The sequence below is a fragment of the Pseudopodoces humilis genome, chromosome 6, assembly GCF_049639895.1.
Source record: "Pseudopodoces humilis isolate 2021_Gansu_Grassland_sample_001 chromosome 6, ASM4963989v1, whole genome shotgun sequence".
Taxonomy (NCBI): domain Eukaryota; kingdom Metazoa; phylum Chordata; class Aves; order Passeriformes; family Paridae; genus Pseudopodoces; species Pseudopodoces humilis.
Genome location: NC_142205.1, coordinates 49,213,833 through 49,321,058, shown reverse-complemented (window position 1 = coordinate 49,321,058; position 107,226 = coordinate 49,213,833). Strand labels below are relative to the sequence as shown.

Sequence of the window (107,226 nt, the reverse complement as noted above, 5' to 3'; positions counted from 1 at the left end):
CAGCCAGTTGTCCAAAGGCCCTGGCATCTCTGTTGATTCAATGCACTGTGTCAGATGAGTTGGTTTAAAAACCTTTATTAGTAAAAGTGTTTTCTTGGGAGAGACATCTTTCTATGTCCTGTCCAGGCACAGCAGGAGCAGCAGTGGCATCAGCACAGGTGAATTCCTCGTTCTCTTCTCCTTGTGCTCCACAAGGAGATGCTGCTTGAGAAAGTGCCAGGGCCAGGAGAGTATCTGTTGCACTAGTCCCTCTGCTTGGCTTCCTTGGCTGTGTCCTTCAGAAGAGCAGGACAGTGCGGATACTGAAAAGTGGAAGGGAAGGGAAGGTTTGCTGCAGCTCAGGAGCAGGCAGTGGGGCAGGCAGGTGTGCCTGGGGTGCGGCCCCTTCTTTGTCATCCAGCCTCTTCCTGACTGAGCTGCATGAGACGTGCAGCAGCGGGGCAGCCTTCAAATCCCTGCTGAGGGGAACCCTCAGGGAATAAGGCCACAGGGTCTGTGCTGAGCTGAGCCATGAGCAGGAGGGTTCCCTGTGCTGCACGTGGGCTCTTCCCTCTGCGCTATGGCAGCTCTTGGCACCACTCAGCTGGGAGGCCCTGCTTCCTCCAAAGGCTCAGGTGCTCTTTGGGAAGCCAGTGTTGCCTGCTCTGCCTGCTGGAATTCTAGGAGGAGGTGTTGAGGTTTGCTCTACCTGGCTCCTGCTGGTCAGGGTCTCACCTTTTTCCGGCACGTAGCAACTCAAATCCCTCGTTCACATTTGGGAATGGCAGCGTGTGTGTGATCAGCAAGTCTGGATTGAATTTCTTCTCCAAATAGCTGGAAACTAATTTGGGGATACATTCCCTTGATTTCCAGCCTAGAAACAGGAGAAAGCAGCTGCATAACTAATGGGAGAAAGGGTGTTTTGGTAGGGTAGTGCTACTGTGAGGGTCAGGACTGAGAGACCAATGCTGGTGGCACAGTCTTGTGAGAGATTTTCTGTTCTTTAGGATGAGTGGGTTTCTGTGTGAAACAAGCAGAGGACTATTTGCATGTGTCATGCTAATATTTAATGCAGGCAATGCATGCTCCTCTTTAGTTGTCTTCTACTTGAAAACCCTCCTTACTGTGACTTGTCAACTACCGTGAAAGGAAAAGCTGAAATATTTAGACTGCATTGTTAAGTCTTATACCTCCAAAAATAGTCCCTTTCCAGGTACGCCCAGTCAGCAGAAGCATGGGATCGATGGAAATTTCTGAACCAGAATCCAGTTCCCCAATCATCACACAGACACCAGTGTTCATATTGCAGGAAGCCAAGGCAGCAATCTGATGGGACAGGCAGGAGAATTAGAGGAAGCCCTGATGAGCTGGTCAGGGGAGTGTTCTTTCTGTGCAAATTCCTGCTCCTCCCTGGTAATGTGAAAACACACATCCCCCCTTGTGGAGCAGAGCTGGAGGGCTTGTGGCCTTTTTTAAGATTTGTACGCTGTTTCATCCCCAAGGCAGCAGGCGGCCTTTGTGCCTCCTGCATTGCAGGCAGCAGGTGAGGACCTTCCCATGGGGGTGAATTTTGTGCTGGGAGGAGCCTGTGATGATCTGGGAGGGAGGAAAGGTGCTGAAGCGCCACCTTACCATGGTGTCTGCACGCCCAATGGCCTCAAAGGAGTAGTCCACACCCTGCCCGGTCATCTCGGTGAGCACCTCCTGGATGGGCTTCCTCAAGTCTCGGGGGTTGATGCAGTCGGTGGCTCCCAGCTCCTTGGCCTTGGCGAACTTGTCGTTGTTGATGTCCACGGCAATGATGCGGGAAGCTCCAGCTGCCTTGCAGCCCATGACGACGGAGAGGCCAACTCCTCCGAGGCCAAAGATGGCACAGGTGGAGCCTGGTTTTACCTGCACAGATGGGACCCTGTGAGTCTCCAGCAGGAAGAGGAGGAGGAGGAAGCAGGGGAGGTTTCTTTTGCACAGGACTGATGAGGTTGTGAGGGTGGCCATGGTGTGCTAAACACGCCTAAATACCAACCTTGGCTGTGTTGATGGCAGCCCCATAGCCTGTGGAAAACCCACAGCCAAACAAGCAGACTTTGTCCAGAGGTGCCGCAGCATCGATCTTGGCAACGGCATACTCTGGGACCACGGTGTATTCAGCAAAGGTGCTGATCCACATGAAGTGGTGGATCTGCTTCCCTTTGCAAGAGAAGCGGCTGGTCTTGTCCGGCAGTAGACTTTGTGTTTCAGAGAAACTGTGGGGAAGTACAAACATTTGTATTTGATTGACTAAAGCACTGATTGGGGTGTCAGACTTGTCACAAAGTCAACCCCGTGTAGGTGTAGGGGAAGGCAAAGCAAACTCACTGGAACTTCTGGCAGTAGTTGGAGTCAGGATTCCGGCAGAAGCTGCATTCCCCACACTGAGGGATGGCAAGTGGGATCACTTTGTCTCCTGCAACACAGTGGATCTTTGTTAGGTGGCTTTTGCTCAGTAGACCCTGAGGGCACTGCCTGTTGAATCACATCTCCTGAGCTTTCTGAGGGCAGAAACCTACCATGAGCCCTCTGCTTTCCCTGTGAGGATGAATGCTCTGTGCCCCACTCATTTACAGGAGGAACAGATTGGGAAAGTGGGCATGAGAGTCCAGTGCAATTTGTGTGCACTCAGGTTTTTAACCACTGACTCAGGAGCAGGGGGAAGTTTCTGAGCTCTTGGCAGAGATTTGAGGCCTGAATCTTGGGTGTGTGTTTGAGTGTGTGTTGGTTACCTGGTTTCACAGAGGTCACTCCTTCTCCAATGCTTTCCACAATCCCGGCTCCTTCATGGCCTGGTATAACTGGGAATTCTAAATTGGGAAAGGAACCTTTCAAAACATGATGATCTGTCTGACAGATGCCTGTGGCCACAATCTGTTTGTAGAGGAAAGAGTAAATGGTGATTTCTAGAAACAGTCCAGCCTCTCTTTATCTCAGTTTGCGGAAGATTTTTCACAGAACTTCTCTGGACTGTTAATGCCTATGAGTGGACACAGATCATTTTGTTATATCCAAGGTACAGCCACAAGGAGAGCAACTCCTGCAAGGGAGAAAAAAGATTGAAATGATGTTTTTACCTTGATCCGGACTTCCCCTGCCTTTGGAGGTGCAACTTCCACCTCCTCAACAGAGAGAGGTTTGCTGGGGGCCCAGACAACAGCAGCCCTGCACCTGATAACCTGGAAGCAACCGAGAAGAATTCATTGCAGAGAAAGGTTCACCTTTGACAAAAAGCCCAGACAGTTGTCCCACAATCACCAAAGCCCGAGGCGTACAACACGGGTCTCTGCAGACTGCAGCACACACTTCTAGAGCTACACAGCTGTCCTGTGCTTTTCTGGGGGTTGCTGGTTGGGTGGGATGTGGTGGGACAGCAGAAACACTGGAGTACTCAGCTGTACGTGAAGCCAAACAATGTTCAGTAAACACTGGCTTTGTGTGAAGAGTGAAATGCAAAATGAAGTGGCAAAATGAAGTGGTGTGTGAGGCAGATGCAGCAGCAACGCGAGCGCTTCTGTTGTTTAAGGCAAGCAAGAGGGAACTTTTACTTTTAGTGGGCTGAAGGTACATAAAAAGAGGTTATGAAACACTCCCAGCCTGCCTGGCAACTGGATAATTTCTCCCCTTGCCAAAAGGATGATTTGTATGTGCCATTGCTCAAACCCTGTGCCGCTGAATCCAAAGGTGTTTGGCATCGGCAAAGCGGAGTTTGCAGCTTGAAAAGGGCATGGCCATGGACAAGGTTGAGTGCAGGAGACGAGTGGCTGAAGAAGGCACCACTGAAGAGCTCCTTTTGCTGCCAGGGCGGGAGCACAGAGTGGGATTGAGCAGGATTTTTCCGAGCAGCGCAATTGCGTATTTTGTGTCCCGAGCAGCTGGGCAGGACAGAGGGGGAGTGCACGACCTAATGCAGGTACGGACACGTGCAGTTGTCCAAAAGCAGAATCTGGTGAAATTCACAGGGGTTTGGAAGAGGTGGAGGAGGAGTAAGGTGGGAAGAAAGAGGGCACGCAGAGTGGAGTGCAGGCTGAGCCTTTTGCAGCGGATTTCGCCAAGAGCAGGGCACCTGCGGAAGTAGGATGGGAAACGCGATGTCCTTACTTTTCCGGCAGTGGCCATGTGGTCTTAGCAGAGCTGTGTCTGTCGCTGTCGCCGGCTGGAGGGAAGCTGCCTCTGGCCCGTGTGGCCCAAGCCCCGCGTTGTGGAATTCCCCAGGCGTGGAGCGGGAGCAGTCCCGGTGCGGCAGCGTCGCAGCTGGAGAGCGCTGGTTAATCTGTGTCGGATGCTGGGTGCTAGGCAGCACAGCGAGTGCTGAGGGGAGTGTTATAAATTGTCGTGACAAAATAGAAGGGTCAATTCATATAATAATTAATGAAAACCAATTATTATTAATTCAGCAAGCAGTAAAGCAAGCAAAAACTCAGCTGGGGATGAGCCAGAGGACACTTCGTCTTAAGTGTCCTGCACAAGGCTCGCCTTGGCTAAGGAGGTTCCCTTATTTATACAGTCTCTGCATCTGTGTCTTCCTGGATCGCATCAGTGCCTGCGCATCCTGTTGCTAGGGCATCTTCTTCTGTCTCTTGGTGGTCGTGGGTAGGCAATTCTCCTGAATAAGGAGATATTCTATTTCCCCTTTGTTCAGCTGGATACCATCCTACAGATTTAGCTTTGCAGTTTCAGCTTCTTGCCTTCACAGCTGGATATGTGGTCATTGTGGTTCGGTGTTTCTGCAATGTTAGCTTTTTTTTTTTTAAACAAACTTAGCCATCATATTTTATTTTAGTAATAATATTAAATTTGATCAACAAATAATTAAAATTTATTACAGGGAGGAGCTGGATAGCGGCAGGGAGATGGATGGGGTCAGAAGTCCTCTGGGGAGGCTTTTATCGGTGACCCTGCCCTTGGGCCATTCTGCCTGTTAGGCACAGAATATTCAGAAAGATTTTTTCCTCCTCTAGTTGCTTCAGGCAGATGTGAAAGGAGGAGATTTGCGGCACTGGTGGGGCTTCCTTGGCATCCCCTTTTTGCCAGGCTGGAGCATTTGACCTCGTGGTCATTCATGCCAAGGTATTTGCAAAGTGGTTAAAAATTAAAAAAAACCCCTAAACAAAAAAAAAGCAGTGAAAACATGGTGGGGTGGACACTGCCTTCTGGGTTGAAGCTTTACTGTCTGTGTTATTGCTCTATTTTCACCAGAACGGTAAGGGGAAAGTCTGTCAAGAAAGGACTTGGTTTTCCAAGGACACAATTACATCACTTCTGTGTAACCTGGCTTGTGGGTTCACACACCCTGGGTTCTTCAGGTTGCCTCCAGAGCTGTTTTCTGGTGAGGCATTGGACAAGTTGATGTGTAGGGGATACAGGATGAGCAAGAACTTGTTGGTGGACCAGGCTAAGATGAACACTGTGTGTGTTTGGGAACTGCTTCTGCGTTTGGGAAGACGTCAGCCCCATGTTCATGTGTTCAGCTGACTGCTTGCAGAGGTTTATGCTGGTGCTTGCTGCTGAATACCCCAAACCTGTTTCATGGGCTGAGGAGGAAAGTCAGTAGCAGCTGCAGGACTTAGACTTGGCAGGCCAAGCCCCAGCTCTCAAGTTCCCTGATCCCATCACCAGCTTCAGGGATGCAGCCCACCTGCTCTATCTTACCCCAGCAGGTGTCTGAGCTCTTTCACAGAGCATGGCAGCCCTGTGGTGTGACAGTGGTCCCAGCCACATGGAAGTGCTGCTTGGCATTCAGCTCCCCAGCCCTGCTGGTCAACCCAGACTTGAGGTGGTAACTTGCTCCTGTCTTGGAGGTGAGCAGCTGGCTCTAGAGCAGACACGCACTTGTGGATCATTTTAATCTGTATTTCAGACTTTTTCTCAAGAAATTTCTACTTTTTCAAACATTTGGTTGCATACCTCTGGTAGCCTCAATCAGATAATGAATTATGATGATGTATAATTTTCCAAGAATAAGGAGTTTTAGAATGAAGTTTTAAAGATTTTCAGTATTCAGCCTGGTCAACCTGCTGCATTAAAAAAGAAATAAAACTATATTGACTTCTAGTGTGATTTATGCAGCTTTTTAGAGAAAAAAATTTTTCACTTGTCCAGAATAACTTTTTTCACTTGTCCAAAGATGCGATAACCCCTGAACAAAGCATGGGCTTGTTGTCTCCTAGGTACCTGTGTAGCACAGATTTTATTACTGGGATCTGTGGCCTCCATCTGATAACCTGGAAGCACTGGAGGGGATTAAGTTGGGTGGGAATGATCATTTGGCTTTGATGCACTGTCAGGGAGTGTGATCTTAAAAGCATATGAAAATAAAGCTGTACAGTGGAGCATGTGCCATTTCCTGGGGGAGTGTCTGGGTAGGTGAGATGTGGTGGGAGAGCAGAAACATGGTAGTGCTCAGTTGTACACAAAGCCAAGTGATGCTCAGTTAAACACTGCCATAGTTTAAGGTCTGAGGAAACACCATTTGTGCTTTGTCTGATAGTTAGTTTGTTTCTTGGGAAATTACTGTATTTTTCATGTCTTTTGTGGATTTTTTGTGGTGTCATCATGTGCTAGCGGACAGTTGGTCGGCATGTGGTCTGTACTCACTCCCAGGAAAGCTCTGAAATGGAGCCTTACACAGAGTTGTGCAAGAGCTGTCCAGAACTCCTGGACCCTCCTGGAGTACCTCAGAGCCAGAGAGTCATTAGGAAAGGCCATGAGAAACCTTCTGTCCAAGCTATACAACCACACAATCTTCAGCTGAGTGTTGAGGGTCTGCAGGGCAAAATATGCTAGGAAAGTATGAACTTTTTGTTGTTTCCCAGTCAGAATACACTTCATTCCTCCATGTGAAGACAGATCTAGATGGCTGCCTTATAAAATATGCCTAATAAGAATGATTTAATGGGTTAATTGTTTTGGGCTCCAGCAACTATCCTACTAAAAATACTAACAGCTGGTGTTTACTATGCTTGGCAGATAACAACCACAAAAATGGGCTTTGCATCATCCTGAAGATGATAGAATTGCGAGGTTTGTTGTTCTTTAGCTCTTTTACACTGATGACTGAAGTTCAGCTCTCAATTGCTGTGTAAGTTTAGTTTATAGACATATTTAAAGATCTTTTTCTGTTAAACTGTAATCTCTTGATCCTCAAATCATTAAACTGTGATCTCTTGCCCTCAAGTCATTAAACTATCTGGGCCACTCAAAGAATCTTTCTGCTGACACAAACAGGTAAGTCATCAGTAGCATAGCTCCCTTGCTTCACAGGTTCTTCTACCCAGCTGCCATGTGTGCGAGTGCCTGCAAGCTCTGATTAATCCATGCTAAAATATGTCAATGTTGACCATATTTGCCAAGATAGAAATAGCCTCTATTCTTGTTTCCACATTGCAAATTCAGAAAACAGTAAGATGCTTTATGTTTGCGTTGTTGTAAATTGTTACCAGTCACCTCTTTCTTCCCATTTATTCTGTATTCATACATCAGAAGCCTCCCCTTTGTATAATGGAAACAAAAAACAATACTTGGTGCACATTTGTATTTCTTCACACTGCTTCCCAAACATTAGAGGCACTTGTCTAAATTGGCCAAAGGTTTAAAACCACAATGATCAACAATTAAAACAACCCCAAGAAAGAGGCATAAAGGTAAAAAAACCCCAAAACACCAAATAAAAGCCACAACACAGAACAACCAAACACCAGTTTTACATAAAATGTTTGGGAGTGTTAATCTGGTAAAATACTGAGTGGTGAGACATTCTCCAGTACCTAAGCCTATGATTTACTTAAATTATTAATTCAAACACATGTTCACCATAAATTTTAATTTCTGCTATATTATTCCTTGCTCATTAGGCATTGGAATGATACAGTCGATCAGGATGGATACACAGTTCTAATCTAGAGTTTGTTGAACTGCATGTATGAATTCCTTAAGCTTGCAGTGTTATGGAAGCCCAAAGAAACAATTTCCTTCCTTTTAAAAGATTGCATATTATAAGTAATTTTTAAAAATCCAAACTTTTTGTAACACCTGTGACAGGAGCAAGTCCTGTAATTCATAACTGGCTAAAAAAAAAATTGCAGCACAATACAAGAATGAGGAGCAATAGGTAGAAGAAAAAAATATGGTTTCATTTATAAATTCTGTGCTTGAAGTGTGGGATTTGAGCTTGATCCTTTTATTCAAGGGAAGTGGTAGATCTTTCAGGAAAGTCTTGGTTTGCATTTCATATAAGTTGTATTGGAGGATGGTGAAGTTCATACTGGTGCTAAGCCATCTGCTGTTTAATGTCTGGCAATCCTAAAACGTCAGGACACTGCGGATGCTGCAATATAAAATGACAAGTTAGTGACTAGAAAATCCCCTGGTCTGACATCAGCTGAATACTGCTGTTTTCTCTGATAACCTGTGCTGTTGCTGTCAAACAGGTACTCCCTCCCTGCCTGCCCCTGCCCCAGCTTGCAGCAAAATGACAGAGAGGATGTGCAAACTTTGCTTCAGATGTAGAGAACAAAATTCACAGAAGACTGCAAAGCCTTCGCTGATGAAGCCCAGGGCTCATAGTAATTAATTACCAGTTACAGTCTGAGAAGTTCCTCAGAGAGGGGCTTAGAAACATCTTTCTAATTACAGGGTAACTGGTACAGCTTATTCTGTGCTGAAACACTGAAGTACTATACTTTGTAAGAATGATCAGCTGCAATGTGCCTCTATCTTCAGGCTGACTATCAGTATCCTAGCAAAGCTGCTGGCATCTCTGTCCTTATCACTTTCCTGTTTGTTATACTGAAAACTAAAACTAACATTTGTAGCCTATGTAAAATAAGGACAATGAAAAAATGAAGTGTGTGCTGCACTGTTAGAACCTGAAAACAAACCTCAGAGGCTGAAATTCTTCTGTTACTTGCTTTTTATATTCAGAGTAACATCTAAAATAACTGCTAGCAAATGACAATGAAAAGAAATCATGAATGTAATTGTCCAGGCTCTGTAAGTTATAAACATCTAGAACTTTCAAAAAGGGTAGTCTACACACATACTAAGATATACAAATGTATTTCCTACTTCTGTCAGGGACAATTTTCAATTCCCATGATGAACCTTGTCAAATAATACTTCCAGTTTCAATACCCTGTGAAAACAGTCTGACCTAAACTTTCACAATATTTTAGGAAAGCACAAGAGCTAAATTCTGAGTTTGCAATATATATCAAGTACTTTCCTTTTAAAAAAGCTCTGAAGTTCAAGGTGAAGTACCCAGTGACTTTAGGACCAATTGGACTGGGACTCTGTTCCCTAAATCACAAGAAGAATAGGCTACCTCTGTGTTCCTGCTCCTCACCCTGAAAAGCTTCTTGGAATACGATGTAACTAACCCTTGGCACTCTACAGCTTGGCACTTCCATGCTCCCTTGGTTGTATGCTTTTTTCCAGTGGGTGCTGAGAAGAGACTTCCTCAATTGTGTAGTCTTTTCCCCCTCTACCACCCAGTGTCTCTGCTCAAAATAGAATCTCAAAGTTCCTCTGCAAGGAAAGTTCTTCTGCAAGGTCCCGCTGCATTTCAAAAGCTGAAGGTTTGCTGGCTTTATTACTCCAGCTGCAAAACCATGGGAATACACTGGGAGGGATTAAGGGGCATGCTGGGCTGCCTTCCCCATTCTCTGCCGTGAAGTCAGACTTTGTCTTACCATACATCTCCTTTAGGTTATTTATACAGAACCTTTACAGTGAAACAATGTTTACCTCTTTCCTGTCCTTAAAAGATCAAATCCTTCATTGATCTTTGTCAAAGGTAGTATGTGAGTTATTAATGGATCCAGAACAAACTTTTTCTTCATGTAGTCAGCAACCAGTTTGGGAACTGCATCTTTACTCTTCCAGCCTGAAAAAAAAAAAGAAATTAAATGCTTTTGAAAATACATAAAACCCAGGGTGGCTTAAATTTTTAGATAATCTTTCTATAGCAGAGTAATAGGATGAAATGTGGCAGCATGGCTTTACCTTTATAACACAGCGTGCCAGCAAGAAACATGGGACAAAGTGCAGCTATTCCACATGTGACAAACCCAGCAGAAGATCAGTACAAATGTCAGTCTTTACAGAATCCAAAGTTGCCCCCACATGAAATACTGTTTCAGCTTAATCACATTTCATACAAAATCCAGAGTGCTGACATCCATGTTGGTAAGTTTTAAATTAGTTAATTAATAATTTTAATTTAATCAAGAAACTTGATTTTCTGCTCAAAACTGGGGAGTGGGTGTAGATGTGTCTCTCTATTCTTACAAGCACCACTAGGTAAAGCTGTCATAAATCCTAGGATGCCCTTCCAGAGGAACCTGATTTGTCTCTGCTGCTTTATTCAGGTGTCTTTTGAATACATGGGAGGAACTGGTTACAAGTGGGAAAACCTGTTGTTGGAAACAACTTTCCTGTGGCCTTTGTGTGAGCTAGGACTTGCTGAGTGTGGGACTGCTGAGAGAGCTCCAAAAAGAGCAAGAATGGGAAGGGACTGTTGGCAGCTGGCAAGGGACTAAGCTGGGGTCTGACCTCTGTGGAAATCAGCTGAGTATAAGCCCTGATGTACTTTACTGTCCTGACTCTCCATCTCTCCTGCTGTCTCTCCCCTCTCCTTCTATTCCTCTCATTCTCCTTTTTGCACTTGCTCTTTTTCTCCCCTCCTTCTGTCCTCTCTCCCTCTTTATGATTTTATCTTTTTCACCCATTTATTTTCTATCCTTTATCTCCTCTTATCTCTCTCCCTATCTATTTTCTTCCTCTTTATTTTTATCCATCCTCCTTCCTCCCCTCACCCTAATTTTCTTTTTCTCTTTTGCTTCTCTCCCTTTTTTCTCATTTCCCCCTCTTCTTTCTTCTTTCCTCCCTTTTATTCTCTATTTTCTGTCTTCTTTCTTTTCTGTCTTTCTCTCTGTCTCCTCTTCCCTTTCTTCCCCCTCCCTCTCTCCCTTTCTGTTTTTTTTCTTTCCTTCTCTTGCCATTCACTAAGTTCCACTAATTAATTCTCCTTCAACTTCTTTGTCAGCAAAATAGCCATCAATACTTCCAATAAGACAGCCTAAGCAATTAATTTTATATGTCCTGTTTCATTCAAGATTATTTACAAGATTCCCAAGCCAGTTAAATCACATCTTTCCAAGTCCTTACCTCCGAAGACGGAGCCTTTCCAGCTGCGACCAGTGAAGAGGAGCATGGGATCAAAAGTGATCTTTTGTGCTGCAGGGGGCACTCCCACAATCACACTGACTCCGTAGTTATGCTGGCAACAGGCCAAGGCTGCAGTCTGCATTAGAAACAGAGGGACACCCAAAGTCAGGCAAGATTTGTCTTTGGGGCACAAACTCCATCTCCTCCTCTCAGGACTCTGCTTGCAATTAATTTTTTGTAAATGAAACCACATAAAAAATTGTCCATTGTATCTGCTCACACCATTGTATCTGCTCTCACTGGTTAAGCATATCCTAGCTTTGCTCTTCTCACCTATTTTGTATAAACTATTGGTGCTAAGCCATTTTTGGAGAGCAGATAATGGGCTATATGAAACGTAGCCACCCTGGTTTGGCCAGGCACTACAGTGAAGTTCCCTTTCCTAAATTTCTGAGCATGCTTCTGTCCCTGCATCTCAGTGGCCAGTAGCTGGACTTGAAAGGTTTGAAGTTAGATTGGTACTCTGCCAGTGGCTCTCAGCTCCTCCTCCTTGGTGCTTGGTGGCCTGGTGAAGAGAGTGCTAATGAGCTAATGCCTCCTGTCACCCCATCTTTGGTTGCATACCATGGTATCCGTACGGCCAATGACCTCAAAGGAGTAGTCCACACCCCCACCGGACATTTCCATCAACACTTCATGGATGGGCTTATTGAAATCTTTAGGGTTGATGCAGTCGGTGGCTCCCAGCTCCTTGGCCTTGGCGAACTTGTCGTTGTTGATGTCCACGGCAATGATGCGGGAAGCTCCAGCTGCCTTGCAGCCCATGACGACGGAGAGGCCAACTCCTCCGAGGCCAAAGATGGCACAGGTGGAGCCTGGTTCCACCTATAATAACAACAACCATGAAAACATGACATATTGTTACAGGCTTGGGAAAGTCCCATGCATTTCCTCATTATCAACGTGATTTCACTTAAGCCACTTCTTGCAGCTTAGAGATTACCTGCTGAGAAGGAATTTGCATATTCATACCTAGTACAGCTAGTGCAGTAGCCAGCTGTACTGTTATAATGCTACATGTGACTAAAAGAAATTGTCCCTAAAATACACTCCTGAGACCAGGTTTTCATTATATGTCTCAGCTTCAGGATTAGACACACCTTTTTTTTTTTTTTATGACGCTGTATGTTCCAGTGGTGTTAAGATCTGTAGTGTCATTCAACTGGAGACAGTGCCAGCTCTAAAACTCACATTCGTATATTGCTACAATTGTGAGTGTTGCCTATATAGGCTTCTATATATTCTTAGACTTCAGTTACAATAAATAAATGTTGTAACATTTGTAACTGTTGTAACATTTTTCTAGGGGTGATAAAACTATGATGTAATAAATAATTTTACTGGATTTTTGAAGATTTTTTTTTTTAAGACTTCTGAGTACCCTAGAGACAGAATCTGAAGTAGGAAAGAACTAGTATCTTCTTTCCACACTGAACTAAACAGAGTCTACACCTCCTGGCTGCCATGCTGACAACCCACTTGTAGGCTACACAACCTTGAACAGACACCATAAAATATCAGAAACACCCACCACAGTATTTACCTTGGCAGTCTGCAGAGCAGCCCCATAACCAGTTGAAAATCCACAGCCAATTAGACAAACTTTTTCCAGAGGAGCAGCAGAATCGATTTTGGCCACAGCAGATTCATGCACTACTGTGTATTCAGTGAAGGTACTTGTACCAAGAAAATGGTAAATTGCTTTTCCTTTACAGGTGAATCTGCTGGTGCCATCAGGCATTAATCCAGCTCTTGTACCAAGGCTGTTTGAAAGATGACCAGAAATAATGGCAAGTGAAATTTGCTGTTTGCAGTCAGTTATGGATAAAGTCAAATCGAATTAGGGTTGTAAGTAATCCAGGAAAACTCACTCAGTTTTACTGCACAGGTTACTCTTGGTGTTTAAGCAGCTCTTGCACTCCCCACACTGTGGAATAAAGAGTGGAATAACCTTGTCTCCTAGAAATAAAACAGTAATGACAGAGGATTAAAAAAGGCAAACAAGAAGCATACAGGTAAAAACATGAAGCAAGTGTATTTAATCCCAAGGCAAATATGCAATAGGAGTGCAGCGATGGTTCTATTTCCTTCCACTGCATTTGTAAGATGAACCATCTCTCTGTGTTTTATATAAAAGATATAATTAGGTCAAAGTTATGACAACTAATTTTGATATGCAAAATTTCTGGTGTCTTTCCACAGAACAGAGTCAGACCTATGTCATAAAACCATGTTATCTACTGACACTTCTGAAGTACTTACTCAGCAGTTTATTGCATCTTCTGTATAAAAAGAAGGAACTAGGATCGCAGATTGGAGTGCCAAGATAACTGGGCTGTAAACCATGCATATGAAGAATGGGGAATTAAGCATTAATTTGCCAGTCCTCTTGAGCAACTTTGCTCTTTAGCAGTCCTATTACTATTGCACCGAGTAAATGTAGTTAAAATACTTGTCTGAGAAGCAGTGACACACACAGTCTAAGCCAGCATCTCTAATTCTCTAGCACAATTATGTGATTAACAAAGTAGCACATAACTTCCCAGTGCAATTTTTTACTCCTAGGCAATTTCCACAGCAATGATATATGGTAAATACCTAATAATCTCTAAGCATGTATTTCCTAATACATATTAGTTTATGATTTGTCAGTTTTAAGATGTGGCTAATCTTTGACACATTGAAAGTCAAGAGAAATTTTTGATTTCCACCAAAAAATGAAAAATACCTACAGAACATTAAATGCCCCCACTACCTTGACCCTGAGCTAACTTAGAACTGTGATATGGGCTTAGTAATCATTTTGCTAAAGAAATGTTGCACAAGTTGAAGCCTTTTTTTTAGAACTTGGAGGTTTAAATTAAGCAACATCTGAGAAATGTGATTTTGTGCATGTATGTGTTCAGGCCTGCTATTTCAGCTCACCTGGAAACATGGGGCAGCTGCTGGAATTAGACAACAGAGAGATTTATGAACCCAGACATAAGAGAAAAAGCAACTAGAGCTGTCACTGAAATTTGAAATATGCATATTTGTTTGGAGTTAAAGCAGAAATCTCTAATAAAATTTTTTGTTACACATACCAACCTACTTTGGACAGACTTCATATTTGTCAGTATGGACAAAGACACAGGAAGTACAGAAGTGTTGAAAGTGGGCTACTCAGGTATCATAACAAAATGCCTAGAAATTGAGTGATTCTGCATAAATTTTTTTTCACTGCATATTTTCTCTTAATAATTTAGCCCTTGTTGGAACTTTTTCAGTCCTGTAAAAGTGTAGAAGAATCCCATCTCATCTTGTAGCAGTTGGCTGAAAATTGTCATCTTTCACTGGCCGTCTCTGCACTGTGGTTCAAAGAGAACATAGGGAGAGGAGCAGCTGGTCCAGATGAGTGTCCTGAGAGCAACCCAGCCTTCGGGGAGCAGTGCTGCCTCACCCGCACTGGTGCTGCCCACATGCAAGGCCTGCAGCAGGGTGGGCACCCCAGTTGTGCCCTGATGCTTTTGAGGTGAAGTAAGACCTAAATTCTGATCAGCTGAAGTCAATGGATTATTTAGCTGTTAGGAGAATTAAAAGGTGCTTTGACATTTTGTCATCTAGTGCTTTGCTTTGCCTTATTCTTGAGAAAGGTGAGCTGTATAAACTGTGTTCAGAGAACCTGCAGCTAATGCCTGAATTCATATGAACAGCAAAGCATATGAAAAACAACTTCATATGAAAAGACTCTACATTCTTAGTCCCACAACAGGAAAAGCACTATGTAGGTGGAAAGCAAGCTGCAGATGCTTTTGCCAAAACCAAAAGAAATTGAGTAGAAAATCTGAAAGTAAACCAATACTGGGGGTGCAGAAAGGCATAAACAGTAGGTTTGTGTCCTTTGAGGTATCCTTGAAAAAACTGAAATTGGACTATTTTCCTGTGCAGTAAAAATACTAACAAATGTAACAATCTTTGAACTAAGGAGGAGTCTAGAAACTCAGCAGAGGGTTTGTTTTCAGTGCTGTATCATACCTGGTTTGACTGAAGTCACTCCCTGCCCAACACTCTCCACAACACCGGCTGCTTCATGCCCAAGAATTATTGGAAAAGGCATAACCAGTGCACCAGTTATCACATGGTCATCAGAGCGGCAGATCCCAGTGGCCACGACCTGATTCACAGGAAAGACAAGAATGTTTCTGCTTTTAACTATGTCAGGTCATATGCAGAAGTGAAACGATATTCTACATTTGGAGAAGCCCCTTGCTTGTCTCCAAAATCCAGCTTGCATGCAATAAATCTACAGGTAAAACAAATTTAGTTGTTTGATTTAAGGTTTTCATGGTATTTATTAGTCTTTAATCTACAGGCCAAAGCTCCTTTGTGAATGTTTGCTATGCAGTACTGAGCTCTATAGGGAGTCCAATGGATTTTCTGTAGAATCAATGATTTAGCAATACAATTATATAGGAAGAACAGAGTAAATTAAATTATTCCTAGTATTTATATATAAATACTTAAAAGGAAAGTGTGTAATATTATATAAATATTATAAAATAATGTAAATACAAATTAACCATCACATATTATTTATAAATATAGAAATATTGTGTATATATTATGTTTATGATATTTAGATTATATGACAATATATAATAGATATTTTATATAAATTATGTCTTATACAATGATTTTATATTCTAGATAATCACATAGCAATTATATTATTGTACTGTGCATATACTTAAAATCTTTGTATATGTTACTTTAAAAAAAATTAAGCTACAGAGTGTTTTATATGACATTTTGCCTTTTCTTGCAGCTAGAACAGCACTATTTCATTTGAAATATTCAGGTATGTGTTTACAACTTTTATTCTGACAAATGGATTTGTCAACCCCATGAGAGGGTTTTCCTCATGTTTTTAAACCTTGAAACTGCTCAAAGATTAAGGTAGCTGCTGAATTCCACTGAGGCCAATATCCAGGTAAAAAACAGGAAGCTCCCAGGCTAATGAGCTATTTCCTAGCACTGATTCAAACAAAGTAAAAGAAATTTTCTTGCTCCACACAACTGGAAATTCTGTTTTTTGCCTTGTATTGTCATTTTTTCAGCCTATTAGAAAAGCAGCTGTCAGTAAACAAAAAATACAACCCTGAAAACCTTTTTTTTTCTTAATAACCTCATTATGAAATTAATGACTTTAAACATGTTCCATAGGAGCTAACTGATTAGTAACTACTTTCTAATAGAACGTTTTCTCACTGGGTCTTAAAAATTTATAGAACTAATTCTGATTAAAGCAAGATAGAATGCAAGTCATACAAGTTGTTTTAAATTTTATTTTTAGTACCTTCATGCGAACTTCATGTTCTTTTGGTGGGGCAACTTCCACTTCTTCAATACTGAATGGTTTATTGGCTTCCCACAGCACTGCTGCCTTGCATTTAATAACCTGCAAACAGAGCAAAGAAAACAGGAATGGCATTTTCAAGTCCTCACATAGACAGTTTCTTCCATTTCTGCACGTGAAACTCCTGTTCATATTTGTGGAGAAGAGAGGGAAACTACAGGGGAAAAAACCCAAATGAAACAACAAAAAAGTCAACACCAAAGGTCAGTGTAAGCCTATTTTTTCCCCCCACCAAGATCATGTCTGACTTTGCTTATCATATTTCTGTCACATCAGGTTTTCAGATGCATGTGTAATAGTCTCCTAGGTAATGGGATACCATACCCATTCTCATTGCTCCTTTGCTAACTTCCTTGGTCAATTTCTTTTGCTATGTTGGGTTACTTGTCTATTTTTATCTTCTTGAAGATGGCACACTAAATGATGTCACTTATCAGGCTGTAATAAAGTCTGTATTGTCTAGAACAGTCTGTGTTGTGAACTAACAAAATTGCTAAAAATGGAATTCAGAGCCTAGTACAGATTTATAAGCATTCTAGTGGAGCCCAAGTTCATCCATGAGGTGATGGCTGAAGGACAGCTGTGTAAACTGATGTAGCACTACAAAGAGGTAATCTTGAACCGTCCCTTCATGTGCAGTATTATCCATGCTAAGGTACCCTCCTTCTCAGAAGGGATATTTAACTCTGGTGGATTTACTATCCAACTATCCAAGACGGTATTTTTTTTTCATCACTTAGACTGAAGTTTGTCCATTAATTCTTCAGGCTTTGTCCTGGTAATGACCTAAGGGCTCCTCTGACCATCTTCCACTGAGAGAAAAATGCCCTCAGAAAAGAGAAGAGCATTGTCCACACCTCATCCTGAGCTCTCAAACAGGTTTCCTCACTGCAAGCTCAATCCTACTGTATTCAAAAGCAGTGGGACCTCTCTGCCCCCATAATTGCTGCTCTTTCTTGGAGGTGTTTAAAGATCTCACCCTAAGTCTTTAAACAACCTGAAATATGATTTTCCTGGGTAACACACTATAAAGTCTTCAGTCATTCTGTTAAGTCTACTGACTACAAGTGTTCAGATGGCATTATCTTGAGAAGGAAATGGAGGGGAATCAAATCCAGGAAGCCCTCAGTTTAGCACATGCATATTTATCCTGTGTGACCAGGACAACTTAACACCAGTGTGTTGCAAAATTTGCAAGGGAAAACAACAACAAAAAAATTTTTAGTATCAAACCTTTTGAAGAAGAAATAGAAATAATGTCTGATTATCCAGAAATGGAAAAGTGGTAACAAAAAAAATAATTACTAGGAAATATTGAACATACAAAATAGCAGACTTTCAGCAGCCAGACACAGAAGTGGGATGGGTACAATGCTTTGAAAAAAACTGCCTCAAGAGATATTTGTACTAAATTTAAATTTAATGTTTAGATGCAAGGGCGATTAGTGAAAAATTCACAGGTGTGGTCAAAGGTCACATTTCAAAGGGCAGCATTTTCTAGGAAACTTACTTTAAAAAAAAAAAAAAAAAGAAGGCAGATGATTTCATGACTTGCACATGTAAAGGACATGTAGTGTTTCCAAGAACAAAAGTGGCCAAGAAGTATGGATTGCTGAGAACAAACAAATCTCTCCTAATCAGACATTAGTTAACTATGTTTTGTTATGACTGTCTCATCCCTGTGAGCTTTTATGGGTTGCAACAGGATCCCAGAGATGTAGCAACAGCACACTATCACCCATGTCATCTGCTAAGACAAGCTTAACAGTTTTTTCTCTGCTAGTGTGTTCTACCAGGCATGTGAGTTACTGCTGCAGGAGAGGGCATGTGTAGAAACACACCCTTACACAGGACACAAGGACTATGCTGCTTGGTTACATAAATTGCACTGGAACTCCCATGTGATTCCAAGGTAAACACAGTGAAATCAAAGCAGTTAAGCTATATCATAACACTTCATTTACTGTGAATATGTAATCCACTAATGCTGATAGAGGACTGAACTTGGTGAATTTACCTGCAAGTAAGCTACAATTAATTTTGCACTTGCAGTAACTCAGAGTTAAAAAGAGCATTTTTTTTCCTTTCTCTTTTGGTTTTAGAATAGTGAGGACAGCTGGCAGTAAGAGCAAATGATCCTGGTACTAGCTTAAGGCACATTCCTTATTTCAGTTTTCTATTTCTAGTTGTTTGCCCCTTAATTTCTCTTGCAGGTCCCTGGGTATCTGCTAGCATCTCACCAGCAGTGCAAGAAGGAACATGTATTGGTATCAACCTCCATTTCTCTTGTCATCTCATTTCTAGCAAAGATGTAACTACTCACTTCAATCCAAGCTCAGTATTTCATTGCATGTGAACTTTACTTCTGGTCTTCATAAACTAAAGTTTGAGACTTGTTATGTTATATGCATATTCAAATTTAATGACTATCCTAATGCTAGCACAGTTCACCGTGAAATTGAACACAATATTAGCTATATCTTCTTTTTAGAAAACAAGCTGATAGAATAAATAAACTAAAAATAGTTTAAACTACTATAGGATCTCACAATGGAAACTTGTGGAGCAGATAAATACATTGATCTAAGACTTAGTATATTCTATCATATTTTAAACTATCCAATCAGAGATTAAAAACGGTTTGCTAACATAGGGTGTTACTCTTATTCTGGTGCTGTTACCTTTTGTTGCCTCAAATAAACTATTGCCTTGAAGAGTTAACAACCATTTTCTAGGAAACTACAGCAGCCTGCAAATAAAGGCAGCTCTTCTGTACCAGCTTCATCCTAAATTCTAATCTGTGCTATACCACCAGGATTTACAGTGTTCCTGCAAAGAATTCACATTTAAAAATGCATTACTCAGCTGCAGCAAAGAAACTTTCCTATTACAAACCGTTGCATACTTTGCCTGCTGTGCTCATGTTGATGAATCTTGCCACCACTGATTTTCTGCGCCAAGAACTCAGTCACCTCCAGAGCAGCTGGGCTGCTGGTACCACAAGTCCTCTCCAGCACACTGGAAGCTGGTTGTGTGAAGTGCTCCCACAAGTGGATTTCTCTGGTCTTTTAGCCAAGCCTCCCAGCTCATAGTCCCACCCCTTAATCAGAAAAAGTGCTAGAATGAGAGTGAACCACTCATCTGATGAAACCTCACTCTTTCAGTGCTTCCATCTTCCTGACCCCTTTGTCATGCTCTTCCCCACCCTTTTTTGCAGCCCACTTGTGGCTGTCCTCATCATGGGACAAAAGCAACAGCCCTGTCTGGAAGCTATTTCCCTTTTTCCACCTCCCTGGAAGCTGCCCTCCAAACCCTCTACTCTCAGTGGCACTGTAGGTGCAAAGAGAAATTGAGAGAGTGGCTCTTGAATTCACAACAGCAGGGACACAGTGAGAGCATGAAGGCTTTGGTGATGAACTTCAGTGACACAAGAGCCCAGCTCATCCACTAAAACATGGGATTCTGCAACCTGTTTAACAAATGCATGCTGACTGTGTGGCTGTGGCTGTATCTTCTCCTGAATTCTTAGTTTTACAGTCTGGCTACTCATTAATCTGTTGGAATGGCTTTCACTTCACTGTGTCCAAGGACAATGTGCCAATCATGCTGATAGGAAAACAAAAATCAGTAAGTCAGAAGTGCTGTGACAGAATGTTTCTTACCACATGCAACACCCTGCTTGTTTTGTGGGTGCTTGACCTGTTGGTTCCATCAACACCCACAAGCACAGCCCCCAACACTGCTCACATGCCCATACACTTGCCCTCTCCTGGCACTACACGCTGGTGCAAGGGATTGGGTGGAAGTCAGCACTTCATGCCTTTCCTGGGGACTTCAAGCCTTGTCTATTTTTAAATTATGCCCAGCATTCTGAAACCAAGTTTTCTTCCTTCAGAAACAAGTGAAAAAGAGATAAAATGCTGCATATAACCTGACTAGTAATTACTAAGTATAGCACTCCGTCATGTTTACCTGTGTGACTGTAATTAATTCAAGAAGAGATTCTTCCCTAGTCATGCTGGCTGCTCTATTTCTGATCCAGGCCAGGATGCCATTGGCCTTCTTGGCACACGCTGGCTCATGTTCAGCTGCTGTCAGCCAGCATCCCCAAGTCCTTTTCCTCCAGGCAGCTTTTCTGTAGCGCTGCCTGGGGCTGTTGTTACCAAGGGCAGGACTTGGCACTTGGCCTTGTTGAACCTCTGTGCTGATTTTGGCTGGTGCAGAGTTAGCTTTCTTCACAGTGGCTGGTTTGGGACTGGGTTTTGGATTTGTGCTGAACACAAGGCTTATAATGTAGGGATGGTTTTTTTACTGCTAAGAATGGTTTACAGAGTCAGGACCTTTTCTGCATTTCACACAGCCACAGTGGTGAGGAAACTGGGGGTGTGTGGGAGGTTGGGAGGAGACACAGCCCAGACAGGTGACCCAAACTGACTAAAGGGCTATCCCAGACCACATGACATCATGCTCAGTATATAAAGTGGAGGAAGAAGGAGGAAGGCATGGACATTTGGAGTGGTGGCATTTGTCTTCCCAAGTCACCATTACATATGATGGGGCCCTGATCCTGTTAATGTATTTATAGAAACATTTTTTATTGTCTGTAATGGCAGTAACCAGATTAAGTTCTGGTTGGGCTTTGGCCCTTCTAATTTTCTCCCTGCAAAAACTCACAACATCCTTGTAATCCTCCTGAGCTGTCAGCCCTTTCTTCCAAAGGCCATAAACTCTCCTTTTTTGTTCTGAGTTCCAGCCAAAGCTCTCCAGTCCTCTCAGGAGGAACAACCTAGTGATTTGCACTTCCTGAAATAACTTGTATCAGAATGAAGTCCACTAGTCCACTCTATTCCTTGATGTTTATCTATCTCCTTTCCTCCCTTCTTTTACACCTGATGATTTTAGAGGTCTTTTCCAACCTTAACTATTCTATGATTCTTCTAAAGTTCCCATCCCATTTCCTTATTGGTTTATTTACCATATCCCTTTATGTTTCCTTTCCCCTCAAAACTTTCCTCATATCTTTAGGTATATGCATATCAAGGCCATGACTTTTTTTCTCCGATTGAGAACACTGGATCAGTCAGTGGATCCTTGTCTGTATACTGTGCAGGGATAGGTGTCATGGTCCTTAGGCAAAAGGTGACAACAAAAGAGACTGCACAGAGTTCCAGCAGTGAAGCACGAGCAGACTTGCATAACCATGTTGCAGAAGCTGCTTTATTTACCTTGCTCTGCCTGATTCCTAAAGATAAATGAGGGTGAGGCTCCAGCTCAGGGCATACAGTGGCCCTGGCATGCATGGAAACCACAGTGCCGCCCCTTTACAACCTGCTTGCACAGGCTCTTGGCTCAACCCTTTGTGAGAAAATACTTTGCTGATCCCTAGACCTCTCCACTTTTAGGGCTGTTCACTATGAAGAGAATTTTTCTTTATGTTTATTTAAATATTGTGCAATTAAAATCTCTTCTTTCTGGTGACCAGTGACATGACACAAAGGGATGGCATGAAGTTGTGTCAGAGGGAGGTTTAAGTTGAATATTAGGAAAAGGTTTTTCACCCAAAGGGTGTTTGGGCACTTGAACAGGCTCCCCAAGGCAGTGGTCACAGCACCAGCCTGACAGTTCAAGAAGTGTTTGGACAATGCTCTCAGGCACATGGTGGGACTCTTGGGGCTGCCCTGTGCATGGCCAGGAGTTTGACTTTGATGCAGGACCCTTCCAACTCAGGATAGCCTGCAATTCTATGGAAATATGATACATAATTTCTTTATAGTTTTTTTTATTTCACTTTATCCAGCTGAACGTGATGCACTAATATTCCCTCTCCAGTGATTCATTAACCTCAGCAGATTCCAGTGAAATGTGTGTCAGAGGCTGAAGACAAAGAACATGCTGGAGTTGTTCATGGCTGGTGAGCTTGCACACAAAAGAAGTTAGAAGCAGTGGGCAAAGGTCTGTACTTGCAACTCCAAGTTATCTTCACTTGGGGACTGTAACTTGGGCAAATGCTTTGAAACACCGACCATGCTCAACAAATTGTAGCCATAGCTCCAGTTTCTGACTACAAAGCACTTGTAGGGAAAAGTGGTTCTTTACTGCCACTTCACAGGCAGTACAGCCTGCTTCCCACTCCTTGCTCCTGCCTGGGCTGAGCAGCTTTGCATTGCTTACTTGCCTGAAGCAGTGCATGATGTTGACTCCAGGCAACGAGAGCTAGTGCTTTCTGAAACAGCTTTTTTTTAATGGAAAATTAGTTCTGCACTGAAACTGGCTCAATTTAACAGAAGACTATTTTAACCACAGCTCAAGTGACCTGACTTTTTAGAGAAGGAAAAAAAAAGCTTTTAGTGGTAGTTATGCATCACAGGTTTTACTGACAACTATACATTCTGTCCTACAAATAATAAAATGCATACTAGTTTCAGCTAAAACTTTAGCCTTTTCAAAAAGAGGTTACTTCTTCCTTATCTACCATGTTGATTTTTAAGCTTACCAAGGTACCTTTCTTTCTTTCAGACAGTGTCTTACCTGCTAAGATAAATAAACCTTTATATTTAAATTGTGTTTAAATTGAAAATCCAGCATTTCTTCCTCCTGTGTGATAGCAATTTCCGAGTTACCCTATTATGAGGCACTTCTGAAGAACTTGGTAACACAAAAGCTCTGGGACACATGTTAGTAGAAGATAGGAAAAGCAACATTTCTGAAGTTTCACCATACACAGTATAGAAGCTGTGACTTCTCCAATCCCTTTGTATTTTTCCACTGCACATTTAAGGGTGTCCAAAAGATTAGGTATACAAAATACAAAACCCTGCAAGTGCTCATTATTATTGAAGCACAGAGATTGAACAGAACTAGCTGGTAGGGCAGATTATGTCCTTCAAAAAGCTTAGGGATCATATCTGAAGATTATACAAATGTGCATGACACGGCAATGGAGCTGAATTAAGCACATATGGGATGACATTCAGTTTTGTGAGAACATGAACAAAGACATCCAGGAATAAACACCTTTCCAAAATACACAGGAAATAAATCAACTGCTCACAGGACAATGCCTTATTCATTTTAGTAAGCTGAAGAAAAGTTAAAGGTGGAAGGTGCAAATTAGCTTGTGGGTTTAGAGCAAGTATTAGAAAAATTTGAAGAGGAAAATGATATCCAAGGAGAGTACTCAATCAAGTATGAACATCCCTTTTGTAAATAATGCCTTTTCTTCCTTTTAGGTCTCTGAAAATATCACAGCCAAACAACACAAACAAGAAATAAAAAAACACCTCTTACACTACTTGAAGTAAAAATGCAGCAAAAGGGAACGAATATGAATCAGACATTTGATTATTTGGCTTTAGGACTGTCAGCAGCAGATACTGTTCCAGCTAACAAAGCCACCTTCTTGAAAGAAAGACAATTAAGGTACACATTTCAAAGATGGGCCAAAGTTTATTCAGCTCTAGATGTGGAAGTCACACTGAAGTCCATCTCCGCTTTTCAGAATAATTTACGAGAAGAATCTGTGCTTACTGATGGCTTATTTTAAAACCCTCCTGCAGAATAAATGGATACTTTACAATAATATGAGCCAATACCAATAATGGTGCAGTGAACCTGTGATCTTCAGTGTGATCTACAGCACAGCCTGAGCAATAAAAAGTTCTGTTTCAATCAAAGAAACACTGTAACTCTTCAAATTTCCCTGACCTTATCCTCAAGCTTTAAGGACTTCAGGAATGCCATATCCTGCACTCCTGCAGCTGGCAGTCACATTGCCCCACAACTGCTCATGTGCCTTGTCATGCATGCAGGATTTTGGAATAACAATCAGTGTGGATCCCCTTGGCCAGCTACACTCCTGTGCAGCATGCCAGTGTGCACTGCAAAACCCACCATCACTGTCAACTTTGTGACCAAAAGCCTCTGAGGTGGGGCTGTTCAGAGAGGCTCTTTTCCACTCAGATGCTCTTCTGCAGAGTCATGTCTAGAATCAAATGCTACTGCTCCATAAGCAAACATAGGGTCAACGAGCATACATCATGACATGGGACATGTGGAAGCCAAAGAAAAGGCAAATTGACCTGAATCCAGGATATGGACAAGATGGGAAAGTACAGTAACCTGCTGCAGTACAGTGTTTGGGAAATTGTCACAACATGGATGTGGATGAACACTGCTGGGGTCCCTGACTTCAGAAATCTGAACCAAGGGGATTGAGACTCAGTGGGAATGGAACAAAACAACAGGATTACTTATGACATTTTACTGTGACCTCCCCACTGCACTCAACTAAAAGAAAGTTCGCCCATTTCAGCCAGAAGGTTTGACTTTCTGCCATATCCCCTTCCTATTTTCAGTTTCTTTCTTTTCAGGTTCCTTGAGCCATACCTTCTTCATGGCCTTTTTAATGCTTTACTACACAGGTTTAAAGATCTCTGGATGTATTCTGCTGCCAGTTGAGCAATAGTTCTGGCAGTACCTGAAACTTTACAAAGCTTAGTGATGAAAGTCTGAGCTTTCCTAAGCACAGCAATGACGCCTGGTGGTGAAACACAGGGATCCTGTTTTTCTAGAGCTGTGCAGATTATCTTTTTAATATTCTGTGCTTCAACATCATGGTGGACTGGGAACAAATCACATTGGAGGTCTCTAAGTCTTGGTTAGACAAGCCTGTCAGAGCTGATCTTACCTGAGGACAGCAGGGTGAAGCAGAGAACTTCCCAGTGTGTTTTCCTACAGTTTCATTAACTTCGTACAGCTAAAGCTGGCTCAAAGAAAGATCTTTCTTTAAGAAGTGCCCTAAAGCACTGCATGTAAATATTTATTTCTGTTATCAGAAACAAATTCCTTGTAATTTCTTATTATAAAACAGTACAGTGATTTATCTCTGCTTCCAGTGTAATACATTAGTGGGCCATGCCTGAAATATGCAAACGGCCATCTTGAAAATATTGAGAACAACAGCCAGGTCTGTAGATTGAAAATTAAGAATAAATGTGTTTTCTTAAGGAGCATGCCACAAGCTAGAACACAAGAGTACCAAACAGGGCTGAAACTTGTATACAATATGTAAATTCAAAATGAAAAACAGTTAAAAGTCCTCATCCTCACAGTGAACAATTTCTTCCTAATATCTAATCTAAATCCACCCTCTACCAGTTAAAAGCCATTCCCCCTTGTCCTACCACTACCTGTCCTTGTAAAAAGTCTCTCTACAGCTTTCCTGTGGGTCCCCTTCAGGTACTGGAAGGTGCTGGAAGGTCTCCCCAGAGCCTTCTCTTCTGGGCTGAACAGCCCCAGCTCTCCCAGCCTGTCTGCACAGGAGAGGTGCTCCAGCACTCTGAGCATCTTCGTGGCCTGGACTTGCTCAAACAGGTGCATGGGCTTCACATGTCGTGGGCCCCAGCTCTGGATGCAGCAGGCCAGGTGGGCTCTCATCAGAGCAGGAGGATCACCTCCCTTGAGTTGCTGGCCACGTTTCTTGTGATGGGGGACAGGAAGACCAGGTGGGTGAGACAAGCAATGTGTATGAACAGGCAGCAGCCACAGAGCTGTTGTGACACTGTGCATTTGACATGAGCAGCCTTTGAACAGCAACACACCAGACCATGTTTTCCTTCTGTTTCTCCACAGACAGGTAAGCTTCAGGTTTAAACAGCTGAATTTAAAAACACCTGTATGTGTGCAGGTGTGAGTAAGTAATTCCCCTGGTAAAGTTGTAAGGCTGTGTTTTAAGTTGCACAACAATTCTGTAATATGCTTTGGAACACTTTCAGGATGTCTCTGAAAGTCCCCAGTTTGTCTGAACCATCTGCTCCTATACTCTCAAGCATGAGTAAATGAGGCACATGTGTGAAATGGTCTTAAGGAAACCTTGGACAGACTGAGTCTTAGATCAGGTTTAATAGGTGCTACATGCATTGACATGCAGAACCTCAGCTATAAAGGTGCAATTCCTCACAATTTTATGCATTTCAATTAGAGAATCAGTGTAATACATGCTGGGTACACTTATGCTGCCTTTTTTGTTACAGAAATAAAACCAGCAATGCTTTTATGAAAAGGCTGATCTAGTTTCTGCAACAAAGAATGAAAGGTTTTGTAAAGCCTAAGAAAAGCCCTGTGGAACTTCAGTAAGAGACCACAATGCATCCTTTTAACAGAAGAAACTTTTCTGTTGGCCTTTTAGAAAGTATAGAGCTAAGTGTGTAAGTCATAACCAGTTGGTTGCCAAGCTCTTACAGACCATAGGGACCCACAGGGATCCCACCTGCAGTGTCCACTTGAAAGCAGTAACAACGAAGGGAGGAAGAAAAATGTGCACAAGACAAGGCATACTTGAATCAGCCCTCTGACTGCAGCTCAGCAGAGAGGAACACTTAGGATGCCACGTCCTCTTGCTCTTCAGGTGTGAGAAGCCTATGTGAGAGCTGCACTTACTCAGACACTGCAGCTACCTGGCCACTCCCTGGGGCAGAAAGGGATAGGCAGCCTCACAGGGCTGAAGCAAAGCCTCACTTTGAAGGTGTCCACTTCACTACTTTGTCAAAGCACCAAAGTCAGTTGATGAGTCAGAATCAGAACATCCAGCCAAGACTAAGATTATGACTTTTTTAAAAGGAAAAATATTTTATAGACAATACAATACAGTACATACAGGATCATGCCATTCAGGAATACTGAATCTGAGTGACCGGTAAGGAAGAGTTCCTCCCTCCTGATGTTGTTTTGAGGCTGTGTGATAAATTTTGCTGAGAATGTGAAGAAATAATCAAAAGTGTTTGAGTCACCTCAGTGTGCACCATGTGCCAGACAAGACACATGATTTGCACCTGTGCTAACACCCATCCCTCTCAAACTCAAGTATAAAGCACTGGCTTAACCCCACATTTATACTTCACCTACTGACCCCAGCTAAACACAGTATATGAATCAGGCAGTTCAGTTGCTTGTGATTGTCTCTTGAGATGCTCAGGAAAATCAGAATTTTTGTTTTGAGTGTTCATGCGCACTTTGCAGCAGGCACTAGTGGTACAGGTTTTGGAGCCAAAGGAACACTTCTCATTCACTGCTTTTAAGAAAGCTTTTGAACAGAAATGGAGACAAGAATGTAGACTTTAAAACAGTAACTACTAATGCTCTTGGCATTTACACCCAACTTGGTATGTATAAAAAATATTATTAAAAAAATTAAACAGCTTCCCTGGAAAAAAAAAATAAATGCTGCATTTGCCATTAATTTCTTTCCTTTTTTTAAAAAAAAGTTATTATATTGAAGTTTCAGGGTAAAATCCTGCATTTAACTTAACCCTTCATGCACAAAAACTCTGTTCTGGGACTACCAAGCACTGAGACAATTTAGCATTATGAGGGCTGCAGACAGTCTTTGAAGTAAAACTACTTCATGTCCCAATTTTATTCCACGAACTGCATGTCTCATCTTTCTCACCGTCTCATTCTAAAGCCTAGTTACTGTCTGAGTCATTGTCTTCATCTTCTTTTCCAGACAGAGCATGTTTGGATGAATCATTGGCTTCTCCCAAAGGAACAGCCCCTTTCCTCTGTGGCAGGACACTGAAAAAAGCCTCCTTCCAGTCTCTCTTCTCCAGGTATGCAAGGATGATCTCAAACACTGAAACATCAGAAAAGTCCATCAGCTCTTTTACAGGGAGGTAAGTGAATGGCTGATAGCAACACACGCCCAAATCCATCTTTACAGAGGTTCACGTGCATTCTCTTGTGGCATCTTCAGAGCAGTGCTGATGAAATGCAGGCAGGAACAGACATGGTAATTCTGCTACTACTGCAGCCTGAAGCCAAGCATACCCCAAGTCTCCAGCTGCATGACAGTATTTCTCTTAGAGACTGAGACAAATACTGCAGTCTCACCAGTGTCTTCTGTACAGGCACCAATGCTTTCACATGTTTGACAGGAATCCTGCTGTGGATGCACTTTAACAAAGATTTTGACCCCCTCCGATAATTAGCTCTTATTATTTCTTCCTTTCTATATAAAGCAACAGTGAAAGATCCAATTTTAGAAACATGTAAAGTCTTACAAATACACAGGGTTTGGTAATTTTTAAGTCCTGTGCCATACTATATCCTCCTCCATGCTTATATAGTTGTTATTATCATGCAAATGCCAGCCTCACTAATACAGCATTTTCAGAAAATAAAGTTATCATTGAGTAATGTGTTACATAAAAAAAAAACAACAACTTGAAATAAAGCAAGGTAAGATAAGCAGAAGAATGTGCAGTGAAGCACAATAAAGACTTTGACACCATGTCAAAAACTTCCATGAAAGTCTGAGTAGGCTTCATTTTGCATGTATTTTTGTTTAGTGACACTGGAAGACAACGTAATAATAAAGCTGAAAGTTTAAAAGGAGCAGAATTCAAGGCTTGGTTAAGTAATTGAATATTTCAATCAGAACCAGGAAATCAGGTAAAAATACAGTTATGAAAGTTCAGTAGTTGGAGTACTGCTGATACCAACTGAGGAAAGTCTACACGCACTGAGGCAGTTACTGCTGAACAAAGCTGTCCAAAGAGGTGAAAACATCAGAAACAGTCATCATCCCTTGGCACAAAATGTGTACACTACAATAAAACAATGTCAGATAGTTTCCAACATTTCACACACTTATACAGTAAGCCAGGAAACAAGACCAGGATGGTAAGGAAGCCACAAGTAATCCTCAGACAAGCCAACAGGATACAATGTGCACTTCTAAATGGCTAAGACACCATCATTTACATTTAACCATATCTATAATTGCTAAAGGTCAGGGCAATCAGTGTATTCTGAAGGCAACTAAAGTGAAGAAATACCAACATAATAAAACAAGGCTTAGGTATCTGCACTACAGTGCAGAGGGTTTGAACTGTGATTATCACTGGTATATTCTAAAATAATGTAATTATTTTATGATTTAGAACTTACCATGATTGACAGCTAACACTTTCCGACTGTTCATTTTGACAAAATTTCCAAGCGGGAGCTGTGCATGACCAATTCCCTGCTCTACAGCTTTTTTGTAAGTAATACCCTGGGGAAAAGATAACAAAACAAGTGGACTGAGAATTACTGTTTCAGATCAGTCTATACAGATTTACTGCAAGTATAATTTTCTGCCAAGAGGTTTGCCTGTGCAGCCACGATGTTGCTTTAGAAGTTGGTTACAAAAAGAAACTTACCCCTGTAGGACAGCACCAGCCTCAAGGGCTACTACCTCTGGAAAACTCACTTTCTATAAATGTCACACTGTGACCTGTGGTCAAAAGGACTGCAAATGAAAAGTGTTCAAGCAGTTGCAGCTCTAGAACCATCAGCCTTAGCCTGTTTTAAAGGTGAGCTTGTGTTAAAGTACAAAGTTATTCAGGTTGTAGTCACTCGGTATTTTTTCAGAAAAGGAAAGGGTAAGAAAAGTCTGGAACACAAGCCTGCTACCACCACAGGCATTTTTCATATTTCTTCAACATTTTTTGGAATTCTTTTTAAAGACATTTTCTCATTATTAATTATGTTAGTTTACACATGAACAGCAATGCCAAATAAGGTGCCATACAAAGCTGAAAAGAAACAGGCCCACAGTTTACCTTGTGGTGATTGTGATCCACCAGTCCTCCAATCACGTAGGCTTTCTTCTCATCAAGCTCTCTGAGAACGTCTGGGGAATCTGAGGTAAGATATACTAGGTCTTCTTTCTTTATTAGCTCACTGTAGTGCTCTGTTCTAATTTGGATATCCTCAAAAAAAGGTAGTTAAAAGAAGTTACATTCAACTGATGAATTGCTGGCCAAGCTTTACAGACCCAAGATGGGACTGGCAAAATAAATCCAACAGTATGTGGTCATTCCACATCCCTCCTTCATGTTCAAATATGTAGCTCAGTGCAGATTAATTTTCTGTGTAAACAATCCAGTTCCTAGAGCTCTGATTTGCAAAAACCAACAGGAAAATTTCTGAAATCCCAAAAGAACTTTACAAATCCTTAAGTTCTTGTGATTCCCTTCAAATGTTGCCATTTGAAGGTCCCACAGATCCAAGTAATTTTCAAGTCCATTAAAAAAGTGAACCCAGAAGCAAACAGTTAACATTCAGTTCAGTAAGAGAAGTTTATGCTAAGCTCTCATGGGACAGTTATTGTACAAGAACTGCTGGATACAGGACTACTTTTATTTGTTCTAGGTGCTCTTCCTTTGAAGTTGTTGGAATGGTGGCATAACAGGGAGTCACAAGGAAAGCCAACATAAGTTTGACCATAAGACAAGAACAGAAAGCGTTCTCCAGAACACTTCAGTGCTGAGGGGCAGCCTGATGGAAGTGAAGGTGCACACGAGAGAATCACACCCCAACTGACAAGTCTTATTTTGGACATGGATAGAAGAGCACTGTCAAGACAGACAACTGCTGCCAGAACTGCCTAAATCAAGGAGTCCTGCTTAGTCTATCAAGAATGGAATTTGTTCAATAAAAGTAAGTAAAAATGGATCTGTGTATAGTTTTTCAAGCAAAAATCAAATCTAAATGCAAGAGAAGCAGACTTTGCCTTATTTAAGTTAAATCAATTAAAAGGACAAAAAGTGACACTTTTTCAAATATGCTACTGCTTGCCTGTATTAGAAAAAACCCATGTGGAAAAAAATCATGTTCTTCACAACTAACAATATAGTTAACAACTACAATCAAGACTAACTTTTTACAGAAATACACAATTATTCACCTTCCAATTCACCCATCCTTTGTCATTTTCATTCATGTTGGTCTTCAATTGTCCTCCATGGCTGGTCAAGTAAAACTTCAAACAGAACACACAAGAGGTACAAAATACAGAAACATCAATTTGCCACAATCTGTTTCCTCTCCTACCTTTAACTGTTAGCTAAAACTATTACTATTTTTTAAATGGAAGTGGTAATAGGACCATACTCATATAGTTAGTGATATGTTTAAAAGACAAATTTGGATTTTTTTTTTAAATCTGTCACAGCTAAAACCAAGAGCATCAACAGCCTCTTAGTGGCACACCTGGATCTGGCACTTTTCATCTGCATGCACATACTGTTCCATATAGAGGGATATCTTTATAACATGTGTGTGTTACAATAGAAGTAATTTTCTTATGAAAGAGGCAGCTTATGTATTTTCTTTTCCTACTACAGTTGTCATGTTTGGAGCTTGGCAGCAGTGTTCAGTTTGTTCAAACATACCTGCACAGGATGAAAAGCCTTGCGGTTTTCTGCGTAACATCTCTGAATCTGCTTGTGAAGCTTCTTAACATCCTGTACACAACACAATTTGTTTTTATTTAGTCCTTCATAGAGACCATCATAAAATGCTTTATCATGAACCAGTCAGAAGTTAAAGAGAGAAAAAGGAAGCTTTTAACTGGCAAAAGTGACTGCTCAGAGAGTGCAGGCATCAGATCCTGAGAGAAAAAACACCCACTGTGAAGGGGTTATGGTGACAAGGAGACACACACATCTTCCACATAGGTGTACTTAAGACACCTCTATGCATGTGCTTGATTGACATTATTCTAGGAAGAAAAAAAATCACAGGGATTTAATTAACATACAAAAATAATCTGAGGAATCCGGTTTATCACTGTGACAATACCTGACCTTTAACCCATAGGAATATTCTGAGAGCATACAGTATATATTTAAGAAAATTAAATGTACTCAGTTAATCTGAAGTTCCTTTTACCTTTAAGACCATCAGGTCATCAAAGCTGCAGTCCACAATGAGGCGAAGCGTGCTAGGAACAACTTCCCTGCGCATGCACTTTCTGTCATTTCCCTCACTACTGGAATCCAATTTTGACTGACGTTCTAGTTTTCTCTTCTGGCGTTTTTCTTTTCGTTTCTGCCTAAGTAAACAAACAAATCGATCCTCAAAAAGTGCTGCCAAGTCTGCTGAGGTACTGTGTTATGCACACAAATGCAGACTTCTAGGGCAAAAGTGGCTGTTCTGTGACTGTGACAGCTAAAACTCAGCCTGCTGCCTGCATTTGTGCTACACTGAAACCAGCACAAAACACCCCCCCATCTTTGTGAAGTTCTCTAAATACCTACAAAGACAGACAACTGACACAAATTCAGTTAACTCAGTACTGGGAGTCTCACAGATTTAAGGGTGCTCTGAGTCAAGTCTCATAACAGAACTAACCAAAAAGACTGACAAAATCACACTATCAGGATCAGAATGAGTAAGGCAATTTACATGCTGTTTCACTGAACAGTTTTTCAAAAGGCTTCTGAAGAAATTGTTCCATCCTCCTTTCCTCCTGATAGGAGCAGGCAGTAGGGAGATCAAATTTCAGAGACAGTAACAACCACTGTCTTGGGATGGAGCACCCGGCAGCCAGTGGGATAAGAATAAACCACCATCAATCCATTCGCAGATACACCTTCTCTCAACACAAAACAGAAGCGCTACATAAGCCAGCGTAACTTGTAGCACAGCACTTCAGGTGTCAAATGCAGCTGCTTTTATTCAGTGTGTCTAAGAGTCTCAAGTCTGACAGCACCAGGAAAAGTAGTGCAGCCCATTCAGAAAGGAACAAGGCCACTCGTTCCATCTCCCTTCTGACAAATGAAAAACATGCACATTTGAATCCCTCCTGACATCCTCTTGAAGCTGAGGAACAATTCTAGTATGAGGAAGGGACGCTTACCTCCACAGCCTCTTTAAGTGCAGACGAAGTAGCCTGGGGCTACTGCCTTAAACCTGATGTGGGACAAAACTGGTTCAACTGCCTTGATTTGATGGAGCAATTCACAAGCAAATTCTGCTGACACGTTGTTATTATTAGCACCAAATATTACATGTGAACCATGTGAAGCTCCTTTGCAAACCATACCTCCGTAGATCTTTCTGTTCTTCCCACTGCTTCTGCTTCAACAGCTTCTTCCTTTGCCTCTTGGACATGGACTCAAGGCATTCTTCCTTGCCTGAGCCTGCCTCCAGTCTCTCTACTGGACCGTCATTTGACTTCGCCTTTCCTTCCACATCAGGAACTCCAGGGAACAGGGTATTTTCCATTGGCACCTCTGGACCGGCTGTGGGTGTTTCAGATGACATTAGCTTTCCGCTGGTTTTTCTGACTTGTTTCTCAGCATGTGCTGGACATTTCATTAAAAACAAGTTTTCTGCTCACAGTTGTCTAGGAAACAAAGTGATATGAGCGTCATTAACAAGATGCTCAACTGGAACAAATACCACTCAACACCTGAATAAAGAATAAGAAAAGGCCTTTTTTGTTTGTTTAGAGCCTCTGCAAATAGTAATAAATTACTAGAAATATTTTCTAGAAAGATTTTAACCTATATTCTGATAGTCTAAAATTCTGCCTGCTAAATGTGCAGGTAGTGAATAGTTTTTAATTAAAAGCTTTGCAAAAGAACAACAGCATAAAATTAGGGAATCATAATGAATCAAATGTAACATAAAAAAAAGCATTAGCAGTATGTGTACACAAACACAAAAAATTAAAGTAGTATCTTGCAATATCTACAGAAGTATGTTAGAGAAATGTAATTTTAAAGTCACTAAAGCCGTTGGGGGGGGTGGGGGGGGAAGAAAAGTGTGAACGAGCAGCACACCTTCAAAATAGATTTTTATTTCTCCTAACAACAGAAGACACTGGACAACAACAGACACCAGCCACTGTCAGGAGACGAACACAACAAGTAAAAGGATGAATAATTGTAATTCAGCAAAACACTCTCGGTTCTAATCAATTACAATTAGAACCACTCCTTTCCAATGGCAAGCACGATTTTCCTGCACTAGCAGCTCCTCTGTGCTCGACACCCACACAATTCCCCAAAGACAACTTCACCGGAGAACACTGCACCTACAACAGGCAGGAAAGAGCAACTCCCCGGCTTCCTACAGTAGCAGCAGAGACAGGAAACACACAGGACACCAGAAAATCAGCGGAGGTTTTGCTGGCACATCCCGATTTCCCTGTCTGAGGGCGTTCACACACCGAGCCTTGCCCGCACACCTGCGCGCATCTACGTAGGCGCACAGGCACACAGATATATACACACGCAAGCGCACGTGTATCTATATACGGACACGCCATAAGCCCCTCACGACTGCAGAAGGCCGGCCGCAGTCCCCTGGAGGGGCGTGTCCCGCCCCGCCGGCCGGGCCGGACGCGGCGCGGGCCGTGCTGAGGGCCCCTGGGGGCCGCCATCTTCCCCCCCGCCCCCGAGGGGCCGCAACGTACCCGCGAGCCGCCCCGCGCGCGCGCCCGGCCTGGGACGGGGCGGAGCCGCGCGCAGGCGCGCGGCGGGAGCCGGGCGGCTGTCACGTGACGCCGCCGGGCAGGGCGCCCCCCAGCGGCAGGTGGTGTCAGGGCACACCCCCCCCCCCTCCCCCCCCCAGCCGTGGCTGTGGGGCTTCGTGGGGATAAAGGGCAGCGGAAAGGAAGAGAAAAGCTTGTTTTTATCTGATGGTTCTGATGGCACCGCTGAGTTCACGCAGGGGGGGCAGCGAAGTATTTTTAACTGGTGGCATTCCTCAGGGCAGATTTGTAGCTGCGGAGGTCCCGCGGCAGTGCCGCGCCCCCTCCGCCCCCGGCAGAGAGGTACGCGCCTTAGCGCTTCCTATTTTTAAAGGCCACCGACAATCGGCGCTTGAACTCCGGTGTCAGTGCCCAGCGAAGGGCAGCGTTCTTTCGCCGCCAGATAACTTCATGAAAGAATGCTGCCCTGTTACAGGAGTCGGTTCTGGAGACTGGGATTATATTCTATGGGAACAATGTATTTTGGGCAGCCTGAGTATGTAGATGTCTGTTTGCCCCTGGTTAACGAGGCACACAAAGTTAGCAAACACACGAGTGTGCCCTACCATAATCCCCTTCTCATGTGCATCAGTGTTTATCTCGGGTTTCACGGGTGCCAGATATACACACTCGTACAGTTTTAGTGCTGGTTTCGGGTTCGCTACAGCTGTGTTGCACTCACAAAACCGTGCGGTGTCTCTCTAGTGAGACACTGACCTTTCAACTGCTGTTGGAATTTAATATTTGCTGTAGTATTTGATCTAATTTGTGATTCCTATTCAGAGTGTTACTTTAAAAATAGCTAGATTTGCATTTGCTGGGGTCTATTTAAAACCTCACTCTCATTACTATTAATATCTAGCTTGACACGCCAGCATCACACAAGTCCAAATGCTCCAGTGTCCCTGAGGAGAATCCTTCGGTGTGTTTCAGTCATTGAAAGGCAGCGTATGAGTTACTGATAGAAGCCCTTTTTTAAAAAAAACTTGTGAAAGACATCTGACTGAGTCACATAATACTCAGATGTGCTTTTTCCTAGAATGAAGAAACTGCTTATATGGTTTGTTTTTCTCACATTGCGCTCTGCAAAGCGTCAGTATTGGTCACCCAGCCCCATGTCCTTAGACACCAACACAGGGTAATGCAATGTTTTCTGAAGTCTGCCAAGTGCCAAGCGGTGACAAAGCGAAATGAGGAACTGAGCAGTTGCAAATATTGAGAAAGAGCTGTCTAAATTTCATTATTTTGATGATTTAATTTGACTTTTTCAAGATGCTGATCCCAATGGTGAGGCTTGCAGCAGAAACAGGGGTGGCTTATTCACCCAAAACCTGGAAGCTGGGGGCCCATGGACACCAGCTGGAGGGCAAAGATGCTCTTGGGTACTTCGGTGCTCATACCTGAAGGTTTGAGTTGAAAAGCAAGATCTCTGTGCTTTTCTGAGAAGAAAAGGCAGAAAGAAACATTTTGTTGACCTCAGAATATGGGAGGAAATCTCATTAGTTTTATTAGGCTGTATAAAGATATGAGCCCTATAGTTTGGACTCTGGAAAGTAGGCAGCAGCAGGAATACTTTGACCCCAGTCCATATGCCAACATGGCGTGAAGCATCCATGAGGGGCTGATCCCCCAATCTGTGCGTGGTGTGGACTTTGGTGGGCACAGCGAGGTTTCACTGATGTAATCTGACTGAAAGAAAGTCACTGCTGATTAACTCTGGCCATAACTAAGGTGAGCCTCAGGCCTCCTGTTTCTAAGATGTCTGAAGAGCACTCCAACTCTGTGTTATAGATATGCTTATGGGTGTATAAATGTGTGTGCACGTGGAAATGTATGTACAAAATTTCTTTACATGGCAGTTACTTCCTTAGTTCTGTAATTGGCACTGCTACCGTGGTGTCCAAGGAGAGATGTGGATTTACATCAGCAGGGGATCTGGCCAGGGATATTCTAACAGAGGCCTTTTAAAAAATATATATTTTATTTGAAGTAATAAATAAATTTGTTGTGTATCAAGAGCACAGAAAGATTACAATTGCTCTTCTTCAGATTTCTAACATGACCTTCCCCTTCTGAGTAAAGTGTCAATACTGCTTTTCTAAAGCAGGATGCATTTCTCTAGACAAATCTAGTTGGTTGTGCACCAAGATAGTGTCCTTATTTTTTTCAAAATCACAGAAATCCTGGCAAGCTCCTTGTTTACTCAGTGCAGAAAAATGAGTCCTCTGCTTCAGCCCCTTGAATTTGGGAGCACATCACAGCCTGTGCTGAGAAAGTAGCATAACCAACCACAAAAAGGGAAGAAGCAACAACAGACCCCTGGGGTCTCCTACTCTGCTCCCTCCCACGTGTGCACACAAAATACAGGATGAGGTCCACGGGGAACTTCCACAGGGTGCAGATGAGTGTGGGGGAGAAGCAGTGGCTGGGCCTTTTGTTTCCTACTTCTGGGCAATGATTGACATCCACAGTGTTCAACTCCTCTTTTACCACAAGAAAACAGAGGAGGCATTTATACCATCCAAGGAGAAGGCTGCTCTCACTTTGCTATCTCTTACAGAGGAGGTGGTGGCAGAAGTGGCCCTCTGGGAGCATCTAAATGCAGCCTGGGTTGGCATTTGCTGGGTTGGGATGTTCATAGATCACAGTCAACCAGTGGAAAGCAACCAGTGGAAGTGGAGTGAAAGACTGTGGTGATGGCTCACTTGTGTGTTTCCTTTACAGGCAGGAGCAGATCCTGTCTCCTCACTGAGCTGGGAAGGCTTTGTGTGCTGGGAGAGAGGCATGCAGCCTCCCAGGCTGTGTGCCAGGGCATGCCAAGAAACATGGAGGGTTGGCCTGCTGCCCCACTGACACCTGAGGGACAGCTGAAGGACATTCTTTAACCAGCCCTGTGGCCATGAGGTTAATGTGAGTGGGCCTGGGATTTACTGTCAGGGGAAACAGGGAAGCATGTGGGTTACTCAGCCAAGGCCTTTTCAAGGGAGTTGGTGAAGTAAGCACAAGAAAAGGGGAAAGGGCTTGGTTTGCCCTGTTCCTAGACCTTGCCAAGCAGGTACCCTTTACTGAGATGGGACAAAATGTCTTGTTTTATCTCATCTTTCAGGATCTCACCTCTGCCACTGCAATGATGTAAGATGTAAGAAGGCTGGGGCTGCTGAAAGAAAGGACATTGATTTAGTGTGGTAAGATGTAGCAGACATCACATCTGAGTCTGTAATGAAGTAGGATTAGTTTTTGGGATAGCACTGATAAATCCCATGTAATTCTGCTTCCAGAAAGACCCTTAAAAAACCTCAGCTTCTGTGGTTGCTCACAGAGGTGATGACAGATGATGCAAGACAGTGGAGATGGTGGTCAGGATCTGGCCCCTGGCAGCAACAGACCCGATCGCTCTTTTGTTCAGAGAAAGGAGTAGTGGCAGGGTCTCCTGGTTCTTTCATCACTGGAGGGGGGCTCTGCTTCTCAGAAATGGGTCTATGTGGGCTCAGTATTCATAAATGAAAGCCGAGGTGATCGATAAAATGGGGTAGAAACTGCCAGTTACCTTAGTTCTTAATAATTAACTGGAAGTCCTTTCATGAACTTAGTACCTGAGTGTGGAATTTGGAATCTGACCTTTACTACATCTAGATAAACAGTGTGGCCAAGCCTGTGGCTCTCTCTGCAAGCTCCACTCTCAGCTCACTTCTTGGAGGTTCTCACACTTCATGCTACAGTCAGGAGCTTGGCAGAGTCCAGCATGATTCTTCTTACCGTGCTGTTCCTTTGCATCATTTCCACCTACTCAGCCTCTGTTAAAGGTAGGTCTGTACTGGGCTTGGTTCAGCTTCTGCCTCAGCAAAGGCATAACCAGCATGTGTATGCAGGTCTGTTTTGCCTCAAAAATTACCAGCTTTAGTCAGACATACTTGAGTAATACAAGATGCATTTAGTAGTTAGGTTTAAGTGCTCGTGGCATTCCTCTCAGCAGAGGTGATGGAGGAGATGATGTTTTCAAGTGCACAGGGCCAGTGGTGTGACCAGAAGATCAGGGATCTTGACCTTGCTTAATCAGGACATACTGTGGGGGCACTGACTTCAAAGGGACTTTTCACACACACCCAGAAGTTAAACACATGGAGTGCTCTGGTGGAGCATAGCCAGGAAGTGCTCAGGGCTCTCCAGGTTTCAGCTTCTGAGCAGTTGACTCAGCTACCACTGAAGTCAGTAAGAAGCATCCTGTTAATTTCAGGAGAACCTTGCTCTGTAGTAAGGTCTTGAAAATCTGGATGTCTGCAGAAACCCTGTGAGCAGAGCTTTACTCAGCTGTCCTGATGAAATCAAGGGTATGAAGTCTTTGAGACTGTCTGCTTCAGCAGTGCCAATGTATGAAGCAAGAAAAGGTGTCTGTAGTAGTGACTCTTCATGTACAACTTCACGTTAAATCTAGAAGAACAGCAACCTTATAACATAAGCTGAGTTTTCAGTTTAATGAGGATGTCTTCATTATGATGAGAAGCAAGGGGGACATGCTATCCTGGGATAACCTGTTTAAAAGGCTGTGGAGGTGCTCTCATGGGTGCCACCTCCTGCTTCCTGCAAGGAATCCAGGACACTGTGTAGGCACAGGGCAGCAGCCTTCCTTCCTCCCTGCCTTTATACACCCTCATCACAGGAGTTATAAAGGAGAGAAATTTGCAGGCAGTGCCTTTACGTGTGAGTTTATTTCATGAGACTGCCACGTTCAGTTTATGGCTAGGTACCAGTGTGCTACATTTCTGGTGTCTGATCTTCCCAGCTTCCCCTTAATATCAATTAAGTGAAGCTTCTTGATGTGAAGTAATATTTGCTTGTCACATCCCCAGGATACTGAGCAAGCATTTTCTCTTTAATTAGTCATCTTGACAGCTCTGCCAGATTTCCTCTCTCTCTTGTGCAGAGATTGAGAGCTAAATTACTGGCCTGAAGGCCACTTAGGGCCTCAGTGTGAGAGCTGGGATTTGGATTAGTGTTTTTACCTTTTCATCAGGCATGCTGCCTTTGTGAAATATTGAAGCATTATTCTGTTCAATTCAGGTAGGTCAGCAGACATAAAATTTTCCTACTGCAATTCCACTTGAAAAATATTTTCAAATAAGTGGATGGGGTTTGCTTTTTAAAGCTATCTGGTATCAGAGACAGTGGCAAATATGATTTATGAAGGTAGAGCTAAGCAAGTAGTTAGAGACACACATGCTGTGCATGCCATATGTATTAATAAAAGGCACAGGACTTGACAGCTGTCTCTACTCATGCAGTGTAACCTTCTGTATTATACAGTATCATGATTTAATTATAGACTTGGCATGTTACCCTTAATGACAGACACTTAACATTACTAGTCAAACTATGTGTTATGCACTCCACCTTGGAAGCAGCACTTCTGACCCCCAGAGAGCATGGCTGGGCTGATGGCAGTCTGTGTGTCCCTCTCTCCTCCCTTCTCAGGTGGTGGGACACTTGCCATCAGCTGAAATGTCAATGGCTGCACAGGCAGCAAGGATTCCAGTGCTGTGCTGAATACAAAGGAAGGAGCTTCTAACAGGAGGGCTTTCTACTAAGAAAAGTTTTTATCAGAAAAGTGTTGCAATATTCCTTTTAAAATAGTACTGGTGTTTTCTTCATGGAAGTTGGCATGAAAATTTAGTTGGGCTATTTTGAATACTGGTTCTGGTCAGTGACCCTGCATCTCCGTCTCTCATCTCTCAAGATCCCCCTTTCCTCTCAGCCTGACCACACTATTCAGTTGTGTTTCTTGGCTTCCCCATTTCCACGGGGATAAGTGCTAACTCTTTGGGACTGTTTTCAGTACTGCCTGATCCCTGCTGCTTTTCTTATCGTGATCCACTTACCATAAGATCATTATCTTATCACGATCCACTGTTAGCCTACCCTTTCCCAGTCTGGCAACTTAAGGTGTCTTCTGCCCTGGCTCCTGCAGCATTTTCTATGTGTGAAGTGGTGAAAGCTTTCAAAATCTCATGTTCTTCTAGCTCCCAGGAATACTTTGCAATTATTTGTTTCTTCCATAACACTTGCAAGAAGCTGCTGCATCATTTGCTCATGTTTTTCCTGTAGGATGGAATAGCTCTTTTGTATGTAGGGACAAGTAAATGCTAAAAGGGATTAAGAGGGAATGAACTCTTACAAAAGGAGAATAAAACCATGTATGTGTTCAGTTGTGGGGAAAGGAAGAGGGTAGGTGAAAGGTGCTTTTAACTGAAAATAGGGAGGGAGCAAAACCACAATATGTACCTTCTAATGCACCAACTAATAAGACACTTGTCTCAGAGAACCCAGATAATTTCTCTTGGATGTGCTATTCCCCTACTTTTTTCTTTAGTTGGGACTGTGTTTAGAATGCACCTAGTGGGCTGTATTCCTAAAATCTCAGCCAGTACTAAGTCCTTTGCACTGCAGTTTCTGCTGCAAATGGATATTTTGAACTGGGAGGCGACTGGCTCCAAGGGACTGCAGGGAATCAGGGGTGTCCCTGGAAGGCATTGCCATCTCTGAGAGGCACTGAGTACCCTCTACTCTCAAGGGTAAGGTAGCTTCAAAGCAGGGAATTGGGGAAGGAAATTGGATAGGAAATTCACAGTAAACCTGCAGGAAGGGTTGTATGCCTCTTGGTGACTTTGTTTTGAAACAGACACACAAGACATTCAAAACCAGACAAGCCCCGTTGTGCCAACATGAATCCTCCAGCCTCCCTGGTAAAAAATCAATAGTTACAGTTTTGGCCACTCACATGAGAACAGGCTGCGCCCACTGGGATCACCAGACTTGCTGCACCACATCCAGAGCTGGCATAAAGTCGATTTGTTCTGTAACTTTGTCAGTTTGCACAACTTGCAGACTTAGCTTGGTGGAGTGTCCATTTGGCTCAGGGAAAGGTTCTTTGAAGCTGACCTTAATCTGCTGCCATAGTATCTGAGTGAACAGGGGAAGGATGTGAGCAAATCTTAATGAAGCAGGGGTTTTGGACTCTTTAAGAACTGCAGACTGTGTCCATCCAGCCATGATGGAGCTACCCTGTGCACCCACCTAAATGGGCTTTAAAATATTATAGTGAAATAAGACTGATTCTCCTTTCTATCAATGCAGTGTTTTGAAATTTATTTAAGTGAGTCAGATAAAACAGAGGGATATAACATAAATCAGGATAGCCTGATGAATCTCTGCAGGGGACTTTGAAGACATTGATTCCATTACAGCATGCTTAAGAATTTTTCTGAGATGTTGTGAGAGATTTTTCTTCTTTTCTCTGCCCTTCCCCACATTTGTCATAAGACTGAGATGCATCTCCCTGGGGACAGCACTTTGTGTTTCTTAGATTAACTCTGTTGTAAACTTGTTGTTTCTGCTCTGTACCTCATGAACTCCATGAAGAAATTTCTTGCATTCAGTGGTGCAGCATTTGGGTGTGTGAGGCTGGTGCTGTGCTGCTTACAGATAGCACCTAAGGTCACTCTATGTGTGTTTGCTTTGAGAATGTTAATAGCACTTAGTGTACAGGCAACTTCTTTTCCCTTCCCTTTTATATTCCTTAAAATATATAAATTGACAGCAGAGATACAGCTATGGGGACAATTATTTAGTTGAAAGAACCAGAACATAATTATTTAATCTAAGAAGTACATTCTTAATGTTTTCATTACATTAATTGCAAGACTCTTAATGGAAAGATTCCCAATAAATGTTCAAGAGATGCAGAGAATGATTTCTCTTGGCTCCAATGAATCATATCAGTGCATTTTACACCGCTAAACACAAATTGCATGATTAATAACAGTATTTTGAGTTGCAAATTTTGGATTCATTTGTAACACTAACATAGCTGAAGAGAAGAATCTGACAGTTTTAAAGAGCTAGAAGAAAGGGTTTTGTGACCATTCTTATGTTAAATATGTACAATCAGTGTCAACTCAATCACAAAAACCACCAGCTGCTTCAGTGGGACAGCCTCTGTAATCTAGAGTAGCAGGATCAGTCCCACAAATCTTTCATTTGTAATTAAATTTTTGATTTTCTAAAGGTATTTCTTAGAGAAAATGGTAGATTATGTGAGTTAGTCAATTCCAAAATTCTGTTTGTTTTTGCTTTCCAAACAGGGCACACTACTGGGCCAAGCCTAAATAATGACAAGCTATATAAGTTTGCTTACTCAGCTGAAGTCTATGTTGATCAGGTGAAAGCATCACTGCAGAAAAGTGCAGGATATCGGATTTCTTCTGGTGTGGATGTCAACCTCTTATGGAGAAATCCTGAAAATGATGATGACCAGCTGGTCAAAATTACGGTAATTATTGCCATCAGACAACTTAATACATACACAATGTTTTCTGCACTTATCTAGCTGCTAAACTAATCTCAGAGAACTCACTTTCAGAACGCCAGCTAAACCTTTTATTCTCTAGTCTCATCAACTAAACCCAGCTGATGATCTGATTCCTATAGAATAAGATTTCACAAGTATCTATATAATATCATAAACCAGAACTTCAGAATATCTCCTGTATTTAGAAATTGCTTCATAGAGCACCTATAGCTTCAAACAACTGGTGTGCAAGCCCTTACCCAAGGGACAATATGTTGTCTGAAGCCCTCAGGTCTAGCTACAAATCATGAAATTTTCTAAACAGAAACTGGGTTTGGTACTTAGCTTTATGGTGAGATTTTCTGGCACTTATTTCCCCAGCTTCTTTTGTAAACATTGACATAGTAATCATGGAAGATGAATGATCAGAACCAGAAATGCAGAAATAATGAACATTTATTATGTGATTTAGTCTATCTAGCCTGCTCCAGGCCAATTCTGCACTGCTCTCTACATTAATTTTCTCTGCTTTTACTTCGCTAGATAAAAGATGTTCAGGTTGAAAATGTGAATGAACGCCCAGCTGATAAAAACATCTTCAAAGGAAAAAGCACAGAGAAGATCATCGGGAAGGAGTATCTGGAGGCTTTACAGAGGCCTATAGTGGTTGAGCTAGTCCGTGGAAAAGTAAGACCCTGTCTTTTAAAATTCAGTCCCCTAAGGAAACATGGCACAAATCTTTCGTAACAGACTTGAAGAATTTACCAGTTCACTATTCACTCAGTGTTTTTAATAAGCTATTGTGTTCCTGTCACTCTATGTGAAATACAGTAGTTTAGAATAGACTGTAATTTACCGTCTAGCCCAAGCCTATTTTGTATTGAGAACACCACACAGTGGGGAAGTAAAGAGCAGATTGTCCACAAAGATATAGGTACACATTTGGATATATGCACAGTAGCTATGTGGGATTTGTGCTATTGATTTCAGTGAGGGCAGGATTTTGTCCAAGATCTGAAAGTAGAAAAGGAGATAAAATTTGTCATGAGGCATGTTCTACTGAGTCTGTGAGGAACAGTATTTATTAATCACTTTGAAGTATTTTCAAGTATTTTACCGGGACTGCTTTTCCCAGCTCTTTGGTTTGCTTATTTACTTCTGTGTCACCTGCAGTTTCAGTGGTCCCCAGTGAATGAGCTTGATGCTGAAAGAGCTACAGCTTTACATGTTTTTCCCCCACTGGGGGACTATCTCCAAAAATCAGAAGAAAAGGGTCAGAGAGCAGGTGTGTCTTAGCACGTGCCTGGGTTTTATACCCTGCCCTGAGAGAACACCAAAGCACTGTCCCAGCACAGGAGTACCCATGTCCATTTGTAGCTCTCAGAGTCCGTATTTCTCTGAGAAGGGGATTCAAGCACGTCCATCCCACTCTTCTTCTCTGCAGAGCTGCTTACGTGTCCCCTTGTACTCAGCCTACTCTTCTGGCCAGGGAGTGGTGAGGCTCGAGCCATGACTGCTCCCACCTCCTGCCCCTGTTCCTTCATGCTCCTTTTGATTTTGGCATTAGGCCAAGAGCCCCATTTTCCCCTCTGCAGCCCTGCAATGCCTGGCAGGTGGGGCATGGGCAGAGGGGCTGTGAGAAAGGAGGAAGGTTGAAGGTCACACTCCCTTTTCCCTTCTGCAAGCGGAGTGAGGGCTGTGACACTCTATCCCAGCAGGATCTTTACCTCCTGCTGTAAATAGGCACTGAGCACATACCCTGGCTGCCAGCTCAGCCTGCTGAATTGCAGCTGCTATCAGACCTGCTCAGTAACTTTCAGACTCAGCCTTGTCATCAGTTTTACACAACATAAAAAGAAGCAGGACAGCACTGGCTGTGAATTGTACACATCCCTACATGAGAACAGAGGTACCAGAAGAACACAGTCAGAATGCATCTTCTCCTTATACATTGCACGCTTTCATATGCTAAGGTTAAGATGTAGTATTAAAAATTTGTGCTTTTTCTCAGGTAGTAGGGTCTATACACTGCTTTTATGATTTCATTGTGGCATGACACTTTCAGCCTTGGCACAGTAATTTCACTTTTCAGGGTTGCCCTGAGATAACACACTGATTGTACTTACAGTTCCAGAAAAAGGGGCACTTTTAAAGCACCTTGAATGCAAAGTGGAGGTGCAAAGTCTTGTTACTGGGGGAGAGGCTCAAGCACAACAGTTGATCCATGAAGTGCAAAGGTTGTGATATGTTTGACACGTCATTGAAGTCATTCTATCTGTGATTTATCTGTGATTCATCCTGACTTTTTGTAATCTGTGATTAAAGTGCAACAGATATTATGCCCCTCTGGGGACCAATTACCTGAGGATTATGCAGAAATTACAAAATTACGAAAAGTTTCCCATTTCCCTCTGATTCCAGATTCCAGTTTTCCAATTCTCTCTGATTCCAGGAGGAGAGATGTTCACTGCACTGAAACTGTACTCAGGTTCAGCTGAAGACCAAAACATATTTGTACTGTTATTGTCAGGCCCTGCAGCCTCTGCAGTTTGTTTAAATAAGGGCAACAGATCCAAATTCAACTTCCTTAAGAGAAAAAAGTAAAGGGAGTGGGTCCTCACTATTCCTTTCTCATTAAACCACATTTGTTATACACTTTTGAATGCTTTTTGTAATTTTATTTTTTTTATTCCTACAGGTCAAAACCTTCTATTCATATCAAAATGAACCTGGTTTTACTCAGAACATTAAGAGAGGTCTGGCTAGCCTTTTCCAGCTACAGTTGCACTCTGGCTCTTCCCGTGAGGTATGGTGCTCTATCAGGCAAGATTATCATCACCTGAGGAACAGTCAGAGCCTGATCTGCTCTGAAAGGCAGACCTGTGGCTCCTGCTGACTTCAGAAGGAGTGAACTGTGATAGAAATCAGCCCTTTGATCACATACGGGACATAAAGACAGTCTTCTGAATATTTGGTGACACAAGTCAAATTGCTGCAATTAGCATAAAGAAGTAGAGCAATCCATTTGATTTAAAATATTTTTATAAATTTAGCACAATTTGGTAATAAACCACCTTAAACCAGGTCACTATAAAAGTGATTATATTGCTGTTTAAAGTTGGTTGATTCCTAAATTCAGTTCAGTGAAGTCCCATTCTAAATCCGAGTACCCACACAAAGTTAGTACTGGTTTAGCTGCATCCATTTAAGTTCCTTTCCATTGTTAAATTTCTAAACCTGTTCCCTCGAACAAAGCTCAAATTTAACTCAAATTTGTGAGTATAGTGTGAGGTGCCTGTTATTTCCTAAATGTTTTGTTTAAACAATCATTGGTACTTTTCTTCGTAGCCATCTAATGAATAGTAACCCTGCCAATCCAAAGCAGATACTTAGAACCACTGACATCCTCAAAACTGTTAAATAAACCCAAGCAGTGCTGCATCTCAGGTACAGGATTCCAACAGTGGAGAAAATGCTTCATCTTTGGAAGATATTGTGGGGTCCCAAAGCTAAATTCAACTTGTCCTAATCTAACTGTCTTCCAAGGTGGACATTTCTGGGAAATGCAATACTACTTACCACGTGCGGCAAGATCAAGTGACTAAAATAAAAGACCTGGACTCCTGTGAAACAGAAAAGAAAAGATTTACCAGCCACAACCGGGTATGATTTCTGTAACAAAATAAAATCTATTCTTCCTATTTAAAATATATTCTTTGCAGCTACTACTCATCTTCTCAGGAGCCCTTCTTGCATTAGAGAAAGTAAATTCTATATGTAACTTCTGCAGTTTTACTGGCCCAAATATTGTATGTAGTTCCCATGGAGAGAACAGGGAACAGATTCTCCTGTGGTGTAAACCACTTTGGCTCCGCTGATACATAGTGATAAAAGTAACCTTTTTCCCATCTGCTGTAAATGTCAGGCAAGATGGTGACTCCTGAATGGAGCCTGGTCAGGCTTGCCTGGAAGGTCACAGGCTTCCCTAATGCACAGGTGTAATGCAGGAGATGTGCCATAGAGGTAACTGAAGCCTTACTACAGCTCTAATGGTCCTCCACTGTTAGTAAGTGTCTTTCTAAATTGTCACTGCTGAGGGCAGGCTGGACACCTGCTGAAGGCACTGGGATTCTCCACATTAGAAACGGATCTTTCTCAGCCCAGAGAAGTACAAAGATAGCACACAGTCTCTTAATAAAACTGCCTTAACACTATGACTGGGTTCCCAATTTTCTTACCACAAAGATATCATCTTGCTTACAAAACATGAAGCAGTCAGCCACCTTGTTTGATTTGAGTGTGAACATGACAATCTCATTTACAAGACATTTCTCTGGAAAATATTCTTGTCTTATTTAAAGCATATATTAAACTAAATGTAGTATAAACTTAAACTAAATGAGTGTTTGCTCAGTTGCAGCCTGTTCTGTAACTTCCTGCCCTGCTCCTACTGTCTTTTACCCTGGTACTTACTGAATTTGAAGCACATGGTGTAGAAGTGAGTAGCTTCTTACTGCAAAGGGAATTCTCAAAAACCTGGTTCATAGGCTTAGCTTGAGATGCCAGCCTATATGCACCTTCCTCATATGGCTCCACTTCATTACAAGACTTGCCCTCATTTGGAACTGTGATCTCTTTTCCTATTTTGTTGGTTGTTGAATAACCCTCTTTCTGTTTTATTTTTTAATTATTTTCAGATCTTGGATGTCAGTACAAAAGCCTCCTCGGCTACAGTTTATGTGCTGGAAGACAGTTTCATTAAATCCATTAAGGCAGAAGAAAATTTTGTTTTTGCTCTGAATTACCGGCGAAAAACAGGTGCCAAAATAGTTTCAAAGTAAGTTGGACAATTGGACTGTCACTGATGGTAGCAGGACTAGTGATTCAAGTCAGGTTATATGTGTAGGTATTAAAGAATTGAGATCTAAAGCTGTGAACTCTTCAGGTAGGGATTTGGGTCTCTTTTTTATCCATATACAGGTCCACCTGTGCCAGGTACCAGGTCCAACTTTGATTAAGGGTTCTACCACACTGCAAATAATAAATAATGGCATTCATAAGAAGTTAACTGAAAACAGCAGGAATTGACCAGAACCTTTTAATCTACTATTAGTACTATAGGTGTTCTGTCTTTTCATTTCTCGAAAAGTACTTCTGATGGATTTGCATTTCTAGCATGTGAGAGTTTGGAAGTATAGAAAATAAAATCTACTGCATAGAAAGGAAACAACAGTGAAGCCTAGATCTGTGTTAGACTTCAGACTCCAAAACACTGAAAGTGTGGAGATACTCATACAAGATAAATGATTCAGGCATCTCAGTAATAGTAGATATTTGAAAGAAAAAGTACATTCAAAAATCTCACTTTCCAGATCTTTTAAGAATAAATATATGGAACATTTCAGAATGTATGTGAAAACTGAAGGCTGTTTATCAAGTGTTAAAAATCTGTGCTTTAGACAGTCTCTCATACAGGTATTTTATTGCACATAACTCTAGCAGTAATTTTGCTGGTATCAGATATTTCTGTTACCTTAAAAATCTAACAGACTTGCCATGTTCTGAATATTTTAAAATAAGATTTCAATAAGTCTGTATTCTATATTTTTTTTGTCTGTGGAGGGGTTTTTTGTTTCCTCTTGGTGTGATTTCTGCACCTCTGCACTGATGGTTGCACTCTAATGGTATCCTCACTGTGTGGATGTACAGGCAGAGGCTGGAACTGAAGTCAGTCCAAGCTGGGATGGGACTGATCGCTGCAAAGCAAGTCGCTGGTGTGATCAAGACCTTGGACCCAAATTATGTTGCCGTGCCCCTGGAAGCAGAGCCAGTGAAATCTGAATGCAAAAAGCGCCCTTCAGTAAGTAAACACAGGTTCATTGGACATCAGGTTGCTTAGCTGAGCAGGACAAGTGTGAAAGCAAATTTTCTGTCTAAGCAGAACTAGGACAGGTCCAATATATCAATATAAAAAACACCCTGGAGTAGGGAGTACAGAAGTGTTGCAATGGTACTCACCTCACAATAGTGTTGTAAGATCTACCACTAGAAGTTCCAACCTTTTTGCTCTCTTTTAAAGACCGGAATATTTCTCCAGCTCACTAGAAAATACAAAACCCTCTTGTTTCATCTTACCTTTGCCAGCCTTGAGCTGGCAGAAGCTTGTTTCCTTTGGGTGGAAAATTAACTTTAAGATGGTTGACTTGTGTTTGTAAACAGTTCTGTCATGGAGGAGCTGAACTGTTCCTAGGAATTCAAGTTCATTAGCCATTCCTCAGGCAGGCTAAGCATTTGTTGGTAGCATATTCAGCCTCTTCTTACTACCTGACTCCGAGGAAGTATTTTGTTTAAAGAATTTCATATGTATTTTTACAAGTATAAAATGGGGCTTTAGTATTATTGGGAGGTTTAATAATGTTCTCATTTTTCCCTGGGAAAAAAAAAATATTGCCTTGTTTTTATTATATTTAAGACATCTGAAGGCTAAGAGTGCAGCACTGCAATTGCATCATCTTTTGTTTTACTAATGATGTTCATCATAAACTAAATTACTACAGTGATTGCTAGCAAACAGTATTAATGCTATTACCACTGAGGAATGAATGAGAACAATAATTTTAGGATCAATATTCTCTGGTGTTGATAAGAAAGATGTAGCTTCTATTCATCACATATAATTTTATTCCTCCAGAGATACTCCTTATGAGCACTAATATGTTCCTGTATTGGAACTTGTGCAAGTTATTTGGAAGTAGCATTATACTGTAATAATTTATCTTGTCTAATGCTTGTTGAGCCACAGGGAAGACCAAAACCACATATTTGGGGAATATAGAAATGATATTGCATGTGTGCTAGAGCAGTTTTGAGCAAGGAATATTGAGGCATCCTAAACAGAGTAGGGACAGGTGGTTTTTCCCTGACTCCGCCCGTTGGGGTTTGTGCTGACCAATTTGTCACTTGGGATTGAGTTTGTCATAACAGTTATAATTTCCAGACCAAGATAACAAACACAGGGTATAATTCCAGAGCACTGCCTGGGGACTGAGCTATGTCATTATAAACCTAATGGCACGAGGAGAATGAAGTTCTGCTTTCTCACTGTATTTTTCAGTAACTGCTATGAAAAGATGGGCTCTATAAACAGAACACTGTATCCAAAGCAGCAACATAGCATATGGTACTTATATATCATAGTATACATTAATGTCCTGCTGACATGCTATGCCTTAGAGTTTTACATTCTCAAAGCCCTTTTTAAATGGTAACAGGTCTTATCTCTATGGATTTGGTAAAATAACCATTACTATCCTAATTTCCCAGATGGCAGCACTAGATTTTTTGAGGTTATGGCAAATGTTTGCACTTAAAATCAGGTCTAGATTTCTGTGTTTAGACAACATAAAGCATGCTCTTTTCAGAAGAACTCATGCATTGTACACTCTTTTATGCTCATGGTTCCTATGGGAAAGGATTCTTGCCCCTTCTGAAGATGAGGTGGGTTTGTTCTATCTTGTGCAGCCACCCTTTGTATGTTGGTAAACAGCTGTCAGGCACTGACATTCAAAACCAACTCCTACTCGGTTTAGAACCTCTTGGTTTGGCTGCATTTTTCCTAGAATGCCCACAAGACCTCTGTTCTCATCCCTCTGTCAGAGAAACACAGGTCTGTGTCCATGCTGAGTTGCCATGTGGAAGTGTGTGCATCTTGTGCCGTGATGTTTGGGTTATTAAATCCAAACTTCCTGACATTCACATCAGGAGAATGAGGGCCCTCAGAAAAGTCAACTGTTAACAGTTTTTTTAATGTCATGGTCACTGCAGCAGATGGCAGCTGCTCCTTGTAGCTGTTGAACAGCTTGAGCACCCCCTAAAGAGGAAGGCTTGGTCTCCACTCTCTTTTGCTTTGGGTGGCTCCATCTTGCATCTCCCATCTTGCTTGTCTCTAGGGTATGGGCTAAACTAAGTAAGAACAGCCCACACAGCTGGGCTCTGCACAGGAGGAAATACAGGAGTAACGAGGCTAGAGGTTTTTTTCCTGGACTGTGGTGCAACTTCAACAGGGGGAATAAAAAGTGCCCCATATGTTTATCCAATTTCAGTTAATAATAGCAACACTGACCTTGGTGCTGAGCACTAATCACCAGTTGAGGTTAAGAGACCCATCTGTGCCTCAGAACATGAGCTCCTCCCAGGTGGTCATTAATCCTCAGGAAATATCCTATGTCTCAATCACTGTTGCCTAATTATTGTTTGTTACATTCGATAGAAGTTGCACTCTGTACTGATGAATGATACTTCTAATTGCCAGCAGGTTCAAGTGCTATTGCCCAATACAAAATCCACAGTGGGGAAGTATTTTAGTAAAGGTCAAATGGGTACTACTGTTATTTCCCACTCAGGAAAACTGCAGTAAAGAGTGCTGCAAAGAACATCTGAGTTTTCACCAGGGAATGTTCTCAATAATTTGAGATAACAGAGGCAAAGGCGAGGGAGAGAGGAAAGGTCAAAATACCAGCACCAGTTTCTTATGGGAGTGAATCTGGAAGGACAGATATGGTGCTTGGCTACCATGTTGGCTTGTTCAGGTAAAAATGTGGTGTGGGAATAAATACAGCAACCACCAATTACCTGTTCTAATACCATCTTGTCTTTCATTTTGTACAATAGCTACAAGTCCCTTTGTGTACGAGTTTATGAACAAAAAATGGGAAAAACTTCTTGGACATTCAATCCTGTTCTATACTAACCCAAAATTACCATCTTCTCAGAAAATATGATTAATTAGTGAATTGGGGATTGTGCATCTCCATTTTTTAAAAAAAAATCTACTTCGGAAGAAAAGGGAACATAAGGCAAACACCAAATTCACCAGAAATCACAGTAAATTTGCAAGAAAAGAGAATTCTCTTTATTCCAATTACAGTATAAATAAATTTTATTGTTCCAAAAAGAGATTGCATCTATGGTCATGTACAACATCAGGAAAATACTAAAATGTTGGAAGAAAGACAGCTATAGAAAGATTTCAAAGATATTTGTGCTGGGATATCATAAATTAACTAATACTGAGCTAAAGGATCATCAATCTGTTGGATCTTAGCTAATTTGAGCAACAGTTGTCCTACATATTTGCATTTATTTAGCCTGATTTTGAGAAATGAAACCATAGTCTGAGAGATTTGACATAATATGAATTTTTTTTCAGCTTTCTGAGCACTGGCAGAGCATCAGAGAACATATGCATCCTGACAAACTTTCCAAACCTGAAGCAGCAAAAAGCTTTCTGTCCTTCATTCAGAACATCAGAAAAGCTACGAAGGAGGAGATACTGAAAATTATTAGAAGTGAAAATAAAGAATTTCTGTAAGTTACCCTGAACAAGCTTTTAAAAGGTTTAAGTTACTGAAAAATGCAGAAGGGCAAATTGCATACAAAGTGATTGAGTTCTCTTGGTGATGTCCTAGCAGTGCAAACCCAGTGTTCAGTACTGTCTATAGGAAAAGGATTTTTTTTAAAGTTACGTTTTTTCTTGTAAGATAATAAATTTTCAGCACACCCTTCAGCCACCAGGGTTGTATCTACAGTGCAAGACCAACATGCTTTGTAGTTTAGCCAGAGGTTCTCACATCAAATGCTTGTTCTGAAACACCCTTTAACTTGTTCTTGACTTCCCATTTGTTTCCTTCAATAGGAAATACAACAAAGAAGGGGAAGATTGATGACTGGGCATTGTCCTAGGATTAGAGTTTGGTTGTGAACAGCATGCACACCGAGAATTGAGAGTTGAAAAGCATTTCTTAGTCATATGGTTGGCATCTTTCAAATAAATTGTAGCAGTTGTTAGCAATGCAGCTAAATCACTCAGGTAGCATAGAAGCCTTTTTTCTGTGTGCCATTGTGCATGCACTACTAAAATACTTCTTTATATTTACAAGCTTGTCCTGTAAACTTTAATACACTCGTGATAGCTAGGGTTTTTTTTAATGCTTTTTTGGTCCCCTATTTGCATAAATTCAAATATTTTCCATGGATATGAGTACTTTTTTGAGGTGAGAGTTCAGGGACACTTCTTCCAACAAGGGTAAAAGATTCTCTTACTTACAATGAAGAGCTGTTTCAGTACACTAGCTTCTTTCTGTCAATATACAGCAAAGTCTTTTCAGTATTGCCTGGCTCATTGCAATGATATGTTCATTTAATTTCCACTTCTTTGTAGTCCACAGGTAGTGGATGCTGTAACCTCAGCTCAGACAGAAGAATCACTGGAGGCTGTACTGGAGTTTCTTGACTTTAAGGATGCAAGCACTTTTATCCTGCAGGAGCGGTTCCTGTATGCCTGTGGATTTGCTTCTCACCCCAGTGAAGCACTCCTGAAATCATTAACTGTAAGTCCAAGTACAAAACAAATATAACAGATCTAATACTCTTTTGCCTTGTCCCAGTCAAAGGGGAAGAGAAGGAGAAACAATGGTTGCTGTTTCCTTTCTTTATGCCTTCCAGGGTTTCCTGTAAGTGTGCTATTAACATAAAACCTGCAAACAACAAACAATTCATAGGTCCAGACTGAAAGTCTATTTACTTTGTAAAATATTACCAAAATCCAGTACTTGGAAAGGAAACAAGGAAACATAATACTGAATGCTAAGAAAATAATTTGAGGATTGTTTGATTGTTGCCTTATGAAAATCCTGTAACCAGAACTGTAAATCCCTTTTTTTTTTTTTTCCCCCAAATTAATCTAATTGAGACATTGAATGTAACTCAAGGTGAAAATGGCACTGAGTTATTATATGTAATATATATGTAATGATAGTGCTGTGCTTAGCCTGAGCCCAGGCCATCGTGGTAATCACTGCCCTTGCATTGCATTAATGTTGACAGAAAATGAGGGAGCCTGTTGAACCCACAGCAGAGTGTGGCTCGTCATATTTACACTAAGACACTAAACAGCTTTGCTTTTGCACAACAGGAGAAGTTCAAGGGGGATGTCGCCAATGCAGAAATCAGAGAAACTTTTGTCATTGTCATGGGAGCACTCATTAGAAAGCTGTGTGACAGGGAAGGCTGCAAGCTGCCAGTGAGTATCTGATGGTCACTGCTGCCCAAATTCTGGTCTGCAACACAAGTCACTGATCCCTGGTGACGTTACTGGGAGAGCATGACAGACATGGGAAGCAGATTCTCCCAAATAAGCCCATGAACTCCTATTTTTTATAGAGGAATACTATTTTTTTTTAATGATGATTTCTACTTTGTCAGATTTAGGCTTTAGTCTTGTCTCTTCCCATTTCTGTGGCTGAATCTTTCAGCAGTACTTGTGCTGCCTTGTCCAAAAGCTTTGTGTATCCTCAGAGAAATGCTGGCAAACTCAGGATCTGTTTATTATTTGCAATCACCTTAGGTTTTTTTCTCCTCTGTGAAGAAAATTAATTGATTCAAGTGCTCAACTGTGCCCCAAATATGCACAGAAGGAGGAAGACTTTTACTCTGAGCATGAACTGAGTACATGCTGGTGTTAGAGGATGAGAATGATCAGACAAGGCTGCTGGATCTGTGTTGTTCAGTACTGCAGTGCACCGCTGAAAAGATACAGAGCACATGAACAGGCCCTTGAAATTTCTCTTTTAATTGCCAAACAGTCTTATAACATTATTTTATTAGGCACTGAAAAACATTTCCTTTGCCTTTTTTTTGTGGGGACTTGTTGGCTCCACAAGGAAGACCTGTGAAGTCCCTGAATCAGGGCAGGAGCAGCTGGCAAGTGATAAAACTTTGAATCAGGTGCCACTGTGACTGCAGTCACTTTGGTTATGCTTGAAGGAATCCATCAACATGCAAATGACACCTTTGCTAACCCTAAGCAACAAAAACACACCAGAACCCAGCCCTGCCCCTTCTACTCCTGCAAGGGGGAAAAGGGAGGTTTATGAGCACCATTTAATGTGCTGTTGATTTTCTTAGGCTGTTATGGAAGCCAAGAGGTTGATTCTAAATAGACTGGAGAAGGCAAATAAAGATGACAATGTGCAGATGTACCTGCTGGCACTGAAGAATGCGATCCTTCCCGAAGCAATTCCAGTGCTTCTAAAGTATGCTGAGTCAGGAGAAGGGCCCATCAGCAGCGTTGCTGCCACTGCCTTGCAGAGATATGATCCTTCCTTTCTCACCAAAGAGGTAAGAAAATACACTGCCCAAGAAAAGAAGTGCGGGAGACTGTATTAAAGAAAAGGGATAAATTAAGAGAGTTCATTTCTTGTCATCAGCAACATGGACAGTGAGGCTGAGTACAGTCTCAGTAATTTTGCTGATGGCACCAAGCTGCGTGGTGCAGTGCTGAAGGCAAGGAATGGACTGGTGGACACGTGCTAGTCAGCCCTTGTCTCCAGGGTCTCGCACAGCCATCAAAGGTGGCACGCAATCTGCGGGGAAAACCGGGCTCTGCTCGCCAGAGGGAGCACTCGGGCACCCGCGCAGCCTTCTTCTGCTTTCACATTGTCGGGCAGAACACACACACTAGGAGAAGGGTAAAATTAGTCGCATTTTACCCTGCAGCCCCCAAGAGTAGGAGAAGACATAGAAAATAGTGGGACGAGAGGTCCTGTCTCTGCTGCATCATCTTGCATTCCATTTCATACCTGGCTGGTATGATATTCAGTTTCATGACTTGCTGGCCCACCAGGATTGAGGCTGTCAGAGTGCTGCTGTGCAGTGAGTGTCCTGGAGGCCATTTGTCAGGGGCTACATGGCTTTCCACAGACTCCCCTGTAACAGAGATGTGTCACAATCTTCTCAGGGACACCAGGCCACCACAGGCACTATCTAGAAAATTAAAATAACAAGATTCTTGATTTTTAAAGTATATATTTCCCTAAGAGTCAAGAAAATCTCTGTCTTACCACTGCCACATTTGTTCTTGGTCCTGCTACTTATTTACAGCCTGCTTTGAAAACCAGTGTGTAAGGCTCTATTTGGTCTGTGGCTGAGAGAGCGTAACAGATGTCCCACTTGTCCTTGCGGTCACTGAGCTATACATGTCTCAACATTCCGAAAGGACCAGGAAAAACATGACGCTGAAAATATATCCTTATGTATTAGCCTTAGCTATGGAGCTAACTTAAGCTGATATTATAAATGAGATTCCAACCTGTACTTTGCCCAGTCATCTGCATGAGCATTGAGTGAATAATGTGTTTCCTGACCAGGTGAAAGAAACAATGAACAGGATATACCACCAGACTCGCAAAGTCCACGAAAAGACAGTGAGAACCACAGCAGCTGCCATCATCCTAAACAGTAACCCATCCTACATGGAAGTGAAAAACATCCTGCTCTCTATTGGGGAATTGCCTATGGAAATGAACAAGTACATGCTCTCCATGATCCAAGATATACTGCACTTTGAAATGCCTTCAAGGTATATTAAGTTCAGTGTAAATAAATACACGCCTTCCGTATAAAGAACACGCAGGTTCTCATGAATTATTAAAACTTAAGGAGAGTATAGAAGGATATCTTATTTTTATGTCCCTTGTATTGTTGTTTCAGAATAAACCCCTTAATTTCAGTGTTATTCTTTTGATATCTATTCACAGGTACAAAGAATAACTAGGCATCTGACTTGCATTACTGTGAAAAATGTCATCTGTTGATCTTAATTCTCTTAGTGGGTCCCTTGCTTTTATATTTTAAGAACCGGTGATGTGGAAAAATGTTAAACATCCCAGTGTGAGAATGAAAATAATATGTATCTTCTTCTCAAAATCATTAGTTTTCAAGCAAGACCTTTGCTTGCCTTTCTTCCTATGACTGCAGGGAGTACCTGAAATTGAAAGAGAGACTCTGGGTTAGAGCAGATTTTTAGTGGGAAAAGGTAAGGGTTTTGAAGACCCTTTTTCCTACTGGGGAATTCACCCTCTCTTGAATTTGATCTTTCTACCAAAAAGTAATACATATGGCACTGTAACATTTTTGTATCTCAGTGGTTTTGTTTGTTTGTTTGTTTTGAAATACCACAGCAAAATAATCCGGCAAGTTCTGAAGGACATGCGTGCCCATAACTATGATCGCTTCTCCAAGACAGGCTCTTCCTCTGCTTACACTGGATATATCACACGTATGTAACCATGAAACTGCCTTTGAACCCTCTTCATATTCCCAAACATTTGATTAATCCACTAGTTTAGTCACAGGTACCTTCTTTCCTTTTTAATTAAGGTGGTCCTGATGTGACATCCACATATGGCCTTGACATCCTCTACTCTGGCTCTGGCATTTTACGGAGAAGTAACATGAACATCCATGTTTTTGACAGAAACACTGAACTTCATGCCATCCAGGTAACTGCCACACTGTACATAATAACTAAGGTCCTTTTCTTACAGCTTCTAAATTAATTCAGCTAATGCTTAAGACCATAAGGTTTGCTGCACCGGGCAGAGAACAAGCCAATAACAGGGGAAAACCCCACAGTGTGGTGTATATTTGTCATAAACAAAACAACAAGTATTTTGTTCTGCATCCTGCTTCAAGGTCTGTACCTGTGTAAAGCCTGTGCTGTTTATCTGCTGTTATCAATAAAAGCTTTGTGAGTTTGTAAAATCAGGTCCCAGTTCAGGTATGTCACAGAATGGAAATTCAAGGAGTAGACCAAATGTACAGATTAAAGGGATTTAAATGTCTGTGTTTCAGACTTTTCTTAATATTGGCAAGAACCTTCAGTATTATAATTCTCCTAAATTTATGTAGGACAAAAATTGTGCAGTGGAGTGTCTCTGGCTTTTCCTCCCAGCTGTCCATGAAAAATAGTTATATGAATAAAGGAAAATCTGTTTGAAGGAAAACTAGTCTCAAGATTGTGATCTGCATGTGGGTCAATCCTGCTCAGCACCTAAAGGACAAAAACATGGCATGAAATTATTTTATTTTTCATTTTTCTAGGTGCTCTACCTAGTTCCATTAAGTCTTAACCTCATACCTTTTCCACTTCAACTAAAATTCGAATTAGGCTCTTAGACATTAAGAAAATATGTGGTGTTGTTAATAGTCTGTGTCAGACAGGATTTTTTCACTGATTCTGTACCACTGTTCCTTTGTAGGTGGTGATCGAAGCTCAGGGTCTGGAGTCCATAATAGCTGCAACTCCAGATGAAGGCGAGGAAAACCTGGACTCCTTTGCTGGCATGTCAGCCATTCTGTTTGATTTCCAGCTCAGGCCAGTGACATTTTTCCAAGGGTATGGTGATTTAATGTCTAAAATGCTTTCGGCAACTGGAGATCCCATGAATGTGGTGAAAGGACTTGTCCTCCTCACAGATTTCTTCCAGGTACTAAAGCACATAATTTACTTCTTTTTCTGTCTCTTAAGCACAGATGGTTCCTCCCCCACACTGCTATTGTCGGACACCTTATTTTCTTTTTTTCAATGCTGATAAACCTGACCGGTGTTACACAGGCTGCCCATACTAGGGGAGCAATGGAAAAGTCATGAGTATTAAAAACCAGAATGAAATGACACGAAAAGCAGCCTAGCACAAAGGTGAGAACAGATCTTCTAGAAAACAAAGTGACACTGAATAAAAGCAAATCCAACTGAGTTTCCTGTTGAAAACTCATATTGCTTTCAGCTATGACCTCCCCTCCCACAGTTTCTTGTAATATGGTATTCTCCCATGTGACCACCTAAGTTTTCCTCTTCACAAGTTGTCCAGGGACCTTATTGTTCAGTTAGGCAATAATTGTCAGGTGAATGAATCAGATAACTATCCTTCAAAGAACAATGTTAAGAGGTTCAAATTTCATCTGTTTATTTCTAGGCAAAACAAGGAATTAAAATAAGGGTTACACAGTTTTTATGCAACTGTCACCCCAAATGATTTGCTAATTTTGTGCTTAAATAGACTCACATATAAATATAAATGGGTACATAATGTATTATTGGAGGACTAAGAATCTAGATATCTTTCTGAAAGTGCAGGGTCAGCACTTGGTTTGATATGTTTGCTCTTCCCAAACAGGGATCTCCTTAGAACCTGTGGATTTAACAACTGTACTCAGCTCATGGAACATCTGCACTCTCAAACTTTACTTTTGGCTTTTCCCTTTTAATTCTTGGCAAAAGAAAATTCTAGAAGTAGGTTATGAGACAGTCCACTCTGCTCAAAATTACATAGAAACACCCTCTGCACATGACAGGTTTTCCCATCCAGAGCCCAGCTCAGCTTCTTCTAATGGTATTTTAAGTCCAGAGGGCTTTCCAAGTAGTGCCCAAATTGGCTAACCAAAGCTCATTCCAACAGTGCTTTACAGTTCACACACAGATTATGGGCAAAAGCTTTATCGTGACCTATTTAACAAACAGACCGCAGAGGTGAGAAAGATAATCATGTCTAGTCCTGAGCATAGGGAGCATTTAGGGAACTAAATATTTCCAACTGCTGTGCATGCACCAAGCTCCAGACATACTCTGGCTGAATCAGCTGGCTGGGCACCCCTAGAGCTCTGTCCGCCAGCAAATTCTCCACTCCTTGTCTTTGGAGAACCTCTCAAAAGTCTGGGGCAGCCAAGGCTGGGACTGTGTGCCATTTTTAACAATATCAGGCTGCAGTGTTTTCAGTCAGTCACTTCCTTTTTGGAAGCCTCAGCAGCTGTGTCTTACCTCCACACCCCATTAGGGCAGGAATGGTTTGAAGCACTGTTGAACACAGCTTCAGGCTAAGCTGCCTTTTAAGCACAGCCCATCTTTTTAAGAATGGTCCTATTGCTACGCTCCAACTCAGCAGCCAACATGGTTTTGGCACTTCCACGTGGCCACAGTGTTGTCTGAGGGCTAAGAATAACCAGAAATTATATTCCTGCTATAAAATAAACAGCTCTCATAAAGCTGTTTTTGAGACTCCTAAGTCACCTGCATTAAAGTTCAGCAGTGTTAATAGTTCTCCTAGGCAACACACCTGCCAAAAGCCCAGAGAAATTAAATACTGCATTAATAGGTCAGAGAAGCCACTTGAAAGCCAGACCCCAGTGGAAGGTAGCCAGTTCCCAGAGAAGTGCTTGTTGCAGCCATCTCTGTGTTGCATTACAGTTAAGTTGCATTACAGTTCAGTATGTAAAGAAACTTTTATTGAAACATGGCACATTTCAGCATTTTAAACAGTAACAAATTACTGATTCTGATCTTTTGGATCACATTTTCCACTGCAAATGAGACACAAAGCTTAAAATAGGAAAGGAAAGGAAAATACCTCCCCTGAGGAGGCTGGGTCCCTGTGATTTACACCTCCTATCAGCCTGGATTGGATTTGCACATGAGATGAGGGACAGGGCTGAGCTATAAATAAGGAAATAGATGAGCTAGTAAAACACAAGACAAGCGCTCCTTAGCTTCTCTGCTGGTTTCAGTGACAAATACGGCTTAATTCTAGCTGTAGCATTTAAGTCTTGAACTGTGCAGCCTTTGTAAACCCAGCCTACTTTAATATTCTTGTGTGCAATTTGACAATATGTCTAAAAATATCTGCTCCTCTGGTTGTGTGTACATATCTCTGCCAGCATGTATACTGTTACCTCCTCACTCATTAGCAGCTACCCACCAATCCAGCCCCAATTAAAAGCAAAGTAAAATAAAGTAAAACAAGCTTTATGTCCACACCTAAACAGACCAACAAGGGAAGTATTTTATGCCCCATTGCAGTCAGTATAAAAACTCCCTTTGATTTCAGAAAGACCACAATTTCAATCCATTACTTTAACTTGGATGAAAATAAGGAATCAGAGCATCATATGACCACACTTGCATTTATAAACCACAGCCAGCCCACTGGATTCTTTAAATCTCAAGCCCACTTTAGCAGCAACTGACTGCCAAGATGGCTCTGCCAAGCTGGTTCTGTCAAGGAAATAATTTCAAGGATAGTTAACTTACCCTAAAAGGTGAAGTAACCATGTATAGCTACCATAATTGAGTCTTTGATTAAAGCCAGATAATTTTAATGTTCTGAACAAAAGTCTCCCCCGATGTTGCTCCTTGCTATAGGGATTAGGAGGCTAGACTGACTCTCTGCTTGCTTCTTTCTTAAATCTTGGGGTAGCATTTGTTGGAGCCACTGGACTACCGAATAGCTAAGAAGAGAATAGAGACTTCTAGGGTACCTGGACATCAAAAATAGGGAGGAAATTCACATTCCCACATGTCCTATAAGGGCCTGCAACATTACAGGTGCTGAGAATACCACAGGCACAGAAACCTGGGAGGAGGGAGAAAACCATCTGTGAGACTGGAGAAGGTGTCCTGTATGTGAAGCACATGATCAAAATAAGCTTTTCCCAAATTAATGTTTCTTTTAAAATGGTGAATTAATCCACCAGTTCTTAAGGAAGCAGGACAACTAAGTAAAGAGAGATGGATTGCCAAGCTGGGTGAACCTTAAAATCTTGGCTGTGTGTCAAACCTCAAAAGTAATGAACTGCCATGACCCTGAGCTATACTGCCACTTCCGAAATGAACTTTGTGGATGTGTTTCCAGTCCAGCCTTACAGGTTTCATGAAGCCAGGAGCACATTTGATACTTGATAGAAAATGCATTAAATGCAAATTAAGGTGCAGTAGCTGTTGGGTTTGGCCACCCAGCCACTGAAGACATAATTCCTGTCATATGGTGGGTTTGGAGCCACTACACAAGTGACAGCATCCTACTGCCAGTACAGGTCTGCTCAGGGGTGCTGAAGTCGCACTGCACTGCACCTGTGCCGGGCTTCCAGCATGGAGTTTAATCTGATTTAGCTGGACTGCCATCACAGCCTCCATGGGGCTTGAGAGAGCTCTTGGAGACATGATATTCCCTGCAGTGACACTCCATGCAGAAATTGTGCCAGCTGGCACACAGGGGAGAAGGGAAGGATGCAAGGTGTCTTGCTGTAGCTTCATCCCATTTTTGAGGGAGGGATGTGCATCAGGATGTTTTGTCCATCCTTTCAGAAAATCCCTCTATTCCTTTTTGTTCCTGCAAAATGACAAGCAGTGTGAGTGCAGTACCAAAGGGAGTAAGGAAAGCTCTGAGGTCTGCAGTCACTAACCTGTGCTTTCCCATGGCTCCAGGAAATCCAGCTGCAGTCTGGGCCCACAGCCCGTGCAGAGTTCATGGGTGGGCTGGCCATTGACATCTCTGGAGGGATGGAGTTCAGCCTGTGGTACCGGGAATCCAAAACCAATGTCAAGAACAGGTGAGATATTCCCAGCACTCTCTGTATCTGTAGACAGCTCAGGTTTCTGAGCTATGGTAACACCAATGAAATGAATCTAAATGTAAAAGACCTTGCAGATGAGTTAGAATTAAGCAATTAAATAAATAGAATGAAATATTATGCACATGGGAGAATGTTTGTACTTCTCTTTTCCTTTGCACCTGGATAATACCAGTTCCCACTGGTCTCATGTGAATTTATATACTTTTACATGAAGAACGGGCTCCTTTGAGGGCAGTTTTTATGTATGTATGGTAGGACTGTAATTCAATTTCCTCTTTTTTAATGTGTTTTGAAATAATTGTAATGTTGGATTTTTTTTGGTAGGGTAGCCATGTTTATAGCTGGTAACACGGAGGTGGATTCCTTCTTTGTAAAAACTGGCATGGAAGCCACTTTGGAAACAGAAACATCTTTGGACTTCATCTCCACGGTGCAGTTTTCACAGTACCCATTTTTGGTCTGTATGCAGATGGACAGAGTGGACTCTCCATTCAGGTAAGAACTAAGGGCACACACTTTCTGAGGTGTTGGAAACACCTCTGGAACATTTGGTTTTCACAGACACAAGAGGTTAACCACTGAGGCCAAATTCCAGCCTAACACAATCAGTTGCAGTGCAGGCTGTTATACACACTGACCTCTCTGCTAACCCATTCCTCCCTGTCCCTCACCCCTGAGATTCAGAAATAACCTTTCTGAAGATCACAACTGATTAGCTCTGAATGTGCACTTCAGTCCAATTTTTTAATTTGATTTTGCAAGTGAACTAACTTAAGTGGCAGGACAGTAGTACCCTCATGTGCAATCAGTTCTGATGGTGAACTCAGGCTTTGCCAGCAGTAGTTCTCTATTACACTGTTGAGAGAGGAAGAGCAAAGCCATAAATGAGCTTCATCATCTGCTATTTACTAGTGTCAACAAAAGTACCTGGTCTGTTAAACTCTTGCAGCCATCGTGTTCTATCATACTTTATTAAGGCACCAGTTTTCCTGAAAACTAAACAACTGTGCAATAAGTTTAAAAAGATGCTCTTCAGTAGCCAAAGAATAGTAATTAAATTTGGTTTATTTGGTTTACTGCTCTCTCCTAATCCCTATTTGCTAAGACCTAAGGAAGATAACATTTGCAGAGCCTGTGCCAGATTTCCATTCAGGTTTTTCTCATCCAAAAGATGATTAAAAACCTGAGAGGAATCAAAGACCTTGAGAATCTTCAGGAAATGCTAAGAAAACAAGTGTCTGCTATTCTGCAGCTACTAAAGCATCTGCTGATCATATCTGCTCACTGTGGAAGTGCCACCTCGCCCATGCACAAGGTGTTTGTAACAGGGTGCAAGCTCTGCGTAAACCTGCTAATTCCAGAGCCTGGTGCTGTGTCTTTGCAGGGCTCACATGACCAAGTATGAGATCCTGCCCTCTGGCAGGCGCTACACTGCCAGGAGGGGAAAAGCAGCCACGCTGGCAGGGAATGAATACCCTCTCCACCAGGAAAACTCCAACATGTGCAAGAAGGTGTTTGGCGCAAAGTCCGACTCTGCCGGCAGCTGGTTTTGAGAGTGGGACCCGAGCTCCTGCTTTCCTGAATCCCTCAGTGACTCAGGCCTGCGCGTACCTCACCAACGTGGAGCTTGACCTTGCGCTGCTGCACTTAATGGGAAATTTGCCATTGATTTCAACGGGCCAGGATCAAACTCTCAGTGCGTGCACAGTGTTTACATATTAACCTATATTTAAAACTTTTGTAAAAAGGAAAAAAAAACCCTTAGGCAAATAAATACCAATTTGGTAGCATTCCATGCACTCCCTTAAGGGTGGTGCTTGTTCTTGATTTTTACTTTTTTGTGCCAAAAAGCAAAAGTAATCCTTCCTTTTTCTTTCTTGGGGAATACAGAAGTCTGTGTTTTTGATGTGCAGGAAGAAAAATTATGATGTATAAAGAATGATTATTTGTAAATGTATTTTTAAGTATTTAGGTGTTTTAGGCCTATGACCAATCCCCATTCAAATATTCAATTTTCAAGTACAATTAACATCCAGATAAGACCATGAATTCCTGCTTAGTCAGTATTGCCTGTTTACAAAAAAGGAGGTTCTATTTTACATAATTTTGAAGAATTTTGTTGGGTTTTTTAAGCAGGCAGAACTCAATTATTATTATTTATCTTTTGGAGTTTTTTTATTAACTGTGTAGTTAAATACAATTGATTAACAGTATGGGGTTATGTTTCCAGAAGGACTTACTTAATTCTGTTCTCACTGAAATCAGTGGTATAATATCTGTAGCTACCAGAAGCAGGAGCAGAGTTAAGCCAACACTGGCTGCCCATCAAGGTTGCCTCCTAAAAATTTGTCTCCCTGTGTGTAATCAAGGCAGGTGTATTTAAAAAAATTGAGCACCCACTAAAGGAATTCTGAAAGATGAAGAAGGAAAGGGTTGTGAAAGAAATAGATTTTGGATCCACAGTTTAGCAAAGCCTATGCTGAGCCAGAACATTTTCTTCTAGGTAACTTAGGCTTGTATTTCAATGCAAAAAGATGTAATCACTACTCAGAAAAGTCCTTAGATTAAAATTACTTATACACTTCAAGTAGTGTCTTCATAGGATCTGTGGGTGAAAAAAAAAACAAAAAGTTTTACATTTACATCAGCATTGCAGATTAAAAAAAAATATATCCCATCCCATCTCAGCTGATCTCTGATCCATCTGATTTAGTTTTTATAGGACAAGGTGGACAATTGCTGTTCACAAAAAAAGTAAAATAAAAAGCCAAGAACAATTGTTTATTTTTAAAAAAAAACCAAACCCAAAAGCAGGCAGGAAAAACTCATAAATTGCCATGAAAATGAAAATAAATTATCACAAGATTAGGAAAAAAAAATCCAAATTATTTTGTGTTGTAAAAAACCAAGAGTGCAGACACCTGCAAAAATCAAACTGTCAGTGGTATGAAATAGTCTGCTTGTCTTTCCTGAAAATGCTGGCACATTTCTAGTCAAAGACTAAATAAAACAGGTAAAAATACAGTGTGAAGAAATTGTTTCCAGTCTTATTGTCTGTTACTTTCTGAGTAGGGAAAGCCTCTCATTGGGGAAGGAATGCTGTTGATGGGGTAAGAGGCACCATTTTACTCAGCTTCACAGTATGAAGCAATAACTTAGGTTGGCACTCACTCGTCCTGGGCTCCCTCTCTGATCAGGAGACCTCCAGCTGGATCCACCAGGGGCTGGAGCTGCCTGCCCAAACCCTCTGCCCAGAGGAGAGGTAAGACCCAGGCACTCCTCCTCAGTGTCAATTCTGCCCTCAACATCCACTCACAGTCTGCACCCTCCGTGCTGTAGACACTGATACCTCCACTACTGTTTCAGGATCAAACTGAAGACAAGCTTTGGCATTTGTTATTTCTACTTGCTCTTTGTGTCACACAAAAAAGAAATGAGTGGAGCTACTTACTCACCTAGCAAGAGGCAGTCTCCTCCTGCAGTGACCTGACACCCTAAATATAGAAGGTGGACAATGAAATAGTTGCCATGACCATTTTTCTTGGAAAGAGTGGAGATGTCAACAGATGACACCTCAGCCCCACTCTGCCAGGCTTGCCTGTCAATTTATGACCCAAAATCAGAATAAAAAGGTTCTAGGTAATGCAATTTATATCTGTAAGATCTTTGATACCAGTAATCCCACTGCAAGGCTTACCCCTTCTCAATTTTATCAAATTGAAGAACCAGCCTGTAAAAGGAAATTGTGGACCTTCCACAGCTTTGACACTTAAACAGAGCCCCTGAGACCCACATTACTCCTTCAGAAGTGATACGTGTCTTCCTGGATACCCCCTGGTATGGCAGCAGATGCTTCTGAAACTATCTGACCCCAACAGCTGGACATAATGGGGATTCCAGGAGAGGTTTAGTCCAGCAGCTGGGTAATGGAAGGCCATGGCTTCCTTACTTGAGCTCCATAGCTACGGAAACAACAAAAGTAACAAACTTCTAAAAATAAGGTGAAATTAATACATTGGTCGAGCCTGAATTTGAAGGGAAAACACACTTAGGGTTACAAACAAAGCAAATTCTCTGTTTATCAGATCAGTGGGGGCTAATCAAGATGTAAAATATGTATTTAATAATGGTATTACATGTACTTTCAAGTAAACAGCAGTGGTAGCAATTAAACAATTCATACATGAAGTTTAGAGAAGCAAACAAATGCTCGGTTGTTTCTAATTGGAAGCCACAGAAGGAGCAGTGCAATGATAATCCAGCTAAGTCCACAAAGCAACCCACTTGCAATACAGACTTGGAAAGTTTCCCTTTCAGGTTTCCAGGAGTGCTAATTTTTAAAGAGTATTTTTCATCTACTCTTAAAAAAATATCCATATATGTAGGGATACAGTTTGGGTTTGGCAGGGAGATTACATGTTCTCAACAGCGACAAGCCCAGGGGTCAGCAGTTCTAAAATAGGTGCCTTATTTTTTTAGATTTTTTTTTTTAGAGTTATGTTCTATGTTTGGATAGCTTGCTTAAATCTGACATGAGGGAATTATCTGCTTCTCATTTTACTTTGTCCCTGCTCCTTTTGACAATAGAGTTGCACTTTTACCGTTTGGGTCTCATCATTCCTACAAGTGATATTTTAATGACTATGTAGAAACTTACAAGATTTTCTCCAACAATCCTTGAAAATCCCATATTCCACCTTTCAGTTTATTTAAGGTATTGTAAGAAATCCTCAAACTTTCATTTCAGTGGATTTGTGTGGTGTGAGGCACTTTGTTGCTGGACAAACACTGCTTGCAAAACTGGGCCTCTTTCCCTAAAAGGTTAAAGTTTGTGTCTCTCAGCTTATTTACTTTTGACCTCTCTTTTGTAGAGGTTTCAGCTTAAATTTTCCATCTCTTGTGAGAAAGTGCTGTGAAGGTCTTGTAACGGAGCTCCACTGAAATCAGGCTCCAGGAGCTCACCTTCAAGAAGAGTTCCCAAATTTTCTAGTTCACAAGCCCAGGTTCCTTTGCAGTTTCAGACTTCTCTGATTTTAACAAAGCGATCTAAGGCCTTTTTCCCTGCTCTACACACCCATTATTGTTTTGTGTCAGTTTTGGTCACCCTTTATCTCCTGGTAACCCAGCTTGCTCCTGTTCAGCTAAGCCAGTGTGGCTGCACTCTTCCCAGTTTATTCTTCCCTCTTCCCCATTCTTCCTTTCAACATCTGTTCTCATTCCAACCTTAAGTCTTTTGGGGCTGCCATGTGTGTGTCTGTATGGGAATCACTGCCTAAACATCAGCAGTGAAGCCACCAATGATATCTATTTTGGATGCAGTGCTAAGGTACAAATTCCAAAGAATCCGTAAAGAGGGGGAGGGAGAAAGTCACAAACACCAAAGGACTGTTTTACCAGTGAATTTGTGCTTCCAGCAAGGTGGGAAGGTCATGTAGCCGTGTCTTGGAGGGATAAGCAAATTCACAGCAGGTGTCTTCATATTGTCCTGCTTGCAGATAAATAATGAGGTGGGAATCAGTTTTCCTTTGGGAATCAGTTTTCCTTTAAGTATCTTGTGTACATGATTAAAAGGAAAGCCCATTTTAATGTGCTCCTTACATACTGAAACCTGAGAAGTAAAAGTGTTCTTCTAAACTGCAAAAGTAATAATTTAGTTTTATTTTGGGATTTTTTGGTGTTCATGCGTTTTTAAACACTTGGACCTAACGACAGAAACCTTCTCAATCTCCGTGAAGACAGAAGAACACACTAAAGCAGCAAAAGATTTTTCCTAGTAATAATTCAAGCAATAATGCTATCCACTAATAAACTCATCTTATCTTGTCTTGTATTGCAATATTGGGCAATGAAAATAACATAGGGAGTGAGCAGAAAAAAGTTATTCACCCCACCAATTGCTCTCTCTGAACACATTACAACAGAAAAAAATGCAGTTCTTTGGATACCCAAACCCATACACCAGTCAAAGTCAGTTCACTGAAACTGAGGATTTCTTTCTTAAATTATACTTGGGTAAAAAAAAAAAAGAAAAAAAAAAAAGCAATGCCAACTTCCCTTTGTCCTAAGAAGAAAGGATAAAGAGAGACCAGGCCAGAAAGAGACTTTCAATGCTGGGACAAACTCAGGGAGACCCTGAGTGTGGGGTTTTTGATCTGCTCCCTTGTGAAATCCTTGCTTCTGTTGCTGTTTACATGTTGAACCAAGTAATGCCTCTGTTTTCACTTGTTGTTTACAACAGCCAAGGTAACTTTGCAAATATACAACCAAGCAGGACTGCAGGCTTGCTTGCAGCGTGTCTTTTACTGAAAAATACATTTTATTTGTCATAACATTCAAGAAAAAAAAAACAAAACAAACCCCAACATAATACAAATGCCAACTCATTCAGTTACAAACTTTGGTACTTGGTGGTTTCAGACAATCTGTTCTCACGTGGCTGTGACACACTGAAGTGTTCCCACTGTGCAATTCCCAGAGCGACTCCGCCGTCCTTCAATCCCAGGCCCACATCGTGGGATCACTTCGGGTTTCAGCTACACACTTGCCACAGTGTTGTCTCCATTGAGAGCAGCTCAGAGAGTCCATTTCTCTCCAGTTATACATCTTCTGTTTCTTAATTCTTCCTCCACAGGCAACAATCATCAACACGATGCGTTCATGGCATTTTCCCCTTTTCCTTACAGCCCACCCCTCTCTCATCAGACATACCACCCACATCCTCTTAACAATCATTATCCTTCACATTTGCACTTTTAAATATCTTTACACCGATAACTAACCCACCCCTTTAAAAATGAGAGGAAAAAGGAAGGAGTGGGGGGCAAAAAAAAGAAATTTAAAAAAAAAGAAATAGGTGAAAAAAAAAAAAAAAAGCACAAGCATTTTTGAAGTATGTGTTCTCAGGTAGCCACAAGTTAATGGCAATATATAAGCATAAGGAATGACACTTTGGCCATCAATAATAAAGAATAAAGGTAGCATTGAATACAGACAAGGGGGAAAAACACCCCACACAACCCATAAATAAATTTGAAATCATTCACCAATTGATTCACCAAGGGCTAAATTTGATACTGGGCGAAATCAACCCTGTTGCAAAAGACCAGAACAACATTCTGGTGCATCACTCCAGTCCCACTCAAACTCTTTTAATTGGATCCTGACCTAAAATGCATGGAGAGTTGGCTGGTGCAGCCCTCAGACCCTGACAGCAGGGCTGGGAGGGAACTTGAGTGGTGCCCAGGATTTTGCCCTGCTTTGCACATGGGGTGAATTTCAGCCGTAACATACTATGACTGCACTGTGAAACATATAATACTAGCAGCTTGTGAGCCCTGACATGGAGGACTTGACTCTAATCCAAGATATGTGGTTACACATCACCCCATCCACTGGAGAAATTCACCACTGGGTATACATGGAGGAGCACCATATTACCAGAGTTTTTTTCTGGTGACTTTTTGTGGCATTATCTGCTGGGTCCGGCTTGACTCAAGGCCAGAGCTCGGGTTTTGGAAAGTGAAGAACCTGGTGCTCAGGTCTGCAAGGCACTCAGCACTCTGGGATGAGTTCAGCAAAGCTTTGCATAGATGGGAGAAGGAAAAAATCCATCCATTGAAGTCCCCAGGAATCTGTTTAGATATCCGAAGTTGGAGATGCATGTGAAGGCTTTGCTGGGTTTGCAAAGCGAAGCACCTTGCAAAACTGACCCCTTGATGCAAACAAGAAGTCTTTTTAGTAACAGACAAAATCAAGTAAACACTGTTTGACATTAGTATTGACACATTCCACTGAAGTAATCTCCCCTGAGAAAATAAATAGCTGTTGGTATTCCTTCATTCAATTGCTTTCATCTCCACAGGCAGTGAAAAAAAAACCCTGCAAAATTTGCCTCCAACAAACACATGTTGAAATCCTGGGCACTTGTTTTCTATGCATTTTTTCCTTTCCTTTCAAGTACACCGGGTGAAACTGTAAACCTGAGGTTGTGTGTGCAAACCTGTATCTTGTAAACTGCTACGTGAAACTCCACTCCGAGCACCGAAACAGGAAAAGGTAGGACAGAAACATTTTGGAACAGGGATGCTAGTATTATACTGAACGTCCTGCACACGTGTGTGTCACAGGGAACCATCTACTCTGGTACCTGCACTGTCCTGCAGTCCCAAGTACTGTTCTGTTTTACACTGATACTCTAATCACAACACCTACGGACTTATCAGGCATGAGGAAGGTGGAGAAGCATTCGTCTCCTTTAAGAGGCAGTCAGCTCAAATCCCAGTGGGAAGTTAAAGCTTGTAATGCAGGCTGTACAGCTGAAGAGCACAGGGGTCAGCCTTACACGATAATGTGCTCTAGCTGGGCACACCAAGCTCTTTAAAAAGGGTTACAATAGTCACTGGATTTCCACAAAGATGAAAATGGATGAGAAGATACATGAGAAAGCTGCTATCTGCACACTTGTAGGGATCTCATCCTGAGGGCAATTACACTTTGTGCCTGTAAACAAATAAATTGCATTGAAATACAATCTCACACATACGGTTAAAGACAGTTCTACCTGAGTTTTCTGTACCTTGTGAGTTACTCGGGAAAATGAAAACCCAGGGTTTATTTTAAAAATGGGAAACACTAAAACTTTCTTAAGTGCAGGAAACCTTGAGAACAGGTGGAAGAAAATCCTGCCTTTGGGCAAATACTTAAATAAAGACTTCTGGGGTTTGTATTTAGACTTTAGAATTCTAATCTGTTACACCTCAAGAAAGCTTTATCTTACGTAATTTAGGTTTGCTCTTACATTTATTTGCTTCCCGAAGTGCTTCACTTAAACAAAATTTTGGGCAGGGACTATTGAATTTTAGTTTTACTGTCATAATAACAATTCTCTTTTGGTGAGACAAAGTAGTTGCTGGTAACAAAATAATCAGTTTGAGCAGAGATGGACATATAAATTACAGCACTGTCAATAATCTTATAGTATATTTTCTTGTTTGAAAGGTAAATATTTTCTTAGCAAATTGTAATTGTAGCCCTCAGATAAATCTGTCAAATAGCTAAAGAAAAAACTGTAGTACTGAGGCTGTAACATTGAAAAAATCCTCTCAGGGGGCAGTGTCTAGGATCATGTTCTCAATAATGTTGCAATTTAAGGAAGAATAAACTGCAGTCTTAAAGAAAAACAAATGCTGTGCTCTCCTTCAGAACCAGGATTTTAAAATATTACATTCAATTTCTGGTTTCCCAGTATTTAAACACTGTCATATTTAAGGCAACTTGTGATATTCAACACAGAACAGAGGAGCAAACAAAAAATGAAAGCAATCAAATGTGTTTTCTGACATATACACAGTTTGTTTTGAACCATGCCAAAAAAAACCATTAAGGATAGATTTAACACTACAGCTCTTTTTTTTTGTTTGCAATTCCAAGTGAGAAGTAGAGATTACAAAAAAACACCTGATTGCAAATTGTGACTAAAACCTGTATGGAAGACCCTCATTTACTGCAACAAGAGAGAGCAGAGGGCTTTATTTTATTTTTGAGGAGCTGCAGGGCTGCACTGGATCATCACAACATATTCCAGGGACCTGAATGAAGCTGTGTGGTGATCCACACTGGAACACTGCTGCATTTGCACCCTGCATTTCACAAACAGATGTAGTGGCATCTCTACCATCAGCTACCAGTACAGAGGCAATGCCAAAAGCCTGGAGATCAGTACAAAAAGAACTTTGCACAAAATAATGCAGGAATTTAGTGTTGCTCACATAATTAAATGTAGGCATACTCCAAAACAGGGGGGAATTTAGGAGAAAACAAGAAACTTACATGCTTGTTTTGTATGATGAAGCAAAAAAAATCGAGAAAACTGTAGAAGCAGTTTTTAGCATTAATGTTGAAGAGCTATCAAGTGTATTTCAAATTAAAGAAGCATAATTCTTCTTCCTTATCCCTGTAGAAAAAAAATAAACAAACAAAACCAGAAAAGCATCATTAATACAGTCTGAACAATCTTTACTCCTCTAGAGAAGTGCATAAGTACCTCCTTTGCTGTCACAGTATTCTTGTTCCTTGTTTCCTAAGCTACTGCCAGCAATCAGACAAGGGCACCCAACTTTTTGTACTGAGTCAGTTGTTGGGCAGCCCTGGTTTCTTGAGCAGAACCCATCCGTGCTGCTCAAGGTGTGGAACGTGCTGGGAGCCCCACAGCTCCCAGCAGACTGGTCCTGGGGAACCCCATGGACATAGGTGGAAAAAGGGTGGTGTGACTTATGTGGGATTTAAGCAATCCATCTGCTCAGTTAAAGACCTGGGCATTTTCCTTACCAACACAGCATCCAGCATGGAACACAGCAGGAAAAGGGAAACAACCCAGACCCACATGCTCTAAGATTTGTGGACTTAACACTTAAATACTGGCTCAGGAAACCACCCTGGGCAGGAGGGGTCACTAAGGCCACCATAAACTTTTATTGGTACCAGGGCTCAGCACTACTGAAATGTTTCCTAAGCAGCCACAGTTTTGAAAACAAGGTCATGTTTTTTTCCATTTGTAGACTGATTTACTATATCAAATGTTGGAGCCTGTTTGGTTCTTGGAATATTCCAGTATTTCCTATTAAAACTGGATAAATTCTTTACTAAATTCTCAGCAAAGGCATCAGCATAAGTAAATCCTATGTACTGCATATTACACTGTAAGTTGACTTCTTGACTCTAGTGATGTAGAACATACATCCTGCTGAACAGGGAACAACTAAAACAAAGCTTAAAAGTATTAATTTATGAACCTTTAAAAATAATTTTTATATACTATCAACACAAAATTAATTTTTAAAGGCAGGCATAGATTATGATAGCAGCTGGGGAGAAAACACAACTAGTAAGTATATTTACACATGTATTTCTGTACTTATAATGTGTTTATGGTCATGGTTTAAACGGAACAATGAAAAATACCCTTCTAATATTGGCAGTACAATCTACTACAGTTGATTTCTACTTTGCTACCTGTTCTTATTATTTACCTAACACGAGGCAGCAACTCCAGAGAGTAAAATGTGTTAAAAACACATTTTTATTTATTATTTATGCTGGGAATGAGCTCCTGTCAGGCAGTTCACTCTCTACGGGTTGGCTCTGTCTAGGCTTAAATGCAAGTTTATTTGAACTAAAAGCATCAAGGAAGAAGTGCAGCAGGCAAGGATGATGTATCTAAAGCTCCCCATTTACACTGAGAGAAGATAAAAGAGAGAAGCAACCTTATGATATCACTCAGAAATATTCCCGTATTTTCCACTATTTTCTGCATATCAAAAACTTAAGAATAGTTCAGAAATGGCAGCTTGGATTTTGTCGGAACACAGATTGCTGGGATCCATTTTATCCCAGTGATTATGCAGAAAAGAGCACCAGATACAAAGGGCAGTGCTGGAAGAGCAGCAGATGTGCAGAGGATTTGGCATCAATCCACCACAGGCATCACACCATTACCAAAACCTCAAGTCACACTGACCTCCCACAGGTGACAGAGACCAAGATGGAGCAGTCCTTAACACAGTGATACAGCTTGTGAATGAAGATGTGAAAGAAACAGAGCAAAGAAGGGAAGAAGATAATATGGGAAATGCAGAAAGGAATTCAGGAGTGGAGAAAAGGATCATTCATTAAGTTCATTTTGCCGAGTAAAAAACAAAAAAAAGGGCCTGAAAGGACAGTACTTTATTTAACTCACACTCAAAGGACAAAATCTGACTGACTTAAAATCCATTTTAGGATCTGCACAACATTGCTGCAACCAAAAAACCCTGGTCTGGTGTGAAAGCAACTAACTGGAATTTAAAAAGTCAATAACAGTTCACCCTTCGATTCACATGAAATGACACTGCTGTGCTTGTTAAGGGAAAAACACCACGCTGAGCAAACAAATGCTTTTCATTAGGAATTAAGTGACAAAAGATACAGGAAAATAATGTAAAACAAAAGACAAAGTAGATAATAAAAGAGAGAAGAAGAAGAAGAATTATCCACAGGGACATGAAAATTCTGTAGGTGAATGAAAATAACAAGAAGAAGGCTACACATGTGATTCCTCTCTGGCGTATACCTAATTTTCCACTGAGAGGTAAGATACAGGAATAACCAAAGTCTGATGACAAGTTAAATGCATCCTGCAGCATGCAGTTAAAATTATTTATTTTAAGACTGTCAGAACAGGTCAAGGGGAAAAAGTGCATCCATTGTCCAGCAGCAGGACACCTCCCTCAGCAGGTCTGAGACAGCCCAGAGGGGGCATCCCTGTCTGTATTGGACAATGATCAATCATGACCTTGGCATGGTCAAAGATTGAAAGGGTGGTAAAATTAAACTGAAGTCTGCACACTGCTGAATGACCTGTACTGGGTATGCACATTTTTGCATCATCAGTCTTTTGGGGCAGCTCTCACACAATTTTGCAGTGCTAGAGTTCTGACACAGCACAACAAAGCAGAGCCTCTGTTTTAACTTCACCAGTGAGAAAGAGCAATTTGGTGAGAGCATCACCTGCCTCACCAGGCACTGAAGACAAGCTAAATACACAATAACAGGATAAGCCTCTGGGAACTGAGGGGCAGGGCACACCAGGAAATATGATGTTTTTCACTTTTAAAGAGTGACACAAGAAAAGCTGGAGGTTTTTGTTTAAACAGGTACTGTTACAAATATGTCTACTGTATACCCCACCTTTTAAAAAACATCAAGTCTCAGATCTGAAATCTAACAATTTCCTTCTGCTAGCAGTCTCAAATCAGGCTCCAAATGGAAAACAACTACTTTTTAAACTAATTTTTGCCATTTCATCTAGGTTCTCTGACTTTACTGGCAAGATGAACTCAAGTAGCACAGCAGAGCTCAAGTTAAACTGACATGTTGTCTGACCTGAGTGACCCATAAGGGCCAATGAAAACAACTTCATCCACAGCCAGGATAAAAGAATGGAACTTTCAAGATAAAGTAATTACAAGAAGAGAAGTAAGTGTATAAATCACACAATAAGGTTTCATTCAATAAATAATCTACTATGTAGCAGAAGACGCAAACTAAAAAAAAAAATTAAAGCAAAATAAATAACCCAAGTGCTGGAAGACAAAATTTACCCTCAAGCATGCAACTGACAAAGCTCAGCACAAACTAGTGGCAAACTTCTGACTGTTGCCACTCTTCCACTCTTTCTCTTTGCCTTTTCCTATACACCAGAAAACCGACTCTGTGAGTTCTTGGAAAGCCACAGAAGATTTGTGGCAGCTCTGCCTAATACTGCAAGGGATAAAGATGAGCCATGCATGCTAATGTAAGAGGCAGAAGGAGCAATGACACCAATCCTGAGGGCACTTCTGTAATATTTCAGGCCTTTTAAAACGAAATGTCATCATTCTTTGGCTATTTTGCACAGGACACTGCACCATGCTGGTTTCAGAGCATGCTGTATGCCCAGTCCCATGCCCTCCCCCTTGCTCCAGGACGGGCACTCAGTGCCCCTGCACACACATCCCTGAATTTGGAGGCTGACCCTGGGTTACAGCCCCAGGTAGTTGGACACTGCCAGGACTCTGGCACTCCAAGCTCAGAGCTGCTGTGTAAAACTGTGCTTTGCAGCAGTGCCCCAGGGAGCCCTCCCGCAGCACAGGCAGCTGTGGGCACCTCTGCCCCTGCCAGCAGCCACATGGCTCCAGGAGAGCACACCTGGGACAGCTCCACGCATCCTGCTCCCTCATCCCACTAACAAGAATGACCCAAAAGAAGGGTTTGCTTCTCTCAGACCCCTCTCTCACTCTTCTTGATGTTGTGGAGAAACAGGTTCAGGGGAAAAAGAAAGGTGCTCACCTCCCCTTGGGAGAAAGAGGTGAGAAGTGAGATGAGAAAGATGTGTTGCCAAGGAGAAGGGGCTCTTTCATGGCTTGCAAGATGGGTCCAGATGATGGATCCAGAGATGCCCAACCACTGTCATTCCTGAGAGCAATGGGAGATGCCTCAGCCATGGAGCTGCACAAATACAGGCTGTGCGATGAGCAGCTATGGTGTGCTTCTCTGAAACTGCCAAAAAAAGAAGCTGCAAGAAATACCGAACTGCACCAAGACGTGTGCCTAACCTTTCTATATTTTATGCCCTGGTGAAGGCCCCTCTGTGGACCTTCTCTCCCCTGAGGAGAAGCTGTGGCACTGCTGTCATTTGGCCATTACCCCTGACCCATCACCGGTGACTGCCGTGCCCGACTCACCCGCGCTCTTCACCGGTGCTCCACCACGAAGCGCATGGTGGTGCCGTCGAAGGAGGGCGGCGCGACGATCCGAGGGCCGGTGGCCGGCGCTGTGATGCTGATGACCGGCTTCGCCTCGGCTGCCCCGTGCCGCGGCGGCGGCGGGCCCTTGCTCGTAGCCACGTAGTAGGGACTCTCGGCAAAAGCCGCCTCTGGCGCTGCGGGGCTGCCAGGCTCTGCCGGGGCGCTGGCATCGCTGCCCGTGTGGGACAGCGGGCGCTGCAGGGCCCCGGTGGGCAGCACCGCGGCGGCGGGCAGGAGCCCGGGGTACAGCATGTACGTGGCGCCGTAGGCACCGGCATTGAGGGCGAGGGGCGAGAGAGGCAGCGGGACGGGAGCGACGGCCGGCTGCTGGGGCACCGGCACCTCCACGTACTGCCCGGTCTCGGGGTCGAAGAGGCGCCGCTTGAGGGGCTGCTGCACAGGCGTGTCCACCAGGTAGTACTGCCCGGTGCTCACGTCCAGCAGCACCTTGCGCTGCGTCTGCGGGAAGGGCTCGGCCGCTGTGGCCGCGGCGGGCACGGAGGGCGAGAAGCAGAGCAGCGGCGGCGGCGCGGAGCCGGGCAGGGCGAAGGGCAGCTGCGGGCGGTACAGGGCGGCGGCCGGACCCTCGGCGGGCGGCGGGGCGGCGGCGGGGGGCTCCTCGGCGGGCGGGGGTCCGGGCGGAGGTCTGGGGCTGCCGGAGGGCTTGGCCGTGCCGAAGGGCTGCAGGCTGCACAGCGCCGCCGCCGCCGCCGACACCGCGCTGGGGCGAACGCCGCCGCCCGCCGTGGCCCCCGGGGACGGGGGGGAGCCGGGCTCAGTGCCCGCCTTCAGCGGCAGGGACAGATAGTTCCCGCAGTCGGGGCCGCGCTCCGCGTCGCCGCCGCCGCCGCCGCCCGCGGGCAGCCGAGGGGAGCGCGGCGGTGCCGGGCCCCGCAGGCCCTCGGAGGGGGGCTTGGCCGGCGCGGGGGCTGCGGGCCCGCCCGCCCCGCGGAGCGTCAGCAGGGCCCGGGGGGCGCCGGGGGGCTCGGAGCGGGGCGGCGGCGGGCCGCGCTGCCGCCGCCGGGCCAGGCTCTCGAAGGCGGCCGCCTTGGCCGAGACCTTGTCGGCGGCGCTGTTGGAGGGGCGGCGGGGCAGGCGCTCGCCGCTCGGCCCCTTGCCCGACGGCTCCTCCGCCTTGTCCGCCGGCGGCGGCGGGGGCGGAGCGGCAGCGGCGGAGGGTCGGGACCCGGCGCCCCGCTCCTGGCTGGCGATAAGAGAGAGGACGTGGCTGTCGGTGATGGGCAGAGGATCGCTCTTGCGCTTCCACTCGCGATTGTTGAAGCTGTAAAGCTCCTCCATGCTCCGCACCGCCGCCGTCAGCTTCTCCAGGGCGTTCTGCACCGGCGCTGACTTGCTCTCCTCCCGCGGGTCCTCCTCCGGTCCCCGGCCCCTCTCGGCGGGAGGCGGCGGGGGCTGGTGCCGCCAGGGCGCGGAAGATTTCGAGACGATCTTGAGCACAGCCGGCTGGCGAGCATCGCTCTTGTTGGGGGCGATGGTGGCCACTGGCAGCCTGCCCGAGGTGCGGTGCACCAGGACGGTGCCCTCCGCGGGGCAGGCGGGCGCCCTGCCCCCCGCCTTGGCCCCCGCCTCGGTGGGCTTGGTGCCGGTGTGGCCGACCGCCTGGCAGGTGATGACCACGGGGGAGAGCGATCGGGGGACACCGGCGATGACCAGCTGCTGCCGAGGCTTCTGCTCCGGGCCGCCTTGCTCGGAGGCGCCGCTGCCCTTGTCGCTGCTGTTATCCCCCGAATCAGCGCTGTAGGAGCTTTTGATGAGCTTCCGCACGTCCCGCACCTGGTGGAGGATCCCCTGGGCTTTGTACTTGCTGTCCCTCACGTCGCGCACCAGGAACTGGGGCACCTTGTCGGGGCCGTCGGCGGCCTTGAGAGGCTTGAGTGGCTGTCCCCTGCCCTCCTCCTGCGGTCGGCCTGCGATCTGCGGCGTCAGCAGCTGGGCGATGCTGAAAGCGGCGTCCCGGGGCTGCTGCAGGCTGCCCAGGCTGATCTTGATCTCGGGGGCTTTGGGCTTGGCGGCGGGGGGCGAGGAGGCGGCGGCGGCCGCGGCGGAGCACTTGGTCGCCCTCTTGCCGGGTTCCTTCTCCCGAGGGGTGTGCTGAATGGCGGGGACGAACAGGCGGGACATCTTGGTGGACTTGCCGGCAGAGATCTCACCCAGGTCGGCTCGCCAGTCGTGCTTGGGAGAGAGTTTCAGCTTACCGACGGGCGCCCTCTCCTCCTTCCTTTCCGCCTCCCGCTCCTTCCAGGACCTGAAGGCGCTGTTTTGGCTGCGGAGGAAGGTGGCCTTGATGGCCTCCGAGGCGCTGCGCTTCACCTCGCACAGCTCCTCTGACAGCGCCCGGTCCAGGCTGCGGTTCCCCTCGCGGGGCGTCGACGCCTTGGAGGCCGGAGACCGGCCCCCGCCGCCCTCGGCCGCATCCTCTGCCGGCGCAGCGGTGCAGTCCGAGCCGCCCTCCGAGTGCCGGGAGTTCTGCCGCTGCACGCCACCCTCCCGCTGCCGCTCCCGGCCGCCGCTGCCGCCGGTGGGTTCCGGCTCCCGGCCCGCGCCCGGCCCGCTGTAGGAGGTGTCGGTGATCTCGCCCCGCTCCATTTTGAACTCGTGCTCCAGCTGCATCTTCTTGGAGATGACGTTTTTGAGGAGGCTGGAGGCGAACCTGGACTTCTTGCTGGGCCCCTTCCCGCCGCCCTCCGCCGCCGGCGGCTCTCCGGCCTCGGCGGCATCGCCGAGGTCCAGCAGGGTCACCACCCGGGAGCCCGCCCGCAGCCGCCGCGGCGTTTCCACGTGGGCGATCTCCCCGTCGAGCTTGCTGACCACGAACTCGAGGGCTTTGGTCTGCGAGCGGCCGGAGCGCAGCAGGCTGGGCTCGGCTCTCGGCCCCAGACTGCCGCACTTGAGGTCCAGGTAGGTGGACCAGCGGTTGATGCCCAGGGCGTTGTCGGACAGGGAGGCGGTGGAGGCGCGGGAGCCGGGGCGCAGGGTGTCGAAATAGGGGTACGCCAGGCTGCGGAAAGCCCTGGCCGTAAGGTTTCGCACCTCTTTGTCGGCATCGTCCAGCTCGCTGACGGCGCTGGAGGCGCCGCTCGAGTGCTCCCCTGCCCTGGCGGCCCCGCACCGCGTCTGCAGCCGCGCGGGCACCGCGATGAACTTTTTCGCGTGGTCGCGGACCGCATCCTGTTTTAAACTCGCACTGCGGTCGGGAGCCGCGGCGACACGGAGACTCATGTCGCTTTCATGCTTGGCAGCGTAAACAGTGTTTTGCTTTCCGTGCACGTTGCTAGACTCATTTATAGCCCGGGAAGCGGCTTTGATTGATAGGAGAAGCTGGGCGCCCGGGCTCCCGCCGGGGCGGCCGGGCTGCTTGGACCGGCTTTCCCCCGAGCTGGCGCGCTTGTCCCCGCCGGGGGTGTCGTGTTCGGAGGTAAGGCTGACGATCTCGGTGCTGCTGGTGTTGTCGATGCTGTCCGTCTGGTTGTTGGGGTCGCTGGTGGTCGTGCTAAGGTAGCAGCTATTCTCCTCCTCCTCCGTCAGCGTGTCCCCCGGGGTCTCGTCGCTCCCGAAGGAGGCGTAGTCAACGAAGGAGTAGATCACGTTGTTATCCTCGAAGTCCCAGCGGGCGGCCAGCCCCGCGTCGAAGTCCATGTCGTGGTCCACCTCGCTGAGCTGGATCTCCTGCGTGCTGATATAGTGCGCCTCGTCGCGGCCGCCGCCGGGAGGGGTGCCCGGGGGGGCGCCCGGGGGAGTCGCCTTGCGCCCCGCGACCTCATCCTCCACTTCGCTTTCGTAGCCGAAGGAGGACGAGGAGGTTTTGCCCTCCGTCGACACCGGGTCGCCCATTGCGGGAAAGCCGTCCGCCTTGGTCACGGGCGAAGGGCAGGAGGAGGAGGAAGACTCCGGGCAGCCCCCCGCCTCCGGCGTCCCGCCGCTCCCCGCCGCTTCCACGGAGCCGGGGCCGGCGTTGTCAGCGCCGCATTCCGCCGCCGCCGGGGAAGGAGGGCGATCCCGCCCGTGGTCCAAGGATGCTTCCTCCTTTCCGTTTCCTCCCCCCGGGGGTCCGCCGCTCGCCGAGTCGCCCTCCCCGGTCCCACCGGCTCCGCTGTCCGGTGCGGGACCGGCCGCTCCCTCCGCGCCGCCCGCCGGGGCCAGTTCGGGCTTCTGGCGGCTCTCCTCCGGCTCTTGCGGCGAGCCGCGGATCTCCACGTACGCCGCCTCCTCCTCCTCCTGCACGGGCGCCCCCGGGCCGTCGTACGTGACCGGGCTTGTGCTCGGGTCCCGCTCGGCCGCCGCGCCCTCCGGGCCGGCTCGGGGGCTGGCGGGCCGCTGGCCGGGCGCGTCCATGCCGGGGCCGTCGGGGCGCGGCAGTGGCCCGCGGGGGCGGGCAGGCACGTGCCGGCCGGGACGGGGGGGCTGCGGCCGCCCACGCCCTGCCCTCCCTTCTCCTCCTTGCCCTCCCCTCCCCTCCTCTCTCGTCCCCTCCTCCGCCCGGCGCGCCGGCTCCCGGCCCGGGAGGGCATCGCCGCCGGGGGGCGGAGGGGTCGGGCCGGGCTCGGCTCCCTCCGCAGCCTGAGCGGCACAGGACAGGCGGTCCGGCAGCCGCGGTGGAGCTGGCCCTGCGCATCCCGGCACGGGCCCAGGTCCCACGGGTTTTCTGAGATGGTCTCCGCTTGGGCGGACTATACATAGAGCCGGCGTCACTTAGGCCGGCTGAAAGAAATCCTATTTTAAACTTTATTCCCGTGTTTGCCGTAATAAAGGAGTCCGGACAACCCTTGGAAGGGGAGAGCTGCCCGAGAGCTGCCTACAAAGATGCTGCCACTGCCCCGCTCCCCGGGGAGCCGGCGACACCGGCTGCAGGAGACAACTCCCAGGGCACCGGCTGAGCGCGCAGCGTGTCAACAGCAAGCGCAACCCCGTTCTATAAGCATCAGTGGCTAAATAGCTATTTTCTTCCCTAAACTATCCCCCTGCACTCTGCGTCCCTATCTGCAGGAGGTGTGGTTGCATAGGAACACCCTATGGATGGCAACCTGGCCCTGCACCTTTACAGTAGTCCAGAGAGCCACCGGTGTCCAAGAAATCTTTCTCTTTCCAAGAAATGCCGGTTTAGACACAACCAGCACTTAAGACCTATTAATAGGCATTTCTATGGCATGCCTGACCTTTGGTGGCTGAGAGCTTTACTGAGCAGTCCCCAAGATGACAAACCAAAAATCAGTCCAGCACCATGGAAATTTTGAAAAGGCAAGCTGTTAAACACTGAGGAGAAACAAAGGAAAGTGAGCAGTGCTGAAGAGCAGCCCTCGGGTGCAGAATGCAGATAACATCCTAAATTTACGGCTTATAAAACAACATCCCAAATTTACAGTACCTGAACACTTAGGTGAGCAGGCTGGCATTGGGCTGGTAACACTGAACTGAGGTGGGGGAGAGCTAAAGTGATTTCCAGGACCCAGGACCTTACAGCTGTGTGCACTGGCATGGTGTGCCAGGGATGCCACAGGAATAGAGGAGTCAAGATGCAAAGCTGATGAAGTCCCAGAAGTCTTCCCAGCACTGTCCATGTCAAAACAAGGGTTTCCCAGTGCTCCCAGCTCCTCATCCCACCCTGTAGCCAGGCTGCTCTGCTGCCATCCTCCCCATGGGCTTGCACTGTTCCTGCTGCCTCCTGGAAAAATGACCTGCCTTCTTTACTGAACCCAAGCAGAGCCTTGTGAGGCTCCCTGCAGCAAGGGCAGGTTCATAGCCTGTTTCAGATAAGGGTCTCTGCTGCCTGGAGGAAAACAAGAGAGGTGGCTCCAGTTTTTAATACTCTACATAGATACAGGGTCATTTCTTAGGCTGTAGATTGACAGGATGGAGAATATTACTGAAGCACCACGTGATATTTTAACAGAAAGACACATCCTTCAAACCTGGAGGGTTTGGAGCAAGTCAGGTCATGTGCAGTGACCAGTGCTCCCCAGGCAGCAGGGATAACTGATTTCCATCCTTACTGAGTCTGTCCTGCCTCCGGTGTGCTGTTAACAAGAAGTTGAGCACCAGCTTTTATGAGTACTGGGCTTTCTCAGCCTTAATCTTAGCCCAGGTTTATGTAGCTTCAACTCCTCTGGTACACACAGCGACTGCAGTTCTCCATAGAGCTGTGGTAAATGGCATCCTCATCCCTAAAAACTTCACTGGGTTTTGTGTCCCATCCACACATATTACAGGCTTGCCCCTCTGTCTCAAGCAGCCACAATAAAATCATGACATAACTAGAGAAAGACAGTATTTTAGCATATTTGTAAGAGACGTCATAGTTTTAATTGATGATGGGCTAAGAGTAGATCCTCAAATACAGTCCTTTCCAAATGCCTGGGATGCTGAGGAATGCGTTTTAAACCCTGATCATTCATTGTACTTGGGTGACTGCTGGCAACTGTAGCAGCCTGGCCTTCTGCTCTGCCTCTGCCTTCCACCAGATGCCTCCTCTCAAGCAAGGTCTCCACCCCAAGTTCTCAGTGCCCCCACACTCTGATCTCCCAAACCAGGGTCTCAGGTGTCAGTCTCTCACACCTTAGTCTGCCCTTTACTGCTTGGTTTTCCTGCATTAAGAGCACACAATGAATCAGATCTTTGCTTCCCAAACCTGCACAAGAAAAACTGGTGCTGTTTTTCGGAGTAACAGTTGTTCGTGTGTTCCTGCCAAGATCTCCAGACAAGATCCCCACCAAAATGAGCATCGAAACTTGACTCTTTATTTATCTATTTTCACAGTCTAGTTTCTAGCTATGGCCCTGAGATGTTTTTTTTCCTGCCCTTTTCCTTTGGTGTTATCTTGAACCTAATCTACTCAATCTTACGAACCCAGGCAATGACTCTCACAACTGAGGCAGAAACCACAACGGAGCACTCATACATGTATGTCTATAACATACTTATGTCTCCAGCACAGGGAGTTTATGCCCCTGGTGACAAAAATACATACAATAAAATCCACAGCTGTTCTTCTCCACTGTCAGTCACGGCTAGCCCTGGAGACCTGCATGCCTTAGGCTGTCAGATCAGGGTATTTCCCGTGGCACTAAGACATCACTATACGGTACAGAGCCGCACAAATCCTAATGCCAGTTGTAAAAAGTGAGTCTCTGACACCCAGCTTAAGTGCTCTAATCAGTGAATGGTGTTAGAAGAGCAGGGGGAAATTAGAAGGATTTCCTCCTCATTTTTTTGTATCAGAAATTTCTGCACTGATGCGGCACCAGCTCCTCCGAGACGCTTTGCTGCAAGTCTGGCCCTGAGCAAAGCATAAAATTCCATGGGGTTTAAGCTTAATGCCTTCTCCCCAGCCTTTCCTCTTAGCTACCAGGATTGTCAGCTTTTGTAAAGCCTGTTTTGGAGATGTTTAATAGCCTCCATGCATTGCATCAAAGTTTGGGTGCACAGCTTGGACCCAGGTCTGACTTCCCAGGACTGCTCCCCTGTGGCACTGCCTCACAAGGGATCAGAGTGCTTCAACAGCTTCGCAAAAGTGTAGATCATTTTGGGTTTAAGTTTTTTTCTGTATCTATTACAGTTGCCAGAAAAAACTTTATAGCAAGCAAAGAGATAGACCTGTTTGTTCACAGCCAAAAGTACACAGGAAAACTGCAGCTCCATCACATCTTCTCGCAAACAGCAATTTCTTGCTCCGTGCTGGCATGACATCTCTACTGATTAATAATCAGATCAATGTGATTTGGTTAATAATGTGGGATGTAAGTAACTAACATGTCATCCTTATGATTCTAGCAATACTCAGCTGAGGCATGCATAGCATCAGTGGTTTCCACCTTTAAATCTCTCTCACTCCATAAAGGTACTAAAGTCTAAGATTTCTGCATCCAAATCTGTCATGAAGTGTTACTGGAGCTGTCCTCACAATCACAGGAAACCTGTATGTTTAATGCCTTTTGTAAGACAGTAGGTACTCTTAAACTCTTTCTGGTAAAAATAACAACACGCACTCTTTAAACACATTCCGTCCTTTGCTCATAGAGGTTAGGTCAGACAGGTAAAGGTGATGGGGAAAATGCAGACAGGCTGAATTAGCTATGCAGCTTATACATTACTCATGGAAGTAGCAGGGAGGTGGGATTTAAAAGGGATTTGAGAAGAGGCACTTAAAAGCGGAATTAAGAGATGCAGAATGAGGTTGGGGAGGCTGTAACTACACAGTAAGAGATCATAGAGAAGAAGGCACAGGGTTTTTTTCCCTTCAACAGAGACAGACAGGGAAGTGAACAACTGGTGGGGGAGTATTTAGCTGAGCTTTCTCTGGCTAGGGAGAGGTAAAATATGAATCTGTTAATTTAACCTTAGGAAATGTTAATGCCCCTTTACATATTTTAGTTCTTACATTGTGAAGTCATCACAAAGGAGTCATAAAAATCAGACACATACAGAAGAAAAATCAAAATATTATTTTCATAGAGAAGACAAACATTGTTCCAGTAACTAAGGTGGTCTGCAGGAGAGGTTGTGCTTCTTGCATGGAAAGTGATGTCTTTCACAAAAGATAAGGAAACAGCACAAGGATTCTGTTGGATTCTGTGCACACAGCAAGAGATGCTCGCTATAGGTCCAGAGAGGCGTGGAGAATAATAGAGTCTTGGGGAGAAGCTTTAATTTTTGGGTGATTATTCTCTTGAGTAGTATTTGAATACTGCTGGATTAAATTTTTCTATCAGTAATTTTCTGGTAACATTCCACATTGACAAAGTGAGCTCTGTGGTAAACTTCACCTTTGAAATCAAAGCAAAAAAATACATTACTGAAGTTTAGATGTGTGTGTTTATGCATGTGTGTGTTAAGGAGAAGGGAAAACTGAAAACAGTACCCTGATTTTCTCTCAAGACTAGTACCCAAGAAGGAGGGAGAAAATGCCATTTTGGGAAAGAAGAGGTGGATTTGTGGTTTATTAATAAATGGTGAACCCCAGTACACATTATAAATCTCCAAGTGCTACCAGATACACTGAAATGAAATACTATACCCACACGTCTGTTGGTATGGAAGCTTTCTAGCAAAACCAAGTGAAAATAAAATCAGATTTTTCTGGCTTGCACTTGAATAGTGTTTCTTACAGCATTTAGCAGGGGACTGACTGAAAAAGTACTAAGCAAAAACTGAGTGAAAACCCCTGGATGTCTCTAGTCAAGGACATCTTTCCTTTTCCATCCTGAGCCTGTTGAAGAGATTGAGGGGCTCCTAACACTTAACCTGCAAATGTAAATCAAATGTATATGCCTTCTTGGCAGACCTCTCCCCCTCTCTGAGAGTCAGAACTTTCAGAAGAAACTCCAGAGCTGGTTGGATTCCAAGACCCTAACCTGAATGCTTGAGCTTGCAGGATTCAAAGGCCTTGGCGTGGCTTTTGGAATGGGAGGCCACTTTTCCTCCCAGGATGAGATAGGATCAAGTTCTGGCCACTGCCTTACGCTCTGCAGTGTGTTCCTGTGTAACTGAGCCCCTGTGAGCAGCAGTGGCTGAAGTGCTGGTGGAACAACACCCCCACCCTCCCCACGGCTCCCTCTGGCCCTTGCTATAGGCAGCTCCTGCTGGATGCCTTACAAGGGCTGCAGAAGATATACATGTTTTTAAAACAGGTCCTCCCCCTTGCTACCCATCCTTCTCTTCCAGACCCCAAAATCTCATGCCAAAACAATCAGGCAGAAACATAATCCCAGAACGAGTTTAGATTTTGGCTGTACTTTTCAGTTGTGCTGCAAACACAGTCTAAATATGTGTTCCTGTATTTATATGGGGTGTCTGCTACTCAGACAAAATAAATCAAATACTTGCTGAATTTTGTGCATGTCAGATTAAACTGTGTCTACAATGTGATACAAGAGAATATTCTGGTGGCTATTACATGTAGACAGCAATAGCACACACAAACTGTGGGAATCTGTTGAATAAGACTAATTATAAACACTTCATTGCTTTCCCAAACATCCTGACAGGTGCCTGTCCAGCCTGCACTGACAAACTTCTGCTTGCAGAGGCTTCCACAGGTCATCTCCCTGGTACCTGATTGTCCATATACCATCAGAAAGATGGTCCTCAGGTCTATCCTGCTTCTCCTTGCTGGAAATCCATTATTTCTGCCGCAGATGAAGGAAGAAGATGATTCCTACCCCATGCCACAGGTTTTTTTTCATAATAAAGGGTGACCAGTGTGCTTCCTTCAATCTCCAGCTTTCACTAGGTCTAGGCTGACTATAACTTTACCCATGGGACACACCAGCTACATCTCCCATCACAGCTCTTTGGGTGTCCCTTAGCCCATCTATAGGTGCAGTGAGAAGTGGTGCCTACGAGGCACCAGGGTGGAGCCTCACCCACGGTGAGAAGAGGGAAGGAATAATTTTGTGTCCTGCTCATCCATTCCTGAGTATCATCCACTGTTGGCATGCTGGCATGATCGTGTCCTTCAGCTGGGCTCTAACCTGAGCATGTTTTCCATTCTTCCACCAGGTACTAATGAAAGTACTGAACAAACACAATGGTGTTGACCCCCGTAAATTCACTGCTAACACAGAGGATTCAGTATTTGTAATTGACCTTCAACTGACAATCCAAACAGTCTTTTCTCACCTCGTAAAATCACCAGCACAGTGCTTCCCTACCTGGGTAACAGAAGAGAATCGTGCCCTGTGAAAGGCAAACACCATTTCTGTTCTCTCCGCAAAGCCCATTGTCCATTTTAGAACCAAGAACAAATCCCATCAAACTCACATTGTTATTTATCTGTTCTTTATGTTTCTCTCTCTTTGCCTACAAGAGTACAAGTTTAAGCCCACATTGCTCCAGGAACTGAAGTTACGCTGACTGATTTCAACTTTGCTGCTCCTTCCCCCAGGTCTCTCAGAGTCCCTCTTCCACCGGAACAACTCTCCCAGCTGGCTGGGTCTGTTCAAATCTTCAGCCACGGGTCTGCTTTGGAAATGAACTTTCCTCAGTGACCCTATTCTTTGTACAGTATTATTGGGTAACCTGAGAATTGCAAATGTATCTAATTATTGGAACCGTGGAGATGATTGCCAAAAAACCCGAAACCGTGACCTTTCCTTGAGTTGTTATCAGCCAAGCTGGTGGGGGGGAAAGAGAGATGATTTATGACCGTTCATTAAAACTACACAAAACTGATTATAGAGGTAGATTTCAGCTGAAAAGTTCAGGCTCAAAACCTGCCTGGATAGTTCAGGGTATTTGGACATAAGAAAACAAGGAATTATCTCTTGAAGCAATGTGAATGTAAATGGATTATATTTTTATGATGTTTTGTGTTATATTTTGAAAGATATCTTTTTTATACTCCAGGTGTTCTTCTTAATTTTCTCACGGTTTGTTAATTTCTTCTTTTTATTACTAGATTTTGTTAAATCTAGTTTTAATATTTTTATATTTAAAAAAAAAAATCCATTTTTAACTGGCCAGGGGCCATCACATGGAAACATAAAGCGGTACCTTTTTTTTTTTCCCTCCATTTACTTTAGAATTAAAAATGCAAGCGGTCAGTCTGGATTTTACATGGGATAATACCATTGCTTTATGCAATCAACTGCTTTGCAGAGGGGTTTTGAACTCTGACAACAATTTGTTGACAAAGAAGTGCTCCTACAGGCGAACGTGAGCTGGAGCAGTCAATTGCAAACCCGCTCCAAGACCGTAACATGAAATTACCATGCTTTGGAGAGCAGCCAGCCTCGGATTGGGATTAATTTGCTCCCAGTGTTCAATAAATAACATCAGGAGGGCCCCGTGGAAGGCGATCCCCGCTGGATATGCAGCGCTCCTGCCACGGGGCCTATGTTTGGTCAGCGAGCTGGGTGCGTGCAGCGACCGTCCTGAGGCATTTCTCACTGGGCTTACAGTAAAAGCCAGCTAAAGTGCCTCCCACCGCCTGGCAGTGACAAGGGGGATCAAGCAGCCCCTGGAGAGAAGCTCCCTTGGGATGGACGGGGCTATATATAGGGGAGCTCGATAAACACCATTATGATCCGCACGCCGTGTGCCTGCCCGGAATTAAGGTCACATCCATGCTTTTGTGTGTAGCTCTCCACTTGGCTCGCTCGGCTTACAAATTAAAGAGTTGCAGGTGAGAAGCTGGCTACGTAATGAGGAGTTATAAATCCAGCCAGTTTCCATCTGACAAAACCTTTTAGTCAGTATGTGAGGCAACTGCAGAGCAAAGTAAGAATCAGGTTTTTAAATCCACGTGTAAAATCCATTGTAAAGGTCAGGTTTATAAGGAGACCATCCCAAAACGCTAATGACATGACAGTTTTATGAGGCTGGAAAATGATAGCTTGGCAGAAGCTGAGTAACACTAGAGCAAGGGATTTATTTAAATTGGACTACTTTTATTTATTTATTTATTTTTATTTTGTCCTTGATCCTTCCAGATCTCACAGAGATGAAAAATGTGTTAAGTAGCTCCCCACATTCAGCTGAGGTAAGAAAAGGTTATTTATGTGAGGTGTAATTTTACCCTCCAAAGGTTTTACATATTTTTCTGCAGAATACGTTGTTGAAAGTTATACAGATTTTAATGCCTATATTTTGCAAAAAATACATGAAATACCATCTCTTAATAGCTAGCCTCAGAAAGAGAAATAGGAAGAGTTTCTACAGGAAATTTTACAGTTTTAACCTAGAGAAACTGCATTTCTGCATAGAACAGGAGGACAACCTATTCAGAAGAGCTTCTAGTCAAATATATTCATTTAACAGAGGTGCATGCACACCCTAAGAATAAGCCTTTGTGTATCTAACAATAGCAAAATAAATTGCTCTTTTTCATTTGCAATATAAAAATCTCTCTCATCTTAATAGTGTTTCTCCGAAAAAGCAGTATCAACACCGAGTCTGGATTTGTTGGCTTATTTTTTTCTTACCTTGTGCAATGAGTTAATTCACCCTCTAGAAGGCTGCAAGCACCTGAACACATCCTTCATCAACTGAGCAGTTCTTGTCATGCTGAAGCTTAATGCAATTTTCATTAAACTGCAGTTTCAAGTTTGCCCTCAAAACAATACAATATCTCTCAATCTAAACATAGCTGTAGTTATGCCATAGCATATTACCTGTAGTTATACAAAACATGCAATATCTGTCTAGAGTTATGCTACATATTTGCATATCCGCTTCTGTGTATCCCACAATTCCTTTAATCAATGGGAAAAAACAGGAATATTTTTTAAAGTTGGCAAAATAGGACTACTTTAAACACAAAAACGGTGTATTCTCTTTTCTGCAAGCAGGCTGAGGCTCTCTCTCCAGGCCTGCTACTGTCCTTTACCACAGCATTTTGAGAACACGGATGGTGTCTCAGCACCCAGGGGTGTAGGGTTTAGTAGGGAGCTCTGCACAGGCCTGATCCTGTGAGGTGTTGAGTGCTTCCCAGGAAGCGATGAGCTCTCTGAAATCCCTGTGGCTTACATCCCCAGGCTGGGCAGACACTGACCACATCTCCCCTGACACCCTCCTGGGAATCCTCCTCTCTGCAGCATGCACCAACCTCGTCCTCAAGTGTCTCCTTTGTGGAGGTTCTCCATTAATAAATTGATCATCCTGCTAATGAGGCAGGGTGAATTTTGGGCAAATACTGTTCTTGCCAAAATACTGGAGTATTTTCCCTCTTTGTGGCTAAAGTCTGTAGCTGCTCAGCAGTGAGGGCTGGTGTGCAAACCCCCTGGGGCGATGGGCTCCCTGTAGAGCCCAGCTGGATGCTGCAGGTCACTTGTCTTCCCTCAGCCCCAGAGCCCAGGGAAAACCAATCCCTGTGGGGTAATGCTCCTACTCCAAAGAAGCCTCCTCTGCTCAGAGGCTCTTGCACTTGCCAGGTGGCTTCTTATCCCTCCACCTGCACCAGCACACTGTAACTGGGGGATCATGGAACTGAGCATGGATCGTATTCTGCTTTGGATAACTCCCAAGGCTGAGGGAAATAAGAGGGAAAGCCTTCCCCTTCCTGTGTCTGAATGGTTTCCAAACCTCTCTGTGCATCAAGTCTGGGAAAAGAAAGCAAAAAACCCTCTCTGTTACAAAAAATTTGAACTCTTAACAACTCTTTCTCCTCTTATGAACCATTTGCTGAACTTAACCCAGATTAACAGATAGGTCTGAAGTGTTCAGTTAGTAAAGTGACCAGCCTGAAATTGTGTTGGCCACACTCTAGTAATTGTTATCTTTTACTACCAGTACAAGCCTAGATGGCACAAAGGGTTGCTACCCAGTGACACAAGTAACAACTGTATTAGCTGCTGGCTGCAGGGCAGCACATAGCACAGAGATTCTTGAGATAGCTTTAAATTGGCTAGCTGGGGTGCTGGCCATTTGCTCACCTGCAAAAGCAGAGCAGTTAAGTTGGGGTATCTCATCGTCGGATATCTTTATGTGAGCATTTTTAGTTCATCATCACAGCGCAGTCCGTTCTGCAACAGTGAAGACCCTTCAAGGGCTGAACCTGAGAATGTGCTCCTTGTCAGAGAGATTTTGTTTGTTTTACTATTTGTGATGGGAAAGAGATTAAAAATAATTCTAAAAAAAGAGAGAGTGCGCAGATTTCTTTTTTTTTCACAAAAGTTATTTCATACCTGCTACTCTCTACTTTAGAAGACAGGAAAACTAGAGCTCCAGCTGTTTTATTTTTTTAAATTAAGTTTTATCCCTTTACTTTACATGTTTCCATCCTATGTCCTGACCCTGCCAGTACAAAGCCCAGAAAGGAGAAAATGCTTCTAGAGTATAACTTTTCACCAAAACTTAAAAAACAACTGGCAAAGGGAGAGTTCAACCCACCAAAAGTCCTAGCTGATCTGTCATTACCAGACAGTAATTAGCTTTTTACTTCAGATGATCACTTTAGTGCATAAAGGCATGTATTGTATACATAATTATACACACCGCGGGGCCTTAGTAAAAAGATCTGCCAGAGGGGTACCTCTTGTCCGAGCTAGGATCAGTGACCTGGCTGAGCCTTTGTGGTTAAAGGAAAAGCAAACAAAATCTACTTTGTGCTTTGGGCTGTTTTATTGAATGGTATAAAACCATATGAGTGGGTTTGCATGGAAAGAAAGTAATTATATATGAGCTTAGTGCCTGAGACCTTGACAGCACTGCAGGGATATATTTAGCTTGAATGAACTCCTGAGCCCTGGTTTGAATGCATTCAACTAGGGCATGTTCCTCTCCATGCTGGAAAAAGAAGAGTCCATTAAGATCTTATTCTGGTGCACCAGCAGTTCAAGCCACTGAACTTTCCATGCAGTAAGTCACATGAATTGAATATATAAAGCAAGCAGAGAACACAGCGTAATGATTTTCTGTCCCTGGCTGATAAAAAGAAGCACATGCTGATCTTTTTGGACAAATCGCTGCTCTCAGCTGAAACCTCCATACCTCCTCCTGTGAATACGTTTAATAGGATGGGCACTTAAAGTGGTTGGGCAGAAATCCAGCATCACTTGACAATAAAGCCTTACTTAACACGTATCCTGTTGCGGCTGTACAGTTGTTTCAGTGATCAGATGCAGCCAAAAGCAGTTACAGGGATATGACGGCAACCTGAGTAGAGCTGTGCAGCAATGGAGAGAGTACAGCCCATAGGTTGAGCCGAGCAGACCAAAGCTGATCTCTACTGTACGTGGCCAGGCTCTCAAGTTACACGATTTAGGGCCACTGCTTACCGGGCGTGATAGAACTAATTGCGTATGTTTGGGGGAAAGGCATGATTTATCAGATCCTAACCCACAGGTTCATGTTCTCTCCCTTTACCCAGAAACGATGGTCATCCAAGGTTACTGGAGAAGTAGCTGGGAGATCAGCAGCAGCTCTCCTGGCAGCTGCCTTCGTCTGTTAGGCAGCTTTGCCACCCCACAGTTTTGCAGCTGGCACAAAAGCCAGCCAGACAAGGCAGAGGCACACACACAAAACCTTTCTGCTCCAACATGCATTAATGCCTGCTGAAGACACAATGGGCTTTCACAAAGAGCTCTCTGGGTACCAGTGAGGAAGAAAGTCATGACATTCTTGTTTTTAGCAAAGTAGTTTGGTTCCCAAGCTTGGTTATTCAGGAAAGGGTTGGGAAGCTGAATATTCAGTACTGCCACAGTATGCTGCTGCAAGAGGTCAAGACATGCTTGTCCTTTATCACATTCTGCCCAGATTTTATTTTCAGGTGTCATGTTTATAAAGTTAAGTACTAGAAGTAGTGAAAAAAATATTTAGTAAGAACATATTAAAAATAAACCCATATTAAAAGAATGTCTCAAAAATGAAACTGCTAAAATTTCAAGAAGTAGCTTCTTCTACTGTGCTTGTCAGAGGATGATACAACCTGTAACTGAAGCCAAAAACTGTAGCTTTGTTTTAGGAGGAAAGCATCCCCCTCCTCCATGAGCAATCAGAGAAGTCAGCAGAGTTATTAGAATTCCTTATAAAGCTCTGATTCAAAGATTCATGGAAAATTCTGAATTGGAAGGAACCCACAAGGATCATCGAGTCCAAAGTTTTCTGCAATTGTATAACCTTGCTGTTCTTTTTGTGCAGAGTGTTTCCCTGCAAATGAGTATCGTTTACAGAAGTAAAACACAACATCTTTTTAACATAAATGCTTATCCAATTTCTTGTATTTGCAAACTAGAGAAATAAAACTATATCCAGGGCTTGCATCTGGGTACTTTCCATTGATCAGGTGCCCCTGAATGTGAACTTTCTCCCATTTTGACTGGAGGAGCAGCTGTTCTCTTGGTTTTACAGCACATCTCCAGATTTACACCAGCAAAAAGCAGAACTGAATGCTCGCTCCACCTGCTGAATAACCTGCAGCACTGGCTGCTCCAGGACTTTCACCAGGCACCAGATGGAGGTTTTCACCCTGCTGGACATTTCCTGACCTAAGTTTCTGAGCAAAAGAGCATGGCACTGTACTGTGTTGGATTTGTATTGATCAGGTAGCATTTTAGCAGCTCTCCTCAGTCTAATTTTAAATGCAGTGTACCATAGCAAGAATCCCCATTATCTCCTTTGTGCTGGACAGGACCAAAGTATATCTCAGTAGAAGACAGGAAAAATAACAAGTGAGACATACAAAATTTTTTTGCCTTAAGAACCTGGTATTGTCCATAGACCATTTTTTTTTTTTTTGGTCACATTAATGTGGTTTTATCACCCAAGTGTTGAGGCAGGGATGCAATAGTTGCACCAGCTATTTATAGAGGCACTGTTTAAAGATCAACAGATGTTTTCAGCACAGCCATGTACTTCAAAGGTTACTTGCAAAGTCAGAGAATTATAAAAAAACGTAATTCAGAAATTCACAGTAAAACTCCTGAATTGCTGATGTGTTCTAGAGGAAACTAACCAGTTGTTAGGCTAATTGCTGTTCTAGTCCCACTGTTGGGGGCTACTTCCATTTTGATCAGTATTGGTTTAAAACATGGAACTGTGGAAAAGGCAAGCCAAAGTTTGTGATGCTGTCAATAATCACAACAACACCTCAGACAATGTGCATGTTAAATTCTTGGCTCTTGATTAGAAGTTAATTTTGTTGTCAGTCCCAAACATTTAAAATTGAAAATTAATCAGATTTTTTAAAAACAGCATAGATAGATGTACTGGTCTGGAGCATCCACTGGTCATTGTCAAGTTCTATATTAAATCACAGGTAATTTTTTAATGAGAGCTGATGCTGAAAACCAACCTACATACCAACATACATACAGAACACAACACCAATTCTGCCACACCATGGCAATGTTGCAGTGCAGCTATGGGTTTTCACTAAAATCATACAGTAAGTACAAAGTATCCCTTTCAAAATACAGCACGTTTTGGTGACAGACTGCAGAGTGCTTCCAAGACAAGTTTCAGCTAAGTCAGTAAAGACGCATAATTATTGGTTTTCTCTTTGAAAACCTCCTTCTCTTTGGGTTTATTTTACCCACTCTTATTAATGCTAAAGACTCTTGCCAAATTTGCAGGGTGAGCTGTCTAAGCATTAAGTTATTTCAGAGTGCTTTAATCTGCAGGGTAAGTGTGTGCACCATGTCTGCACAAAAGCATAGGTAGTGCAGGCTGAGCAGCCCTCTGGCATCTACATGGCCAAGGCTTTTTTATAGGGACTGGGAGCTCAGCGTAAAAATGATCATCATTATCACTGTTAATGAAGGATGAAGAGCTCAAGCTAACCATCTGGTAGAGCCATCAGGAAGGATGTCAAAAATTGGCTAATAAAATTTAGTAAGTGTGAAGTTCATTTGACCTTTCCACATGGAAAGTGAGCTCTCCACACAGAGTGCGCTCTCAGAGCTGCCAGATGGGAGGAAATATTTGCTACAATACCTTTCCTGCTCTCAGTTTAGCCTGTTGAGCAGAACAGAGCCTGTGCTTTCACACATCTCTCGTTACATCTGACAAGCAGCACGGATAACCATCAGGGAGAATACTCTGACCTTCATTAGACATTCACAGAGCCCTGAGCCAGAAGTGACCAACTTTACCGGTGTCCTGATAAAATTCTCCATTTGCACTTGAAGGCAAGTCCCTTGCATGGTCTGCTTGTGCACTGGTACAGAGGAGAATCAGATGAAAAGGTTCTGCCCAGAAGGTCCCAGTGAGACTTCAGTAGCCTTCATCAGGTGGTCACTATCCTTCTGCTGTGCTGGGCCTAAATTACAGTCCTTGTTGCCTCAAAACGCTACAAATGGTACAAAGAGATGGAAGGCACAGTTTCCCACTGAGGGATTAGAAGTGACCTCTGCCAAAATGCTTGACTACTTTTGCCTAGAATGAGGCAAAGCTGAGCTGCTTTTGCAGGGTAAGGATGGGAACTTTCTTTATATGAACTTTTTCAAGCTGATCAGACAGTCAGAAAAAAAAAGTCATGGAAAGTCCCAGAAAAATTCAGGTTGTTGTGGATTTCTCCAACACCTTCTTGTCTCCCAGCTGTAATTGATGGCTTAAGTTCAGTTTAGAGGTTTGCCTCTTACAGGCAAATTATTGCAGTGCTGCATGATGCAACCACATTTTAAACAAGCGAACTCCCTCCACTCTCCTGGATGGGACCACTGTCTGCAGGGACCTTGCAGAGTCCCCTGCTAAGCAGCAACAAGGGAGGTGCATTTAGGGGCACCTAAGGGGCAGACTGGCACCTGTGGGACAGAAGAGACATCTGTTGTGCCCGTATTTTAGCAGCACTAATCCGGGTCAGGAAGAGCAGGTTTGAAGCCCTTGGGGTCTAAGTCAATCATATTGAAGTGCTGTGGGTGGTAGACGGTCTAATCAAGCTCTGCATGGGTCATGTTCATTCAAGGCAGAAGACATTTGGGAGTTCTAAGGAAAGCTAAACCCTTGCCAGCCGTGCCTGGCTGAAGTAGGTGGCAAAGGGGAAGAGAGATCACTTGCAGCTGTCCTGTCTTAGTGCAGGAGCGCGGGAGTGCCTGTGCAGCTCTCAGGAGCTATTTGAGAGGCCCCGGCTTTGGGCACGGGAACAGCACGGCAGGAGGTGCACAAGGACACCCAGAACGTGCCCACTCCGTGCAGGGCGATGCAGGATGAGTGTGTCCCCCATCCTTACCCATTCCTGCACTTTGTGACCTTGCTGTGCAGCAGCACAGACGCCAGGGGCAGGGATTGTGTCCCAACCCATTCAGCTGAGGCAGCTCCCTCCTGCGCAGTGCTTGGGTTTGGTGCCTACATTGCTGCTGATTCCAGAGCCAGCTTACCTGATGTTAACTTTGGCACCTCAGCACCCTGCTCCCTTGCACGTGTGCTCTTCACTCACTGGAAACTGAATTTACTTCCAGCACCAACAGCCTCAGCCAGGCTCACAGAGACATGGAGTTCATGCAGCTTTTCTCTCTATGGCCTGGGAAACTGTGCCACATCATGGCTTGCCTTCCACCCCCTTTTCAAAGGAATCAACATTTTCCTTAACATGCCCCTCAGCATTCAGCAGGGCAGCCTAGCTAAGTAAATGCTACTATAATAACACCTAGTGCCCACTGTACAGCACTGTTCATATCCAAGGACATTTAAAAGTATTGAGTTTCTGCAGCTCTGAGGTAGGCACATTTATGATCCTTATATCTCTAGGTTGTAAATAATTCCTGAATATGGCGAAATGCTTGCAGAAATGGTTGAGATAATGGCTATAAAGCCACTAGCAGTTTGGGAAGAATATGACACATGTAAGTTCTCTGAAAGTAACAGGACAGACCAGCTTTGACTGCACTTTTAATGAGAAAAGCTTATATGTCTTTGTAGAGAAATATCCTTTTTGCTGCTCTTATAGTTTATGGATGTGATCACATTTCATCCATTTTCTTTACAGGCCACAGGGTGGCAAAGATTGCTTGGTTCTTGGCTTCTGCACGGTGAGATGACAGTCTGCAAACTGAGGTCCTCAGCACTTGGATTGGTGGAGCCACATGGAGCTCCCACTGCCCTGGAGTGAACAGAAACTGCAGCCACCACAGCATGAACTCCATTGTTTGGATATGCAAGTTACAGGCCCTTCCCAGAGGAAGGACACAGGACGAGAACCAAGACAAAGCTTCAGATGCACAGCAGAAGATGGGCTTCCAGGTGGAGTCCATAAAAGGCCAGGTCTTCATGAGTTCCAGGTCTTCAGAGCCTAAAATGGACTGATGGCACTTCAAGGCCCTGCTGATGACTCATGCTACAAATAAACTTCAGGAGGCAGCAGGTGCCAGCACTCATCAGAGGATGAAGTGCAATTGTTTTCTAGTCAACAGAGTAATTTGAAAAGTATTTGTGCCATCTTGCTAAAAACACAAACTGTGTCACATTTATTTTTAGGAGCAGATATCCGTCCAGGAAGAAACCACAACCAGTTATGTCACACATAAATAAGAGCTACCTGCTGATACCATCACAGAGTTTACTACTGTGCTTTTTTAAGTGGACAGCTACCCAAATCCAAGGTTATGTTTTTCCTTGCCACCTGGCAAGGCATCTATCTAAACTTTAACTTGCATCTCAAATTTCCTGCTTTCTCAGGAAGTAAAATACTCCCTGGGGTAGAGGTGTTGGGCAGGGAAGAGAAACTATGAGGAGCAGGGTTGTAGCCCTCTACTCCTCAATATCCTTCTATCCCACACTTTTGTATTTTTAATCATAAAATTATCCCACACTTTTAATCATAGAAAAAACCCAAACAACTCCTATATCATCAATAAAGCTGGTGCTACAGAGCAGATGCATAAGTCTGAGGAAAAGATGTGTGAATCTACTTGTATATGAATGAGGAGGATTATGTCAAAAGAAAGAACTTTCTGAAAGACTTTCTTAAAATTTTCTTTTTCTTCTTGCATCATATGCTATTGACAGTACTGGCAGTACCAGTACAATGGTTATCCATTGTCCCACACTTCCAGTCCTAAAAGGCTGTTTGACCCTCAGTTCTTTCTGAAAATAACCAAATCATTCATGGTGCAAGGTTCTGAAATTATGCTTTTACTATTGTCACGTAAAATTTACATTTTTCTACATCTTCTTCACTTTTTTTGAAAATTAGGTCAGCAAACCCAGTGTGAACAAGCACTACTTAATTCAATAAGGTTGTATGTTTTCTGACAACATAAATAATTTTTAATACATACCTTATTTTGAATACTTAACCAAAATGCAAACCAGATGCAAACCCACACGTATCAGTGGGTAACATTTGAGATTCATACTTGTGGTTTAATTCTAATGTTAATGATGGGGGATTAAGAGTTAAGAGCTACAATGTAATTTTGTCTTCTTTTTTCTCTGAATTTTTATCATCATCCTTGCTTTTTATGGCTACATAATGAGAGAATTATGATGCAATTACTGCAGTGACAAAAACTGTTTTTAAAAACTGATACAAGTGCCCTTGATAGGTGCAGAGAGAGTGGGCAGCAGATGGAAGTTGGACTGGACGATTTCCACAGGCTGTTCTGACTTTAATTTTCCCCTAATATTTTTATATGCCTATTTATATGCCAACATTTAATATTACCCTTCTGTACATCAGTTCATCCAAACAGAAATACCCCCACAGGGCAGAGAGGCCTTGGAGGCTGACATTGCTCCACTCCTCCTGTGCCTTGTCAGACCAAGCTCTGAGGAAAGGCACTGTGCTCTTCTCTAAATACCCCATGGGCCACATCCCTGGGGAGCCCTGGCAGCCGGGAGAATGGGCACACAGACCTGGCAGCTATTGGCATGAAAAGTCCTGTAGAAAGAGCCAGTTCCTCCAGACACCAAGCCTTTCTTTCTCCTTGCAGGCCAAGGATGAGGTGCTGCTGTGCATCATCACATCCCCCACGATGAAATTCTCCAGCATGGGGGATGCTCAGGATAAGGAGTGCTGAGCAGGGTCTCCCCAGCTTGTCTCCTGCCACCATTCACCTCTTGACTTCTACCTTTGTCTCTGTCACTTCACAGCTGTCAGTGGCCTCCTGACCCTGCTTCTGGAGTCTCACATTTCTGAAATCCCTTGTCCTTTCAGTCCAGCCCATAAAACAACAGGAATAAGCCATGAGTGCTTTGGCACTGAGAAAAGCAAGAGGGTCACTTCCCTCTGTTAAAAGTGGCTGTTCTCCCAAATAGGTCCTTCTGCAACATGATAAGGAGAATGGTGGGCACTGTGTTCAGCCAATGCCATCCCTGTCCTGCTTCCCAACAGTGCAAGCAACATATGGTTCCTGTGTTTTCCAAAGCACAGTCCATCCTGGATGGAAAACTATAAAAACAGAAAATTCTCCTGTTCCAAATATCCACCAGCTTACTACCTGCCCAGCACCCAGTCAGCACTCTACAGGTAGGCTGGTATACCTGCTTCTTCCTCAGACAGCTTTCTCCCACTCCGGCCTGCTGGCGTTCCCCTCTTCCTGGATACATACACACATTCATGCTTCACAGGGAGTCCTGTGTTACACTACATCATTTTGGGAGCTACAGATTACAATGGAACCCCAGTTTCTCTGCCAGAGACTGAATATGATCCAGAGAACTTACTGTTAAAGTTAAAGAACAATATAATTTTAATTAAGCCAAAGATTAAGATTTTAATTCTCATTCTAATGAAAATATATATTCCCTACCACCATTCTTGAAATAGTAACACTAGTCCCTCCTTAAACCCAGGAGCAAATCCATCAGATATTCTTAACCTATTAACCTGCATTAGGATCCCTGAGACCAACACGTGTTTACAAATTCCCTTTTTTATTTCTCCTCAATGACATCAGCTTTGAGGAGGAGCAGCTGCTTATACCATGACCCACAGGTACTGAAAGCTATTTAAATATAGTCTGCAAAAAGTAATTGCTAGGACTAAGACTACAACCAACAATGAGGCTCTGGGCTTTCGCTTTTGTTATGTGCCTCTCACCTCTCCACTCCAGGTTGTTTCTTTCCTCCATCTTTCTTTCTTCATTACTTCTAGTTCCTATCTACCCTGTCTTTACTCTTTTGATAGCTTGTCTGGCTCCCTGACAATTTGCCTGCAAGTGTGATGGTGCATGTCCTGTGCTGCAAGAAAACATCTGAGCTTTCCTTTGCTCTCATGTTTCCCAAGAGTTCACAAACTGCTTTCAGCACCCAAGCCCCCAGGCGTGTTATTAGGCTGCTTCAGTGCCTGGGGCTACTCTCATCCATCTTTCCTCTCCTGGCACTATGGAAACACTTGTCCAGAGCATCATTCCCACCCCTCAGTGCAGAAAGCTTAGGTGATTTAAAGGCTCTTTTTCCATGTGGTATCTCAAAGGATTTTTTTTCCCCAGTGGTATCTCAAAGCATATATCAAATGCACATAATTTTCCTACCCAGTTCAGAATTCGATATATTTTATCTACTCTAAAGTAACTAGGAACAAAATACTGTTCTAATGCTTAGTTTTATAAAAGGTATGACATTGCCTGCATGCTGCTTTAGTGCAAGTGGTAAAAGCACTTAAAATACCATGAACTTGTTGGTTATGAAGTTAGGAAGGTAGGAAAAAGAAGAGTGCTTGGAAGGCTGTTTTCTGCCCTCATAATTTCTGCACTCCTTTACTTCCTCTCATGGTATTATTCTTTCCCCAGTGTCACAGAAATGCTCAAAGTCTTTGATTCTGATGAATGACTTAATGGTGGCTTGACTTGAAAGGCATTTTTTTAATTCCGTCTTCAATGAGAAGGTAGGGGTACAGCCTGGTGCAAGCAGGACTGCTCACCCTTAATTTAAAAGGCAAACCAGAAGTCCCTGGCTAATCCCCAAGACATGGCTGTGACCCTCTCAACCTCTCATTCTTCCCACTCACCTCCTGTGGCCCAAAACAAGGCAGCCTGGAGGTCTAGGTGCGAAGTCAAGAGCAGTTTCAGCCACATTGTGTTTGTTTGGTCTGCAGTAGGAATTCTTTATTTTCTGCTCCTGCTGAGTTGAGGCAAGGATGCTGTGATATGACAGCTACACAAAGAACACAACATCTACCTGAAATCCTGTCTGTGTTTGTCTCCTTGTTAACACATAAAACAAACAAAAAATCCTGACTAGGTAATGAGATAAAGAGGGAAACTCTGTAAATGTCAGACAAAGTCCTGCCAAGAAGGTAAATTCAATTTTTCCCACCCCTCTGGCTTCAGACTTCATGTGCTAACTAACCCCAGCTGCAGAAATTTAAATCTGGTCTTTAAATTTAGGTGACAGGCCACCTTTATAGCTCATCTGGACAGCTGCAACTCTATCCCAAGTGGAAGGGGAGGGGTTCAGAGCAATTAGGAATTTATTAGGTATTGCCTTGAAGAGTTTCAGGATGCTCATACCCCTCAGAAATTGCGAACTGTCATTGCTGTGTCTACTCTCTGTCTGCTCCCTTTACACTTCATTTCATATGACCATATTAAAGTTATATTCAGGATTACTCACAAAATAGCAAGTGCCTTCATTTGTGCATACAGCATTTACCTTTCTGATTAATGCTCCCCAAAAAAAAGGAGCTCAGAGAGTTCCTGACCATCACCACCACTACCACCATCACAGCTCCAGAAGCCTGTGACCACGCTCCAGGGATGCCTGTGACTGGTTTCCCTGCTCAGATGCCTGTTTGCAAAAGCAGAGGTAGGTGAAGCACGAGTGCCTCAAACCTGCTCTCTGTACCACTTGGAGAGGAGCCAGTTCTGCCCAAAACCAACAGTATGTTAGCAGGCCCACGAAGATTTGTACTTTCCTTCACTGCTATAGGAGCAGCAAGCCTAACAGCTCATGTCTATCATGGCACAGCTCAAAACAGCACTGTCATCAACAAAAGAGGTTTGTCCCAGCTTCCCTCAGTGTACATGAAGGCACCGAGTCCCAGGCTGGGAGTTCAGCAGTGGGAGAATTCATGGTGTCAGAAAGCAGCCCAAAGTTCTCCCACCACAGAAACCCATTGCTAACTCATATTTGTGCCATCCTGGGCCCAGTCAGTGACAGCAGTGACAGGCAGCTGCCTGGCAGTATTTTTACCACAGCCACCACTGCGGTATCTGGGGAGTGCGGTATAAATACAGACCCAGCAATAGCCAGGGAAGCCCAAAGAGTGGGTGAGGAGGGTGAGTGGCCAAGGCAGCTGAGAGACCTGTTGATTGAGTGCACCTCCCTCAGCTGTCCTCAGCAGCAGGTTGCCATGGATTAGAAGTGGGGAAGATTGAAGGAACTGATCTTTCTTTTCTCCCCTCCCCTTTAACAGCTCTTTCTCACTCTTCACTTGAGCCCATAAGATTCTTCATTTGAGTCTCCAGCCACAGCACTTTGTGTCACTACAGAAAGTAAGCACGTAACTATTCCTCCTCAGGAGATGATTTGGCTCATGCCTGCCAGCCTGCTGCACTCAGAAGATGAGGTCAGAGTTGTCATCCCTGCCTTACAGATGGGGAAATCCGTGCAAAGGGAAGGTGCAGAAAGCACCTTCCCTCAGAAGGCCTTCAGCTCTGCCCAGAGGAAGGAGGTTCATGATCTCACTCAAAAATCCAGTCACAGTGTTTTTAAGACAACAGGTAGAAATGGGTTGAAATGCAGGGGAAAAGGAAATGGTTGTTCAAGAAAAACTCCTGGACATGCATCTCTCTGTGACATGTTTAGTTCCTTCCCAACACATATTAAAGACAATGATTTTCAACCATCTGAACAGCTGACTTTCAGCAGTAAAATCAATGAGAAATTGAAATATAAGCTCTACATGTTGATTTTTTTCTTTTCCTCTAAATATATTACAATTCTCTATTCTCAAAGGAAACCTTTAAAATGAAATACAGGTGGGGAAGAATCCCTTACACAGACAAGGGATTTGCTGCAGGTATTTGCAAGCATGTAGCTGGCATACAGGAGCCCATCCAGTCTAACAATACTCAAGTACACCTCCTCGCTAGGGAAGGAAGGGCACTTTGCTCTATTTTTTCCACTCAGGATACTGTATTTTCATCTGAAAGAATGTGGATGCCACAGCAGCCTACCTACTTGCTGCAATTGTCACAAGAAGGGTTTCTTTTTGGACTCAGCTGTCCTGCAGGGAGCTGGTCTTGTCAGCAGCACCCTGCTGCACAGATTAAATACTTAGCAATTACTTTTTGTCACCCCTTCAGAGCCTCTTGTGCAGATGGAAATGCTGGAATGAACTGCTCTTGAGAGTAAGATCAGGTTCGGGAGGGTGAGATCAGATTTGGAAGCTCCTTTCTGTTTGCAGCAGTGGAAATGGGGGAGTGCATGGACTGCACTTACAGTGCAAATCTTACCTATGGTTCATGGAATTACTATCATTTGACTAATTTGAGCTATTTCTGCCCTTGCAAAAGAAATATTCTACTTTGATGTTGCTGGAAAACACTAAAATTACTACTCACCTCTTTGCATTCAGAAGGGCATATGGACATTACCTCTTGTGAACAGCATTTCCCCATCTGTCCTGGCTTGATTTGCTTAACAGCCTAGCTAAGGACTCTGTCCCTGGTAATTTGGAACGCCAGGCTCTTTAGTAGATCACCAAGGTAGTCTAAACCAAGCCCAGCTTTATGTGAGGCCCTTTTATCCCTGTGCACAATCACTGGGAGAGCTTTTGGGAAGAGATCTCTGACAGATATCTTCTTAGCCCACTCCTCTGAGTAAGGTGCCACAGCACCAGTTTGCTTTGCCTTGGCTTGATTGCAATGCATGCTCAATAATATTTTGCAAGTACAGGACATCTTTGCAAAGTATCTGTTTTAGACATCTTTTCCCCAGTTTCACAGCAGGCTTCAGAGGCAATTTCCACAGTGACTTTGCTGTGGAAACTACTTTTTTTGCAAGATAAAAATCTGTAATAAAAAAAGGTCTATTTATCAGCCTGTCAGTATGAGGGCTCCCCGAAGCCACGGGGTTTGATCATGAAAGATCTGATGCAGCCTTTATTTCCTTGCAGTGTGTGCTCCTGTAGATAACCATCTGCTCCTGTATCAGTTTGAAGTATCTGACAGACCCCACAGCACCAGCTATGTGCCAGCTCCTCCTGGATAAGATTTCCTCTTTCCTCCCCTGCTGCTGCTGTTACTCGCCAATGTGAGTGTGTGTTTATGCTTGGACATGCCTGAAACAGCTCTGCTTCAATGTATTGTATTTCTGTACATTTTTAATGTTAAAGCAAAATAAGAGGACAAAAAAATAGGGGGTTTTCTGGTGTCAAGCTGTTTAACTTTCAAGGAGGATAGTTTACACTCCCTGTATTTCGATCCTAAAGGAAGCATGGGGTACTTAACTACATGTGCTGGTGGCAGCCAGCAGCCAGCTGAACCTTCCCACAATGTGAAGCAGCCCAGAAATGTGAGCAGAACCTGCCACTTAAAAATCCAAAAAGCAGTTTTCACCTTGAATCCCAAACAAGCAAAAGCTCATTTTCCAAAGTGCTAATGGGGGCTGCTGCTGCCTAGGTTATTTCTTGCAACCATGATAGCAGATGAAGAATCAAAGTGACATTTTACTTCTTGGCATCAACTAAACTGCCCCCACCTTCACCCTCGCACCTGACTCCACAGTTTTTTTTTTATCTGGAGATGCTGATTAAGATCCCTATTTGTGCGCTGGTGAGACATCTCCAAGGTATGCTGGATGTGCAGCTCCCCTTCGATGAACATGATTATGAACATGCAACTGTTATTCAAATGGATTTTTATCACTTGCAGAATAAGCCATAGAATAACTGCTGTTCAGCTTTTTGGAGCTTTGTTACACCCAGCTCAATTGCTTTAAAGTTATTGTCTGCAGCTTTGCCAGAAACACTCTGACATGACCTGCGACCCATACAGAAATCAAAATAATGTTCTCAAGCAGATAAACATTTTGTTATATTCTGAGATCTCTACGTTGAACCTGCATTTTCTATACTGAGTGGTTTTGTTCAATGAACTTTTCATTTCCAGAATTTCAATTTATTTCTTTGAGCCTCAGGACTGCTATTACTCCTGCACAAAACCAACCTTGAATTTCAGCAGCACCTCCCAAACAGCTGAACTTCATTTTAGCAGCTTAAAAATAGTTTCAATCTGATCAATGATTTTCCTTGCCATGCCACTTCCATCCCAGAAGACAATGACTTTCAAACTTTCATTAGTGATACAGAACGGTATAAAAACACCTGTGTCCTGCTCCCAGCTGTGGTACAGGTTGCTTGGCTTTACCAAACCACACAGCCCACCTGGGCTTCTGACTAAGTATCTCCAATATTTGGTGCTACTCTGTGCCCAGTTTGGAGCCATACCAGAAGACAGATCTCTGTCTGGCACTGGCCCATGCTGTGAAACCCTCGGGTGACACATTTCTGAGTGTTTCAAGTAAAACAGCAACATACATGTGGTGAGGTGCTACAGGTGCCTGCAGCTCTGTAGGAAAGCCTCTTTGCTTTGGTGGGTGTTTAGTGTGCCTTTTACCTGGTCTTCAGGACTGAGAGGATAACTCCCAGGGGAAGGACCTTATGATCCCTACAGAAATATGGCACGGAAGCCTGATTTATACATGAAGCTCTTATGCTTTTTGTATTTGTGCAATATTTGATTTTTACAATTGTTAGTAAAATGCTTTCTCTGGGTATGGCACATATACTTTGGCCAGCACTATGTTTTTATAAGGCTGCAAAGATCTGAGTTATTATAGACAAGAAATGTAGTTTAAATAACTTCAATTTCCTGGATGTAAGTGGGGGCTTTGGACCTTGTGCATAATTACACTTCTCAATAGATTATGGACCATGGGGTTTTGGTTTTATTCCAGCTCTGGCAAACAAAGCTGGACTATCAAATCATTTTAAAGCAAGAAAGAAGTTAATTAAATTTTAATGTTCATAAAAATAATGATGTAGAGAGCTAGCACCTTGTGAATTTCATGTTTCAAACTTAGGATTTCCTGGGAAATCACACATAGCCCAGTCCCCCTCCAACCCATGACATGCCCTAAATGTGAAAGCTGGAGAAATATCAAGAAATAAAGGTGGCCTACAAGAGATCCCAAATTCTGGTTCCAGGTGTTACAACTTACTGTTAGAATTGAGAAAGAAAGCTGGCTCACACACTGAGTAAACATGTACATTGAATTTCTGAGTTCAAAGAGGAGATTCTTAACCTCCTGAAGCAGAATCAGGCCATAATAACAATAAAGCTCCATGTTTCTAAGGGTCTCCTCCACTTTCTTTACAGTATCAAGGTTGTGTCTCAAACCTCAATTTCCTTAATTCTTCACCTTAAACCATAAAAATCCTCACCAGTTCATTCTCGGGTCATCCACAAATTCTCTCTTTGTTCAATTACAGCTTGCATTTCAGGCACCTGTACCGCAGGATACAACTGTCTTTTGATTAGTTTCGCCTATCTGCAATGAAATTGGATCAGTGGCTGGACTTGGAGCACACCCACAGTGTTGACAAGGCCTGAGCTATATCAGCTTCACAGCAGTTAAACAGGAGTGCACCCTGCTCTGCCCTAAGGTAACAGAACCAAAGACCACTACCCGAAAGCTGTATTTCATTCAAACCAGAACCAGTCTACTATGCCAAAATCATGGTGACAAGGACACATCTGAGCAAACTCCCCAGCCCCTCACTACTTTACTTGTTTATGTCAATCAGTTTGGGGATTTTTAACATTTGAGTTATGTTTATCTGAACCAGTTTTCATGGTCTAATTATAACACGTGAAGTGGGGTGAGATTGCTGCTATGAAAGTCGCAGTATAAATAAGAGGGCTTGATGGGCTGAAATGTTGGCACAGGCCAGACCTGTGTGTCACGTGGGTGCCCAGTGCAGCTGTTGTGGTCCATGGTACAATAAATAGCTATGGGGAAGGGAAGCAGCACGGTCAGGCAGGATTTTTTAATA

General features: G+C 43.6%; 5 protein-coding genes across 8 annotated transcripts; 1 reads left to right on the top strand and 4 right to left on the bottom strand.

Annotated features, from left to right (window-relative positions):
• Positions 1-710: 710 nt before the first annotated feature.
• Positions 711-4,301, bottom strand: LOC148184176 (alcohol dehydrogenase 1-like). Its single transcript, XM_088056990.1, has 8 exons — positions 4,108-4,301; positions 3,084-3,185; positions 2,739-2,880; positions 2,335-2,422; positions 2,003-2,222; positions 1,612-1,872; positions 1,170-1,305; positions 711-853 (listed from the first exon to the last, which is right to left on the bottom strand). The coding sequence occupies exons 1-8, from the start codon at positions 4,123-4,125 to the stop codon at positions 711-713; spliced, it is 1,110 nt and encodes a 369-aa protein (XP_087913116.1). The 5' UTR covers positions 4,126-4,301.
• A 3,152-nt stretch (positions 4,302-7,453) lies between these two features.
• On the bottom strand, positions 7,454-19,672 carry LOC102104684 (alcohol dehydrogenase 1). 2 transcript variants are annotated; one of them, XM_014262871.2, is made up of 9 exons: positions 19,523-19,672; positions 16,568-16,669; positions 15,247-15,385; positions 13,104-13,191; positions 12,776-12,995; positions 11,797-12,057; positions 11,173-11,308; positions 9,751-9,889; positions 7,454-8,332 (listed from the first exon to the last, which is right to left on the bottom strand). In XM_014262871.2, the coding sequence occupies exons 2-9, from the start codon at positions 16,571-16,573 to the stop codon at positions 8,308-8,310; spliced, it is 1,014 nt and encodes a 337-aa protein (XP_014118346.2). In that variant the 5' UTR covers positions 16,574-16,669; positions 19,523-19,672; the 3' UTR covers positions 7,454-8,307. The 2 variants fall into 2 exon arrangements, with proteins under 2 accessions (XP_014118346.2, XP_005517535.1); XM_005517478.3 differs by having other exon boundaries at positions 19,533-19,672.
• Positions 19,673-27,226: 7,554 nt separating this feature from the next.
• TRMT10A (tRNA methyltransferase 10A) lies at positions 27,227-34,811 on the bottom strand. 2 transcript variants are annotated; one of them, XM_088056938.1, is made up of 8 exons: positions 34,498-34,807; positions 33,498-33,800; positions 32,342-32,504; positions 31,843-31,914; positions 31,356-31,430; positions 30,229-30,378; positions 29,573-29,678; positions 27,227-28,256 (listed from the first exon to the last, which is right to left on the bottom strand). In XM_088056938.1, exons 2-8 carry the CDS (start codon positions 33,770-33,772, stop codon positions 28,090-28,092), a joined length of 1,008 nt encoding a protein of 335 aa, XP_087913064.1. In that variant the 5' UTR covers positions 33,773-33,800; positions 34,498-34,807; the 3' UTR covers positions 27,227-28,089. The 2 variants fall into 2 exon arrangements, with proteins under 2 accessions (XP_087913064.1, XP_087913065.1); XM_088056939.1 differs by lacking the exon at positions 27,227-28,256 and adding an exon at positions 28,263-28,631 and having other exon boundaries at positions 34,498-34,811.
• Positions 34,812-38,573: 3,762 nt separating this feature from the next.
• On the top strand, positions 38,574-65,556 carry MTTP (microsomal triglyceride transfer protein). Its single transcript, XM_005517480.3, has 18 exons — positions 38,574-38,734; positions 43,067-43,254; positions 43,816-43,959; positions 45,971-46,078; positions 46,819-46,935; positions 47,970-48,109; positions 48,982-49,132; positions 52,481-52,638; positions 53,492-53,660; positions 54,245-54,352; positions 55,237-55,449; positions 56,478-56,689; positions 57,291-57,388; positions 57,490-57,611; positions 58,371-58,598; positions 62,369-62,493; positions 62,842-63,012; positions 63,902-65,556. The coding sequence occupies exons 1-18, from the start codon at positions 38,674-38,676 to the stop codon at positions 64,068-64,070; spliced, it is 2,682 nt and encodes an 893-aa protein (XP_005517537.1). The 5' UTR covers positions 38,574-38,673; the 3' UTR covers positions 64,071-65,556.
• Positions 65,557-68,848: 3,292 nt separating this feature from the next.
• C6H4orf54 (chromosome 6 C4orf54 homolog) lies at positions 68,849-81,191 on the bottom strand. 2 transcript variants are annotated; one of them, XR_015772807.1, is made up of 3 exons: positions 76,776-81,191; positions 72,346-72,469; positions 68,849-71,016 (listed from the first exon to the last, which is right to left on the bottom strand). XR_015772807.1 is itself a non-coding variant. In XM_088057031.1 (2 exons), exon 1 carries the CDS (start codon positions 81,189-81,191, stop codon positions 76,785-76,787), a length of 4,407 nt encoding a protein of 1,468 aa, XP_087913157.1. In that variant the 3' UTR covers positions 68,849-72,469; positions 76,776-76,784. The 2 variants fall into 2 exon arrangements, 1 of the variants encoding a protein (XP_087913157.1); XM_088057031.1 differs by having other exon boundaries at positions 68,849-72,469.
• Between the last annotated feature and the right edge of the window lie 26,035 nt (positions 81,192-107,226).

Bases quoted from the DNA above. Each gene is read 5' to 3' on its own strand.
- C6H4orf54 (XM_088057031.1), bottom strand. From the start codon at position 81,191: ATGGACGCGCCCGGCCAGCGGCCCGCCAGCCCCCGAGCCGGCCCGGAG.
- TRMT10A (XM_088056938.1), bottom strand. From the start codon at position 33,772: ATGAAATGTCCAGCACATGCTGAGAAACAAGTCAGAAAAACCAGCGGA. The intron at 32,505-33,497 runs GTATGGTTTGCA...TTGTTTACTTAG, and splicing joins GAACAGAAAGATCTACGGAG to GCAGAAACGAAAAGAAAAAC. The intron at 30,379-31,355 runs GTGAATAATTGT...CCTTTTTTTGAG, and splicing joins AAGGATGGGTGAATTGGAAG to GATATCCAAATTAGAACAGA.
- LOC148184176 (XM_088056990.1), bottom strand. The intron at 2,423-2,738 runs GTAACCAACACA...ACTGTGTTGCAG, and splicing joins AGTGACCTCTGTGAAACCAG to GAGACAAAGTGATCCCACTT. The intron at 2,223-2,334 runs GTGAGTTTGCTT...ACTTCCCCACAG, and splicing joins AACTACTGCCAGAAGTTCCA to TTTCTCTGAAACACAAAGTC.
- MTTP (XM_005517480.3), top strand. From the start codon at position 38,674: ATGATTCTTCTTACCGTGCTGTTCCTTTGCATCATTTCCACCTACTCA. The intron at 38,735-43,066 runs GTAGGTCTGTAC...CTTTCCAAACAG, and splicing joins CTACTCAGCCTCTGTTAAAG to GGCACACTACTGGGCCAAGC. The intron at 58,599-62,368 runs GTACTAAAGCAC...CCATGGCTCCAG, and splicing joins TCCTCACAGATTTCTTCCAG to GAAATCCAGCTGCAGTCTGG.
- LOC102104684 (XM_005517478.3), bottom strand. The intron at 13,192-15,246 runs GTATGATACAGC...TTTTATTTCTAG, and splicing joins AGTGACTTCAGTCAAACCAG to GAGACAAGGTTATTCCACTC. The intron at 12,058-12,775 runs GTAAATACTGTG...TTGTTATTATAG, and splicing joins CTGCTCTGCAGACTGCCAAG to GTGGAACCAGGCTCCACCTG.